At 35.0% G+C, this 144,179-nt stretch overlaps 2 protein-coding genes across 5 annotated transcripts; one reads left to right on the forward strand and one right to left on the reverse strand.

Annotated features, from left to right (window-relative positions):
* Nucleotides 1-47,927: 47,927 nt before the first annotated feature.
* PBF1 (N-terminal nucleophile aminohydrolases (Ntn hydrolases) superfamily protein) lies at nucleotides 47,928-103,989 on the reverse strand. 4 transcript variants are annotated; one of them, XM_089821186.1, is made up of 9 exons: nucleotides 103,887-103,989; nucleotides 100,372-100,538; nucleotides 99,272-99,338; nucleotides 98,742-98,849; nucleotides 96,722-96,803; nucleotides 74,351-74,480; nucleotides 74,086-74,228; nucleotides 48,476-48,562; nucleotides 47,928-48,299 (listed from the first exon to the last, which is right to left on the reverse strand). In XM_089821186.1, exons 3-9 carry the CDS (start codon nucleotides 99,334-99,336, stop codon nucleotides 48,222-48,224), a joined length of 693 nt encoding a protein of 230 aa, XP_089677312.1. In that variant the 5' UTR covers nucleotides 99,337-99,338; nucleotides 100,372-100,538; nucleotides 103,887-103,989; the 3' UTR covers nucleotides 47,928-48,221. The 4 variants fall into 4 exon arrangements, with proteins under 4 accessions (XP_089677312.1, XP_089677311.1, XP_089677313.1 ...); XM_089821185.1 differs by having other exon boundaries at nucleotides 103,834-103,989; XM_089821187.1 differs by lacking the exon at nucleotides 100,372-100,538.
* On the forward strand, nucleotides 48,907-51,174 carry LOC149568185 (uncharacterized). The gene is made up of 3 exons (XM_089821183.1): nucleotides 48,907-50,012; nucleotides 50,158-50,456; nucleotides 50,614-51,174. Exons 1-3 carry the CDS (start codon nucleotides 49,276-49,278, stop codon nucleotides 51,030-51,032), a joined length of 1,455 nt encoding a protein of 484 aa, XP_089677309.1. The 5' UTR covers nucleotides 48,907-49,275; the 3' UTR covers nucleotides 51,033-51,174.
* Nucleotides 103,990-144,179: the final 40,190 nt, after the last annotated feature.

A 144,179-nucleotide genomic window follows, 5' to 3' on the forward strand; every position in this document is an offset into this window, starting at 1 on the left:
GGGTTATAGTTAGGGTTAGGGTTAGGGTTAGAATAATGGTTAGGGTTAGGGTTAGGGTTAGGGTTAGAGTGAGGGGTTAGAATAAGGTTTAGGGTTAGAGTTAGGGTTAGGGTTAGAATTAGAATAAGGGTTAGGATTAGAATTAGGATTAACATTTGGATTAGAATCAGAGTTTGGATTAGGAGTAGAATTAGAGTTAGAGTTAGGGTTAGAGTTAGAGTTAGGGTTAGGGTTAGGGTTAGAATAATGTTTAGGGTTAGGGTTAGAGTTAGGTTTAAGGTTAAAGATATGATTACATTTAGGGTTAGAGTTAAGTTTAGGATTAGGGTTAGGGTTAGGGTTAGGGTAAGGGTTATATATCGGGTTTGGGTTAGGGTTAAGATAAGAATAATAGTTAGGGTTAGGGTTAAGGTTAAAGATATGCTTACATTTAGGGTTATAGTTAGGGTTAGGACTAGGGTTAGTATAATGGTTAGGGTTAGGGTAATATTTAGGGATAGAGTTAGAGTGAGGATTAGAATAATTTTTAGGGTTAGAGTTAGGGTTAGAATCCAAATCAGGGTTAGGGTTATGGGTAAAATTAGAGTTAGAGTTAAGGTTAGAATTAGAATTAGGGTTAGCCTTAGGGTTAGAATAATTTCAAGGGTTAGGGTTAGAGTTAAAATATGATTAGGGTTAAAATTAGAGTTAAAATACACTTAGGGTTAAAACTAGAGTTAGAGTTAGAGTTAGAGTTGGAGTTAGAGTGAAGGTTAGAATAATAACCCTAACAAGATTTGTAATCCTAAAAATAACCCTAGCCCTAACCCTAATGCTAACCCTAACTCTAAGTGTAAATCTAACTCTACCATAATTAGACTCTAACACTAGCCATAACTGTCATCTTAACCCTTACCCTAACCTTGATCCTAACCATTTCTTTACCCCTATCTCTAACCCTTACCCTAACCCTAACTCTAATAGTAACCTTACCCTAACTCTAATCCTAACACTAACCCTAACCTTAACCCTACCCCTACCCCTAACTCTATCCCTAAATCTAACTCTAACTCTAAATCTAGCTCTACCATAATTAGACTCCAACCCTAGCCCTAATCCTAAATTTAATGTTGACTAAAACCCTAACCCTAGCCTTAACTCTAACCTTAACCCTGATTCAAACTCGTACCCTAACCTTAACCCTGGTGTAGCTCTATATATAACCCTACCACTAACTCTAACTGTTAATCTAACTCTACGATAATTGGACTTTAATATTATACCCAACTCTCTATATAAACATAACCCTAACAATAACCTTAAGCCTAACCCTTTCTCTAACTCCAACACTAAACCTAACTATAGATGTAACCCTACCCCTACCTCTAATTGTAGCCCTAAATCTTACTCTACCATAATTGGACTTCAACCCTAATTGTAATGGTAACCCTTACTCTAACCTTAACCCTGACTCAAAACTCTAACCCTAACCCTAACTAAAACCTTGACTCAAACTCAAACCCTAAATTTAACCCTAATCCTAACCATAATTCCTATGCTCTATCTACCCCTAACTCAAACTATAACCCTAAATAGGCTAACTCATATTTTAACCCTAAACCTAACCCTAACCCTTTGTCTACGACTATCTCTAACCCTAACCTTAACTCCAATCCTAACCTTAACCATAACTCTAATCCTAACACTAACCCTAATCCTAACCATAATCCTCCCCCTAACTCTAACTATAAATCTAACTCTACGATAATTATACTCTAATCCTAACCCTAATCCTTAGTTTAACCTTCACTAAAATTGTAACCTAACCCTATCTCCAACCTTAACCCTGACTCAAAACTCTAACCCTAACCTTAACCCTTACTTTAATCTAGACAAAAACCATAGCCCTAACCCTAACCCTAACCCTAACCTTAACCCTGACTCAAACCCTTACCCTAACCTTAACCTTGATGTAACTCTATATACTACCCTAACTCTAAATATAAACCTAACCTTAACCATCACCCTAAAACTAACCCTTTCTCTAACTGTAATAGTAAATCTAATTTTAACCCTAACCCTAATCCTAATTTTAACCCTAATTATAGCCCTAGTTTCAACTCTAACTCTAGCACTTATTCTAGCTCCAATTCTAACTCTACCTCTAACTCAAACCCTAACTCTAATTTTGATCCTAACCCTAACTATATTTGTAACCTAAACCCATATTCTTACCCTTGCCCTTACCTTAATCCTAACCCTAACTCTAATTCTAACCCTACCTATATTTGTAACCCAAATTCTAACCCTAATCCAAATGTTAACCCTAACTGTAATTCTAAACCTAACCCTAACTATAATCCTAACAAGATCTGTAATCCTAAAAATAATGCTAGCCCTAACCCTAATGCTAACCTTGCCTCTAAGTGTAACTTTATTTCTGACCGTAACTCTAAGCCTATCCATAACTCAAACCCTAACAATAGCCCTAACCCTAACACTAACCCTAATTTAAATCTTAATGCAAACCCTAACTATAATTCTAACCCTAACCCTAACTATAACTCTACTCTTCAATATAACATTTTACGTAACAATATGCTTAAAATAAAATTGAACTAAAGTGATGCAAACAAACACCATATATAGAATTAAAAAGTTAAGTACTCAAGAATAATTTTATAATAAGTTTACACTATTACAATTTTATAGTAAGTTTATACAACTATATTTAAAAAGAAATAAATTATTTGGCACTTACCTTAAAAAATAGAAAAAAAAATTAAAAATACTTTTCTTGTTGCGCTGCGATTGCCACTAGCTTAAATATATATATATATATATATATATATATATATATATATATATATATATATATATATATATATATATATATATATATAAGCTAGTTAAATATGAGAGGGGCCAATGAAAATATTAGTTCCCTAAGGACTAATAATTGATTGGCCTCAACCTACCAACCTATAACAACTTTAGGGATATTTTAGGTTGTGTGGTTTTTTATATAATATTTGTGAAGAGGTTATCATAAGTTATTGCTCCACTTATTGGTTTGAGTAATAAGGGTGTTTTTGTATTGTCTAGTTCAACACAAAAATATTTTGATCAATTTAAGCAACTAATGAGTACATATCCTAGGTTAGCTATTCTCAAGTTCTCCAAAAAGATCGATCTTGACTATGATGCATCTGGTGAAGGTATCCATGTTATTTTGATACAAAACAAACATATTTTTATTTATGAAAGAAAGAAAATGATAGGATATTTTTTATTATTTAAAACTAGTAAGAAAATATTAGCAATAAAGAAAACATTAGCCAAATACAAACCTTATTTTGTGTGGAGTAAATTCATAGTCAAAACTGTCAATAATAAATTTTAATATTTTTTAGTTAATTTGACTTAAGTGAAAGACAACATAAGTGGGAAGAAAACTGTAAGAATTTTCCTTAGGAAAAAATTCACCCAGGAGATAAGAACTCAAACACAAGCACAACTATAGACCAGAAAGAGAGAGTATGATCAGAATGATGATATATTCATTCAATATGCATTAAGAGTACACTAGGAGTGCCTGTATATAAAGGCCTCTGAGATACATCTAGAATGCCTCAGAATCAGCCACATGATAAGTCATACAACTAGGCACATGTCCACCAGATATGGGTTATCCTCCATTAAGCATGGAAGTAAGTGCAATGATGAGAGGATAAGCCTACAAGGGTGTAACATGCAAATCAGTGTTGTAGGCAACATGTGCTAAAAAAAGAGTGCAAATAACTGTGTTGTCTACATGACAACTCAGTGAATGATGCAAACTCCAATGTTGTAGACATCATGTGCTAAAATAGAGTTGCGTACTTATGTGTTGTCAACATGACAACTCAAAAGGGTGTGAAAACTCCTAAGTGTCTCACAAAATAAAATAATAAAATAATGCATTAACCTAAGTAAACTTAAGTGTAAATAGTAAATACATATTTACACCAACAAAAACAACAAGCCTATTATTTTGACATAGTTTTTTTCAAAGGGAACATTAACATAATGGTTGATGCATTGTATTGTTAGAATTATTTAGAATAACTAAGAGGGGGGGTGAATCAGTTATCCAAGGTCCAATGATGTCCAATAAAACTTTTTCTTCTAATCCTTAATGACACATAACTGAAATTATCATGCATGCAATTGAACATTAAACAATCCTGAAAAGTAAACATGCATCACACCATAACACTAAGGATTTTGATGACCTAGAAACCCTCCAGGAATAAGAAGGTAAAACTGGGGTGGGGATGATACCCACAAAATAACTGTGCAATTGATTTCAACCACTTCTGATGGTCTGCCCTGTTAAAGGCTTTACACATTGTAAGATGTGACCTTGTTAAAGGATTTAAGAATATTCAACTTAGAATGTCACCCCGTTAAAGGATTTACATAGAGTTGTTAGGCTCACCCAAGTCCATGGGATATTCAGTCACCTTTTCAAAAGAATCTTTTATCCCTCTCTAAGGATCTCCTATCCTCCTCTCTAAGAATCTCTTATCCTTCTCCTAGGGATCTCTTTATCCTTTTCCTAAGGCTTATCAACCTAGCTATTAAGCTAACCTAGAAATGTAGGGTTTCAATATCTAATACAATGGTAAGAAAGTATTAGAAGGGTTTTGACCTGATACAAATTGCAACTTCAACCTTGCATATTTCAGATCGCTCTTCAGTCCTTTTCTTTGCTTGGCTTTCCTCCCTTGCAGTGCTGACAGCTTGTTCACCCTTCAAGATCTGTCTCCTTGAGTTCTTCCACTCGTTATGCCAAAGCACTCTATGGTCACTTGATCAACTCAGAGTCATGATGCTCTATTCTTACTCCTTTTGGCTTCTTTGCATGATCACACTTATGACCAATTCCCTCGCATGCATACGCATTAGATCTCTGACCTGTAACTCCTTATAAAGAATTTATGTTCTTCATTTCCTGCTCAAATCTTAATTTTCTCTTGAGAAAACAGTATTGTTTTCCCTCCAAATTGTTTCTTCTAGAAACTTCATGATAAATCAATTAGCATTTGCCTTGAAAATGGTTTGCATGGATTACATAGAATTCTGTGACATCTACTCATCATCCCTATCATCCAACTAATTCACAAAATTTGATGTAACAACCTTATCGCTACTGATCTGGTGAATCTTTGACTTTAACAAATAATACAACAACTCGGCATCATTGGTTTACTGATGTTTGGCACCTAAAAAAAATTTGTTTAACTATGCACCTGATCTTTACTCGGCACTTGATCTTCACTCAACACACACTAAGTTGAACTTGCTCGGCTTCAACTGAGCATCTATTCAACACTTACTAGCTAGCTCAGTTCTCTCCAATGAACTTACTTAATCCTTACATCTTTGATGTGTCTCAGTGTGTCCATCCTTTGTATCTTAGAGTATGTCATCAATACACTATTTCATCAATGGCTTAGCTGATCCTTATACTTCATAACAACATCATAACTTCAACCTTTCTCTAGGTACTCTAGTTACATCTTATTGATTGCCACCTCCTTGTCAATCAACCAATTGATAGTATTTGGATCACTTAAGCAATTGTCATTCCTGCAAGTAGCAAGTTTGACATCAATGACAAAACAATGATTGAAACATTCTTTACCAGTTTCATTATTCTTCATTCATGATCTTTTCAATAATTTCCAACATGCATAAGAGCTTATTTATGTTCCTTGGTTTAAATTATAGTGAATTAGATATACAGTTCAATATAAGCCCATTGTTTATAAAGTCAAAATATTTCTAGCACTCAATTCTCAATTTAAAATCATAGTCATGAGCTCTTTTTATGATATTCCAATAACTATTCATCATAGGTTATTTAAAACATATAAGAAAATTAGGAAGGGGTTCGTATGGAAAGGACTTAAAAATGAGTTCCTTAAGTTAGTTCAAGGTTGTCCAACTTTTCAATAGAATAAATATGAACATACATTGGTTTATTGTAACCACTACTAATTCCTAATAAAAATAGGAAGCATTTCAAAGTATTTTATTACTAGATTAGTAATATGCAAGGGAAGAATCCTATTCTTGTTGTAGTAGACCAATTGACTAAAATTTCTCATTTCTTTATAATTTTAATAGTGCTTATAGTATTGCAAGTGGAATATTTACTATTTAAGAAGGCATTTAGACTCCATAGGTCACCCCATAATATAGTTTTAGATTAAGGTAAAAATAGGTTTTGAAAGGGACCCGAAACCCTTAACAGAAAAGAAAAAGATAAACCTTGAAGCACTACCAAGTTTTACAAGGACTTGAAACCTACAATTTAATAGTAAAAAATTTAGGTTTTACAGGGACCTAAAACCACATAAAAGGACCATAAAATGAACCTAGGTTTTACAAGGACCTAGAACCTAGTTTTTACAACAGACAAGAACTAGATAAAATAACCAAAATCAGGGACCAATTACCAGGACCACTACAAAAATAGAGACCAAATACCAATGACACTACTAGCTATTATCGTAGCTCTTTAATAATTTTGACCACCTCTTTACCTACCTTTGTAGTGCCTTGGATGGTATCAGCAACAGATCCTCTAGTAACCTCAACTCCCCTTTTCCTGGAGCTCTGTCTGGTTCTTTTACTTGGTCCACCTGGAGACATGATTTTTCATTGGTTTGCTTCCCTAAACTTGCAGCAGCTGCACAAATTTTGTAAATAACCTGCTCCATCTTATTGTCACTTTCTTTGATCAATAAAAAAAGTTTATGTTCATACTCCTTTAGTTTCTCCGATATATTACCCACGTGAACTTCCATCTGACTGATCTTTGCATGGTTAATTTCCTGGCCCTATTGCATCTTTTCCACTTTTCTTTTCAAACTCATTAATTCATTATACATCAACGAGTTTTCTTGTAGAGAGGTATCAACTTTAAGCTTTGCAGTATGCAGGAAAGAAAGCATAGTATCCCTATCAATAGACTCATTCTTCTCCTTCCCCATTTCTTCCCTACCAGAAGACTCATCCTTCTCTATCCTAACATCTTCCCTCACATTCACATTAGAAGGGTCCTCCTTTTCCTTTGCCATTTCATCTTTTTCATCCCTCACTCCCTTGGAATGCTCACTCTGATTTACCTCTTCACCAACATTACCTGACCCTATATTTTTCTCATTACTTTCTTCCTCCTCATCCTTACCAATCTCACCCTTGCTACCCAGGTAGCCTTCCAAATTGGAGCTAAAATCTCCCATATCCATATTCTCCTCCTCCTCCAAATTTTTCTCATAATTATTTTCTAAGTTATCAGACTCAGTAATCTCTTCCACATTTTTTTGAGGGGTTTGTTGGGTTTCTTGCTTTAGACTCTTCCTTTTTCCCTTAACCCCTTCATCACCCTTACTCTTCCTAGGGTAGCTTTTTCTAACAAAGCCCTTCTTTTTCTCAAAAGGAGGAGAAGACACAATGGCCTTGTTTTAATAGTAATCCTCAATTAGTAAAATTAACCCTTTATGTAAAATTGGATGAGACTTTTTTTTCCTATGCGCTTGCAAACTTTGGAGTAAAGAAAATCTCAGATAAAAAGGAAATGAGAGCCTATCCTTGTGCCTAAAGTGATTGAGGAACAAAAAATGAAATTTATGAACACGCTTAGCTCTACCATCTAAAATAAAATACTCACGGATGCAAGAGAGCACATCCTACCAGATAACCTTAATTTGACCCAGTTCATAAAAATTGTCATTCTTCTCCAGATTCTTTTCCTCTTCATTAGTTTTGTGAAATTTCTTAAATGTAGCATTTGAAATACTTGTTTCTTTACTGAACTTTATGCCTTCCTTAGGCAAACCCATCACCTTAGCTATGAACTCTTCAATCAAATGCACTGTCACTCCATGCAAGGAAACCCTATCTTCAATCCAGTTTTTGAAGAACGCCTCTGTAACATGAGGTTTATATCCATGAAGGAACTCCAAATAAGTGGTGACATTACACTTCTACAGAATATGCCAAACAGAAGCTTTGGCCTTCCATGCCTTACAATTTTTTGGCTCTTGTTTTCTTGGTTCACCACTCATTTCCAAAGACTTTGAATTATTACAAAAAGCCAAAGTTGAATGGACATGAAGAACTGATGATTTAATCAAAGACAATACATTCATTAAAAGAACTAAGGCACACATTAAAATAGATACTTGTGAAGCCAGGATAGAAATCACATTAATATACTTCTTCGGGAAGAGAACATTGACATCCTTAACCCCACTTCCATATATCATTAAATTGCTAATCTTGGAAAATATTTCCCTCCATCACATGAGTTGTATCATAATTAATAAGGGCTTTCAAATCCACGTTCCTACTTAAGTCACCATGCCACACCATCTTATACCACTTTTGGATAGCCTAGTTGGCAATCCAATCAACCACTGCATTACCTTCATAGAAAGAATGAGATATAATCACTTTTTCAAATTTATTCATTAAAGATTTAATTTTCATAGCACTAGCTTCAATTTACCAAGCAATTGAATTTTTATCATTAAGCATATTGACAATGTTTAAGGAATATCCTTCCATCCAAAAGTTTTGAAAACTAGTTTCCAATGCTAGCCTCATTGTATATAGAGCTATAGTAGCCTCAGCTTTATAACTACTAGAGATACCAATAGGTATAGCAATAGCATCTACTATATTACTTGTATGATCTCTCAAAACTCCTCCACAACCTACTTTGCCCAGGTTTCCCTTAGCAGGACCATCAAAGTTCCCTTTAAGTCATCCAATAGGGGGAGCCTTCCATCTAGTATTCAATCTTGGGTCTTTTTTTTATATTTGAACCTTTGGATAACATTGGAGTATCAATTTGAAAGTCTTGATCACATATTCTCCAAGACTTAAAAAATTTCTTTATTGCTCTGACAATATTTTGGCCAAGCAGTTGCCCTGGAATTTCTTTATTTCTAAAGATTTTTTTATTTCTTTCTTTCCAGATACCCCACCAGAGACGGGGAAGAGTAATCTTCCATAGAAAATCAACATCATTATCCTTAGATGGACATCTCCAACTTTTAAAACAAAGTTCAACATTATTTTGATGAACCCAAGCTATGTTCTAGTAATTGAGAATATAACTCCATACTTGTTAATTGTAAGAATAGTTTAAAAACAAATGATCTCTGTCTTCAAAACCTCCTTTACATAGACTACACCTATTAGCCACATTAATGCCTCTTTTTTACAAGTTATCCTGAGTAATAATTTTGTTCTGAAGAAAAATCCAATAAAAGATATTTATTTTTGGTATGAGACCCTTTATCCAAGCTTGTGTCCATAAAGGTTGATCACCTTTCTCCTTAGATTTAAAAACAAAAGAAACTTTAAACTAGCCACTAGGATTAGCAGTCCATACCATCTTATCCTCCTGATGGGGATACAAAGAAAAGGCATTCAACATAATCTAGATGTTATGAAAACCCTGGTCAACATCAATCGAGTTAACCCAACTATTGTTATGTTAATAATGTCCCACAAAAGTCCCATACAATTGTTTGCATCTGTCAACTTGGGATCTATCCTCAAAGTCCTCGATCAGGGGATGATCCATTAACCAAGAATCTTCCCAAAATATTACCTTCTACCCATTTCCAATTTTCCATGAACAACCTTTAGCTAAGGTATTCTTAGTTCCATGAATAGCTCCCTAAATAGCAAAAGGGGAGAGAACCTCAGGAGATGATAGGAAATCAGATAAAGAATTAGCATTAAAAAGATACTTATGTTTCCATACAGTACTCCATTCCTTATCATCATGATAAACTTTTCATCCTTGTTTAGCCAGAAGAGCTCTATTCATAATTCGTATAGACTTGATTCCCAATCCACCTTCCCTGATGGGCTTACAAATTTGATCCCAGGCAATCAGAGAAATTCTCTTTCTTTCCTCGATTCCAGTCCAGAGAAAATTTCTTTGAATTTTATCAATAGTATCAAAAAATTTCACTAGTATTCTAAAAAGACTCAAAGCATAAGTAGGGATACTTTGGAGATAGGCTTTAAGGATGGTAATTTTATCAGCTTGACTCAAAAGGTTACCCTTCCAGCCCACCAATTTCTTGTTAAATTTATTTATGAGGTCTTCCCAAAAAGAATCAAGAACTTTTGGTCCCAAAGGAAGACCCAAATAAATATAGGGAAAAGATCCTATTGAGCACCCTAGAATTTTAGCAATTTTTTTCTATCTTGGAACAGGGGTATTCATAAAAAACAAAGAGCTCTTGTTCCAATTTACCAACTGACCTAAAGCAGAATAGTACAAATTAAGGGCTTGCTTAAGATTTCTAGCTTCCTTAACTTCAACTTTGCTCATGAAAATAGTATCATCGACAAATTGACCATGAGAACAAGTAAGAGGTTGAGAAGAAGGTTGCAAACCTTTAGTATCCCCTTGTAAGACCAATTTCTCAATATATCTCCCCAAGCAATCAGCCATAATAATAAAAAGAATAGGGGATAAAGGGTCTCCCTATCTCAATCCTCTAGAGGGACTAAAAAATTTAGTAGAACAACCATTCACCAAGATAGCTATAGAAGTAGTAGAGATCAACTGATAAGTAGCTCTTACAATCTTATGATCAAACCCAAAGGCCTGTAAAATTTTAACAAGAAAAGCCCATTCAACTCTATCATATGCTTTTGCAATATCAACTTTCATGATAAAACCCTAATTATTAGAACATGATAAAGAATGAATATTCTCATGAGTAGCAATCATAGAATTAAGAATTTTCCTACCAACAGCAACCTGGATGTGAGGACTTTTGAAATAATCTTGTAAAAGGAATTACAGAGACTAATAGGCCTAAACTATTTTGGAGAATCAGCCCCAATCTTTTTGGGAATAAGACATAAGAAGGTAGAATTGGTTTCCTTAAGCATTCTTTTTACCCCAAAAATTCCTTAACAACATCACAAACAGCTCTTCCAACCAGCTTCCATGCCTTATGGAAAAAGAACATGGGAAAACCATCTGGTCCTAGTGACTTGTCCCCTCCTAAGGAGTAGGCAGCTTTTAAGATTTTTTGTTCCTTAGGAATGGAACCTAACAATTTATTTTGTTCCTCAATAATTAAAGGAGGAATCACCTTTAAAGGTTTAGCCTAGTGAGCAGGATCAATGTTAGGGTCAGCTGTCATTAAAGAAGAAAAGAAGGAGACCATCTCTTCCAAAATATCCTTTTCCTCAGGAATCTTGAAATCACCCTTTTTAAGATATGAGATACGAGTTTGGCTCTATTCTTTAGAGTAGAAAGATGAAAAAATCTAGTATTCTTATCTCCTTCATTCAGCCAAATCGATCTGGATCTTTGCCTCCAATAGATTTCCTCTTTAGTAACAATGTCATTATATTCTACCAATTTTTCACTCTCTACTCTTACAAGGTCAGAAGTATATCCCTCCTTTTGTATCTTGTCCTGGATATTTTGGAGATCTTCCTTAATACTTGCTTTACTCTCAAAAATGTTACCAAAACATCTTTTGTTCCATATTTTAACCTTCTTTTTAACATTTCTTAATTTTGAAGCCACTCTAAAAAGAGTAGTTCCTTCAACATCTATATTCTGCCATTTAATCAATTTACTTTCAAATTGTGGATGCTACATCCACATTTTTTCAAACCTAAAAGGAAATTTTTTCTTGAGCTTTATCTTATCAGTAGAAAAAATCAAAGGGCAATGATCTGACCCAATTTTTTGAAGAGCCTCCAATTTGCAAACAAACTCTTTAGTCCAATCAAGAGAAATAAGAGCTCTATCCAATCGAACCTGAATGCAATCATTACGTAGCCTCTTATTACTTTAGGTAAACTCAATTCCATGAAGATCCATATCCATTAAACCCTTCTTGTTAATGAAGTCCATAAGATCCAATCTCCCTTCCAGCTGACTCACATTACCTCTCTTTTTTTCATGGTCATAAAGAGGAACATTAAAGTCCCCCATGATAATCCATCAACCAAAGTAATATTTACTCTTTGTATGAGAAAGAGTGTCCCATACCTTTTTTCTAATATTCTTGATATTTGGAGCATACATATTAACAATATACCAATCTTTATTTTGAACAATGCTAGTAATTTTAACCACCATGAAATGTTTACTAGCATTTGAAACATAGTTCCTGAGTAATAAGATTTCTTTCATAACATCAAAGTTCCCCCTAAAGCTCCTTTTGAACTACTTGCTTTTAAACAATAATCTTTAAAAGATTTAATTTATTCAACTCTCTCCTTTTCCATCTTTGTTTCTTGTAGTAATAGAAAATCCGATTTATGCTCTCTAACAAAATTCCTAACAACATAAATTTTATGACTACTATTCAAACCCCTAATATTCCAAGTAATAATTTTCATATCTATTTTTTGCAGGTAAAATCCAGAATAGTTGCATGTCTTCCATCAACAATATTCCTCATACTTTCCATTTCTCTAGTTCTACTGGAAGATTTCCTTCCAAGTTTCTTTGGAGTACCAACATTTGGTTTCACCTTAGCTTGCTGCTCCAATTTACTACTATGAGTCTCCACTCCTTTAGGAACTATATTACTCTTCTTTTCTATCTTTTTCCTTTGACTCAATTTATGTTTAAGATCCTTACCTTCATCCTTTATCTCCTCAAACTCAAATTCATTCCTAAAGGGAACAATTTCTTTGCATACAAGCGTCTCGAGAGACTTTGGGGAAACATTCTAATTTTCAATCAGCTGGAGATTTTGAGAATCTTCTAGCACCATCAATTTACTAGAGTCAGATAGAATTTCCCACTCCTCTAATTCATCCATCTCAACTAGATCTTCCCAGTTTGCATCAATCTTCTAATAAATTACTAGTTGTTTTGTCATATCCACCATATTTTCCATATTTTTCTCAAGTGACGCAGATTAAAGCATCATCCCAACCCCCTGATTTTCAATGCTCAAATTTTCTTTCAAAGCTGAATTTGACATTTTCCTAGTATCTTGAAATTCCAAGTTCAATTTATCCTTTGTATCTTTCATATGAGTAACTTTAGGTTTCCAAACTTTCTTCTAGAAGTTTACTTCTTTCCTTTTATCTTCCTTTTCAGTCTTAGGATTGTTCTTTCTTTTATAAGGACAATTTTTCACCCAATGGCCCCTATTTTTTACAAGCAAAGCAGGTATTTGGAAGATCTTCATATATAATTTCTTGTATTCTTTTACCTAGTTTTGAGATTAGTTCCACTTTTTCTGGGAGGTGATTCAAGTTTACCACTTTCACATATAATTTGGCACTCTAAATTTTAGATTTTGATGCCATTGCATGATCCATAGCAACTAGTTCCCCAAAGGAGCTTGCAATTCCTTTAAAGATATCTTCATGCCAAAATTCTAAAGGAAGGCCAGGGAGTCTAACCCAGATTGATGTTGTTAAGAAGAAAGCATCAGTTAAATCCACTTTGGCTCCAATTTTTTAATAGTGAGAGTACTTTTGCCAAATGACCATGGACCTCCACAGAGAACCATATTCATATCTTCTTTACAATTAAAAACAAATGAGAAGAAACCATTCAACATAGGGGCTATATCAACTTTACCATGGATAACCCATTTTGGTTTAATCATTTTTTTCAAAGTATCTATATCTAGTCTAGCCCCTATAAATTTTACCACAAGAGTAAACTCCATAGAAGATACAAAGAAATCAACAATTGGCTCTGGAATAAAAATTTGGAACTCACCTTTCTCCCAACAAGATTTTGAAGTGACCAGTGAGAAGGATGATTTACCACCAGGTTTCCTACCAAACAGGGAGGACCATGTCCTTTGATTACTAAACCCTTTCCTTGACCCTTCTGATTTCCTCTCAATATTGACCTCCACACTCTCCAAAGGATTCTTTTCATTCTCAATATGAGGCCTCATAATTGAAACATTGAAACACTTATCATAATGAATGCTTTAATAAGATGTAAGCAACTCCCAAAGGGTTCCCAAAGTCTAGGAATTGGAAAATATCAATTTGTGCCATGAAACTTAATTTATTAATATGTAATTAATCCTCAAATATGCAATGTTGTTTCATCATCATTCACATCAATCTTCATGCTACAATTTGGATATATAGATTTAGATCGTGGCATTGCACATTCAAAGCTCATACATGAGCATCACACACTTTATTATTGATTAAACAAATATCTGTGGAGGTGGGAACCACCAAAATGAGAGGGTTGACTAAGGAAATCCCCTAGATAGCCACCCAAAAACATCTCATTATTAGATATCAACGGATCTCAACAAACAAAATAGATTGTAGATTTTGATACCCTTTTCCCAAAACTTTGGAGGATCAAAAGTTGTTTCATGATTGGACATTGTTGAGGAGGGATGTAGTCCAACAGTCTTTCCTCTCCACTTAAAACTTGTCCCTCTAGGTCAACCCTATTGTTCTAGATAGACCCTAATAGGGAGCTAAAATATTTTTGGGTTTCACAGATTTGATTGTTATAAGTTCAAAACTAGATCTATTTTTTTATTGGAGCAACATAGAGGGAAGAAATTCAAATTCTATCATTAGTCATCTCTCAATGTAAGAACATTATTTTCTTTTATCAATTCACTAATTTATATTTCATATTTATTATTCCATACTTTTTCTTAGACCTAGAAGTAATTTACTTTTATAGCTACTAAGATCTCAAGATTTGGACATTCTTTCATCTATCTCTATAACCATTAGATCTTGGATTGTTTTAGTGCTCCATTATTATTTAGAATGCATTAGCCTACTGAGATCTAATAACCTTGTGATTGATTAGAAGGAATTATTCTCCTTGACACCATCCTTTTGAGTTGTTGGACTATGCAATGAATTTGGGTCTATTACATTGCTTCACATTGCACCTTACACATGTATAATGCAATATATCAATGACACTTGGGTAGTTATGGTCCCTTAAAATATGATTAGCTCTTTGACCATCCACCTCAATTATGGTTGGCTCACTAATCATTAAATGATTATGGATATTGTAAGCCACCATAAAGTAATTTGGTTATCATAAAGTCCATCCTTGAATAGGGACATCATCAAACATCATACTACATACTTTTTTTTCTCATGATTCATCTACTAAACACAGGCATCATCAATTACCCTTGTTAGGATTTGGTTTGTTTACAATTTCACTTAATTGAGCCTCATAAAAAGAACCCTTCATGGGGACTTTATTGGTTAATGAGACATCCAACAAGTTTGAGAAATATTTACAATGCTAATAAAGTTTAATTAACATCTAATTCATTTACTAAATGTGAGCACAATCAGTCACTGTAACTAGAACTTGGTAAAGCTAATAAGGGTTTCTCTTGACTATGGAATTTATTAATGATACATTCTAGTCCCATTGTGATATTTTATTTTCACCTCCATGGACCCCTCAAGCCTAACCATAATCAGCAATTTCAATTCAAATATTGCATTTTGTCTTTCCAATATTAGGAGTGGCTCTTATCTCCAACTGAAAATCACAAGTAGAGAAGAAATTCAATATAATAATTTTATAATAGACTTTGGTATCTCTTTTATGTGCAAAATGTGACACATATTTCTCTAATATATTCTATCCAAGGGATCCAATGAATTAGGAACCTTGAATGGCGACTTAGAGCTAATTCCTATCTATGATGTGGAAGAATCAAAGAGTGTATGAATGATGACTCTCAAATAAACCTAATAGGGACCCTTACAAGGTGCACCATAGAATGAAAGATTCAAATGAAAGTGAAAATTATCCTAGGATGAGAATGCAAAGTTGGGATATGATGTGAATGCAAGTAAAAGAAGCTAATCTAACAAAGATGAGTGTTACAATTTCCCTAGTGAAGCTAGATTTGCTAAGCTAAATACAAGTAAACAAAGAACTAAGATAGTATGTAAGTGAAAGATAACTGCTCAAGTTCTCAAATGAAAGTATAAAAACATAACACTAGAATGATATTATAAGATGTGAGAGAATGAGGAGAGAGCATCATTTTAAAGAGAAAAGGACGGTAGAGATTAAGAGGCAAAATCTATAGTGGAGAATCATTCCCATGTTGACTTTGGTGCACAAGAATCTCAAGAGGAAAAATCAACAAATATGGTTAAGAGGAAAAATATGTGTGGAGGAGAATAAGATAAAAAAAGAGATTACATTGCCTTGGAAAGTACACATTCAAACTCTACAGAAAAATACCTTTTTCCCCTTTTAAAAAAAAGGAAATTCCTTTTTCATGTGCACACATAGGATAAATGAGATTTATTTAACTAAAAGGGGACATATTCTTCTAACTAAATAAAGAATTAGAATAAGGTGGTCAAACCATGGGTTATAATCAAATAAATAATAAATTGATGATTTGATCAAAGATAAAAGATATGTAGAATTGATTAACCATAAGGTACATTTAGAAAATAGGGCTCAAGGTTTAGATGACCACTTTTGGCTGATTAATTTTTCCCCTCTTTGACTAATGTGTGAGCAGTCTAAGAACACATTAAGTCAAAGAATGATGATGTCAGGATAACTGAAAAATGTCTAACTTTGAACATGGTTAAACAAAGAATTAAGAGATAACTAACCTCGAACCTAATCAAATCTAGAAAATATAGATAGAATAAACCATAACCCATAACAATAATATGAACAACAATATGTCATGACATTATCAACACCCATAATAATAAGATGAGCACTAATATGTCCAAGATAGACAGATAGAAAGAGAGTCTTCCCAAAGTGAAGCAAAAAGCAGATAGATGACAAAATCAATTTACAAATAGATAGAGTATTCCTACCCCCTATGGATCAAAATCAAAATGAGGTAGATGGTATGTAGAAATGAGATAGATATGATCAAATTGGGATAAGATAAGGTGTATCATGATAGATAAGAGATTAAGCACAAAGGTTGACCACCAAGTGTTGATAATATGCCCCAATTTGACTAAGTTTGACAAGAAATATGAATTGTAAGAATTAGGTCAAAACAAGAAGAAATATGAAATCAAATGTAATGGAATGAATAAGAAGAGAAAGAAGAGGTGAAGAGAGTAGAAATAGGGGAATGATGATTTCCTCAAAAATATTTAAAAGATTAGTGTCAAAAGGGCTAGTCAACTATGTATAGAAGAAAGGAATTTAAATTGTGATTTTGTCCATCAAAATGAATCTAGATTTTGATTTCAATCCTAAAAATGGATCTAGGATGTCAAAATTAGGCAAGAGTGCAATTTTTTAGAAATCCAAGACATTGAAATTAGGTCAAAAAGGCTATATAAGGAGCCCAAAGGGTCATTTTCAATTCATTTGTACCCTTGTCTTTTGTGATTTCAGAGCAAGTAAAGAGATTTATGATGGAAGAGAGATGATTCCTTGTTCACAAGCACAAATTCAAGCTCAATTGGGTACACAACCGACGATGTCACTATCTCACACCAGTAAGTGACTTATAGTTTACCTAATATGAGCTCTTTTTGCCAAAATTTTAACATGTTTTTAGCACTTTTTCCAAAATTTTGTATGATCCTCTAGAATATCATTTTCTAGTACTATAAAAACTTGTACGATACTTCTGATAGCTTCCAAATGTTGCCTAGGTTTTATAAGGTTCATTATATGAATAACACCCATGAGTCATACAATAATGGGTGAAATATCATTCCAAGTCAAAGTATCACCTCCCTATGATGAGAAGTATTGTACAATGTAAATGTAGCAACTAAAATGTCATCCAAACAAAATAGGTCATCTAATTGCATTTAGGGTTTTCCCAGTTGTACTTATAGTTACTTCTAATAATTCTTTGATGTACTTAGTCACTTCTAATGTATCATTTGACAAATTCTGATGTATTTTTATGCTTGTGTTTGTAATGTAGATAATAATTTCTAGATTTAGCCATTAGAGCATTGTATCCTGTTGCATCAAGCCACATTCCAGACATAGATGTACATGACATACATACTTTGACTACCATGGATTTTGGAGGGCTCCTACATATGCCCCATGTGCAAAAAAACCATGGGTTATCAAAAAAATTGGAAGGGATATCTCACTATGAGCATAACACATTCCATCTATTGACAAGAGAGATTATGATTACCATGAAAGACATGTAACTGATGCTTCACATTCCTTGACATGTTGATCTACTGAGTGTCTTGATAGTCTTATTCTTTCCTTGGGATATTTATCCATATGATTTGGTAGTGATACTTGAAATTTTTGTAATGTAAGTACACTTTGATCAGTCTCCCCATTAGGGCATAATGTCCATGCAAATAACATTCAGAGATGATGATAGTCTCTTAGATTAAACCATCTTATGGGAGTGCATGATGGTAGATCATGCATATGACTATCCAATTTTCCTATATTATATTTTCACTGATAAGGAAGTTACTTGTTACCAAAAAGTGTCAGAGAGGCTTTCAAAATGAATGGGGATGCCTTATGATGGAGCTACTATCTCGCTTTTGATGGATGACACATGGATCTTCTCTCTTGGCATACATGTATTGTGAGCTACACAATATTATCTATAGGGTGGGGAAGACATGGACCTAGAGAGAAGTGCTAGCATAGATTTGGGTGTGGGAGTATATTTTAGTGATCCACCCTAAGGTGTAGCCTAGACCAAGGGGTTGACCCTACATCTATACATATTTAGTTGAATTTCTTATTTATTGTTTTTTATAGCCACTTATTGAATCTAATCAAGTGGTTCTATAGGGTTCTCGCTTTGCTTTTTAAGGCCAGCCCTTGTGCAATTTGACTTGAAGGAAAAAACCCTAGGTTTTGAAAGATTTGATCCTATCTTCCAAACAACTTGATATTTTCATCTAAAATTTCTTTTGCAAGTTGGGGATGGACCCAAGGTGCCTCAATCCAAAAAATAGATTTTTTCTAATCATTTTTCTATGAGTTACAAGTTTTTCTTTATTTTCATGAAAAAACATTTCTAGTAAAAAATCAACAAATATTTCAAAAAAAAATTATTCTGGAAATTTCTTTGAATTATATAGGGGGTTACTTCTTTGTTTTTTTAAATTAGATGCAATATCATGACTCAAACACTCAATTTAGAAAAAAAATGGCATTTTTTGGTAAAATGGGTTTGTAGGCCCTATAAACTTAGAGATATCAATAAAATTCTTACATTTTTGGAAATATCTTTGATTTTAACTACAGGTTTCTTGTTTTCATTTTCATTTTTGAGGCAAAAATAATAGCATAAAGACCCAATCTTGTTGACTAGGTAAAATATAAATAAAACAAAAGAAGAAGCATTTGATGATTAGCTTGCACTTTATTTGCACATAGGTCATTGCATGATATGATTTGTCATTTTGTGTGTAATCAAATATTTTAATTTATTTTCTTTGAATTAGCATATTTCTTCTTGATCCCATGCACTTGATTGAAGTTTGTGAAGGCAACTTAGAGGTCAAGGGAGCAAAAAATTGGAAAGGGTGAAATCAAGGTACACACATTCCAAACCTTCTTATTTTTACTATGAAAAGTGATAATTTTCATTGTTAAATCATTTCTTTCTATTGGTTAACTTGTTTTGTGTATCTTCCTAACATTGAAAAAAAAAAACTTAAAATCAATCATTCACATTTGGATTTGGGCTTAAAATAAACCCCTTTGTCTTTAAATGCTTGTGATTTTCTTATTTATGTCTTCTTGATAATACTAAGTGTCTAGTATATGTAGCTAACCTCAAAAGCATAAGATATTAAGTTTGGAACAAGTTGTGCAAGTTTCAGTGAAAATTGTTCTGCGATAGAGTTTACAGAAGCATGTTCTAGTAAACTTGTTATATCTCTTAGCAGAGTTGTTATTCTAAGAAGCCAAAGTTAAAGATGTGAAGAATACATTCTAGATATGATGTAGCTAAGCTCACTCATCATGATGTCACACTTATGGAAATTATTCTAGTTACAAGGTGAAAGATTAATGTTATCACTAAGTGTAATGTGTTCTTAATGAGGTCCTATAATAATTAATTGAGAAGGTGTAATAGCTAACTTAGGGAATTTTTTTATGGGTTTGGTATAAAGGAATGACATTTTCCTTTATCATAAAAGAGATGTATGAAAATGATTGCAAGAAGCACAAAGAGCGGAATGCAAAGATAAGCAGAGCAAAGCAAAGGTGAAGAAATCTTTATTGTTGAGGTTTTATTATGAGATTTGAAGTTTGATACTTGGATATGAGGTTTGTGACCTAATCTAAAATTTCTAACAATGATTAATCCAGTTAACAAGATAGAGGAAAGAGAATAAAGTACATTACAGACAATTATTCTACAAAGAATAGTTGAGAGATCAATTGGATAGTGAATTCAATGGTCTTGCCCCAGAAGTTGTTTGGATAGTGGGTCCTCCTATCTTCCACAACTCCTAATAGGGTTGGCACAACTCCTAATAGGGTTGGAATCTTCTAACAAGGATTCAAAGTCTCCTAACAAGGACTCGTATGTACTAAATGTTGTAATAGACTCCTAACAAGGTCCATCCTCTAACAAGGAATATTTATATTAGTACATCATCTTGTGGACATCATTCCCATTGGGTTTTCCCTCTGATCAAGGGTTTCCCTAGTTAAAATATCTAGTGTAATTGTATATGTGCATCTTTAGCTGATAGGCTTTCCCATTGGAGTTCACTCCAACCGGAATTTGTCTCACACCGGCCGAAATTTGCCAAAATTTGTCTTACACATGCAAATACTTTTCCCTACATTTTCTCTAATCTACGGGGAGACTTTGATTTAACCCACATTCTAACTACTGACATCGAGGAGATGGATTCGGAGGAGAGTGCTTGGAAAGAATTGTACAGAATGCTTCAAGAAGTAAGTTTAATAGTTCACCCTTTCCTGGCCAAGGGATTTCATGAGGAAAAACCAGATTGGATTGAAGAAGATAAAGATCTGGGGAAATACAATCACATGCTAGGATTGTTCCATAGCTTTGTGACAGAAGAATACTTAGCTTGGTACCACAAGGATAAAACCCAACAAGATCCTAAAAAGGATTCTTCTGTTATTTGAATCTCCATAAAAAATGCCCTATGAGAAGATGCTGGAAAATCAAGTTGAATTTGGAGCCACTGATAAGCAATATGGTGGTTTTCTTATTTCTGCGTTGGTATGTTTTAGTTGGTATTTATTGACAGTACACATACATATAATAAACTTGGAAAATAGTCATCAAATTGATTAGCATTAGTATTAAAATGGTGATGATTTTGTATCATTGTAATAACCCTTCATGTTAAAACATCATCTGCTGGTTTTTGACAAATCTGCACTGTGGAAGACATTCTTAAAAGTGTGTAAGCTCTATGAGAAAGATGGAACCGATGAGGAATGAAGTCAAATGGGAAAGTACAAACAAAGCACGCAAATTGTTTGACAGAATGCCTAAACGAGTAAAGTATTTAAGGACGAAATGATTGGAAGCATAGAGGCAGCACTTTAATTGATTAACAAAATGCCTTGATGAATTTGGCATCTAGGGATTGAATTAAATGATTGCACAACGCGCACAAGATAGATTTGTTAAAAGTTCTTTACTAAATTTCAATCAACTGTAAGCGGCTATAGTAAGAACCCACTTCACAGTCATGGTTGCCAATCCACCATTATCTTTATCTGCAAATTTCTTCAAAGTCACATGTGAGAGTTGTGCTGACAGGTATCAAAGGGAAATGCTTATCAATGATAAGTGCACAAATGAATATTTAGAATATTTCCCTCACATATTATAAGCGCGACATACAAGCAAGACACAAGCCTATGAAATTGAGCAAAATGCAATAGCGATATATTAGTTAGCAGAATGTAAAACTAGTTGGATGTGTGTCGATATAGTAAATCAATTTGTGAATGTGCCAAAAAAAAAGGCCATGAGTTGTTCATAGAAATTTCCCAAGAAAGTGTAGTCTCATGGTTGCAGTTTCTACTTTATATGTATGGAGGATGTGGAAATCGAGAAAGCTTGTTATATGTTCGATACAACTCCTCAAAGGATCCAATCTGAGAGATGTGATGATTGAGGTATTCACAAAATGAATTCGACTAAAAAAGGGAACTAGACATTTAAAACAAACAAAAAACAGAGTAATTGGTGGGGGTGATGATGTAGAGTGCTTCGATATACTGTATAAAAAGGTTTGTCAAGCTAATATGATCTCATGGAATCTGGAGCTTGACTAAAGGCATTTTTACAATATACAATCTTAATCCAATCAGCAGAGGAAAAATGAAAGAAGACCATGCCACCTCACAGATATAAGTAGTTTGATTGGCATCCACAACACTGAGATTGATGGCCTTCACTGTCATCTTCACTGCTGATGCAACATTCAAACTGGCCTCTATGATTGACCATCACCTTTCCTAATAAATTTGTGCTTGACCATAGCCTGACAGCTTATAATTAGGAGTAGATACCTATAAAACCTTTTCAACATTCAAAGTGTTTTCATCTCAAGGAAATGATGAAGGCATATATTTGGTAATACAAGTGTCTATCTAAGCATGATGGATAGAGAGGTTAGATGGAAATAAATAGAGGGAAAATCTAGTTCAATATTCCTAGAAGCACTATCAGAAATGGATTGAAGAAGAGATAGCTCAAGGAAATTGCAAGAGTGAAAAGAGAGGCACTGCACAAACCTTTCTACTACCAATGTAATAATTATTATTTTTCATCACTAGATTTATTTTTAATATAGTATTTTAAATATAAAATTATTAATATAATATTATTTAGAAGGTGCAAATTTTTATATAATTAAAATGCGCCAATGTCAATCATAAAGTGGGTCAACTATATGTGTATTTGTGTGATGAAACACATTTTCCATAGTTGTGTTAACAAAACGTGGAAGACATGCATTCTACTCTATCTAGGATGTACATATTGACATTAGATTATCTTTACATTGTTTACATTTATTATTACTACAATGTTTGATATAAATATATATATTTTTCATTCATAAATATAAAAATTACTTTTTACATATTTATATATATTTAATGTTTACTATCTCTTTATCTCTTCTTCTTTATCAATCTCCTACTATCTTCCCATCTACTTTTAACTTCCTCTCTTCTTTATCTCTAGACATGTCTCCCCTTCTCTCTATCTTTCTCACTCCCTCTAATGGACCTCACCTCACACCCTCCCCTCACCCACCCCCACTCTTCTCTACCCCTTCTCTCCTTATTTATCCCTTTCTCCATTGTAGACATAAAACAAGCATGTTGGTGACAATCCAAAGGTTTTATTTCAAACATTCATGAAAATTGATGCATATTTCCTTTGAAGCTATCACTTGTCCATTAGAACATTTTCTATCAAACAAAATCCTTTTCTCAATGAACTATCAATTAACCCCATCCTCATTAACTACATAAATGCATGTGAAAAAGACCATTTTTTTGCTTTATTGACTTTTCACCCATTTTTTACACACTCTTTGCACACCAAGATCATTTCCAACATCCCAATTCCATTAGGGAAAAAAAAAAGTAGAAAAATATATAAATGAAGTATGTAAAAACAAGGACTAATGAAACAAATGAAATATTCATCATGTCCTTTGTCAAAATGCATTGTGAAAAGTGGCTTTGCATCATGCACATTGTTTCAATGAGCGTGTACAAATGTTCTAGCATTTTCAAACTTTGTCAACTAATAGGTCAGAATGCTACAAGATCAAGCTACCAATGGAAAACCAACACTCCTAAACTTTTACAATTTACCTATCTCTCATACTCTTATGTTTAGCTATTTGTATTCATCTCTATATTTATCTTCTTCATTGTATTCATATCTTATCTGAAGATTCTTGATCCCCTCATCCCATTCACTATTTTTCTTCCCACTTCTCTCCACAACTATTTATTTTACTTATTCCCTACCCTCTTTATCTTCATTTCTACTTTAAAATATGCTTGCTTCAGCCAAGAACTATGTTGCATTGTGTCTCTTGTTTATAAACGAAATAGTTTGACAAATTGTTGCATAACTCTAGATATGTGGACATTTAAATAAATTGTTTAACATTTTATTTTTTATACGTTGGTCAAAATAATGTTCTTCAACCATTTGACATGGTTGAATGATGTTGGATGCCATTTTGATATTTTATTCCATGTATACATTATCCAATGTGAGAGTCATTTTCCTATCTTGTGACTAATGCATAAACATGAAGTTGTCCTATCATAGATAATCTTTTTTAATCAAGGATGATCACCCTCTCACTTAGGTTCCACTAAACACAATTTTGCATAATGTGTCTATGAATTTATATTTTACGATTTTAATGTAATCATTCTAATCAAACAATCATAAGGAGAATTCATTTACATCTACATAATTCAGTTGGTGGTAGAAAATAAATCTAGCATTATACAATAATTCTAAGAGAATTTTTCATTGAAATTCAAAGGGGATGATAAAGGTATGTTATTTTTATGAATCGACAAATCTTCATGCCACATGGAATCTCTAATCCAAAACTATTTTATACAAGATTATGTCGGATACAAGATGGAAATGGAATTGATTGAGGTTCATATAATTCTTATTAAGTTAGGAATTGATGAGGAAAAGTGTGAAGCCAAAGAGTTCGTATGAGGTGGAGTGGCTACAGGTAAGGAATTGTGCAATTATATTCAATGAATTTGGAAAGAAAAAACCCTCCCATGAATAATTGCATGATATTGCAAATGTTTCATTTAAATGTATTTATAGTTCAAAAAATATTTCAAAAAATGTACTATTCAAATCAACTCTTGAATTGGGATGTTGTACAATGCTTGAACCTCTAAAAAGATTAGTGATGTGTATATGCCACTATTCTATATAAAAATTTGATTATATGTTATCAATTTGAAATCTTTCTATTAATTTTACATCTCTTAATTTTATTTTTCTAATAAAACCTATCGGCGTACCCCTTGCACCTCTTTCTGGTGCAAGTGCTAGTTTTATGGTTGTTGTTTACTTTGATTGAATGGTTAAGATTATTTAAGATTGATACTCTTAGTTATATTGGTGGACTATTGTTTCTAACATAACATTCACTGGGGTGTGTGGTATTTTTTGTAGTTGTTGTGGAGCATGAGGAATTTCTAAAACATCATCTTTTAGAGTATCATCTAGCACTACATAATTGTTTTCTTTCTTCTCGTGTTGCTACAACAGATCTTTGTACAACACTTTCTCATTGAATATGACATCCCTTATTCTTACAATTTTCAAAATCCCAAAGCCTATAACCAAATTCATTAATGCCATATCCAACAAATGCACATTTCTTTGACTTAGCTTCCAGCTTGGTTCTATTTTCATAATCTATATGTGTAAATGTTTCACAACTGAAGGTTTTGAGAAAAGAATAACTCACCTTCTTACTCGTCAATGCTTCCTCTAGAATATCACATCCCAAAGGAGTAGAGGGACCTCTATTAATCAAATATACATCACTATTGATAGCCTCCACCCACATATTTAAGGGCATCCCAAGATACAACCTCATGCTCCTTGCACGCTCCATTATTGGCATGTTCATGTGTTCAGCCACTTCATTTTCTTGTGGAGTCCTTGGAACAATCTTCTATCTTGGAATACTATTAGTGGAGAAATAATCTTCAAATTCACAACTACAATACTCACTACCATTATCAGATCTAGGACATTTTAATCTCTTACCAGTCTCATTTTCAATCAAGCATTTCCATTTCTTAAAAGTTTGAAATACATCAAATTTCTCTCTAAGGAAATAAACCCATACTTTTCTAGTTACATCATCAATAAATGTAACATACTAATGATAGACACCAAGGGAAGATACCTGAGCTGGTCCCCATACATTTGTATGTACAAACTCTAATTTCTCATTTTTCCTTTCCTTCTCACTCTTCAAAAAACTCACTCTCTTTTTTTTTCCATACACACAACTTTTACAAAAATCCATATTGACACATTTCAAACCTAGTAAATTTTTCTTTGAATGAAGTAATTTCATACCTTTCTCACTCATGTGTCCAAGTCTTTTGTGCCATAACGTTGTATTAGAATCTACAACTATTTGTTCTTCCTCCTCAACTGCAACAATTGTTCCTGAACATTCATTTTTCTCTAAAATATTTAAAGTAGAAGGAATGGTATGACCTATACAAAGATATAAGGTGCCTAATTTCACACCTTTTTCTACTACAAGGGAACCTTTTGAGACCTTCCAATTTTTATCATTAAAAGTAACTACGCAACCCTCATCACTAAGTTTCCATGCTAAAACTAAATTCTTACTTGGCTTTGGAATATGTCTTATCTCATGTAGTAGCCAATGGTTCCTATTTTTGCAACTTAATCTTAACTTTTCCCTTTCCAACAATCTAACAAGGTTCATTATCTTCCAAATTAACAAGCCCAAAATTTCTTTGTACATAATCAATAAAATAACCTCTATGGGGTGTAGCATGAAATGGAGCCCCAAAATCTAAAACCCATAAATCATCAACACTTTCTCAAGAAAGATGCAAAGCATCCTCTTCATATTTATTACTTACCACATTTGCCTCCTTGTTCCCTTTTGTTTTATCTCCTTCATTATTCTTTTGAGTCCAACAATCTTTCTTCTTATGCCTCAGTTTCCCACAGTACCAACCACCTCTTGAACCTTTGGATCGAGACCTCTTCCCCTTTGATTTTCCTCTTGATTTCCCATGATTTCCATAATTACATCCTCTCTCAATCATTTTGCCTCTGCTTTGTGCATTCAAAGCACTTCCTGATGTAGATCCACTTGAGATTTTCCTACGAGTTTCTTCACTCAAAATAAAACCAATCACATCATCAAATTTTAGGGTATTAGATCCAAAAACATAATTACTCACAGCCATGACCAAGCCATTCCAAATTTCTAGCAAAGAACACAAAATCAAGAGAGCCCTAATTTAATCATTGAAATTAACATTTACAGAAGATAATTAAGTAGTGATTGTATTAACCTCATTTAAATGATCTACAACGAATCCACCTTATGTCATCTTCATATTAAATAAACGCTTCATGAGAAATACCTTGTTTGAAGTAGAGGACTTTTCATATATTTTTGCTAGGGTTTGCATTAACTCTTCCATCGTTTTCACTTTTGTAATATTAAATGTCACCGGTTGTGCCATGCATAACTGAATACTTCCAAGTGCCTTTCTATCCAAAATTTCTCGCTCCTCATCTGTCAAAGTTCCATGTTTCTAAGCTTTTCCTTCCAATGGCTATCATAAATCCTTCTAATAAAGATAGTCCTCCATTTGCATTTTCCATAAGTGAAAGTTACGCCCATTAAAATTCTCAACCTTCAACTTACCCTCATTTTTCATCGCTCTCACTCAACTGTGAGACTCTCACTCAACCTTGAGACATTCCTACAGAGGATAGCTAAAATAAATTTAAATAACGATGGTATGGGCTAAAAAAAATTATGATAGTTTAGCTCTGGTGCCACTTGTTAGGATTAACTACAAATGGAAATAATAATTACATGCAAATATAACCAATGTCAGAAAATAATAAATAGCACATAAGTTAACACCAGACACAAGGATTTAATATGATTCACCCAATCCCTTGACTATGTTCACCAATAGCAAGCTGGCCAATATTATTATCATCCAGTTATTACAATCTGCAATCCCTTATAGCTCAATATTGCCGCAAGAATCTACAATCTCATCATACATTATGAAATCCCTAACCTTAAGCTATTTTATACAAGCTTTTGTTTCTTACAAAATTAGGGCTAGAATAAGTCATTTGATAGAAAAATAACAGTTGACACCTTTTACAATAGTGGATTAATTTTTGGCTTCGGGGGCATTGTCCCCAAAAATTCCCATGAGGGCGTTGCCCCTCAACCCCACTTTGTACTGCGACATGGAGTGCACCTAGGGCATTGCCCCAAGACCCTACTAGGGGCACTGCCTCTTGACCTCATGGAAATAATCTAGGGGAAACCGCACCGAATAAACCTTTGAGTTTGATTAGGCTCCACATCACAACATGTGTCTGGTGCAAGAGCAGCTTTGGTGTAAGGGCAATCTTGCATGACCCAAAAATATTTCTCTCTAGTTTTGGTGTTTTTAATAATGGTTATTCCTATATAGAGTTTCTATTTGAGGGAGCTTGCTAATTTTAGTAAGTTGGTATTATGTGCTCAAATTGTTCTAACCTCATTTGTGTAGGTACATCTTTGACATATCAACCTACTAGAAGAGTTTTATTGTCATGTCATGTATTGGTGTAGTTATTGCAGATTTTTAGTATCAGTTTTGGCTATCCAAACTTCAGTTCCATTGATTAAGACCTAAATAGCTCTGAAATGAGGTGAAACCTCAATTTATGTATGCTTTCTCAATCAGCCATTGTAGATCAATATCCAAGGATTCTGAAATGGGGTTATAATAGCTCATTTGGTCAACAGTGTGCTAGTTATGGTCTCCAAAAGTGGACCCATCCAAAAATGTAATTTATAAATCATCTTGAGTCTATCATAAGTAATAATATGATATGAGGTTGGTTAGACTCAAGGGTTAGGGTTTAGTATTTGCAATCTTCTCGGATGGTAAACATTCCTATATAAGGAAGGAATGTAGGTTGTCTAGGGCAATTCTAGGTGATAGTCGCATCTTTGTCTTCTAGACTATTGTTAGGAAGGAACCCATGTGGGTTTTCATTTTGTGACTTTTTAATTCTACATTTGCGGCAATAATAAGAAGCTCATATTTTGTTCTCTCAATTTGTGTTGTTTTTTTGTTTTTTTCTGTGTTGTGGTATTAAGGGGAGAACCCTTCATCATGTCAAAATTATAGGATTCCTCGGTATAGTCCTTCACAGTCATGTCTTTCTATTTCAAATTTTGCATTCTTCTTGATATATTAACTTGATAATTAGCAGGAAGGAATTTCCTTTTCAACTTACCATCTTTACCCAAGACTTAAACTTTTCCTTTCCTCTTCTCTGTCTATCAATTTTCAAGTGCTCCCACCAAAGAGAGACATTTCATTCCAAATTTGTAGCTTCTATCCTCACTTTCTTATCCTCAAGGGTACTTTCATGATTAAAGGACTTTTCAATCTCAATGATCCAATCCAATGAAGCGTCACTATCAATTTTTCAGCTGTAAGTAGAAAATTCAAAATTAGGTCTTGAATTCACTCTTGTCAAAATCTTAAAGATTTTTTCCTCATCTTGTCCCTCTTCAAGTTCACAATTAGGTGGTGTGCTTCTTCTTGATCACTAACATCCCCAAGATGTACTCTTCTCTAAGTTTTTTTCAACAACTTCAAGCCTAGCTATGATTTGTCTCGACATTTCCATACTAGAATTATCTATATTTCCTCTACCTTGAAACATTTGACAATAATTATATTAATAATCATAAACCTTTACAAGTTATGGATAAAAATTAGATCTACCACCCTACACCCAATCTTATCAAGGTTCTCCATGATCCCCGAAACTTTTCGAGGAATGGAACCTTCACTTTGATACCACCTGATGCATGGTGGGAGAGCCCAAAACCACTCCCAAGATGCCCTTTCTAGATTTACTGATGCAGAGGAAAGGGTGATGGACCTTTTACACAAGATAAGTTACTTAATTTGGCTTACAAACCCACTACCTCCCAAAGTGCTCAAATAGCTTTAAAGAGACTCAACCCAACCAAGGTTAATCCAAACACAAACCAATGATGGATTTGAGCTATTTGAGGTATATGAGGATGTATTAAAGTGATTTCAAGGTTTCTTGACCTATCTCCAACTCACAAAGGAAAAAAGACTCAAAATTGGCCTAGAGGCCTAAAAATCAGCAATTAGCCCAACAGCGACCTTTTTGGTCTTCAAGCACAAAAATTTCCTAAAAAACCCAAAGAAATAAAACCATATTCAAATTCATGTTTGGTCATTCTTTAACATATCTTAAACTTTAATACTATTCTTTTGGACAAAATAGGAGAACTCAGCATGTACCCCTACAAATATACTCAAAACTAGGTGATTTAACAAAGCAACTACCATATAGAAATAACCCCAAGGTCTCAACTCTTTGAAAGTATCAATAAATGTTCCAAAACCTCTAAATCTAAGAGGAATTAGACCCAAAACAATGGGAACACCAAAAGCCCCAATTTGGTTGCTTCAAACCCTTGATTTGAGGGTTTCTCCAATCTCACCTTTCCAAGATCAATTGGTGATTCATTCACCATTAAATCCAACATATAAGACTACTCCAATCATATAAATACCACGTCCTTCAGCCGAAACTCTTGCTGCTATACTTGTGCCATCATTTTCCAAATAGAACACTCCTAGTTCCAGCTTGTGATCACACTTTCCAATCAATGTGCTTCATGTATGAGGTTAGATTCATATGTGATGCAGGAGGGGGTTCGGAGAGTCATAACTTTTGACTCGAATTTGGGGCCATTTCGATTTTCTTTTGAGAGCCAAAAATTCCATTTCAACCTCCAAATTTCCTTTTTAAAATATCTTAGGTGTTTTTTTTTTTGCTTTGTAATAACTTCAAAATTTCTTTCTAAATTTTGAAGATTAGTTGGCAATTCATCTTGCCTTAGTTGGGGGCTTTTCCTAGGAAAAATTGGGATTCATAGGATGAGTTCTAAAAATTACCAAAAATGGAAATTTCTGGTTTTCCCAAAAATCTGCCAAATATGGTAATTTTCAGAATTGTAATAAGTAGGTCTTTTTTTTCATTCTAGAAGCAGAGTAGAGTTGGAGAATTTTTTTAATAAAGAGCTTTGTTAATCTGAAACACCTATCTTGTGTCAAATTCAGATTTATTGTTTTATGATATTAGGGTTACATCAATATGATACAAGATTAATATACATAATTCTATGGATTCTAAGCCTTTTATTTCATGGGATGGACATTAGTTACCAAGAAAGCTCCAAAACAAGGAAAGGAAAACTTAGAAATTCAAACTAACTTGTTGATCATGAAAGTAAAGTCATAGAAAATGACTCTCAAACCCTCTAAAATGTGTAACAAAGCCTTCAAATAACCTATTGAAACCTTCCACAACTGTTCTATGTTAGTTCTTTAATCCAAAACAAGAAAATCAATTCAAAACTATGATAATGTTGATCCAAAACTAAATTTTCATTAAATCTTTGTGTTGTTTGTACACTCCAAACTTTCTTGCTCATACAATGGAGTTTCAAATACAAATAGCAATCAATATTAACTTCCTCAACCTCTTCCAACTAGTTTGATGGTTAGTTAAGTGTTTTAACCATCAAAACTCCATTTCCATCCTAAATGACTACTAGTTGCTATGTATTGAGTATTTGAACTTTTAAACTATTAAAACAAACTAAAACTCATTAAATATTCTCACTAAGGTGTTTCCAACACTCAGGAGACTTATTCAAACTTATTTAAGCTCAACTAACCTCCTAGACACATTAGGGCACTAATGGTCCAAATTATAGTCATCTAATCCTTTCAAGGATATTATTTCATTCAAAGCCATTTCATGGTATTTAAACCATTATAGGAGCCAATACATCATTGTTGATATGATTTGCATCATTTAAGATCCATTTGACCTCCTTAGACCTTTGATAGCCATTAGGTGTCTTGTCTCCTGCATTCAATATTTGTTTGTTATTCCTATGTATCCCTACACCAGTTACACATGGAAGCCAACACAATATAGGAGAAACCACAAGAAATTATATTGATTTCAATGCAAATATAATGAGACAATCTTCTATTAGAATGTCAGGCATAAGGCCTACCTAGTTGCACCCATATACATTCAAATTACAATATGCAATATTAGAAGCTCAGGATTATAGATCCAAATTCTTTTTTATTTTCCTTCTATCTAACTTCATTCTTCTTCTTTTTTAATATTAAGATCATTTGCAAATCGGGTGATCCTTACGAGAAACAATCACAACTTATTCAAGCTCCTTACCATAAATTATAGTAGAAACAAAAATTGGAAGACCAAGAGTCACAACTTAGAATCCACCTTTTACAATGAGACAAATACAACTAATGGAAGACCAAAAGTCACAACTTAGAATTCCACAAAGATGTCCTTCTTGAGATTCAAACTAAGATGTCCACAATGAGAACTCATTGCTTCAACCAACTAAGCTAAACCCCTTGGAAAACTTCATTCTACTTCTCATAATCCTATATCTCAATTATATAGCTAGCAAGACCACAAGTCAACCTATCAAAAAAATTATTACAAAATATTGGTCCTGCCTCAAAGGAAAAATTGGTGACTTCCAAATCTAGCAAACTAATAGTTGCAAGGACAAAGATACGTCCACACATGATCCAAGCAAAGATTTCGAAGGCCGCAGAAAGCCTTAATACCACATGTAACCTCGTCAAAGCTAATCCCACATGTTACTTGACCTACTAGGAAACAAGCATGCCTCAAACAAAGAGAAGGATAACTCCCTCATATGAGGAAAATATTTTCCACAAGCATAGGAACAAGGTCCAAGATATGTCCTCATTAAAGATCCAATTGCACAAAAAGAGAAAAAATGAACAGCAAAGGCCATTCCATGAACAACAAATAGGAACGATAAATAGGAAATATTTTAGGTTGATGCCAGATTGCCAAAGTACCTAGGATGCTCTTGCATCAAATATCAACTCGCCAAGTAGTTTCATGCCATCTTAATTTCTGCAAAAAATAATATTGAATTGATGAAAACCAAATCCTATGGAGTATTCAATCCATTGACTACCGATCTAAGAAGTAGAAATAATGCACTAGATGAAGATTATATCGGAATGGAGAAAAAGATTTCCAAGAAACGCATCGACATGCAACTATGATTAATCTCTAGCTATATGTGCCATGCAATTTCATGAAATTTAGAGGAGAGACAATTTGTGAGCTACAATAGAAGTGATAAGTGCAGGTAGAAGATAGCAAATGATCTTGTTTACCAAAATTTTACAAAAAATAATTAAATTTTTTTATCAAATTTTAAGTATTGAGAGAGGGCATCAAAATATTCAAACTGAATTCTATAATATATTGCAAATTTTATGTATGTTTCTCTAACATTTGAGAGAAATAAAAGTTTATTTCCCCTCTACTAAATCTATGTTTGATACATTAAATAACAGAAAGCCTTTGAATATATTGAATATTTGTATAGTTTTATTTTTAAATGTTAAAAAATTTAGCCTTGTACATTATAGCTTTGAGAATGCAGAGGGAAAACAAATTTTACAATCTATTAATACAAGGCCCTTTTTGAGATAGATACTTGCAAACATTTTTAGCGATGTTTTTCAACCTTTGAAAGCCTAGTGTCAGTAATGTCTTTCTCTTCTGAACTTTATTGTTTCATTACTTCAATATCAAGTGGACAATTCTTATCACTTGAACACACAACCAATGGCTTCCCAAATAAAGATCAATTTTTTATTTGGGCACATAGTTTGGCCAAACAAGGGACCTCTACACACAAATTGAGGAATCAATGGGAGCAAACTGCAGAGACTTGGAGAGAAGTCAAATAACCTGAGGCCCTTGTCCTCCATGGATTTATCCTATGAAAGTGTTTGAATTAGGCATATGTAGCCATCCACTTTTTTGACTTCATCAAACTAGGAGTTGTTCACTATAGTATAATTAAATTCAGAACTCATGAGAAGCTTCTAGATTGAAGACAATATAAATCAAATCTAAGATTTGAAGAGTTTACATATTTTGTGTATTTATTTATAACCAAAAATATTGTTTTTCTTGTTATTTTTAATTTCAACCAATAAGCATAAACACAATTAACATTTTTAATAATGTTAATATATGGATAAATTTATAAACATTAGAAATATGCATATGTTCAAAAAAAAATCTTAAATATTATTGGCTTATGTAATTTTTCTATTTGCATCGAACCGATGCATAAGTATCTTAGTGCAACCAAGACCTAATAAATATGCATCATTATCAATAACTTTTTAAAATGTTATTTAGGTAACAATGTACTTATTTTAACCTCCATCTTGAAAATCCATGCAAACCTTTTTTCATTAATCCTCAGAACAATATTAGTTATTGAATATGTCATAAAAAAAATTATCTAACAATCTATTTAATAGAAAAAGGATTTAAAATTTCTAAAATGTCTTGCACAGTAGATTTAGATTTATATTGTTTAAGCTTCTTAAGTTTTGAAAGTACTTTCCTCTAACCTATAAAACAACTAATTTGTAGGAGTTGAGAATTCGACTCTGATAATGCGCCAAGATCACCTGCAGTGCAAATAGCTTGCTAAAGAGAAACCTAGGGAGCAAAGAGCTTGAAGCAAATACCGCACAAGAGAATATTTCACAATAGGAAATTAGAATTGCTATGTGAAAATAGAAATGGAATGAATTTACAATGAGTGAGAGACCGCTTATAAAGGCCTCATGGAAGCTTGTAGAACAAGCTGGAATGTGGTAGGAGATAAGGTTGACAACTAAGCACACATCCACAAGAGGTGGAAAAGATAAGTATGCTAAAGGGAACAAACTCCCGTGTTGTCAACAACTAACCTGAACTACATGCATTAACCTAAGTAAGCTTGACCAATAGAATAAATAATTAACAATTAATTAATTATTTACTCTAACACCCCCACCTTAAGTGCAACTTAGGGGAATGCCTTAAACTCACAAAACAAAGGAAAAGTGCAAAATGGGTCCCAGCAACGAGGCCATTTTAGGTACCCAAGTACAATGCAACTAAATGCAACCTCTGTAAAATGGGGTAAGAGAGAAAACCCCATGGGAAAAACTCTCCCCCAAAAAGAGGTAAAAAACAACATGCTGAAAAAAACATGAAGTGAAGGAAGGAAGGCCTCAACATCTCGTCCAAATAGGACCTCTCTGGAATCAGGATCAAATAACCTGTAAGCCTTTACATCCTCGCAATAGCCAACAAAAATCAGTGGTCGGCTCTTCGGTTCCATTGCTTTCCTCTAAGCATCAAGTACAAATGCATATGTTGTACTCCCAAAAACTCTGAATGATGACACATCAAGCTTGACATGGGACCAAGCCTCCTCAGGAGTCATATGTCGAAGTGCCTTGTGAGGCATCCGATTCTGAATATAGTTGGCACAATTGATTGCCTCTACCCAAAAACATGAATCCATGACTTAGACTGAATCGTGCAATTTGCCATCTCCCGAAGGGTTCTGTTCTTTCTCTCGGCCACACCATTCTGCTAAGGAGTGTAGGGCACTGAAAGCTGATGCTAAAAACCATGCTCGGAACAAAAATCTCTGAAAGCTTGGTTCACATATTCCCCCCGATTATCCGTGTTTATCCACCGAATAGAAAGTCTAGACTACTTCTCTACAAATGCCTTGAAAACTCGAAATGAGTTGAAGGCATCAAACTTGTACTTAAGAAAGTACACCCATGTGTGTCTAGAGAAGTCATCAATGAATGTAAGCACATATCTAGCACTTGAAAAAGAAGTAGGAAATGACATGAGGCCACTATGAATCAACTCCAAAGGTGCTAAAGCACGAGTGGCTCGTCCATGTGGAAAGGAATCCCTATGTTGCTTTCCAAGTGCACATCCTTGACAAACACCATCTGGACAGGAAATCTGGGGAAGCCCAAGAACAAGTGCTTGTGTGCTCATCTGCTGAAGATATCTGTAATTGACATGCCCAAAACATTCATGCCAAAGTCTACTTACTAAATCTGCATGTGCAACTAAGCATGAACCTATCTCATCAGAAGACTCAAATCCATCAAATCTGTAGAGGCGTGATGCAAATTCAACACTCCCAATGGCCACAATCATCTCCAGATCATGCAAGTCCCGAATAACCACATCATGTGGTGAGAACTCAATTGTCTTCCTAGAGCCAGAGTGGAAAATCTGATAGATAGACAGAAGGTTCATCGAAATATCAAGAACACAAAGTACATCCTATAGAGAGCCCCCGACCAAAGAAACAGTGCTAGAACCCAAAACTGAAAGTTGTGAAGAGTTCCCAACTGCAATCTGTGTGGTGGCACAAGGAGCAAGTGAAGTAAGCAACTTAGGAGTGTTTGTTAAGTGGTGAGAAGCCCCGGAATCAAGAATCCATAAAGGCACTGAAGTCGTAGCTCATGCAGAAAGAGCATGACCTTTCCTTGCAAGTGGAGATGAAGACTGAGGAGCTGAAATGTGATGCTCCTTCATGGCTTCCTCTAAAGCCTCTAATTGTTTCCAACACCTGGAAACTGAATGTCCATCTTTCCCACAAAAGCTGCAATTCTCACTCGATTTCTTCTTGGTCTTAGAGCTAGACTCACCCGACTTTGAAGAATCTTTACCCTTGGGAGGGTTTGTTGGAGGATTAGCTGGAGCCTTAGGATCAGATTTTGATTTGTCTTTCTTCGATTTGCCTTTCTTCTTTGATTTCCCCTTAGAATTTTAAGCAACCAATGCTTGGTTGGAAGAGCCAGAGCCATCCACTTGTTCGATCTTTGCCTGTTCCCTAGTCAACCTATCACAAAATGTCTCAAATGTAGGCATCCTATGTCTGTCTCCAAGGGCATCCATGGTGGAGTAGAAAGTAGAAGAAAAGACCTGATACTACCCCTTCAGCTTTGAGAGTATCAAAAATATGCACTCATTATCCGTTTTGTTCTTCCCACATCCCTGTAAAACTGCATGTAGGGATTTGAACTTCATCAAAAAGTCCTCAATGGTGGGAAAGTCGCTTGGTGAAAGATGTCAATTCTGCATCCAACTGAAGTGCCTAAAACTCATTCACCTGTCCAAACAAAGTTTGAAATTTTTGCCAATAAGCCCATGGAGTAGTCAAACCATCCAAGTGAAACAACAAACTGTCTGAAATGTTGAGTGTAATCAGTCTCATGGCTTCATCCATCTTGTTCCTGTGTTGTAGAACCTCAAAAGATCGCATAAGAGCAGGCTGATTCTCATCCAGACAAGACCATAGACCTCTTGACATGAGAAGCCTAGTCATTTGTGCCTTCCAAGTGTGGTAGTTGTGTGGTGTGAGACGGGTCACAAATGAATTTGCCATTGAGAGAAAAAAAGATGGAAGTAGAAGGGTCTTAATTGAAGTAAATTACAAAAAAGAAAGACACCCCCCCCACAAACGTATAAGAATATCCCTCAAATACCACAAAAACAACTATGCAAAGCAAGAAATTGGAAAAGAACCTAGATTCATTGATGCCAAAAATGGGAGCTCAAATGAGCTCAAAATCTTATGAAACTAGCACCAATATCTTCGTCTCTAAGTCAGCTTTTCGACACTTCTTTCGGATCGAAAAAAGACCTCTGTAGGCTCAAGTTATGGAGAAAAAATTGATTGCTGCTCCAAAAATGCACCTTGATGAAAATTACAAACACTGGGTTAAATTTGACGCCCGTATGGCCGTCACCAGACTATCATCGGAAAGTGACGTCAGCCATCGGGATGATGACGTCAACAGTTGGGAAGATGATGTCAACAGACAGAAAAGTGACATAAACTGTCAAAAAGTGACATCAGCAATGTATGGTCACCGAAAAATGACGTCAGCGATTCGTAAAATGATGTCACTAGCCGAAAAGTGACGCAGGTGGTAGGAGCGGCCGCAGGGCAGCAGAGCGGTGTAAACCACCGGTGGCGATGGCACTCGGGAGGAGAACCCAACGGTGCAGTTGGCTATTAGTGGTCCCCGAGTTGCGCATTGGCGGCAACTGGGGGGAGCACCCTAATTTTTTTTTTTCGCTATGTTCATCTGTAAGGCTACCTAGGAGGCCAAAAAAAATTCCAGAAAAAATGCTTGAAGCCAAAAATGAAAAGTTTTATATGAAACCTGACTATAAACGGCATTCCGGATCCAATGGCAGTGTTCGTTTGGGCTGAAAAGGCTCCAAAATTTTGCTCTACCCCCCCCCCGATTTGAAGAAAAATTGCACAAACAAACTAGGGTTTGTGACTCCAAATTATGGCTTCAAAAATCCTTCGAATAAGAAGCAGCAGAGTGGCTCTGATACCATGTAGGAGTTGAGAATCTGACTCTGATAATGCGTCAAGATCACCTGCAATGCAAATAGCTTGTTGAAGAGAAACCTAGGGAGCAAAGAGCTTGAAGCAAATACCGCACAAGAGAATATTTCACAATAAAACATTAGAAATTACTATGTGAAAATGGAAATGGAATGAATTTACAATGAGTGAGAGACTGCTTATAAAGGCCTCATGGAAGCTTGTAATGTGGTAGGAGATAAGGTTGACAACTAAGCACACATCCACAAGAGTTGGAAAAGATAAGTATGCTAAAAGGAACAAACTCCTGTGTTGTCAACAACTAACCTCAACTACATGCATTAACCTAAGTAAGCTTAAGCAATAGAATAAATAATTAACAATTAATTAATTATTTACGCTAACATAATTTAGGGTTATCACTAAATCTTGACAGTATAAATCCATTGATAAGTAGGAGATATTGTCCATAGCAAGTCAACTTGTGATATAGCTATCAGGATTTAACTTTGTAGTTATTGAGTCAAACTCATTGACCAATGTTTCATGAGTAGCGGTTCACACGAACTCATCTCTCATGGGATAAGTGGAACACTTAGCACTCCTTGAATCTAGGTGAGCCCCATATAAGTGAAGTATCGGGACTTTCCGGGAGATTACCCATCTCAGTTTTACTCTAGCTTGAGTGTGTGCAATGCCCCTCTAACCCTAACATGTAGTTTGGAGTACCAAAGGATGTAATTAGAGTACTAGGGTTACCTTAAAGGTACAATTTCTTCTAAGTCCTTAGATCTAAATGTTATGACTTATAATGTATTTGACAATAATATATGTATGCTTAATAGATGCCTTAGCCAAGTGGATGAGATACTATAAGATTGAGCTTGATGATATATTTTTTGATTAGGACCTTGAATATTAATTAGCCTAAAATATTTATTGGGATCTATTAACTACGTGATGATCTTGTTATAAAATCTATCCTGATGATACTAACTATTATGTTTGGATTTGGATAAATCTTGTGTTTTGATTATTAAATATTAAATGAATATGAGATAGATGTACCCATTTATTATATGGGAATAATATCTCAATCACTCAATGTGTATGTTAATAATGATCAATTTATTTGCTTACTAAATCACATTCCTCCCTCCCTAACTTCTATTATTTGTCTTTTTATACATACGTCAATTTTTTTGTCTCAATGATGCAAGGTCACATGTACTAAGCATCGACTCCACCTGGCCACACACGTCTGAGCACGCCTTTAAAATCACTAAAATTTGTCATTGTGGAGGTAGTGCCAAAGTCCCCCACAAGTAACTCCTTTAGGCATAGGTTTTTTATTTCAGTGGGTTAGTTGACTTTATTTGACTTTCTTGGACATGGTGATCTTACCCTTTTATTATTTTAGTTATATGACTTATTTTGTCATTTCATGATCTTCCATATGTTATGTTACAAAGTTTCAATTCGTCAAGGGTTTGGCTTGACTTGCCTTGTTGCCTTGTTGAGGATTTGGTATTGTGGTTTTCTCTATGTGTTTTATGGTCGAGTGTTAGATGACTATATTTACTTAAAGATATGAGATTTTATTCTATTTGAGTTTTATATATTATAGTTAGTATAAATATGTAATAGTTTTAATGGTGTGGTCTATTGGTCTATTTCTTCATAATCGTATAGATCGTATGCAATGTTTACCGTTTGATGTGTGTGTGTGTGTGTGTGTGTGTGTGTCTGTGTGTGTGTCTGTGTGTGTGTGTGTGTGTGTGTGTGTGTGTGTGTGTGTGTGTGTGATTATAGTTGCATGATTATGGATATTGTTTGTAATATATATTTTGGGACTAAGGTGAAGTATTTTTAATTAATTATTCCTTAATGCAAGATGGGATATTATTAATTGTTGATACTAATTATATGAATATGTTGCATATTATGTATATCCTCTATAACACATGTTATAAATATGTCTACTAATTACCATAAAATTACTCAATTTATAGTTATATTTATGTACTATAGAGTTGTGAGTTTATAATTATATTGACTTACTTAATTATGCCCTTTAGTTAAGAGTTAGTTAGGGGTTGGTTACCTTTGGAAATCTATTTGCATGGGTTCTCTTTTTAATTTTGTAGGGAGAAAGGGATGAAAGCTTCAGGAGTGTTTTGGAGAAAAAATTTATGGGTTCTGAGGGAGGTTTTATGAGAATAATTCTATAAGAATTTATAGGTTTCTTTGTTTTGGGGGAGAGAGTCGTGTATGAGAGTTTCAAAAGTCAAGAGAGGTATTTGTTTTTGTGTAATTAGATTTTCTTCTTCCATGAAAATTGTTAAAAGTGTTGAGGGTTTGGATGATGCATCTCAAGTTGGACTTGTTTTCCTTTCTGTCTCTCTCCTTCGGTTAAATCTTTGTAGCACATGAGGTATGGATTAAATTTATTAATTGAACTATTTATCTAATAAATTGATAAATTATAGATCTATTCGTATATTTTCATGTTCTATTATATCTATACTTTTCATTTCTAGGGTTATTTATTAGTTTTGAATTCCTTTTTATCAAAATTGTTATGTATTTTCCTAGGGCTTTCAACAACCCATTTTTGGAGATCTATTATATAAAGTCAAACAAGATCTTTCCATTTTGGGTTCTAATTTTTTAGTCAAGTTCATCTTAATGGTACAGATTGTAAATGTGTTGTATAGACCTTAATTTGATATCAAAGATGGTCCTCTATCTTATCTTTCATTTGGCACCAATTTAGTGTATTTTTGTTATGTTTTGTGAAAGTTACAACCATTGTAGACAAAGCAAACCTGAATCCTAACTAATGTTTTATGTTTTACAATATTAGTGATAACTTTAATTCTCACCATTGGATCTTCATATAAATTGCAGGAAACATGCATAAATATGTTTTCTTCATTCTCAATTAATTGATTGGATGAATTATGTAATTTCTGAAAGATATGAATTTTTGTTCATCGATGAATTTTCTTGGCATTTAGTGATTATTCTAAACATATTAATTTAAAAGTTGTGAAGTGTTAAGAGGGTTGTAGGTTACCAGAGGCTTTTAAGTTTCATATGAACCTTAAATATACTAAGTATGATTTTTATATGATGTATGGTTATCCAATAAACCAGGGATAGCTAGAGGTTTCTTGAACCCAGTTAATTGATGTTATGATATTAATATGGAATTTGTTATGTGGACCTTGGTTTCTATCTCCTAGCACAAGGGAGTGTGCCATTTTGGTTCCACGTGGTTGGGTGGAAAACTTTATCGAGGTATTGTTTGTGGTCTTGTGGATGATCCTTGTTCATGTTCCTTTAAAGATTGGTCTTTGAAGACTTATATTCAAGAATATTATTTAATGTTTTTTATTAAGTAAAACAGGCTTTGAAGGGTGCCTGAAACCCTTTACACATCAAAAAATAAATCAATATAACCCAAACAAAAGATATATCAAACCAAAGGAGAAACAAGTCAACAACCAAAAAAAGTGACCAAGGTTGCCTCACAGATAACACAGTTCACTTCTACCACTAGATTACAACTTAATGAAACCATTTAGGACCCTTTAGTCCCAAAAGAGTTGGGATCATTTGTATTTTTATTTTTTTTAACCTTTGTCCAACCTTCCTCCACCAAAGAAGCCTCCTTCTCCCAAACTAAAGCATCGACATCAAGCCCATCCGAAGAAACAGGCAATACCATACTAGAAAGATTACCCACAGGATCCCAACCCACAAAGAGAGGGGAAACCACTAAATCCATATTCAACAATGGACTAGAAGCTTGGTCAGACGAGGAAGAAACACAGGCACCCAAAGCAACCACAGGCACAGGGGAAACCAAAGGAGCAAGGTCTTTAAGGATAGAGCAATGTTGAACCAAAGCCCGAGCCCACCAAGAAGGTATATTCTTTGATTTCCTCGGCACCACAGGGCAGCGTGCAGCCACATGTCTAGTTTCGAAGCAAACCCTATAGTGGAAAGGAATACCTTCATAGTCTAGAGTCTGAATCCAGGATCTATTAGGGACCTCAAGTTTGATCTTCTCAGGGAGGCCCTTCGAAATATCAACCACAAAAAAAATGCGAGCATAAGTAGTATGAAGAATATCTAAAGATTTAGAATCCACCATTTGGAAGTCTCCAATGGCATCTCCCATAGCTTCAAGAACCGAATCCAACCACAAGTGAAGGGGGAGATTAGGGAGCATGACCCAAAGAGGCATATGAGAAAAAGATTCAGAAGTAGGGTCGAAACCCTCATGCCAGTGTTTGGCCAACAAAGGGTGACAGTCCTCCCAGCTGAAGCGACTACACAAAATAGCCCTCCTATCTTCAGCAACATCAAATTTTACTATGAAAAAACCCCTAGACACAGGGTAAATCTGGACAGATTCAAAAATCAATGGGTCCTAGTGCTTAGAGATCCAAGCATGAAGAGCCAAAAGGGAAGGCCAAAAACCTCGAAATCTGAAAATAACTACCTTCTCAAAGAAGTCCTTGATCTTTTGAGCAATTTCTTTTACAACACCATCCTCCAACTCTAGCTAGATTGGATTGCAGACCATGACAAGGGTCACATCTGAGGAGAAAATCGGACGATCCACTGTCGGAACCCCTAAACCATGAACCTCAGCTTCAAAAGCAGCCACACCCGCAAAGGAAGCAACACAACCGCCTATAGCCGAGGCAGGAACCCTATCCCACAATCAACCGCCAGAGACACGCTGAGAAGTGGCCCCAATAGCCATCTGTGGACCAGGCAAGGAGAAGCAAGTGGGAGCAACAAGCGCAAAAAGAAATTCTATTAGAATATTATTTAATGTTGACATGTAATAATGTATATGTATTCATGTAAATATAATCTCCTAAAAGAAGCATATGGCATAGTGGTGTATATTGATGCAATTCAATTTTAAAGCAATGTAAAAAGGGAAAGGGTGTCTATAGCAGAAATGAAGGGGGGGGGGGGGGAATAGCAATTGTGTTAAAAGAACTTACTCATGTAACAATGGTGTTATAACATGTATTTCCTTATCTTAATGATTTGGATGTCGGGCATAATGATAATATGTTGTCATGTGTAAAGGTCCTTGTGCTTTGCTAAAAGTTAATGAGATGCTCTAAAATGAATAGTAAAAGTAATTATCAAATAAAACATGGTTAGAAAACATGTGAAGTTAAGACTTAAATTTACTTAATGTGTCATTAAAATGGATCAATACAAGTTAAGTAGGTGGTAAATGCATTTGATGTACTAAGTATTGCACCTTAGCTTCTAATTGACTATGGTTAAAGTAATGGTTGTTATGAGTTGAAGGTATGGTTATCACTCATAATTTATAATGGAAATAAATAAGGAATATTATCTAGATGTTGGTCTCTTATGCTGACTCCTATAAGATGACTATGTGGTTTATTATAAATGAAAATCACTAAGTTAGAAAGTGGTTGTTATTACCCTAAACTTATTATGTTAGTATGAATGTATATAGAAGTAAATAATGAACAAATTAAGAAAATTTAACTAGATATGAAACTAAATAATGTTTTAGTTTAAATCTCCCTTCTTGCATAAGTGTTGAAATTATAACGGTTAAAGGAAAAATAAGTAAATGATATTTCAATCTTCTTACAAACTAGAGATTACTTGTTAATTGAGTAGTTCACATATTCGTAATGTAAGAAAGGGGAAATTAAGTAAAGTTTCTTGAAAATAATGTTAGGGAACTTGTTAGCACTCTTGCATCTAGAGTTAGGTACGCAAAGTAAGCAAAAAAATCACTAAACTTAGTAACATTTAGTCTCGTCCTTTTGGATTCCCTAGTCAGGTACGACAGTGCACTTAACTACGAAGTTTCATCCTTTAGTTAAACCTACTCTGCCTTCAACCCCATTTGCAAAACCTTCACCAAGTGTTGTGCCTTATGGAACATTCACTAGAAAGCCCCTTAAGCTCATCAGTTGATAAGTACAAGATATTTTCTACAAGTAGTCAAATTATGATATTCCTATCAATATTTTAACTTTGTAGTTCTTGAGTCAAACTCATTGACCCATGTTCCATGAGTATCTCACAACCATGTTCAAACCAAGAAGAAATGTTTCATATTCAATTGTGTTATTAATACATGCACAATTAAACCAAATGAATACGTGTGTCTTGCCCCTAGGTGTAATAAAATTATTTCTACTCCCACGTGTGCAATCAAAAGTTATCTATGCACAAGAGTTTATTGCTTATCAAGTATATTTTATTAATTAGTGCACAAACAGTGATACTAGCCACAACCTTGCATACTTAATTTAGATGTTCAATGGAATCTTGCATCATCAAAGATGTGAAGGTAAAATTTATGACTTTCAGCTTATCCTAACAAAATTAGATATGATTAAAGCAAGAGGCGGTCTTCTCTTTCTATGGCCCAAAGTGAAATTTTGTCTGCAATGGTCAAATAAAATGTAAATTCTTGAATAGTCTAATTGTGATACTAAAAGTATGAATAATGGTTAGTGCTCACTACTAGGAAGCTCAAGACTTACCAAATTTCGAAGGCAACTAGTTTTAGGGGAGGTGTATTTGAGACAGTTTCATTATTTCATTCCATCATTGAAAAAAGACTCCAAATCATAGCATAATTAGAATAGACCCATTCTTTATTACAATTATATTTTGGGTCTTTGATTGATACAGTCAAGTTTGACCCTACACAATGTAGTATGACAATAGACACACATATACACATACACAACTAGGGCTAGTCATTGGTACACTCAAGTCACTCCTTTATTAGAATGAGATCAATGTATCACCGATTTCTACTCGTCCATGTTCCCCACTAGGGACATGAAGCGATCACTCTATACTCATGTTCTCGGTCACACCAAATCCATGAGACCCCGCAATGGGTTCACCAGCGAGCAATACTCCACCTCCAGTGGTACTCAGAGACAATCTGAAATCCTTGGTCATCTCGAACCATACCCTTCGTTCTAGATTTATTCCAGTCGAGGAAGGATGTGTAGTCTGCCCTCGATAATCTCCTTTGTTCTTTTGCTTTCTTGTCTTGCTCTTTCTAGGTCATCTATGTTGCACTCTACACAACCAACTATTATAAGAAATCGTAAGAGTGCTACTTGTCACATATATTTGAAAGTGGATTGGTAGGTCACATAGGCTACATTAGCCTCGTGGATGTCATTAAAATCTATCATATTGTATCGTATCATATCAACTACTTGCCATTTACTTTTTTAGCCAAATTATTAATATTCTCATTATAAGTGTGAAGCATGCAAAGAAATAGAAATTGTTCACCTACAAGAGCATAATTTTTATTTCCAATTGCTCTCCAACGTGCCGAAGCAATGAAAAAAAAGTTGTTTCTCCACCACCCACCCTCGCTAAAATTGTTTGGTCCCATAAAGAAAAACAAGTGCTTCCAAATTCCATATTCCTACTTTTGAAATAGGCTATAGCATCTTGCTCACTCATTTCCTTCACATATCCTTCCTTTTATTCAAAAGAAAATATTTGTGAAATGACTTGGTTACAACAATGTTGCTAGGAGAGTATATAGTTTGACCTCCGTAACATGATTGAGCATGTCACAAGTCCTTCCAACGACATATGTTTAAGTCCTTAAACCAAGGCCCGACCCTTACGAGCCTCATATATACAGTTGTTCCTTTAGATATTTGAAATGAAACAGTTGAATCCAAAGCAACTAATTCCTTCCCAACAACTACTTGTTTACCAATGAATCAATTAATGGCATTCATATCTATTAATTTACTTTTGTTTGTTTGGTTTTTATGTAACGCAACAAAACCAAGGTTCTATCCCTTTAGAACAATCAGCTCAAAGGCAAATAAATCATTGTCAAAGTATTATTGGCATCTAACAATACTTTTACATTAAAAAACTAACACCAATCCAACAACATAAACTATATTTCATTAAAATCTTAGCTTTGGAAGCACAAGCCAGTATAATATCAAAACCATATAAAGCCTTGTCATTGGAAGCATAGCAATGCATTTCTGAGAATACTAACGTACAAGAGGAGACCTAACATCTGAATGCAATCCATTTGTTGATTTGATATCTGCTTGTTGATTTAATGTTCAAATATTTGATTTATTGATTTAATGTTCAAATATTTGATTTAATGTTCAGATTATTTTTTATGACTGTTTGTTGATTTAATGTTCAGATATTTTACAGCATAGCAGCAATAGCTTGACTTAATAGTTGCTATTGCCATGATAGTTGATGTTCTGATAGCTTCGGTCAGATGACAAAACCATTAGAAAATACACACACATATTCATAATTATAATTTTCATTATGTTAATTATATGATAATGCTTAGACATGTCCCATGAAGGCACATGTTTCTTCTTGGTCTTCTCTCCATATAAATGGAAGAGATCACTGCCTTTGGAAAACACATACCTAACAGGCAGTGCCATTACATTTGCAGCAATCCTTATTCTTCAGCAATGATGACTACCCTTAATTAAATGAAATGCATCCATTATTATAAAAAACAACCAATCATATCGTTTGTATGCAATCATTCGTCTCACCTTTTTTGGGGCTACTTTGAACACCTTGCTAAAAAGCATGCAGATGAGGCATCATAGTTGATGATGTGGCCCTGAACCTTTTTTATAACTAGTAAACTTGTCAAGTAAACTGCTGTGAAAAAATGGAACTGATTTGAAACTCCAGGTAGGAATATGCAAAGCATGAAGTTAAGGTGCTCACCTCTTAGGTTATCTCCCCTACCTGATCAAAAATTACAGCAGCAGAAACTTGATCAGCAAACATTGATAGTTGCTCTACATTTACCACTGGGTTTAGTCAGTTGGTTCTTTCACAATTTTTGTTTTCAGCTTTGGATTCCATGGATGTTTGGTCTCATAGATGTCATTAGAAATCTTGCTTCATTCATTCATTAAATCGTAGAAATAAGAATTTCTTTTTGTAATCATTACCATCCACGTGAGAAATCGCCATCCTAGCCACCCACACACTAGTTCTATGAAATTCTTCTAATACCTTGCTGGCATCTGGTTTTGAGAATCAACCACACAGCTACAAACAGTTTATCACTTATCGACATTAAGAAATACAAACCTCTCAAATTTATGTCCCTTGTGGTTACGAAAATTAGATACATTCCTCTATCAGCCACCTTATCAATTATTAATCAACCCACCAAATCCATGTTAGATTCTTGTTCTGTAATTTGTTGCGCAAATAAGAAAACAGAAAACTATTCCAGCTGAATGTGTTAAAATTACAATATAATTTTCAAACTAATACCGAGGAACCAGGATTATTCTCACAAGTTAAAATTAGAAACTGAAACCAGATATAAAACAGATGTAAAATACAAGACAAGTATAATATGTCTGACAAGCCTACTACATGTTTTAACTGGACTCCAAATTGCCTTCAAAGCATTATTGAGAATATATAAATCATTTAACTAATGTGCTGAGCTTAAAAATCTCATTACATCAATCACATTTGAAACGAACTACATAAACTCGATTCCTTTTGCAAAGAAAATTTAAAAGATTCAAAACTATGCCTGAGGAAACACCCAACATGTTATCCAAAGATGATTACTTTGTTACATCATTTCTTTTTCTAAGTTGAATAAAGCAAAAGGAACCATGTAATCCCAAGGACAGAAGCCATAGTGAATAATGCTTTAACATAGTAGGTCCAACCAACATATTATCCAAAGATCATTAGTTTGTTCTTTCAAGGTATTGTACTAATCACCAAAATTTTGTCATTGTTTAATAAGTTAGTACGAAACTTGAATAGATATCTCAGATCAAATTGAGTGTATTCAAACACTCAATTTTGCAGCAAATAACATGATATTTGTACGTCTCAAATGAATATCAGCTAATGCAGATTCAAATTTTGAACAGAAATGAACAATTATTTAAAAATATAACAGTGCAACAAGTTTAGCAGTGAATTTAATCTTTTCGCAACTCCATAATCTCTTCTCGTCTAATGCCTTCAGCATTCACAACTACTATTTCTAGTCCATCGCCCTGAGGAATCACATAATACTCTTATCAAGATGATTCAAATAATGCTTAGACAATAGAAGTGATGCATGAACAATGATAAACCAAAAATTAAAATATTCCAACATATCATAACAAATATCACAGAAAATTTGCTTTAAGTTCTGAAAAAAGTTCCAATATAGGATAGAGGGAAGTACAGTGTATATGTCTCTTTCAGTAGCTGAAGCAAAAATATCCTTCACCAAATCAACTGCTTCAGATTCTGAGAGGGGGGTAGTAGCATCCTAAACAACAAGAATTGGAATAAAAAATTAGATATTTGCAAACTGAGAATAAATTGGAGAAACATGAGTTATGACAACTTCAAACAAAAATTTGTGTTCTTAAAACCATAGATGGAAAACTCGCCGAGTACTCGGCGAGTTTCAAACACTCACCGAGTTTTTCAGCTCGGCGAGTTTTTGGCCACTTAACTCGCCAAATCAAAAACTCGGCTGGAAGGTATTTACTCGCAGATTAATCGCCGATTACTCGGCTAAAACTCGGCGAGTTTTAACTAAAAACTCGCGATTTCCTGGCCCGCGGACTGTGACGGCTAAAAAGGGCACAAAGTTTTTTTTTTGCTCGTTTGTTGTATTTGCATTGTCTAGAGCCTTGAGGCATGGAGAGAAGAAGGTTTGGACGCATTCTTAGCTGATTGCAAGTGATTCAAGACGGATTTGAGTGGATTTTAGAGGATTCTAACCGGTTTTCGAAGACAAATTTCTTTCCAGGTATGTTCATTTTATCATAGTTTGAAATTTTTTTATAGTTTTATAACAAATGTTCTTTTGTTTTTGTTGTTGTTTGTAAATGATTTCAAATCATTTCAAATCATTTTAAGTTTAACTCTATGTTTGAACTTTGAATCATTTGAAACCCTAGCTTCTAAGTTTTAACTTTGTTTATTCATTTTTCTATAAATTTATGTGTAGGGCAGCGGTCAAGCATTAAAAAAATGACAAACCCGCAAGAAGAGTGGCCACAAACACCATGCCCATCTGGATATATAGGCACTCGGCCTAAAAATGCAAGAGATAAGGCATGGCGGTATGCCTATGAAGCTCCAAATCCAAATGATATTGGGAAGTTGATATGCATTCCCTGTGAGAGAATTATTTCTGGAGGCATAAACCGCCTCAAATACCACCTTGCAGGCATAAAGAAACATGACTCAAATCCTTGTCTCAAGGTAACTGATGAAGAAAAAAGATTCATCCATGCCCTACTTGCAGCTGCTGAAGAGAAAAAATTGAATAGGGAGAGGGCAAAATTAGCTATGAGGGCAGCCATAGCTGAATCAGAAGGAGCTCCTTTTGATATGCAAGAGGAAGAAGAAGCACTTGAGAACATACCAGGATCTCTTCGTGGCCCACGGATCCGCAAACAAAATTTCTCATTTACCGGTTCCACTTCTTCTACATCTCCTACTTCATCATCACCATCCGGATCCCCATCAGGGATAGGTGGTTATTTTGTGCCCAGGAACACACCTGGAGCACAGCCATCATTAGAGGGCACTGCATGGTTTAAGGAGGTGCATGAGCAAACTGATATTGCAGCAGCTGATTTTTGGTTTTTCAACAATATCTCAATGAATGCCGCTGATAGTCCCTATTGGGTCAATATGGTGAATGCAATGACAATATCAGGCAAAGGGTACAAGCCACCTAATCGCAAGGATATGAGTGGAAGGTTAGTATTTTACTATTTAGTAATTGTAAATAATTGTGATTCACTTTAGTTCATTGTTATATTTTAAATCTTAATTGTTATAACTTATTTCCTAATTTTTTACTAACACTTACACTTTATTTAATATTACACCTAAATTTTGTAGGTTGCTTGACAAAGTGGTTGGTAGGGCAACATTGTTGATAGAAGACCAAAAGAAAGAGTGGAAGAAGTATGGCTGCACCATTTTATCTGATGGGTGGACAGATGGAAGAAGTAGAACCATTATTAACTTCTTGATTGCTTGCAAAGATGATGTGGTGTTTTGGAAATCTGTCGATGCCTCCAACAAAGTGAAAAATGCAGCCACATTGGCTTTAATGTTGGAGAATGTTGTCATGGAGGTGGGAATAGAGAATGTGGTGCAAATAATCACAGATAATGCAGCAGCATATGTGGCAGCAGGTAGATTTGATTTTTTATATTTGAATCAATATGAATTATGTATGTAATGCTATGGAATCTGGATAATGGTATTATTCAATTTAGATTTGATGTAATTTGTAAATACTAAATATGGAAAGTTTGTTATTGATTATTGATTTTTTTGCTAATCTTTTAGGTAGAATCCTCCAAGAGAGGCATCCCACACTTTTTTGGTCACCTTGTGCAGCACACATCCTTGACCTTCTTTTGGAGGACATAGGAAAACTTGATTGGGTGAGTCCAATTGTGGAAGATGCTAGGCGAGTCACGAAATATATCTATAATCACCCATGGGTTCTCAGTTTGATGAGAAAAGCCACTAAAGGCAAAGATTTGATGAGACCTGCTATGACAAGGTTTGCAACGGTCTTCTTGACGTTGCAAAGTATTTTTGACCACATATTGGCTTTGAAGCAAATGTTTGTGTGTGCTGATTGGGTTGCTTCACCTTACGCAAAGAAGCCCGAAGGAGAGGCTGTGGCACGAATAGTGTTTGATGATAGCTTTTTTGCGAAGGCTAAGGAGATTGTGGAGGTAACTTCATTATGTTTTTAGTGTATTCAAGTTTCATTATCAATTCATAACTTACTATGTTATTAACTAATTTGTATTTTTCAAATTTCAAATGTAGATGTCTCTACCCCTGGTTCTAGTCTTGCGCACATGTGATGGGCAGCAATCCCCAATGGGAGGTCTTTATGAGGCCATGGATAGGGTGAAAGAGGCTGTTAGAAGTTACTATCACGGGGATAGTCTCAAATTTGACCCCATTTGGGAAATAATTGATAGGAGGTGGAACAATATGCTCCACCGACCTATTCATGCAGCAGGCTACTTCCTCAATCCCAAATTCAGGTACTATGATAATTGATTGTCCTTGAAGTTGGGATTTTAATAAGTCTTTATTTTACTTTACTTTTTAAGGTTGTGTAGTAAGATTTGATATCATTTTCTATTTGTTTTAGGGCTGATGATTCCTACTCAGATCCTAATGGAGAGGTCATGGAAGGTCTCTCTAAATGCATTGAGAGAATGATATCAAATGAAGAGGAGAGAGACCTTATTGTGACCGAACAACAAATCTATGTGGAATCAAGGGGTCCTTTGTTCTCTTCTATGCTAGCAAAGAGAGCAAGATCTACTCAAGCACCAGGTAAAGCGTCAAACTTTAAAATTTTTGCTAATTGATAAGTTGTGCTTCTGATTTTTTTTTTATTGCTTTATAACTTTTTTAATTTTGTTTTGCAGATGCTTGGTGGGCAAGTTGGGGTGGCAATACCCCCAATTTAAGGAAATTTGCTCTCAGAGTCCTATCCCAACCTTGTAGCTCATCCCATTGTAAGCGCAATTGGAGCTTATTTGAGTCCATCCATACAAAGAAAAGAAACAGATTGACTCAAAAACGGCTTAATGACCTTGTTTATGTGCACTATAATCTTAAGTTGCGCATAAAAAAGGCACAGCTCTTAGAACTACCTGGTCCGCTTGATCTAGATGAGATAGATCCTTATTCTGATTGGATAGCACAGGAGCCAAGTCCATTGTTTACACCAAATGAGATCGCTGATTTGGAGAGGCAGGCCATGGAGGGGGAGGCTAACGCTGATTTTCAGTTCACTATGGATGACATTGAGGATGAGGACGAAGATGATGATGATTCAGGCGAGGATCAGGCATTACCATTAGGAGGAGATGCATCCTCTTCTAGGACGCCCAGCCAGTCAGTAGGGACGTCGAGCGAGGGGGCACAGCCACAGAGTTCACAGTCACGCAGCTCACGCCCTATCCCAGTGCGGGGCACTTCTTCTAGGACTAGATCCCCTCGCTTTCCTGCTAGTGCAAGTGGAAAGAGGAAGATGTGATTGACATTGTCAAATTGTATTGATGTATTTAGACTTTTAGTATTTACTTCTAGTTTGACAGATTGAAACTATTTAGTAATTTACTATTTTGCTTCCTACCATGAGCATTCTGCATGAGAATGCAATTTTGTACGCATTATACATTTATATATATCTAAACTTTCTTTCTTTCTTTTGTATTGTCTTTAATTAACTTATTAGATGCATCTTCTCATTAAATTTTGCAAAATAAATGTATTTTTAATTAAATTTCAGCGGTTTTTTAGGTTCCCGAGTTTTTTTTTTAAATCGCCAAGTTTTTCCCGATTAAACTTTTGGGGGGCTTGGCGAGTTTTTGCATTTGGCGAGTTTTCCAACTATGCTTAAAACCAATGTACAAAAAATGATTAAAAACTGAAATCCACATTTTAAAAATTCGAAATCAGGATTCCACATCAAAACGCTGCCTTTGACATCTACATATTGTTACCAATTTGACACTTTGGGATTTGTATATCCTTTTTTCCTATTTCAAGGGGATTGAATTACGAAACGAAACATTGCAACTAGTGTATGTGCAGATCATCTCAACAATTAGTGTGATCATTTTATAGCTTGCAATATTGTCATTGAGATGAGGCAGAAAAATTTGAAGCTCATTTGTATAGAGGATGTAAAATGACTTCGCAAAGAAAATTTGACATGCAAGAATTGACATTAGTTAAACTACATTAGCTAAACATTTTTTGTCAGTTCTTGCTTTCTGGGTTGGTTATTGACTTGCTCCATGAAATTGAGATGATACTGCCATGTTTCATAAGATTGGTAATTATTTTCAAATTTTCATGACTTCAATTAATTGTTAGCTACATTAAAAGGCTCAACACCATTAAACCTAAAGAGAAAACAGAAATTATAAAGTGGCCCTATATAAAAAAACTGAAAACATGTAAATGTAGCATTGTCCATCATAAATTTCTGGTTTTGTACTAATTATCAAAATGTCATACACTAAATTATAATGAATTATTTAATTATGTTAGTATACCGTAGGGGCATATCCCTAAGATTTTCAGGCCAACTCAGACATCCAAAGATGTCCCAAGTACTCAGGGATGAGGATGACACATTCCATCCATGTCTAAAAATTGTGAAAGGGGGGGATAATCCAGCCATTCAAACTCAAAGAAGCCACCTTCAGTCTCTCAGTAGAGCCAATTAACAGTAATAGTGGCATCAGCATGTCCCCCGCAGCCTGTCTTTTCAACAGCCCAAAAACATTTACCATCAAGGTCTCCCCTAAGTCATCTCCTCTTATGCTCCTTGCCTCCTTGTCCGCAATTCTGTTTGACAAATAACATAGCAGTACCATTGTCTTATGAGATCATAGTGGATATGTTGAACCCTCTCTTTTAGGGTTTGGAAAGGAATCAAGAAATAAAGCTCAGTCAACAAAAGAACTATTGATGGCAAACTAAGAAAATAGGGTGCAGTGAAAAGCAGGAAAGCAGAAATTAATTATAAGTAAAATTAAGAAGGTTGAATCTTGCAGAGGGTTTGCATTGACCACAGAATTTAGTCCATGGTACATCCATGATCATACTCAGTCAAATCCAAGGCCTAAAATTCACATCCAGTCTACTCTCACAGCAGACTAGGCTTGACCAGGAACGAACCAGAGTCAATCCTGGAAGCTTTCCTGAGAGAATCAGTAACTTAGATTTCCTTAAAAGTAAATTGGAACTGCAACTTGTTGTGTAACTCTTTGTCAAGTTCTATGCTCTAGTGAATCCCTTACTTGGGCACAGGCTGCATAGTGCAACAACTGAGGCCAATGAACAACTCGCAAGTGAGCAAGCATGGCACACAATGGGAGAAAACCCATCAAGATCCAACAAGAGAACAGCATATATTCCAATTGTGGAAAATGAAATAAGTGCAATATGAATAAGCTACCAAAACGTGAAACCTGACCCCACCATGCTACCTGACCCTAAATACTATGTATAGACCACTCAAATGCTTTGGAATTGAACTCCTCCAAGTGCAACTGAAGATTGAGCCAGATTGAGACCCTTCAAATGACTGCAGACCCCAATAAATAGTGCAAACATTGATCTCATATGATTTCACATTACGAACTTGTTGATGTGAATTTTGTTCCACAACAACATGCAGAATCAAACACTCAATGCTTTGAAGGGAAACACCAAATATTCAACTCTCTCGATATAAAGCCACTTATTATGCTAAGCCTGTTCAAGGTTCTTTTACTGTAGATATATACTTGCAGATTAAACTAATGACTTCATTAAGCACCAAGATCACATTTATCACCAATGTCATGTCTGAAGACATACCTGCAACTGCACTTTTTGAGTGAATTTAAGCTGCAAATTTAGTGATTTAGATGCCAAAGGGACCAGTAAAGACTCTGCAATATCAAACTTACGAATTGGTGAAGTCTGGAAATTGTGAGGGATTTATTAAAAAACAACCCTGCTGTAGGCTATCTACAGACCTAGGTCTGCAGCTTGTACTTTCAGACCTTAAAAATGACTCAAATGATACTTAAACAATCCCCAAAAGGTCTGTGGGACATTTATAATCCAAGTCCATCACAAAAAAAACCCAGATTTAGACAAGAAAAGATAACTTTCAAAGGTAGTTTTCAGATATATGCTCATAACTAACTTACCTTGTCCTCCCAATGACTGAAATTGATTGCAAATGGTTGGCACTAGACCAAGGAAGACTCAGAAAACAAGTATGGGCACTTAACATCCTTTGGTTATCTTCTATGATTTTTCAAAATACCTGTTCATGATGTTTTTGGATCTGAGCTTGCATACCTCAGATTTAACCCTCTAATGGCCTCCAAGTTGATGTCTAAGGATAGGGGATTGGTTTAGAACGAGTGCTTGGCAATCTAGGGATTTGAAATAAAATCCACAACTTCCTAAAAATAATCACCAATCTCAGAAGTCTGCAGATTTGGACTATAAAATCCTTGTCTTTGGCCCTCCAGTGGCCTTCAATGTCTGAGAAGATACTCTCCATTAGTCTACAATCATATCTGAACGAGTTTCAAAGCTAGGATGTGTATCTCAAGTTTGGCACAAATTACTTCCACGGAGGTCATCCTCAGACTCAGTCACTTTCATGGCTTACCTCAAACTTACAGCAATGTCAAGCCTCCTTTCAATGGCAGCCAGCTTCCTTCGTCACCTAGACTCCAATAACCAATGTTGGATCATGCCTCACCTTGGTCACTTGCTCCAGACTTTTCAGCCACTTAGCCTTTGTCTTTATTAATCCATATGATTTCTTCGCTTAGTTGATGGCCTTTTAAAGGGATTTGGGATGTTGCTTTACCACCCACGAGCAATGTGGGATAAAAATTTAATACCCTTGTAGAAAGCCTCTCACTTTACTTAATTAATTTCTCATTATTTGCTTTATTTAATAATAAAAAAGTCCCTAAAAGCAAAAAAACGACTCAGGTATGAACACCCAAAAATTTGACTAAGTTTGCATTTCCCTCTTCAAACACATCATCCATGGATCCAAAGGGCACATCCACATTCTAATTCCAGTCATGCAAAGTGTGAAAAATCGATCAAGGCTTGGATAGGATTCATCTTTTACCTAGAAAAAAATTTGATCTCTCTTTGTCATCACAAGGGGGTAATATCCACCCTAGTATGGGCATCCTTGGTACTTCAAAAAATTCAAAAAAATAGCTCTTGGAGGGAAATTTGACCATGGTCCAGATAACTCGCACACAAAAAAAATTTGCATTCCATACTCCCCTTGAGGGAAAAAACACTCATGTCCAAACGGTTTCAATACTTAGAAAATTTCGCATCACTCCTTATTCTCCCCAAGGGAAAAACGAATTTGGCCTAGACAAATTCAACACTGAAAAAATTTCCCACATTCCAAACTCCTTTTGAAGGAAAAAGCACCCTAGTCTACACATTTTCAACACTCTGAAAGTTTTCCACATTCCAACCTCTTCTTGAGGAAAATCACCCATGTTAGGACAAATTTGAAACTTACAATTTTGGAATCCATACTTGCCACCAAGGAAAAAATGACCCTAGTTTGGACAATTTCCAAGCTAAGAAAAAATTTCAGGTTCCAAACTTCTTCATGGGAAAAACGACCCTAGTCTAGACAATTTCCAAACTTCGAAAATTCTCAAACTCGCACTTGGGAGAGAATCAACCCTTGACTAGATTTTTCAAACAAGTAGAATCATCCATAGTGGTGGAAAATCATGGTATGCTTGGATTTTGACCTCCAAAACTTGGAATTTTCTCTAAAAATGCCAAAGTATGAAAGGAAATACACGTATAGTCTGAGTTTTGATCAAACTATGAAGGGAAAATCATGTATAGTCTGGATTTTGATCAAAATATGAAGAGAAAATCATGCATTGTCTAGACTTTGATCAAAATACGAAGGAAAACTCGTGTATGGTCCAGATTCTGTGTATTTTAAATTTTAATTTTAAAAATTTTATTTTCCTTAGGATTTTGGCCATTTTGAATGTGAAAAAACAGTTTTTATAAGGATTTCAAGGCCCTTATGCATGGAATATGCCTTTATATGGGATTTCTGACAAACTGACTAGTTAAATTTAAATACACTTAGGATTTTATGTTCAACCCATTATAACATAACCACAATAGACAGATTTTTTACATTCCCACTTTAAAATCACAACTTAGCCATTTGCTTTTTTAAACGCCGCTCAAGTCTTTCAAAGCTATAAAATCTCCTGTTTACTACCAAACCCCAACAAACATAACAACTACAAGAAAGAAAAGAGCGAGTTCACATTTGCAATGGGGTGATGGTGTGAAACCTCACAACACAACTGATGCAATTCATTGTTATAGGTGTGCAATGAGAAGTAAATCTGATCAACATGGGTATTATTTGAAAATACAACAATCAACCATTCTTTAATAAAATTGAATGTGACATTATTTTGACCAACCACGACTAACAAGTTATCCAAAAATCAATCTGACAGCAGATGTTCTAACGAGTGGTCAACCACTCTTAATATTCTAAAATCCATTGACTTTCTTAAGGAACACATGGAAATCAAGCTGCACTGGGTGAAATCTATTGTGTGCAAGGTTGCACAGGTTATTCAAGGATGCAAAAGATCTCGAATCAAGAATTTGTAAATGAAGTATCTTACATAACAGATTTCTAGTTCTATAATAATTATAATTAATTTATTCGTGAAAGTGTAATGCACTCCTTGATAAATTTAGCATGCACTAGAGACACAACCAAGGTTTTGTTTTGTTCTAGACATCCAAGCTGTCCTAGGCACTCAAGGCCAAGGATGAGGCATATCATATTACGAAGTAATTCGTAATATACTTGCTTGTTATTAACAAAAACCAAGAGGTCTATATATACAAAAGAATAATGCGAGGTTTCCTTAGGAAACAATCATAAAGAATAGAAATAATATAATATTTACAATAGATTACAAATAGATTACCATTAACTAATAATAGACATTTATCTATTATCGTAATACCCTCCCTTAATGGTTAATCTATCCACAACACCGAGTTGTCTTCTGAATTTGACAAACTTATCACAACCAATAGGCTTGGTGAGAATTTCTATAGTCTAATCTGTGGTTGGAACATGCTGCAAGTCTATTGTCTCGTTTTCAACCAGCTGTCTTATGTAGCAACAGTGAACATCCACATGCTTGGTTCGTTCATGGAAGACTGGATTTCGAGATAACTTGATAACACTTTCGTTATCAACAAACAGAGTAGTCGGTCCTACTGGTGACATCTACATATCCCCAAGCATCCGACAAAGCCTAATAACTTCACATCCTGCCTCAACAGTCCCTCTGTATTCGGCCTCTGTAGAGGAGAGAGAAACTGCCAGCTCCTTACTAGTTCATGTGACACCAACGGATCCCAAAATGAACACATATCTAGAAGTTGACTTTTTATCATCAACAGAGCCTGCCCAATCTGAATTTGTAAACCCACTAAGTTGAGGATTAGAACTTCGAGAGTAAAGAAGTCCATACTCTGAAGTGGCCTCCACATAACGAAACACATGCTTTGTGGCCATCCAATGATCAGCCTTGGGAGTTGTCATATAGTGTAAGATGTTGCTGACTGTGAAGCTGATGTCAAACCTAGTAGCAGAAAGGTAGATGAGGTTGCCTACTAGTTGCCTGTATGTAGTATCATCAACAAGAGTAGAATCAAACTTGGCTAATAACTTGAGGCCTTTCTCCATGGATGTAGATGCAAGCTTGCAATCTTGCATATGGAATTTATCTAACAGAGCCCTAGCATATTTGGACTGAAAGATGAATACACAAAAGACTATTACCAAACCTCAACACCTAAGCAATAATGCATGAGCCTAGGGTTAGTCATATCAAAATACTGTCATTAATTTTGTTTGATTCCCTAAATCAGAGATGTCAAACAGCAAGTGATGATCAAATCATCCACATAAATAACCAAAAGGATGATCTCACTGTTAGTAGTCTTGATGTACAAATTTGAGTCGGAAGAACTCCTCTTGAAGCCTTGATCACAAAGGTACTTACCAATTTTTATGTACCATGCTCGAGGGGCTTGCTTCAAGCCATAGAGAGCTTTCACCAATTTAAGAACCTGATGGCCTTTATCTGCAATCTTGAACTAGGAGGTTGCATCATGTAGACCTCTTCATGGAGATCGCCATTCAAGAAAGCACTCTTAACGTCCATATGATGGACCTTCCAACCAAATTGAGCTGCAATGGCTAGGACTAATCTAATTGTGCTCATCTTTGCAATAGGAGCAAAGGTCTCCTCATAATCAATGCCTTGACGATGAGAAAAGCCCTTCGCAAAGTACCATCAGACTTGTATTTGATTTTGTAAACTCATTTGCAGCCAATAGGTTTCTTCCCTGGTGGAAGATCATAAACGACCCAAGTGTTATTCTTCAACAAGCTCTGATGTTCAGATGTCATCGCCTGTTGTCACTCTGGAATTCCTGTAGCCTCAGAATATGTTTGAGGTTCAAACACGCTATGAATGTTGGCCATGAGAGCAAAGTTAACAGACTCTGTAGGTTTGCTCTTTTTCGAGCAATTCTCCCATCAATGAGCTCATCATCACAAAGATCAACAAGTGTCTTAGCCCACTACTTAAGTCGGAGAGGAGAATGACCAACATTTGTATCAAGAGATGCTTGGTGATCAGGTTCCTCGCCAGAAGAATTGGGATCAAACTCAGGTGAAGCATCAATAAATCAAAGTGATCCTGCAAGAGAAGCTGGAGGTGTACGTACAGAGATCATTGGTATAATTAGAGCTCTAGGAGCTACTGGAGCCCTTCCATCAGGTGGACCTAATGGAAGCCTAACTCTCAAATCATGAGCCTTCGTAGGCTAGTATGTTGAATCATGAACAGGAGAAACAGGCATGAATGGTCCTTGCTGCTCATCAAAGATTACATCACGACTATACGGGAGACGAGATGTCTCAGTGTCGATCAAACAATAGGCTTTTTGAAAACTACTGTATCTAGCAAGCATCAGTTTCTGACTCTTGGCATCCAACTTGGTGCATGACACATCAAGGATCCAAACAAAAGCAAGGGAGCCAAAAACTTTCAAGTGACCGATTCTGGTCTCTTCTAGACTTTTACCTTTGACCGCCACTGTGGGCGACCAATTCAAAAGATAAATTGCATTGTTGACTGCTTCTGCCCAAAACTTGTTCAAAACATGTGTGTTCGAGCATAGAATGAGCCATCTCAGTGATTGTTTTGTGTTTTCATTCAACTACACTATTCTGTTGTGGTGTGTGGGATGGGGTTAACTAGCGTTTAATGCCATGAGTATCTAAGAAGCTAGAGAATTCATTAGAACAAAATCCCCCCCCCCCCCAAATTGTTTGATCTAAGGGTAATAATAGATTTCTCAGGCTCTTTTTCAATTAAAGGTCTAAACTTCTGAAATCCAAGAAATGCCATTGATTTCTTTTTTAGAAAATTTACCCACATTTTTCTACTAAAATAATCAACAAACAGCAGAAAATGCTTGGACCCAAGAATAGAAGGACTGGCCAAAGGGCCGTAAATATCGGCATGAACAAGTTGAAGTACCTGAGAAGCTCGCCATAAATCACCACTGGTGAAAGGTGTGCGATGTTGCTTCCCAACCTGGCATGCATCACAAACTCCAAGCTGTTGAGTCTGAATTTCTAGCAATCCAAGGACAAGCTCATCCCGAGCAAGTTGGGAGAGATAATGCACTTTTATGTGCCCATATCATTGATGCCAAAGTGTGCTAAGTCCTGAGAATCACTAGAATCAATAAGTCGAAAAAGACCATGATCCTCAAGACCTACTACAATAATAGACTCAGTCGCTCGATCAATGATGGTACACTAATGTGAATTGAAGGTGACATCCAAGTGTGGAGAATGATGCAGTAACTGACTAGTTGAGAGTAGATTTAGTTCCATCCCTGGAACGTAGTACACATCGAGGAAAATGAGAATCCTCCCAATAGACTGAATATGAATGTTGCCTTTGCCAACAATAGGGTACTCTTCTTTGCCACCAAAAATAACATAATCTGAATAAGGCTGGTAGTTAGTAAACCAATCTCTGCGGTGGGTGAATTGACGAGAGGCACTTGAATCAATGTATTAGGCAGACAACTTTACATGATCTGCTGATTGTTTAGCCATGAAGACGTAAAAGGTAGATTTTGTCTGCTCAGTGTGCTCTGCACTGTTCGCTTTGGGCTGCAAACCTGATTGCTTATATTGTGCATTTAAGTGTTTCTAACATTCAACCTTCATGTGGCCAAATTTGAGGCAATAGTTGCATTGAATGTTCTTCTTCTAAAAGTCGTCTAAAGATGGAGCAGAAGGCTTCTATTGAGACAACTGTTGAAACTTGCCTTTATCCCTTCAGAAAGGATTTAGCAGCAAAGGCTTGCTCTGTGGAGGTGGAGTTGGAGTTGCTACCGAACTGTTGTTTTCACCGATCTTGCTAAAGTAGAAGTGTGCAAAGATTAGTGAACTTCAGATCAACACTAGAAGACATGATGTTGTGAGTCTCGATAAAATGCTCATAGGACTTTGGTAAACTCCGAAGAGTGATAACCACAATGGCCTCCTCCTCCATCTTGTGACCATTGGGAAGCAATTGATCACGGATTTCCTAATTCCTATTCAAATGAGCCTTGGGTGAGGTTCACTCATCCATGATAATAGAAAATAGAGTGTTCTTTAAGAAGAAAGCTTTGCTTTTGTCAGAAGTCTCATTAAGACCTTTGATATGTGCCCATATCTTGGCAGCTATCTTGCTAGATGGAATTTGAGAGAGCTGATCATCAACTACCAATAAATTGAGAAGCATCACCGCCTCTCGATTATTCAAATCTCATGTATCCTGATCAATACTAAGGGCAGTTGGATGCTTCGTAACACCCAAAACAATTTGATCGATATTCCAATATTCAAAAATTGCTATGATCTGCTGCTTCCAAGTGCCATAATTTTAACTATTGAATTTTGAGTCATTTTTTAGTAGAATGTTTATCAAAGATACCATGCCATGTTTTTCAATGAAAAATGTGAAACTCTGTGAAGGTACGTTCTTTAAAGCAATGAAAGACCCAAAAATATTGACGGTTGACCCAAATGAAAGCTCGAAAAAACCCATAAAGAATATGTTGTCGATTTTTTATCCACTGGCTCAAAAATCGAGGTACAAATATTAACGCACCCAGAAAAATATGACAACCCAGTTGAGCTCTCGAAAAACCCACCAAGAATCTTATATCAAAAAATTGTCCGAGCTCAAAAATTAAGGTTTTGACACCAGTTGCAGAGCAAAAACGCGAGCTTTTCCAAAGTTTGAATGCTACGATTTGCAAAGAAACTTGATGTGCAAAAAAATGCCCAAGGAAAAAACGATTTGAACTTGTAAGAGTTGCAAGAGAAAGTCCAAAAAATCACGATTTTTGGAGGTTGTCATGAATGTCGTGAGTTAGATAGATCGTATAGAGAAAAACCGAGATTTCCAGACCTAGCCAAGCTCCGAGTGTGCACAGATGATTTCCTCAAAAAAAAATCCTAGACATCATTAGAAAAACTATGAAATAATTTCGAAAATTTGTACCAAATAATATCTAAAGAAATCATTAAATTTTTCAAAAAAAAATTGAAATATTGGCTTTGATACCATATTATGAAGTAATTGGTAAAATACTTGCTTGTTATCAACAAAGACCGAGAGGTCTCTATGTATAAAAGAATAAAGAGATGTTTCCTTAGGAAACGATCATAAAGAATAGAAACATTCTATTCTAGCTAAAAGAAAGCTAAACAAAGCTAACAGAGAACTACAGCTCACTAAATATTAGAAACACTCTAATATTTACAATAGATTACTTGCGCCAAAAATTGAAACAAATGGGGATGTTGCTCCCTAAAACACACAACTCAAAAGGGACAAAAGCCCTTGTGTCACCATTACCATTTGAAAGTCACAAGGGCATTCGATCATCCCCGCCAATCTGTCTTCTCCACATACCCCAAAAGACACTAAAAATAATTTAAGAAAAACTACTAAAAACCTAAATTGAGCGCCCAAACAAAGAAAAAAACTACATAATAGAATCATTATACTTCGTGTACAGACAACCAACGAGATAACATATGATGTCCATTGTGATTGTTTTAATTTTTAAAGGTGTAAAAAATTCTTTATATATGTTAACATGTAGAATGGGGATATGCATTGAGACAAAACATTCCTCGACCTATTCCCAAAATAGGGCGAAAAATTGGTGAAATTTGTGCAGTACTTTTTTTTGGGTATATTTCTGGAGACATCACCTCTACCGTTGTGGAGTACCAAAGGGGTGCCTTGAACTCGCAGTTTGCACAAAGCCCCAATTCGGTGTACTTACAAAACAATTAAAAAGTTGCTGCCACCTAGAATGATGACATTTAGCAAGGTTCAACCTTCATATACACAAAAAAAATTGCCCCTTAAGCTTTACTTCAGCAACAATTTTAACTCTCTTGCTCTTGAACTACATTTTTATGTTTAGCTCTTGTTCATTGATAGTTTGATGAGTTGAATTAATGTTTTATATAAATTTAAAATTATTTAATGATAATTGTCAATAATTGGTAGTTTACGCATCTAACATGTTCCACAGGGACACTTTCTCCAAAAATAATCTATCATCAATGTTCTTAATATCCTATCATCAAAACATAAAAACAACCCCTATGTCTTTCTATATAAACGATTTACCACTGTATCCCTATTTCATCAATATCGTCACCCTCATTGTCCAAAGTCTCCTCATCCACTCATAACAACCAATCAACTCCATCAGTTGGCATCACTCCCAAGCGACTGCAATGCCTCATTTCTCCTAATGTTTAAAACCATGTGCAGAGATGACAAAAGGATATCATGGCGATCCTACAACGGTGAGGAGATTGAACCACATCCCACTCCTAATTGTAAAACCTAACCCAAGAATAGCCATTTCAAGAATAGAATTAAGACCTAAGTGCCAGACAAGCTTAGTCAATGCCATTGATACCAAACTCACAATGTCAAAGGATTCCACTGCCTCTAAATACAAACTTACACAAACATTGAGGCTATGTTAGCATTTATGCAGTATCTATGAGTAGTCACCTAGTAAATTGTCATTAAACCTAGATCAAAAATCTCTCCCATGAAGGACATTTGCTACTTCTTGGCATATAACCTCATTGTGGCATCCATTGCACCCATGTTTAGACACGTTCTGTAGAAAATTAAACGAAAGCCCTCTAGAAACTAACGTAACATTTCAACCCATAAATTGCAGTCATCAGCAGTGCATCCTTGAAAAGGCGAAGATAATGTATCTACATACATTATAATCATTCTACGTCATCATAGTGAGTTGGTTGCTAACTTGGTAGTAAGTGCACATAAAGAAGGGAATCAGCATATCCAAGGGCATAAGCTATCTCCAGATAAATGTCTCGTCATGATCAATACTGAAGTTGGCCAATGCATCTACATGATAATTCCCCTCCCACTGCAGACATATTTGATTGCAAAAGCCTAAAATTTGTTTGTTAAGGGAGGGCCAAATTTGGTATACTAGCACTTGCACCTAAAAGAGGTACAACGGTTACGCTGATAGCAAGATAAACCTTGGTTCTTTGTCTTCTGCTTCATCTTATCCTCCTTTATATTCTGCTCCTACTTCTTTATCATCCCATTCTCCTTCTCCTTTTTTTCTAGGTCTTCTTCTTATTTTCGTTTCTTTTTCCTTCTCCTTCTCCTTCCCTTTCTTCTTCTCTTCCTTTCCCTTTTCTTGTCGGTCTTCTCTGTCTCAGTTTGCTTTGCTTCTCCTCCTCCAACAGCACCTCCTCTTTCTGCTCGTTTTCTTCTCCTCCTCCTCCTTTGTTTCCTTCTCCTGAATTAGGAATGTAAATCCAATACTTTTGTTGCAGTTATGTTCCACACAGTGTTGTGCTCCATAACTCTTCAAAACTCAATATTATTATATATAACAGCCGGATACTTTATAACTGCTGTTTCCTCAAGGCTCAGAAAATGGACTAAAACATTGTTTGGAAGTTAACTGCAATTTCAGGCAGTGAGTCTGCTTTCCAAACATGCAGCATTTTTGTGGATGCAATCTCGTACATGACCCCAATATTCAAACTCTCCAATAAATCAATGTCTTTGGATATAGTTTTCAGCTTTTCATTGGCCATATCATCACAACCATCACCAAATAGGTTAATAATAAGAAGCAAAACCTCTTTGTTGAAGTTATAGCTTCAAAACAGGTCTTCAATCTTCATTTTATAACTCCCTGAATTGGCTGGTCTTTGTGCTTCATTATGTATGTTGCTGACTAGTCATTGTGCCACATTTTTGCTAACTAGAGGTTTAGCTTTCACATTATCATGTCAGTTCACATCCTTGCTTCCACGACATTATGTACCAGCGGTTTTCTCAATGGTATGCCAAGCAAAGCTTGAATTGTTCCAACCCTCTCTCAATGGCTATTTCGTCATTAGTTTTCTGTGCTTTCATTGATTCATTCTGCCGTTCATGCTTCACCTGTAGCTCATCAGAACTATTCATGGAAGATTTGCTTAGTAGTGTCATAGACATGTATTTAATGCCCGTGCCACTGTCTGATGATGTTCTTACAGCATCCTGTATAGAAGTTTTATGTTTACTAGACTTCTCTATCACTTAGTGGGGTGTCTACATGGCATCCAGCTCACCATTGTATTTATGAATGGTGTCAGTTTCCTGCTTGATGGTCATCCTTCATTGTTTATAGACTGGTTTATCTTCCTTGTGCTCATCACTATATTGCTCCTTTGAAACGGCTGGAGCTTTAACTTCAATTGTGGGTGCCTCTTCATTCACTCATGTTGTCTCTTCTTTTATTGGTCGGGCCTCTTCAATGTGTGAAGATATATTATTCTGAGCGCTGTTTTGATGTGTGTTCTTTGGGGCTGTGCAAATATATTGTTCTGAGCAAATAATTTTGTTGGACCCAAAGCTCATTAGTTCCGTACTCTATTTGATCTGTATATGATCGATTCATTTATGCTTTATCATATTGCTTAGTATTGAGCATACTAGTGAGATCAGCATATGATTCTTGTCAATTGTTCTGCCATTGTTCTCTTCTCCGCAGGTCTGACTATTGTTGAGTGTAGCACAGGTTGAGATGATGTAGGGGATTATTTGGTCGACATAATGGTTTGAAGACAGAGAGTCTTTGTTTTCTTATTGCTCTGAAGATTTTCTTGATTGAGATCATTATCGCTCATTGTTATGTGTATATGTCATCCAACTATGATATACTGTGATTGGAAAGCAAAAGTTGGCTATTCTGATTTTCTTGACATTCATGTGCATCACATGATGCTGAAGTTGAGAGTGATTCAGTATTGCAATAAGTCTGACAGTACATATATGATCATGAGGAATATTGATTGTTTAAGTGTTAACAACCACAGTAAAGGATTTAATACTGATTGAGCTTGTGAGCTTTGTATTCAGACTTACTGATTATTCAAAGAAGGATCATCTTTTGGTGTGGCTGCGTTTTTCCCTTGAGAAGGAGGGTTTCCCAGTGTATCTCGTGTTCTGTGTTCTCTGATTATCTGTTCTTTGTTATTATGTATTCTGATTCAAAACTTGACACTCTTCTATAGAATTGATCCTGAATCCATCAAAAGTAGAGACTCTCTAGCAGTAATTGTTACAAATTGCTCTTTTGCCTTAAAAGAGCTAGTAATCCATTTCTCTGGCAGAAATAGCAACTTCAACCCTGGTATTTCCTACTCACGCAAGGTCGTATCTAGTATAGTTGAAACACTTAGTGAAGTAGAATAAAAAGAAATTTCTATAGGCTGTAAGAGTTAAAAGAATCCTCTCAGTTGGACCTTACCTCAACCCATCAAAAGTATACACTTGTCCGGTAGTAGTTTTAAACATAGTTTGCAGACTCCGACTCGGAGAGTACTCAGCAAGCCCACAATTTTTGACTCGGTAAAAACTCAGCAATGACTTGACAAAAACTTGGCGAGTTAGAGAGTACAACAAATTAAAATATCTTTAAAAAAATAAATTTTATGCAAAATTCAATCAAAAAATGTTTTTCAAATAATAACTTGACATCTCAAAATAGAGAATGAATAGTTTTTATAACAAAAGAAGCATGTGAAACCAGCATTTCATTCGCATTGGTAATTTTATCCATTTTTTTCATGTGCGTATAAATGCGTGAGAGTTGAACTAGTAAAAAATCATGGGGCAAAGAAAACAGAGAGTACTAAACAGCTCAGAGAGTGATCGCAGAATTCGCAAACTATGGTTCCAAATTTTCTGGCATACAAAAATAGTTCTTATTAGTTTTGCTTAAAATCAATTGCCAGAACACAAACAAATCCAGAAATTCTTGATCATTCATTGCAGAACTGATAAGGTCACCTTAAAAATGATCATATATCCAACAGGTAAATAACTGTTTCTAGAACAGCATTCTGCTGCCCCCTGATTCCATTATACTGCAGCTTGCTTTTCTTGGTTAAGATTGATTCCATTAATAATGGGAGTTTTAGAAGCAACAGTTAACAAATGCAAACTTTGTCTGGATGCATCAGAATGTTAATATTCTGGTACCTGCGTGAGAAATCTTGCATACACTTGTTGTTCCTTTCAGCTTTCTCAGACTTCTTTTCTTCTCTTACTGTAACTGCCCAGAATGAAGATAATGGACCCAGAAGATGTGGCTTCTGCCATTTCTCTTACACTCGACGATATGGGTGTACGTCGGCTTGTGGTTAAGGCCTGAGTAGCTTGTGTTTATGATGAGCAGTGACATCCTTATCAGCAACAGTTCATTTTTATGTAATGTGTGTCCATTTGCATTCATCAGAAAAAATATCATGTCATTATATTGAATAACGGGCTAAGTTGCCGGTTTAGATTCTGGTTGGGATGCGGATTTGACATTCGGGTTCAAAAGTTGCTCAATTTTTTTGGGCTGGGTTCGGGTTTGTTTTGGGTTCGTCTATACGAGATTTTTTTTAAAAAATTATATATATGTAAAAATATGCTGCAGCAAATAAGCTCATACACTACTATGTTAATATTAAAGCAGTTTAGCAAAATACATGACCACATATATTAATGATTTAGTTCGAACGACATGACAAAATGTCAAAATACACCACCATATCAATGTTTCAGTTCAAAAACAGTAATGTCAACATTACTAATCAGTCATATGTGATCAAATATGATTTAAAATCATCAAAGAATTCATCTCAGTTGCTGATTAGAAGCACAATTTGTGCCACTACCATCAGTAGTATCGGCTATAGCCTCAAGATCAGCTTCAACATCGTTATGTATCTCATGATCACCATCATCAATTGCAAATGCATGAAAGTGGGCTTCAAACTCCACAGACTCTGGTTCGACATCCCAGTGTTTTGCCTCCCCTTTTTGTAGGTATTCTCTTTGTGAGTTGTGAACCTCAACTTTGAATGCACAAAGACCAAGTTATCTGCCTTCTTGGAGTTTACTTTGATGCGTTTTATTGAGTGGATGAAGGAATACGTGCTCCAATTCCTCTTAGATGATAATGAACTAGCAACCTATCAAATTTTACAAATTTGATATTATAGAGTGAAGAGTTTTGAATATTTATCAACAAGAAATTAGAAATTAGAAACTTAAGATTAAAGAACTTACCTATGATAAAATTTTGATCTTAATGGGCTGCAAGTGCTAGTACATTTGTCCATGGAAGTACCACCACTTATGAGCATCAGCATTGTTCTTGTATTCAAGAGCTTCAAGACCACAATCATTGGTGCTCGCAAAACTCATAAATTCAGACCTCACTGCAGGTCGTAGGTGCTCGGCTGCCTTGTAGCCTTGAGCAACTTTAGGATCTATCTATGGGGCAATTCTAGTGGTACTCCCCTTGAGGACCGATTGGCTATAGAATTTCAAGCTCAATGCAAAGGCAAGTAGATGCAAAAGGGTAGTCATTTTGTTCCATCTCTCTGCCATGATTACTTGTAGCTCCTTGAAGAACTTTTCATCAAGATCCTACTCTTTCTCATTTATGGTATTTCTAATATCCTCAATCATGGAGTCAATGCCATCATATACCTCACCCACGCAAGGCCTATCCATGTTCGTGTATTAGATCATGCTCAATATACACTCAGTGATCTTCAAAAGGTACTCGGCGCAATCCCACCAAGAGTCATCTAGTATTAATGTCTTAATGGCAGCTGCCTTTGCACTATTAGATTGCCTCCATATGCTCCAATTAGCATCGGTTGCCATTCTAGACAATGGCTCTTTAACCTTGACAAGGCATCTCAAAACAATAGTGTTGGAGGCAAAGCGGGTCTTAGCAACCTATTTTAAGATCAAAACAATAATAGATTAAAAAAATAAAAATATAAAAAGTTTACTAAACTAAAGTGACTAGATTTCTAAAACATTTTAAATTTTAAACAATTGAAGTTACCTTCAAGAGCTCCAATTTCTAGAATTGTCTAAATACGACTTGCATCATGTGGTTGTTCATAACAAACATTTGGATATCTTGTGCCTCTTCGTACATTTTTTTTATCCACTCAACCTTAGTGCCAATTTTTTGCAGCATTAGGTTGAGTGAGTGCACAGCACAAGGTGTCCAAAAAATCTGTTTGTACCACTCCTCAACCAATAAGCCGACAACCCTGCAATTCTTGTCATTGTTGTTTACTACTTGAACATCATTTTGAGGGCAAGCTTGTTCAATAGGTAGGATAAGAATGATTGCAATGAAAGGACAGTCCTTTACCTCTCCTTCACAATCCACATCTTTCAAAAACATTGCACATCTTGTAGACACTGCAATAACATTCCTCAAAGGGCAGTTCCTTGCATCTTTTTATCCATCTGATACTATTGTCACAACTATTTCAACCCATGAATCCTTGATGGGAAGCATGGCAAATCCTCTACACGAGCCACCTCATCATCCAATAAAGTGGTAGGTATCTTCTCATAACCAGGGCCCTTAAACCCCTTAGAAGCCTCATTAACTACCCTCACCATGTATTGCCAATATGGTGAGAGAACAACATTAAATGACAATCCATTTGCATAGACACATCTTGCTATAGCTTGATCGGTAATGTCTCTAAAATCATTTTGAAATGATGTTTCCAAGGGTCCCATTGCTCTCTTACTTACAATTTGTTGTTGAGGAGAACGCAATAATACATGGCCCTCTGCAAGTAGTTCACTGGGAGTGGTTGTTGAACACATAGATGATATTTTCCCTTTCTTTGAGTGGTTGACACTTTCCAACAAATGAGAAGAATTTTCCCTCCAAGCAGCTTCCTTTGCTTTTGTTCTTGAATGTATTTTCTAACAATGTGATTTAGATAGAAGGTTTTAGGTAGCATTCCATTTACTCTTGGCTTCCCGGTACAAAATTTAATGCCTTTCCGAAGAATAATGCACATTTGTGCTTTCACTCTACTATAAGAGCTACTAAATTCCTCTTTACAGTGGCTACAAATCCAAAAATAACCTCCTCTACCTGGCATTGGTCGAATCATTTACACATAATTCCAAAGTGGGGAACATTTGTCAATTTTGAAGTGGGAGTTTCCGCCACCAAAAGCATTTGCAGCCATGATAGAAACTACAAACAAACAAAACAAGTTGCAACAATGAGAAAAGATTCAAGAAAATAAACCTAAGCAAATCATTTTATTTTGAGAAAAATACAAAACAAACAACTTCCAGACTTTTTGTTATACACAGAAGATCAAAATGCATTTGTAATCATAGGTTAATCCATATACTCTCATGCATCTTGCTGAAATAAACTAAGTATATAATAATAAAATTAAAAATTAATATACAATAGTAGCAACCATAGTTGGCATAATCGCCGAATAATCGGAGATTTGCCACTAATCGCCCAGTTTTTTACTCAAGCAAGTTTTTGGCAGATTTAATCGCAGGATAATACCTCACCTTTTTTGCATTTAATCATCATATAATCAGCGAGTTTTTGAAAACGACTCGGCCGCATTAGAAGACAACAAGATAAAGGGAAAAAACGATATCGTTTTGTTTGCCAGTTAATTTTCTTCGTTGGGAGGCATTTATATATATCTAAACTCTGCTTGGTTCTTTTGTGTTCGAATTAATTAACTCATTAAATGCATCTTCTCATTGAAATTTGCAAAACAAAAAATGTATTCTTAATTAAATTTTAGCGCTTTTTTTAGGTTCCTGAGTTTTCTTGAGTTTTTTATAAACATTGGCCGATTTTTTCCCAATTAAACTTTTAGGGGCTTGGCGAGTTGTTGCCAAGTGATAGTTTTCCAACTAAGGTAGCAACATCCTAATGAAGAGGTAGAGAGGCATTTTTCATCCAAATGAACTTGGTGGTCTAGCACTGAGTTCAAACGTATATGCCATTCAATACTATAATTAAAAATTTAAAAACAAACAAAAATAGTAAAATACATGTCACTGTTGTGTATTTGTTTGCTTACTGCATTTTCCTTTGTTTGATGACTGCTTGAACGTCTACGTTTTCATCAGCCAAAGATGAAGTGGTCATAGGCAAAGGAAGGTCAAATGCCGCATAAAAATCCAAAACACAAGGAAAGGGAGGTCGAACATTGTTGCTGCATAAATATAAGTGTGAACACTTCCACTACATAAATACTAAAATCAAAAATTGGCATCATTTTAGGTCTAGGGATCTCGAAACAATCAAATAGACCAAAAAGCGCTTTATTAAAACATTTAAATGTCAACAAAATGTTGGCACTTTCCCCAAATTTGCTCGCTGACATTCCACTAGGGCTTGTCAGACTTTTCCCAAATTCGATCGAAATTCCTGCAAAGTCAACTAGGGTTCGAAACTGCGAATCTGCATGGAATTTGTTAGGAAATAGGAAAATTTGAGAAGGATATGAACCAACTATAACTTCCTCTAAAATGTCGACTTTGACCTTTCAGAAGCGAATATGATAACTTTGATAACGGGCGCTGCTTGTTGAGTTGTCGGTTATTAATTTATTACTCTTTCAAAGGGAGGTAAAAGCATTGTGAAGTTACCGTGTATGGGATTCAATCTTGAGAATGTTGTGAGACTTCAGTATAAAGCAGAGAATGCAATATATTAGCGAGAGAGTTGTACGCTAGAGATTTGTTTTCTGCATTCAATCTGAGTGTGATCAGTATATTATTGAAGAAACATTTTTCTTGTGTTAGTGGTATCTGTAAGATGCTTAGAGCATTATATGTTTTGTATTCGAACTCTGACCATAGCAGGGGTATTCGAACTGTGAAGAAGGCATTTAATGATTGATTGATAAGAGTTATCAATCATATGCCCGAGATCACTGTATTTGTTTTGATCAATTTATAAAGGGATCTGTTTTTCGAATGTGGCTGAGTTTTCACCTCGAGTAGGAGGGTTTTCCCAGGATAAAAAAATTCCTGTTGTCTTCAGCGTTCTGTTCTTAGATTTCTGCAATTTGTTTTATGTGATTTTGGATTAAAAAATTAACAAGCCATGTCATCTCTCAAGAGCATCCCTCTTGTTTCAAGTCTCCATGGTGTGATGTCCCTGTTTTGAAATAGGATTAAATAATAATAATATTAACATATAACTCAGTATAAAGCAGAGAATGCGATATATTAGCGAGATAGTTGTACGCTAGAGATTTGTCTTCTGCACTCAATCTGAGTGTGATCAGTATATTATTGATGAAACATTTTTCTTGTGTTAGTGGTATCTGTAAGATGCTTAGAGCATTATATGTTTTGTATTCAAACTGTGATCATAGCAGGGGTATTCGAACTGTGAAGAAGGCATTTAATGATTGATTGATAAGGGTTATCAATCATATGCTCGAGATCATTGTATTTGTTTTGATCAATTTATAAAGGGATCTATTTTTCAAATGTGGCTGAGTTTTCCCCTTGAGTAGGAGGGTTTTTCCCAGGATAAAAAAAAATTCTTGTCATCTTCAGCATTCTTGTGTTCTTAGATTTCTGCAATTTGTTTTATGTGATTTTGGATTAAAAAATTAACAAGCCATGTCATCTCTCAAGAGCATCCCTCTTGTTTCAAGAATCTCCATGGTGTGACTCAAAACTGATCTTTGATGGCATCCATGGTTTCACTTTGTGCGAAGAAATGTCCCATGACACTCCAAATTCTTGGTTATTTCAACTCCTAGCATTTTGGACCATATGCCATTATAAATGTATTTTAATCATCAATTGAGAGAGAATTGAATAGTTCATGAAGAGAATTGATCTCATATTTTGACATCCTAACTTCCTAGTGAAAAGTTTGCCATTGTAAGCTATTTTGACTTTGAAGAGAGCTGTGTTAAAATTCTTAGACTAGTGGTGTGCCCAAATGGCCTAGAACTGTACTTCCTTGAAGTAGTGGATTTTAAGTGAGTTGTTGTCACATTTTGCTTTAGAATTCCACACATAGGTCTCTTTAGGGTAAATCATTTGTCTTCTTAATTCTGTAGGGTGTTTTCTCTCATTAACATATTGGAAGTTAATTGATTGGCAACTTTACAAAATGTCATCTCTTTCATTAAAATCTATTTGTTGATGTCTAGTGTATTGAAAATCTGTCCTATTTTAAAGATCACACCTCCCTAGCTTTCAGATCATATTTGCATTTATCACATCTCAATATATGTCTATTACTTTTAATTTGTAATACCACCAGTTCATAGATGCACATATAAGAGCAAATTCCACTGTTCTTGTGCATCTTTGGAAATTAGCCATTCATTATAAAGCAACGAAACCAATCTAGGTGTCTTTGCATTTGACATGAATTGAAAACTGAAGTCCATATTATTACACATACTATCTGCAAAACTGCTAATTTGTAATTTGGAGCTTCTGTATGCAATCTTAGCTTTAACAGTAAAATGCAAACATTGACAGCAGTTCTAGAGGCATTTTGATAGTTTTTTTATAAATATTTTATTTGTAAATGAAAAATAATTCAGCAAGGAGAGTGGAAAACAAAATCAAGACTAGGCCCTACACTTACAGTATAGAAGTTTAATAGAATTGAGCAACATATATGCCAGACAAACCAATGCAGACACACCTTAGCTGGCAAGAGCAGAGGACTTGGGGATTTAAGCTGGTTGTCAAGAACAGGCATCATAAGCGTTGAGCCAGTTCCCTGAGATCCATAGCCTACTCGTTCATATGAGCCAACTGCATCATATGTGAAAACACAGCCTTTTCCTGTAACAATGTAAATTTATTTGCACAATCAGCATTACTCTTACTATAGATAATTTAAGAAATCAATTTCTTTTTTCCTTGTATGAATTGTGAACTCAAATAAAATCTGTTACATAGCTTACCTTCACTGTCTAGACCGCCTAAAACGTTGAAAGAATAGTATGGGAAAAATCGTTTGTAGTAAAGAGTATTAGAGAGCAGCTGTGCCATGGCAGGGCAACTCATTTGCTTGTTATGTTGATGCTGATAGATCTACAATTACCAGATCCATTATTAATTCTATGAACATATATCTATTTGCTTCAATATTTATCACAAACAAAATGATTGGAAACAATAAGAATCTAGAAGTCAATGGAGTAAACAAAAACATATCTCACAAATTAGACTAATACAGGTAAGCAAGATATCTGTCTACCACATTATAGTAAAGAAGATACAATCTCCGAGAGATCACAAGATTCACGATGTTCATATGGAAAAGAAGTATAACCTGCATAGCTTGCAATCTGATTTCTATTAGAGTAATATTTATATATTTATTTAGTTAATGGTCAATAACATAGTATTTAGTTAGATAGTTTCTAAATTAGTCTTCAGAAGTCAACCAAGTAAACAAGAACATATCTCACAAATTAGACTAATACAGGTAAGCAAGATATCTGTCTACCACATTATAGTAAAGAAGATACAATCACTGAGAAATCACAAGATTCATGATGTTCATAAGGAAAAGAAGTATAATCTGCACACAGCTTGCAATCTGATTTCTATTAGAGTAATATTTACCTATTTATTTTGTTAATGGTCAATAACATAATATTAAGTTTAGTTGGATGGTTTTTAAATTAGTCTTCAGTTATCAATTGTTTCTTTACGAAACATCATCATTGTAATTGCAAATGTATGTAAATTTCATTCTTTGAATTAAATAAGCAATTAAATTTATGTAACATGGTATCAGAGCCAGAAATTTCTTGGCACTCTTGAATTCTGAAATTCATGAGTTTTCCTGCATGAAATTTCTATCTGGCTTCTCCTGAAATTTGTATGAGTTTTTGTATGCATTTTAATGGTGTTTTTGGTGTTCATAGAAGCTTGTGGATCGTTTGTTTTTATGAGCACTGTTGTCTACTTATCGAGTTTTGAAATCACAAATTCTTTTAAATGTGGTTCCTTTTCTCTCTCCAAAAACTGGAGACATATTCTAATTTCTCTTGTGGCTGCCATTTTCTCTGAAATTGCATTGTTTTTTAACGTGCATCGGCACAGTCTCTGAATTTTCTGCTCGAGTTGTGACAGCTAAGGTTCTGAGTGTTTGACAGGAGTTTTGACTGCAATTATTTTTTGCATGAAATTCTTCTTCATTATGGGTAGTCAACCTAGGGTTTCAATTTTTCGAATCTTAATAATAGCTTACTGCTCAAGACTTTCTGCATCTACCTTGAGTATAATGATCTTTTGAAGACACTATTTTTTCAGAATCATTTGTAATGTTATACGGCTAGAGTTTTATGCAATCTGGTACTTTAACCCTGCTGATTTTTCTGGAGTAATCAAAATTTCTGCTTGTTTCTTAGGTAAAGCCTAGGGTTTCTAGGCTTCCATACCTTCAGCCAGGACTTACTCTTCTTTTGGTGTGTTGTGTCAACAAACATTTTTTGTCTCGAAAATCATGCCTGCAACCTGCCTCTATTTCCTATGCATTCGGGTTCATCATGTCTCAAGTTTCGTGCAATCAAAATATTCCCCCTCTTCTGTCTATCACATTTTTTGTATCTCCAAGGGCGTGAAAGATGGCTTCTTTGACCAAAATATTGTTGGAAGGCAACCATGAGTTCAACACCTACCCCTACAATACCTGAAGGCTGAAAGTTGCCTTGACGAAATTGCTCTGAACAAGTCTACTCACCCTACAATGGCAGGACTACAGTTGTTAAATTGCTGGTTATTGACAATCAACTAGTTCAAGTTCCCTCAGGCAAGACAGCTGCTAAAATATGGGATTATTTGAAGGCATGCATGAAATATCTGACAAAAGCCATGCATTTTTCCTGAAGAACTTGTTTTCCTCAATTATGATGGATGAGTGTATGTCCCTGTAGGAACATCTCAATAAAATCAAGGGCATCTGCAACCAGTTGGAGGTGATTGGTCAGACAATGGAGGAAGAAGTCATGGTAGTAATCACTCTGAAAAGCCTACCAAAGTTGTATGAGCACTATATTGAGACAATCAACATTACTTCAACTAATGTTGACTTGAACTTTCTACATCTTTGTACCAAACTTTTGTAGCAACATCAATGGAGACAGCAATTCAGTTGCAATGCTTGTTCCTCCTCCATGAAACAGGCCTCCATAGCAAATTCCTTTGCTGAGGACAAAGGGAACAATTGCTTCTCTCAACAGACAAGCACAGGTCAATGCCAGGACAGTTCCCAGTAGAAGTAGAACGTTCACTGCAATTATTGCCAAGTATGGTGACATGAAGAAAGATTGTTGGCATAGTTTGGCTTCTTAACAAAAGAAGAGAGAAGGGTCTCAAGTAGAAGGCCAATGTAGTGTTAGAAATAATAAAATCAAAATGAACTAAAAATAAAGAATTATAATTTAATCCAAGAGAGTTTGTGATGAATATAATTACCATACTTTATAAGAGCTTTCCAAGATCAACACAAAGGAGGAGACAAGGATTTTGAAAGTGGAAAGCAAAGAAGACCCCTTGTGAATTATATGAATGAGGCAAATGCCTAAGAATGAAGAAAGAGAGAGAAGGAGATAATGTGGAGCCATAGGGCTCATTACATGAACTACATCATGATTGTGTGTTGTAGAGAATGAGAGAGAAGCATCTCTTACAAAGAGCTGAGAAGAGGAGTTATTTGTAACTCCCATGTGAATGATTGCCACATTCATAAGTGTGTGCATAACAAGTGTCATAATCCTCTTAAGGAGGAATAAACTATTTCCCTTAATAAAGGAATTACAAAAAAGACTTGTCCTCACATGTGGACTAGAGGACAAACAACATAAGGGATACCTTGGTTTATCCTATTTAATAAATACAACCAAGGAAAGATTACAAATTCTAACATGTAGCAGAGCACACTAAGAAAAAGGAATCTGTTATCTATGCTTTTATAGCTAAATGCTGTGCAAATCACATCGAATCATCTGCTTCATACGTCGATTCAGGTGCTTCCTGGCACTTTACTCATTATAGAAACTGGTTTGCTGATTACACACAAGGGAGAAGAGTATACCGTTACCAGAAAAGGCAATCTGCAGATTCAATTTGAATGGAGGAATTTAATTTTCCTCAATGTATACAACATTGCAGACATGAAACTCAACCTTCTCTCTGTCAGAATCAAAAATTGAGGCACTCTTCTCAGCTGGATGTGGTATTTAATTCACACAAATGCAGTATTGTTGATCAGGAGACTCGCTAACAATTTCTCTAATCATTATAACTAAAGCCTCCTCATAAAAGAGTTCATTCAACTAAGAATGGTAAACAACACACAGCTCAAATTACAACTACAAGCAAGCTTGGTGGAAAGCCTAATAAATATTTATGCTCTTGTCTCTTGAAAGAAACTGTTTTGATATTGTTCCTCCAAGTAGCTAAGACAGGCTTCCCAAATTAAAACATGCACATTGCAGAAAGCAGAGAAATAATGATCCACCCATCACAAATGAACACTAGCACAAATAACTAATAAGGAACAAATCCATTATCCATCAGAGAGCAAACCTCTTATCAACGGCACCTCAAAAGTTAATCTGGGTAAGATTAGAGGTGGTGACATTATCAAAGACAGAAAGGATGGGGTTTGTGATGCCTGTGCAGTTAGTATAACAACTTTTCAGAATGAAGGCCATCTTCTCGGGTATCCAATTAGTTAGATTAAAATATCAAGAACTCTCATATTACATTCAAGGAAAGCGCTTTGAACATTATCAACTGTCTTAGAGTGGGTAACATTAACAATCTCTTATAAAGGAAATATTCACCCCCTAGCTGGGTCATCAAACATATAATGGAAGATGAGATGTAAAGTTAGCCAATAGGCTATTATAGAGAAGACTTTGACCGGAATGTGTAATGTCTTACCCGGCAAATAAAAAGGGGTGCAAGAAAAGTTGTTGGAAATTTAAAATGGTGCAGAAAGTCTGAGCAATATCATCCACAGGCAAATTTTACGGTAGGCATTGTCAATATGTTAGACCGCAATAGAGAGAAAAAACGTATCCTTTTTAATAGCAGGCCAGCCTTCTGCTCTTTAACACCTCTTCTTATCGGGATCTGATTTTGCCTCTTTCACCACAGGCTGCTCACACAGCTGGATGCATAACAATCACCACCCCACCTCATCACCGCCTTCGACTGGGCCACCTTGAAGAACTGCGCAAAAAGAACTAATAGACCTCAATAGATTTGATGGTCTCCCCTTGTTGTAAATGAATTTGTTTTTCACACAGCATGCTACACCTTTTTGGTGGGACTGCTTCTGTTGAAAAGCTAATGTCATGTTTTATAGTCGATATATTTTAGAGAGGCAGATGCCCTGCAATTATTTCAGTTTTCTTCCCAGAAGCATCTTGTTACAGAGCTCAAAGAGGAATGCAGACAGAGTGGACACGTTTGGTTCATCATGTTCCATTTCTGCAACTTTCAATCTTGTTAGCATTTTGCCTACTATGTAATTTGTATAAGAATAGTTTTTTATTTGATTTAAATTTTAAATGTTAATAAGATTGGCTTTTCCCTCCTTACTCTCTGAGTAGAGATATTACATAACCAGGCAATATGTCCAAGCCCGTAGAATGGTTAAAGAGCCACAGTAGTGAACAATTAAAGTACAAAGGGTACAAACAGGAAATTTGGCCCCAAGTGAAAAAGTCATCATCCATAGCAGGCCCACAACTTTATTCTCGGGAAATAACATTGGAATATACATGCCTTTCCAACTATGCTCCAAATATTAGCTGCATCTAGCTGTTCTATAACATTGTCTATCTCACAATTTGCTTTCTGACTATCAAACTTACGAGGGATTCTTAATTGTGAAACGGGAAGAAATATCCAATGATGTGGACTCATAAAGACATGAATAAGTCATTGTGTAGGGGACCATATTGTGTTCCTTGCTCTTAGACTAGCTAAAGGACATTCTGTAACAAGTTTTCTTTGAGATTTGTCAAGATAAGGGAGAGAAGAAATCACTGGTCTGATTCTGGAGAGGAAGGTCACCTACGAAATGGATTTTGCTTGTTCAGATTTTTGGAATAAAAACTTGTAAACTAGTGATTTATTGGGTTCTTCACTCTAAAAAACAAACAAACAAATATTTAATGTTAGATTTCTGTCTCTGCAACCACCTTTTTACCTGCTCTGCTATTGAGAATCTTTCACTATGAGATGGGTTTAAAAAATTACGGCTTAACCTACAAGTTGAATTAAAATAGAAAATACAAGAGAGATATTAAATGGAGTGATGTCGGTTCTCTTTATATATTATGATGCTTAGCTTGCTGAATAGTGACAGGTTACAAATTCTAGAATAGAGGATCACGCGTCTTTTTCTGTGTTATTCCTGCCAAGAGCATCAGATCCATCCAGTACCAGACTCCTGCAGCCTGTTCTCAACTTCAACCTCCACCACCTGCAGAGAAGCTGCCCGCTGTTTCAGAAGTCGAGATTTCGGATTGTGCGATGGATCAGAAGGATTCTGTCCATGCTCCATTAATGAAGATCTCCTTTTGGTTCCCCTCAGTAAATTTAAGATTTCCAAATTATTGAACAATAATAAGTAATTTGTTATTTTAATAAGTATTCAAAATAAACATTTCTATTTTTTAGAGCTATGGGGTTTTCAAACGCAAAATTAAAAGAGAAATAATAGATATTTAAATAAAATAGTAGATAGATGACATAGAAAAAGATGAGAAATCGCCGATGATTTGATATTATTGAATAATGTTAGATAAGAAAAAAATTATGAATCAAGAGACATTCAGTTAACAATATTATTACCTACATATTATGGAGAAAGAGCCACTTTAATTTCAATGAGCTACTCAACATTTTGTGAAATCGCTAGCAAAATTCATGTATGTAGTTCTTGAGTCAAGCGCATTGATGCATGTGTCATGAGCAGCGTTTCACAAGAACTATCTCCACCATAATGAATAGAACACTTAGAACTCATTGCTTCTTATATAAGTGAAGTATGAGAACTTCTTAGTAGGTCACCCATGTATTCCTTCATCTCAAACATGCTTAACCATGAACTTTCCTCTTAAGTTAAGCCCACTTTGTTTGAAACACTAATTGGAGGAGGAGGAGACTGCATTGGTTTCTCTCCCTTTCAAGGACCAATCAATTTAATAAGATATATCTTGCTATTGGCGTTATTGCACCTCTTTTAGGTGCAAGTTTGGAACTCCATTTGAAGGATAAGTTAACTACATTGGTTTCTCTCCCCTTCCACCCCCAATATATTCAATAAGATATATTTTGCTATCGGTGTAATCATTGCGCCTCTTTTAGGTGCAAACACTACTTAGTATTATAGAGCAAACTTCAACCGGAATATGTGATGTCTTACCCGACAAATAAAAGAAGGTGCAAAAAATTAAAACAGTGCTGAAAAGTCACAAATTTTAGGGTAGGCATCCTCAATATGTGAGACCGCGGTAAAGAAACAAACATGTCCTTTTTAAAAGCAAGCAGCCCTTCTACTCTTTAACACCTCTTCTTCTCAGGAAAAAAATTAAAACAGTGCTGAAAAGTCACAGCAATATCATCTGCCAGCAAATTTTAGCGTAGCCATTCTCAATATGTGAGACCGCGGTAAAGAAACAAAACATGTCCTCTTTAAAAGCAAGTCGCCCTTCTACTCTTTATCACCTCTTCTTCTCAGGATCTGATTTTGCTTCTTTCACCACAGGCTGCTCATGCAGCTGGACACAGCTGGATGCATAATAATCACCACATAGCCTCATCACCACCTTTGACTGGGCCGCCTAGAAGAACCATGCAAAAAGAACTAATAGACCTTAATATATTTGATGGTCTCCCCTCGTAGTAAATGAATTTGTTTTTCCTATAGTACGCTACACCTTTTTGGTGGGACTGCTTTGGTTGAAAAGTTGATGCCATGTTTTATAGTTGAAATATTTTAGAGAGGCAGATATCCTGCAATTATTTCACTTTTCTTCCCAGAAGCATCTTGTTACATAACTGGAAAAGGAATGCAGAAAGCATATGCACATTTAATTCATCATGTTGACTTTTGCTACCTTCAATCTTGTTAGCATGTTGCCTACTTTGTAATTTGTATAGGAATAGTTTTTTATTTGTTTTAGATTTTAATTGTTAATTGGATTGGTTTTCCCCACTTTATTCTCTGAGTAGAGCTATCACATATGCAGGCAATATGTCCAGCACAAGCGAAGAATTTACCCCCAAGTTAAAAAGTCACCATCCATAGAAGACCCACAACTTTGTTCTAGGGTAATAACATTGGAATATACAGACCCTTCCAACTATGCTCCAAACATGAGCTGCATCTACCTGTTCTATAACATTGTCTATTTCACAATTTGCTTTTTAACTACCAAACATACGAGGGATTCTTAATTGTGAAAAGGGAAGAAATGTCCAATGGTGTAAAGACGTGAATAAGGCATTGTGTAGGGGATTATATTGTATTCTTTTCTCTTGGACTAGATAAAGGACATTTTATGACAAGTTTGCTTTGAGATTTGTCACGAGAAGAGAGGGAGAAACCATTGGTGTGATTCAAGAGATGAAGATCACCTAAGAAATGGATAAGAATCACTTCGGTATCACAGCCACGCCTGTTATTTTGCTTGTTCAAAATTTTGAAATAAAAGCTTGTACATTGGTGCTTTATTGGGTTCTTCACTACAGTGGAGGATTGGCCTTCCACTCTAAAACAAACAATGAATATTCAATGTAAGATTTCTTTCTCTACACCTACTTTTTTACCTACTTGGCTATTGAGAAATTTTCAATATGAGGTGGGGCTTAATGTGAGTTGAACTAATTTAGAAAATTAGAGATATTAAATGGAGCGATGCCAATTCTCTTTATATATCATAATGCTTAGTTTGCTGGATAGTGACAGGTCACAAATTCTAGAACAGAGGATCAAGCAACTTTTTCTGTGTTATTCCACAGCAGGAGCACTCGATCTGTCCAGTACTAGACTCCTGCAGACTGTTCTCAACTTCAACCTCCATCACCTGCAGAGAAGTTGCCCACTGTTTCTCACAAATCAAGATTTTGAATTGTGAGATGGATCAGAAGGATTCTGTCCATGTTTCATTAATGGAGATCATGTAAGATCAATTCTGATTCCCCACCATAAATTTGTGATTTCAAATTATTGAACAATAATATGTAATTTGTTATTTTAAAAAGTATTCAAATAAACATTTATATTTTTTAGGGCTACGGGGTTTTCAAATGCAAAACTAAAAGAGAAATATTAGAAATTTAATTAAAATAGTAGATAGATGACATGTAAGAAGATGAGAAATGGGAGATGATTTGATATAATTGAATATTGTTAGATAAGAAAAAAATATGAATTAAGAGACGTTCGGTTAACAATATTATTAACTACATTCTAGTATAGATATCTTAAATAAAACTATCTAAAGAAATGCCGAGAAATGTCAATTATAAAGTACTTTAAATTTAATTTACTACACTCAAAAATATTTATAATAGTTTTTTGGTATTGACCTAAGTTCTTTATTTCATTTTCTTAAAATTTCGATTTTTTATATTCATAAAACTTATAATTAGTAAATATCTTAGTTACCCAATTCTCTCCTTAGCCCTTCTAACCAAGCGAATGTTGAACTGGTCCTTGGTTTTCATCCCAGTTCCCTTTTGGGTTCCACTTGGGTTCGAACCTAGGTAGATTGGTTCCTCCAAGCCAAACCTAGGTCGAACCATGGTCAAACCAAGGTAGCCCCAGGCAAACCGAGTGTGAACCAAGTACAATTCCCCTGAAAAGCATTCTATAATTTAGTGCAGAAAATGATTATTACAGAATTCAATAAATATCTTTAACATCACAAAACAATATTTGCTGAAGTTCAAATATTTGTTACATCAAATTAAACTAGCACTCAAGATATCTTCCACTGAAATTTTTATACCTAGTAGTTGATAATGACCCCTGTCCGCTTAATTGGAAGCTTTGTATTGTGATAAATCACATTTTATAAATCAAGCAACATCTTCAATAGGTGAAGGGAGTTGCAAGCTACTTATAGAACATTTTTCAAGTAGGATGTAAATTACAAATTAACAAGTTGTCTGTACAATGAAAAAGTAATAAGCATTTGACAACTTAGAAAGCAAGACTGTCATTAGTGCAACTAATCTCACTGAAATTAACACTGTTTGTGAATTGACTAATGCCTTTGATGATGAGAAGAAGAAAATAAAGATTTAGATAATCCATTAGATGATTAAAACTTAGTATAAAGTTCTAATTGTTGAAAGTCAAAATAATGATACTTGGACTTGATATTATTTAATATTTTGGTGTTGCTAATAGATATGATGGTACGATTACAAGTTTATAGTGTTTTTGTTGTTTTTATGATACTACGAGGCATTTTTGTGTTAATTGATTCTTCTTGGCTGCATACATATGTATATGTATGTATATACATGTTTTTGTACTAACGAACCTAAATCCCATTTCAAAATTTTGTCGTACCAGCATACCGATTCTTTGAACCCAAACTTCAACCCGAACTTGAATCGGTAACAAAGGTAAATATTAAATTATTTTTAAAAGCATATTATGTTTATAATAAATATTGAAATTTTGACATGTAGATGGTTGTCAAATTTAAGCTAAAAAGATAATTGTTAACATTAACACACTCGTGCCATCACACTCCAACCTTTCGGCCATTGTAGAATGCCTCTTGGCATTAATTATGGAAAGAGTTCCACTTTTAATTTCAGTGAGCTACTCTACATTATGTGAAATTGCTATCAAGATTCATCCATGTAGTTCTTGAATCAAGCACATCGACGAATGTTTCATGAGCATTGTTTCACAAGAACTCATCTCAACAATAATGAATAGAACACTTACAAGTCGTTGCTTCTTATATAAGTGAAGTATTAGAACTTCTTAGTAGGTCACCCATGTATTCATTCATCTCAAACATGCTTAACAATGAAGTTAACTCTTAAGCTAAGGCCACTTTGATTGGAACTCCATTTGAAGGAGGAGACTACAATGATATCTCTCCCCTTCAACCCCCAATATATTAAATGCAATATATCTTGCTATTGAAGTTATCATTGCGCCTCTTTTAGGTGTAAATTTGGAACTCCTTTTGAAGGAGAAAGAGACTACATTGGTTTCTCTCCCCTTCAACTCCCAATATATTAAATCAGACATATTTCGCTATCGATGTAATCACTAAGCCTCTTTTAGGTGCAAGTTAAGGAAATTTAAATTTTCCACATCTATCAAGAAGGTAACAAAATGGGTAAAGGTGTCTATAGTTTTAGGTTAGATAAATGCATTGAGGTAGATCACCTACGTAGCAACATTAACTTATGTCTAAGAGATGAGGTCCCGATGTAACCATTTGTCTTATGCTTTCTATGATATAATGAATGTTAAAGACAAGTTCATTCCTATTTTACTTCCCCTTATGTGTAGAATGAAGAAGAGCATTGGCCCATCCTGCAACAAAATCTTCACAACTAGATAGCAGCACCTGAGATTCCCTAAATAGTCTGGAAACTCAAAATAGAAATGCAATGTTGTTAAACAGAATTTAAAAATGAGAAAATACAACTATCATTTTGGGGCAAATTCAACTACTCCAAGCAGAGCTGCAAACTCATTCTATACTCCTCAAGGCACCTAAAAAACAATTGAAACAGAGTCTGTAAGATTCTGAGCAGCTTCCTCCAGCAAGGTACATCGGGGGGGTGGGGTGAGGGAATCACTCTCTTGAAATGAAAAAGAATCTGAATCTTAAAATAGTGTAATAAGGGTATGGAGAGCAAGGAACAGGGGTATAGCAGGTGTATAAAGGGATTGAGTGAACCGAGATTCAGACACCGTAAATTTTAGTCTAGAATCACAGCTGGTGCGGAAGATTTTTATGCAAGCAACTCACCTTTGGAGCCAACTGTTTAGAGAAAAATACCTAGATGTCATGGATTCAAGGATAATCTTCACAACCATCTATCCAAGAAGTCCCATATCTGGAGCTTTGTCTCATCCCTGCTAGTACATCAATGACAAAAGACAGCTTAAAAATTCAAGATGGTGCTTCAGTACAATGTGAGTCCATTGGTTACCCAGAATATTTGGAGGCACTACAAAAAATCCTAAAGAAGTTGCAGTGCACAATGCAAATCAACACCAATCCATTGAGGTTCTCAACAGCTGTTTCTTCTGTAAGAAATCCATTTGCCGAACAGCCAGAACTACTGTGGTGGACGAGAAGAATGCATATCTGCCCTTGTGCTTGTCTATAAGATTGAGGAGTGGTCAGCAAGGAGCACATAATTTAAAAGGATTATCCCAAACGAGTATTGCATTCAAAAGAAAATTCTTGCACACATTTATCATTGATTATCATACTTTTAAAAAAATATAACAGGCACATTATTTTTCAAGAATCCTTGAGGTCCAATTACTTCTTAATTTTCTTTTATTATTTATTTATAACAAGCCTTATAAAGTCCATCCTCGTAACATAGAATTAACATGATCCACATATACTATGCAAGTAATGAATTATAATAGCTTCTCAAAAACTGGGGCATTGGATTCAGGTTCAATTATTTTCCTAAAAGTCACCTTTACAGAGCTAACACTTCCATACAATCCATCTTTCAAAAAATACAAACTGAATCTTAAGAGACTTTGCCACAAGAGTTCACACTTTCCTTTTCAGACCACTTGTTCACCCCTTCCGACATTTTTGAGGCCATCAGATCCATGAAGTGTAGTAGAGTTGTTGATGAGGAGGGTTTTCAAGCTGAGCTTTTTAAGTTCGGTGCCTTGGTTCTGGGCCCCTATCTCTATTCTTTTTAATTGAGTGATTCACGTTGGGTTTCTGACTTCTTGGTCCAGGCATCTGATTTATCCTATTCATAAGATTGGCCCTATCTTCGATTCGAGGAAGTACAGAACCATCACGATTGGGCACACGTTTGTCAAACTGTATGCTTCAACCCTTAATGCTATGTTATCTAGTGAGCTGGATAGGAAAGGTTGTAGGGCTAGAGGGCAAGCTGGTTTCCGGGCAGACTATCAGACTATGGATCACATCTTCACTTTACGGGCTATTATTGAGGAGGCTAGACACATGTCAGAGAAGGTCTATTGCTACTTTGTTGATTTTCGCAAAGCTTTTGATTCTATCCCTAGGGTGGCTCTGTTTGAGAGGCTTAGGGAGATTAGTATCTCTGAGATGTTACGTACCACTATTATGAGACTATATGAGACTGTGGTTGGCAGATTGAGGATTCCTGAGGGCTTCTCAGATGCGATCCATAGCATCATTGGTTTTAAGCAGGGATGTCCTCTCTCCCCTACGTTGTTCGGGTTATATATTGATGAGCTTGAGGACTTCCTCCTAAGGTCTTCGCTCCCTGGAAACGGCCGCTATCTTCACCAGGTTCTGATCTCCATCCTTCTTTTTGCCGCAGATGTGGTTCTCCTTGCTTCCTCTTCAGACAGTTTACAAAGGCTTCTAGATGACTTGGCTTCCTTTTGTGATCAGCAACAACTTGTGGTTAACTTGGGTAAAACTCGGTTCATGATCTTTAATTTTTTAAAGACTTCCCATCTACACTTCTTTTTTTAGGGTCGGGAGATTGAGATCACTACATCTTATACTTATCTAGGGGTTAAGTTTTCCGGACCACGGTTCTATTAAAATAACCTTCATGTTTCTTTTTAATGCTCACTATTATATCTTATTATATCTCTGTAAATATTAGAATGTTTCTAATATTTAGGTGTAGTCTAGAATAGAATGTTTCTATTCTATTCAACTCCCCTCTTTGTATATATAGATCAGTTTGATCTCTGATTAATTCATTCAAGTATTCCGCCATTTACATTTGTAACATGGTATCAGAGCTAGGGTTTAAACCCTCTGTGCAAATCGATTGAAAAATTGTGTCTTCAGCTACTGGCGTTCTTGGAAACCCGTAGCTTAGTCTGTAAGTCACAAATCTGAAGGTCGTTTTTTCAAATCTGGAGGTCATTTTTTCAAATCTGTTCACATCCAGATCTCAAAAAGTGGGATTTTTTGGTTGTTTTTTTCAAAAACGGGTCTGTCTATCCCTGTTGGATATTCTGCTCGCGTTTCAGCTGCTGGGTTTTGTTGTTTTTTTCACCTGCAAACATCTTTTTTCTGCCTTTTTGACCTTTTTGGCTGCCGACTGTTATTCTTCTCGAAACCCTAGTTTTTGACTTCGGAAAAAAATTTTGAGCACATATTCTTGGTGGGTTTTTTGAAATCTCAAATGGGTCTTCATCAAATTTTTGTGGGTGCCTCGTTTTTTGTGCCTCGATTTTCGAGCCAGCGGATCCGAATTTCGACAACATTTTATTTTTGGGTTTTTCGATCTCTTTTCTGGTTACTTCTCCAATTTTTCTGGGTCTTTCATTTTCTCACCTCGAAGTTTGTGCCATTTGAAATATTCACATATTATAAGCATCTGTATCAGCAGCATCAAAAGTTGGACTCAATTAAACAGCACGCCAGTGCTGCCCAACACTCAGAGCAGAAAGAATCTATCTACCATGCCTTTATGGCCAGCATACCTGCAAATCATGTGAAATCTTCTGCTTGGTACATCGATTCTGGTGCCTCCCGACATTTCACTCATAGGCGTGATTGGTTTGTTGAATTCACTCCCTATTCTGACTCAGTAATCTTTGGAGGCGGTGAAGAATACAATATTGTCGACAAGGGCAATGTTCAGATTCAGTCTGGAGGAAGAAAACTCATGTTTCTCAATGTATGTTATGTTCCTGGCATGAAACATAATCTTCTGTCTATTAGTCAGATTATGAAGCACTCTCCTCAGTTGGATGTCGTTTTCAGTGGAAAGAAGTGTTCGATTATTGATCGTGTTTCCCGCACTACCCTTGCTTTCGGTCTTGAGGATCATGGTATTTATAGGCTTGTAGATTCAGGCGATTCCCTTGAGCATGCCTTCATCGCCGAATCATCCGCTCTCAGCAGTCTCTGGCATCAACGATACGGTCATCTGAACATTCAATATCTAGCACAACTTGCTCGAGATAATTTAGTCCATGGCCTACCTAATATTCAGACCCAGAACCATCGCATTTGCGGAGCTTGCCAAGCAGGGAAGCAACATAGGACACCATTTAAGAATGGTGAATCATGGCGGGCATACAAAGTACTCCAGCTAGTCCATGCTGATGTATGTGGTCCTATGAATACTCCTTCTATTACTGGGAACAGGTATTTTTTACTCTTTGTGGATGATTTCAGTCGCAAAATGTGGGTATATTTTCTTAAGCAAAAATCAGATGCCTTTCTTGTATTTCAGCAGTTTAAAGCTCTAGTAGAAAAAGAGTCTGGTTCCTCCATCCGTACTCTTAGGACCGATAATGGGGGGGAATTCTGTTCTTCTGCTTTCTCTGCCTTCTGTACTACTCATGGCATTAGACGTCAGTTCACCACACCTCACACCCCTCAGCAAAATGGTGTTGTAGAGCGTCGAAACCGTACCATCACAGAAATGGCTAGGACTATGCTAGAACATAGAAATGTTCCCAGAAAATATTGGGCAGAAGCAGTATCCACAGCTGTCTACCTTCTTAATCGGTCACCCACCCTTGCAGTTAATCATAAGACTCCTGAGGAAGCCTGGTCTGGTCGCAAACCTAGGATCAACCATTTGAAAGTTTTTGGCTCTCTGGCATATGTATGGATTCCTGATGCCAAACGCACTAAGTTGGATTCCAAAAGCCAGAAACTTATGTTTACAGGATAAAATCACACACATAAGGCCTACAGACTGATTGATGTAAATACTGATCATTTAATCTTCAGTCGTGATGTTGTGTTTGATGAGGAATTTGGACCATTTCCGCTCTTTGACTCCCCACCACATTCCGAGATTCAGTCTTCAGCAATCTCTGACTTGGGTTCTTCTATTTTATATGAGTCATTTGATGCTACTGATACACCACCTCAGTCACTTCCAGATAATGCAACTCCTGCTCCTGCTTCTCATCCAGCTATTCCGTCAGCATCTGATATTGGCTCCTCGACTCTTCGGCCAAAATGGTGGGCTCAAACGATTAGTGATCTTCGTCCTGATGAACTCATTGAGGGTAGAACCTCCAGAAATAAGAGCCTTCAGCACAACACAGTTAATATAGCTCTTATGGCCAACATCCACAGTATCCCTGAGCCCCAGATATATGCAGAGGCCAAAGGAATTCCAGAATGGCAACAAGCAATGGATTCTGAGCTTCAGTCTTCGAAAGAACCACACTTGGGTTCTTTCAGATCTCCCTCCTGGGAAGAAACCCATTAGCTGTAAATGGGTCTATAAGGTCAAGTACCATGCAGATGGTACCTTGGACAAATACAAAGCTAGACTTGTTGCTCGAGGATTCACCCAGCGCGAAGGCATTGATTATGAGGAGACATTTGCACCGACAGCCAAGATGAGCACTATTCGCATTCTTCTTGCAATTGCAGCTCAGTATGGTTGGAAAGTTCATCAGATGGATGTGAAGAGTGCCTTTCTCAATGGTGAATTACAGGAAGAAGTCTACATGACGCAGCCCCCAGGTTTTAAGGTTGCCGGTTCAGAACACAAAGTATGTAGACTCCAGAAGGCCCTCTATGGTCTTAAACAGGCCCCTAGGGCTTGGTACATAAAGATTGATCATTACTTGGTTGCTCAAGGATTTCAGCGTAGTTCGTCAAACAGTAATCTATATATTAAACACTCTGGTAATGATATTCTTTTTCTTGTTGTCTATGTGGATGATTTGATCATTATTGGAAATTCAGAACATTTGATTTCAGAAATCAAATAGGATCTATGCAGAACTTTTGATATGACAGATCTCGGATTGCTTCATTATTGTTTAGGTATTGAGGTTTGGCAGACTGACAATAGCATTTTTTTGTCTCAGTCCAAGTATGCCAGAAGTTTGCTTGATAGGTTTCGAATGCAGGATTGCAAATCTGCCTCCACTCCAATGGAGACTGGTTTGAAATTGTCCGCACAATCTGTTTCTCCTCCTGTAGATGAAACACTCTTCAGGCAGCTAGTAGGTAGTCTCATCTACCTTACTACTACTAGACCTGATCTCAGTTTTGCAGTCAGCTACATCTCACGGTTCATGACAAACCCCAAGACTGATCATTGGATTGCAGCGAAACGTATGTTACGCTATGTACATAGTACTTTAGATTATGGTCTTCTTTACACAAGGAGTACTACTCCTCAGCTCAGTGGATTCACTGATTCCGATTGGGCCGGCTCAGTTGATGATAGGAAATCTACTTCTGGCTATGTGTTTAGTATCGGATCTGCAGCAGTTACTTGGACCAGTAAGAAGCAACAAGCACATGCACTCTCCTCTACAGAAGCAAAATATAGAGGAGCTGTCAAGGCAGCTTGTGAAGCAATTTGGCTCCGGCAGATGCTTGCAGATATGCATATTCCTCAAGCAGGTTTGACTTCTTTGTTTTCAGACAATCAGGGCGTACTCAAACTTGCCAAGAACCCAGTGTTTCATGAACGAACCAAGCACATAGAGCTTCATTGCCATTACATCCGACAATTAGTAGAAGATGGATCTATTCAGTTACGCTATGTTCCTACCTCAGAGCAATCAGCAGATATTTTCACTAAACCCCTTGGTCCTAACAAGTTTGTTAAATTCAGGGGATCTATTGGTGTAGTAAATGGATTGAGCATTAAGGGGGGGTATTAAAATAACCTTCATGTTTCTTTTTAATGCTCACTATTATATCTTATTATATCTCTGTAAATATTAGAATGTTTCTAATATTTAAGTGTAGTCTAGAATAGAATGTTTCTATTCTATTCGACTCCCCTCTTTGTATATATAGATCAGTTTGATCTCTGATTAATTCATTCAAGTATTCCGCCATTTACATTTGTAACAGGTTCAATATGAGACCAGCTATTCAACCCAGAGTTAATAAGGGTATGGGTTCTCTTGCTTTGCTTGAGAAACAGTGTTTTAGGCATCACTTCCAAGATACCTCGTCCAAGTTATCTCTCTTGGACTCTCTTGTGAGGCCAATTGTTCTTTATGGGCCTATGGTTTGGGGCCTATCTCTTCTTGGTTCTAATTCGGCCTCAATCAAACAAGTTTAGACTTTATTTTTGAGGCGCATCATTAGATGTCACAAGTTCACTCCTCATAGTGTCATTCTTGTTGAGTTCGGCTCTCATCCTTTCTGTCTCATAGTCATTTTTTATTTGGTTTGGTTCCTCCATCGCCTTCGTGGGTTTGTGGATCGTGCTAGTGATTGTGATCAATATTCCTATTTGGCTTATTGTTCGTCTGTTTCTATTGCAAGTGCAAAGTCTAGTTCTCGCGCACAATGTTGGTATGCACAGGCCTTTTCTCTGCTCGGTTCGATTGGGATTGATATTGACCGCTTCCCTCCTTTTCAATTCTCGTTGGATGCCCCGACTCATCTTCTCCCATCTCAACAGGAGTTGAATGAGCATGTCAAACTTGACATTTATAGACAATACATTGCCACTAGCTGGGTTAACCCTCCTGGTGGGTTATGCCCACGAATGTCCTTTTACGCAAAGCACTTTTTGGAGATGTCTGATGGGATTATTGTTCATCCTAGCTACCTTTCCCGGCAGTGGTCTCATGCCCTACATATCTCTTTGGGCTCTTTCAGAGTTGGTTCTCACTGTCTTCGGGTTCAGACTGACCATCATATTGTCAGTGGAGAGCGAATTTGTATGCTTTGTACTTGAGGTGAGGTGTAGACCGAGACTCACTTCATTTTCTGTTGCCCTATATATTATGAGATCAGAGGGAGATTTTTCTATTTGTTTCAGGAGTGCTTCTCTCTCTATGATTTTTTCAGCTACTATGATCAATGTTGTCTTGCACTTTATCTTCGAGAGGCCACTATGCTCCATGATAGCATGATCCAGTCACTGCTTCCGCACCAGCACTCGTCTACTCAGCTCATTACTGCCTTCTTCACACCATTATCTCCTTTGCATGGTGTGAAAAGGCCTTCTAGCTCCACTAGATCTACTAGACATTCCAAATGCGTCAAATCCCGTACCGACTATTTGCACCAATGACACTCCTCTAAGAGTGGCCAGAGATAGAGCATGGCCTCTACTCATCAACAAGCATATCATTCAGTGACTGATTTCTTTTCACTTAGAAAGGACTCCTAGTCTCTCTCGGCCTCCTCTCTGTCTGTTTGTTTGCTTTCTCTTGTTGTTTGTATTTATTTTCAGGCACCTTTGTGTGCTCCTATTGCTGTTAGCTTCATTGTTGTAATCTTTCAGTCCCATAGACCTTTTGTTGGTCTTTTGTTGGACATTAATATCATTATCTTATCTTATCTAATCTCAACTCCGTCTCCTACTGAAGGAGAGTTATAAGCAAAGTGGCAAGTGAACTACTGACTGCTTTTTACCTTTTATAACTTTAATGTTTAACTATTTAGCAAATAATCATTTTTTGCAAAACCACTGAAATTACAAGAAAATAATAAAATAACCCAAAATATGAGTTCTAACCACACTACCAATACATTAAATGAATGAGTATAACAATCTCTATGGATATTGGTGCTCTCCAAAAATAACAAACTTCTCCAAGAAAATTGGAGTGCCCCCAAAATGTTGCATATACACATGGAATGTACCACTGTACTCATACTAGCTCTAGAAACTGTATGTCAAAATACCTCTAGAAACTGTATGTCAAAATACCTTTCCAATAAACTTGACAAACTCAAAGAAAGTGTTTCCAAGAATGTTGGAGTGGACTTTAAAGTGGGGCATTACAAACAGATGGAGATCATGATATTTATGAAGATGCATATGATGTTGATGCTTGATCAGTGACATCTGATTGCTGACACTTGAGATTATTATTGTTTATTTTAATATTATTTTTTTATTTTAATATATATCACAACATTCAGGTTTCATTGACTAACATTGAAATATTTTTTATTTTTATGGCGCTTAGTTCATTATTTGTATGATGTTGTGTGGTATTCTGAACTTAATCACTACTGCCAGAATGTATATATTTTAGGTCTTTAAATGTTTTTGTATGGACAAAACCAACCCTCAACATATTTTTGCCCAAACCCACAAACTCAAATCCAAACTGGTACTAAGTTAATACCGTGAAGCTAGGATACCGATTCGTCTGGAAATGCAGAGGCTTCCGCATCGGATGCGGACGGATGCGGGATGCTTCTGGAAGCCTTGTGGATGCTGGCCGGAAGCCACCTGTAGGCTCCCGGATGCGTTTGGAAGCCAGTATCCAGCTTCCAGACGCATCCGGGAGCCTGCGGGTGGCTTCCGCCCAGCATCCACAGAGCTTCCAGAAGCATCTGGGAGCATCCACGGGCCCAGCTGAATGAAAAGTGTAAAACTCATTCATGTTATTTATCTTTCCAGTATTCATGTTATTTACACGCTGCTTATCTTTGTTATATATATACATATATGTTTTCTTTAAATGCCAAACTTTGATATTGCTAGTGCCTAGAATATTTGATTATTAAACAGTATGTAGATACAACTTTGTTTATGATGTATGATTCTTAATATTTGCTGCTAATCAAAATCTTTGACCAAAAGTATTCACGCAGACTGTATGTCTTTACTGGGTCTTCAATACTAAATACTCATCTCAGTTGTTATATATTAATATATATAGACATATATTAGTATATTTGATATTTCTTGCATTTCTTTGCATATATATATATATATATATATATATATATATACACGTTTCCTCCCGCATCCGCATCCAAAAAAATAAAAATCCCCGCATCCCATATCCGCTTCCGGAATCCGCTTCGGAATCCGCATCCGAATCAGTAACTTAGCCGTGAAGATAAAACAAATTTCCTACATAAGTAGGTTTATTATTATTAATGTTCCCACCAATATGGCAACTTCAGCATAGTCTAGCATTGAATACTATAATGTCAAAATAAATGAGAAAGAAGTGACTTGCCACTTAAATTCTAGTCGTTTTTAGTTTGTTTAGGAAAGTATTCTGTCTTTTGTTAATGTTTGTTTCTTTGAAAAAAAACATCATTGTAAATCTATATAAGGAAGGTCCGTTCCTTTGTTTAATACAACATTGATTTACCATAGCACGGTATCAGAGCAGTTCCACAGAATTTCATAAAATTTGGCAAATTTCTTAAGAAAAACCAGCACCTCTTTTGATCTGGAATTTTTTTTCCAGATAATTTTTTGTCAGCGGAGGTATATCATGAAAATTTTGTTGTTGATCTTCGAAGATTTTTGCTGAAAATCACAAGCCAAGTCGAGGGTTTTGATCATGCAAATTCCTGGTTTGAGCAAAAGTCCCTAATTTTCATGGGTTGCATGTTGCTTACATGTGCTTTTGTGAGTTGCAATGTTACTTGCATACACTGTTTACCATGTGATGGCTTACCTAATAGGATTTCATAATTTTTTACCTTGAAAAATTTCTTATAGGTTTTCATAATTTTCTCTTTCAAAATAAATTGATAGGTTTTCAAAAAAATTCCCTTAAAATTTTCTAATGAATTTTTACGATTGTCCCCTTAAAAAATTCCGGAGGGTTTTAATAATTTTTCCTCAAAAATTATCTACTAGTTTTAATAAAAAAATTATCCTTAAATCTATTTGGAGGATTTAGAATATTCTCCTCAAAAGTTAAGAATTTGCTCGTGTATGACCTAATCAAGGTTTTTGCAGTTTCAAAGGGCTCTCTGGTTTCTATTGGATTTTACCATTTTTCTTCAAAAACAAAGTTTTGTATTCCGAGTCATGTCTTGGATTCTATTGTATAGATTTGATCAATTTTTTACCTCAAAAATCGTGCCTACTTTTTTTCTACAGGGAGTAATACCTTTATTTCAACATCAGATTGGATGGCTTCTTGGTCATTAATGTTTTGCAAATCCAAGGAGGTTCTCAGCAGCAGCAGCAGAATGTTCTGAAGAATTTATGACGACAAGATGTGTAGCCTTCTGCAGGTTAGTTAGACAATGACCATTAGGGGGGGAGTATTAGGATAGTAGAATGTCTCTCTAATGGTTCATCTAGTCGTCTTTAGTTTGTTAAGTAACCTATTCTGTCTTTTGTTAATGTTTGCTTTTTTCGAAGAACATCTTTGTAAATCTATATGTGGAACTTTTGTTCCTCTCTTTAATACAACAGCATTGATTTACCATAACATTTCAAACAAGCCTTCTCATAAATTCATACATTTGGAAACAAGACATATGGCATAGCATGAAGTGCATCCCTGCCCAAGCACTGCATGAAACAATGAACCCATATTCCTAACAATCATCAGGATGAGTAAAAATAGAGTGTAACCAGTTATATAGGAAACATTTGAGAACAAGATGGCTAATGTTTCTTCCAAAGAGTGCTTATGAACCCGCTCTATTTTCGTATGGAAGATCAAATAGGTCTAGACACCACAAATTTTGGTCATAATCACTCCCAAGTCCCACTTCAAATAAAAACACACATCATGGCTGAAAAGAAAATTCATTGCTGATCCATCAGTATTCTATCCATTTTGTTTTTCCAAGTGGACATTGCTATAACAAAGTCATCCATCATCCTAGCCCTAGGCACCCTGGGCCACACATCTAAGGTTCACCACATTTGTTTTTCATTATGAAAAATGGATATTTCATTAATGCTGTTTACAGTTACTAAACTGAGTAAATAACAATTCCTCGTTAAGATCATATATAGACCGATCTATTAAAGGTCTTTGTCAAGATCTACCAAGAAGTGTCTTAGTTTGCATTAGCAATGTCAATATTATTCAAAGTATGAGCCCTGAATTTCATCTCTGAAGGGTAAGTGATCTCCAGATAAACAAACAATTAAAAAATGAAAAAAAATCAACTTCTAAGGGCATTTATTTGAATGGATCATTGCTTCCAAAACACTCTAATGAGTTAGTTCTGACCCATTTCAACTAGATTGTTTAATTGTCAGCATGGTGTCAAAAACAAAAATGGTTAAACTTTCTCAATAAAGCTCACTTGCTTTGACTACCTACTTTACACAATCTAACAAATTAGCTTTAGGGGAACACTTAAAATAAACAAATAGAACCGAGCACATTGACAATGTTAACCTCAAAAGCTACTCACCAGATGTCTAGCTGATAAGTTCTTTTGCAATGCCTTTATATCAGCTTGGAACCCTGAAGATGCAAGCACACATTTATCTGCACTGCAGTAAGTGATGGTATAAACATTATTTTAAGGAATTTAATCACCATAAAGCACATCGCAGGCACTTAGTAACCTATCAGAGAATTCATTTAATTTGTAAAACAATTTATACATAAAAGCAGCTTCTTATCGACACCACCAAATAAAAATAATTTTAGGCTTATATCCATTTTTAATTTATATTAGCTATATAGATTAAAGAAGGGGGAAATATATTTTACTCAGTTTTATTAATTAAGTCTCAGTTTTGTAGGATAAAAATATGCTTGAAGAGATTTGATCTAACAAATATTGTGGCATTGACTTCAACTGCTTTTTAAATTGGAATGATAGTGTGGATAAAAGAATCATTTCTAGCTGGAATGCGTAAGATGGTCTTGAAAATGCATGCACACATGCTAAGCTATGGGAATAGGATTTTACCATAGATAAGAGAATCATTTCTAGCTGTAAAGCTTATTATGGTACTCAAAATGCATGAGCAAACACTAAGGTATGCGAACAGGATGTCTGTTTTCATCACATCGATCATTCCAATTATCCAATATTTCGTTGAAGGTTGATGAAGCAATATCTCTGATGATTGAGATTATATAAGACAAACTTCAAACCTCAAAATTAAATATAATTCAACAGCCATTTGAACTGGAGCGGCCATGTGCTTTAGATGATCAGTTGTTGCCATAAAGTGAAAAATCTTGAGCTATGGAACTGGGATTTTGAAAAGTTCTCTTCACATTTTAATCATTCCAGATATTCTATAGAATTGTTATGTTGTATCCTGCAGAATCTCTCATGGCCCTTGGAGCAAATTTTAGTAAATCTAAAAAACACTACTTGACACCATGTTCTTTTGGTCAAAGTGTTTTGTACATTGATGGTGTCTGAAACTATGATTGACACAGAAAATAAAAACAAGCTGCTCAACTTAGGAAGCACCAGATGCCCTATAACCTCGTCTAACATGCTCAATAGGCCAATAGCCACAGCAGACCAAAAACTGGTGAGCTATAGAATCTGAACCTTAACCTAATCATTAGAGTAAAGAACATAACAATTAAATCAACAACGTCCAAATAAAACATTAAACAACAATGGAATAGTTAATAAGAGGAAGCTGAAGGGCTAAGAAGAATGTTATCAATCCTTGTTTAACTGATTAAAACTACTCCAACAATGTGAAGTTGAAAAACAAATGAATGTTGCTAAAATAAGGACCAATGCCCATGACCTACATGGTAAAATTTACCCCTTGGAAAATATATCTCACAGCTGAACAAAGGTTTATCCATGTAACAGGCCCCTAGGTCTGCCAAAAATTCGAGATATTGTAGTGGTAGCATTATGGTTTGGAATTCTGGTATATTCTAGTTTGGATACAATCATCCATGTTCAGGTTGTATAATAAATACAATAGAGATCACAGTGTTTATTACTTATCACGGAGTGTGAAATCTGAGTTTGAAAATTACAAATTCTTCTATTATTGCTGTGAATCAGTTTCTTTCGAATAAATGGTAGAAGCTTGGTTTATTTTGCAATAGCCCCAAGGCAAGATCATCTCTCTCTCTCTCTCTCCAAAGTCAAAGTCCAGGTCAAAACTTATCTTGCTGAGCCTGAATCAAGCAATTCCGATAAATGCATTCCCCCTTTCACATAGTATTCCCTTCCACCTTATCTCTCTCCATTTTATTTTATCTTTTCCATATTTGAGATTTACTGTACCAAGTGTTCTGTACAAAAGTTGCTACCTTGGTTCTACTTCTACCAAGAAAAATTGAAGGGAAGATGGGGTTCCATTTCTACCAAGAAAAATTAAAAAGAAGATCAACCTTTTGCTCAAGGAAAGTGTTGCAATTTAAAAAGAAAAACGCACATCATTGCTTTTAATAAAACAAACAAAATGAACATTAAAGTGAAGGCCTTGATGACTTACAGTTTGCAAATCTTAGAGTAATCCCTTGTCAGAATGCTATAACCAGTCGACATTCGTCTATCTGCTGCAATTACGCAGTAGTTGGCCCCCGCTATTGCAACACAAGTTCTGTAAAGGTAATAAAAATTATAATGACACATCTGTCATAGAAGAATAACTACTCATCAAATGTAGTTCACTGAGGAACTATTTATCTGCAAGCAGTTAATCTAAAAAAAATATTTTTAAAAATTATCAATACTCAAGATCCAATTAAATGAAGAAATAACATGCACCCAAATAAATATAAATAAAATCATAACCTAGAAATTGTAAACCTAACAAAAGCGGAAAAGAAGAAAGCAACAGAGAAAGAATGATCTTGAAGCTAATCATTAAAGAGGCAGGTCAAGTATTCAGTAAAATGCCAATACATGGCATTGGTATAGTTGCCCAGAGAAGCAGAAAAGAAAATTTGGTGAAGAAAAGCAGCAAAATACAAAGATATGATGTGGAAAGCAGGTGCCAAAAAAAAACGACAGCACCCTTACCCTCCATTGTTGTCATAAGGACTCCATGTAGACTGTCGCTGCATGATCAGTTCTGTAGCACCCATTTCTGCAAATAATTTGATGAACAATTTATAAGATGGAAAACTATGTAACGACCAAAATTCCCACAACTAAGCCACATAAACGTGGATCTAAATACACATAAAAGTTGAAGTATAATGAAGTATAAGACATAGGGGTTTTACATCGCAATTTACTTTCTGAAGTATAATGAAGACTGTACTGACAACTAGTTCTTTGATGTGCCATTTAATGTATACAGACGCTGGAAACAAAATTTCGATGTTCTTCCAGCAGAAGAGAAGTAGAAAGGTTTTAACTTCAAAAACCCCATTTCCAACCGTTTTCTACCATTCCTATGTTTTGAGACACTATATTAAACAAGGGGCGCCAGCGCCAAAGTCCCTGCCTTTGGGATATGAGCTTTGTGGTTTGTTCAATGAATTTGATGATTTTAAGATATTAAATGCATCATAGTTTAGAATTGTATGAAATTAAGTTTGTTCGATGTCCAATATTGTTTTACAAGTTTTGTAATTTGGAACAAAAATATTTATGATTGTTAAATTTGAATTTGGTAGAAAAATAATAATCGTAAAGTATGGTTGAATTAAAAGTAAATAGATATATTATATTAATATGTACAATCCCAAGAATTCAATCCTAGGGGAGAAGGGTTTTAGTTTTAAAAATATAAGTAACTGATTACAAAGTTTATAGCTTTTGATTACTAAAATAAGTCAAGTTATGAAGCAAATAAGGAGTAGAAACTTTAATTAGCTTAATTTGAAGTGATTAAAAATAGTATGTAATATCAAGTACATAATGTTAATTTTGAAAAGAGTACCTTAAACTTTAGATAATTGTAATGTAAACTTAAGGTTGCGAGAGAGAAACAAAGTGTAATGAGAGATAATTGTTTAAACATTATTAAACTATAAAATAGACTAGCCTTAATCATGATGCTAATAGTATGAATACAAGATTTTTTTAAACACTTAAGGATATGCTAGAGTGAGTATGTGACATAAATAGTTTTATCTTGAAGCGTGATTAAATTTCAAAAATAAAGTTCTCACCCAAGCTTCTCCAAATATTTGCACAGAAAAGTCAGCTAGAATTTTCTTCCTTTGTTATATGTATCTATCAAGGAGACTTGCAAAGTGAGGAGCTGACTTGGCATCCAATAGAGAATCCTAGAAATAGGTGCAACTCCTTCCCACAGTTCCCACAGTGTTAAAAAATTCTGAAATATGAATGGACAAATTAATTAGTTTTAAGTCTTCATCTGTTACGAGACTAACCCAGTGGCAATTCAAATTTAACTGTTTCAGCTATAATAAAGGTTTTGGTGCTTAATTTTCTGCTTGATCCCCATTAGTATTACCAATTAGAATATTATGCAGACAAAATTTCATTATTTCATGCTATGGAGTTGTGGATATTCATGTCATTCCAAATCTCAGAAAGCGCTGTTGAAGCAAAGATAACTCAGATGACTAATATTCATTAGTTTCTAATTCGCTCATATTTTTTCAAAATAATTACAATCTAGTTAAAATTTCTAGAGAAAACATTTATTCGTTATTACTTCTGAATTCCCTTTTTTATCAAAAAAATTTAAATTTCCAAGCTTCTAAAAATGTGAGCCTCTGTGACATTTTTCCTTCCGGAGCTCCTGGAAAAGCTATTGTATTGACATGAGGGTGCAGTAATGCCTCGTAATAGAAAGTAAGCACCTCAACTTTGTGAATCATGGCAATGGAGAGGCTAGCTCTAACTGCCCTATCAAGTAATAATCTCCAGCTCCTGTTTCTGATGGTTCTGGTTTACCTTAGTCATTGTCTAGCTTCTAATACGACAGTTGTAGCACAAATGACAACTAATTGCTACTATTAATGATTACAGACAGACCATGTCTTCAAGCTGATGCACCAGATGTGATTGGCAAATTGATGGGTGACACAATCAATCATTAAACTTATCTCTGTTGTAGGAGGACAATTAACTACAAGTATTGCAACACAAATAGTAAATACAATTGCAATATCTAATGACCTATGAACAGACAGAAATTAAAATATTCAGAAGACAAATAATATTTGTAATAAAAATTCTAACATATTTATATATTTTTGAGAAGAAAAGTGAAGGCTTTCTGATTGTTAGAGAAGAGGTAGCACTATTTGAGAAGTGATATGAAGCTACCACAATCTCTGTTCACGCTCTTCGCTTTACTATGAAGATTTGATACAAATAAAATAGCAATCTTTGAGAACACGTGTGAAGCTACCAGTGACTCTCTTTACACTCTTATATGGAAAAATTTCTCTGAGTTTTACATTCAAATTCCAATGTAATTACAAATATGAGCATTACATTTCAGTATGCAAAAGAGAAATACAAAGTTTTTAAAGAAAACTATGGAGCTTTTTCTAACAATAACATGGACATATTGGATCATATCTAACATTACTTTGTAAATAAGAAAATGTGCATGATTAAGGTAAGGAAAAATAATAATAATTGGTTCATGAACTTAAAATGATCATATAAACAAGACTAGCTCGATTTTAGGAAGTAAACAAATGTTAAAAAAAATAACAAGAAATCACATTCAATACATTCATGGAGGTATCCACTCTATATCTGTTGATTCCTAAAGTACTTATAAATCAAACACTCACCAACATTTTACTCTACTGGAATAACTTAAACAGAACTTAAATTTGAAATGTCAATTATGTCATGTTCCATATGTTTACGAAAGTTTATAAAAATTCAGTTCTTTCCTTGAATCATAATGTCAATAAAAAAAATGTTGTAATGTAGACTTGCTACGTACAAATGATAGATAAAATACACATATGAAAATTGAAGCACAATGAAATTTAGACTTCCTACGTACAATGGTAGATAAAATAGAAAAATTAAACCAAAAATAGCTTACAGGGAAATTAACTTGACATACAGATCCCAATGCGTGAATACATAGAATAAGCAGCATAACAAGGTGTTGGGAATAAACAGAACCTCAAAAGCATATGCAGTTGGCATGCCCAAGGCCAAATCATAGTCTACATGTAGATAGCTCTATGAGGCATTTTGTGAATATTCGACATGCCTCGTCTATGCTTCCATATTTGTCATTCATTCTGCTGACAAACACGAGGAAAGTAAAACACTAGTATTACTGGTGATTGCACTTGGAGCCGCTAAAGGGATTGTATTTTGTTGTGGAGCAGAAAAGCCACTCATTTATCGGGAACTCAAGACATCCAACATTTTATTAGACTCGATCGGTATTTTCACTGACAGTGGTCAAGTGCTATTTTACGTTTGTGAAATATGCTCCTTGCTTTATATGTTTCAATTGGTGACATATCATGAGTTTAATGCTTCAGGTGCAGTTTTTAAATCGCTTTGTAGTGTCCAGACTTGCTTTATTTTAGCACGGATTGAATTCCCTTGTTATTGTCTCTGTTATGTGCAGGATTATATAGCTAAGCTATCAGATTTTGGACTTAGGAAGAGATGGACCTTAGGGGGATGAAACCCATGATGGGCACACATGGTTATGCTGCTCCTGAATATATTATGACCGGTAAGTTTCAGAATATTAAGTGTTTGTGCACATTAGGCACTTTCAATTGGTTCCCTTACCTGCCTTGCCTCGTGCAATTTAACTGATGTCTAAAAATAATAATAATACTTCTCCAGTTTTTGCAAAAATTTAAAGTAAAACATAGTGGTAACATATAGGAGCCTATAAATTCTACATGGCAGAGGTGAGAGATATGGCTGCGGTGACTATGACCGTGGAGACCAGCACAGTATCTAAGTTATCTAAGGATAGAGAACTAAAGACGCTGCAAATTCAAATTATAAAACAGAATAGCTAAGGAACATAATGTGTAATATATAGATTATAAATAAGATAAAATTATTAACGGATAAATTATGAAAGAAATGGACCCGGGTGTGCCGTTTCTACCACTACAGTGACCCTCGTCCTAATAACGTCCATTTCTTGCAGTGCTTTGAGTAAAATAGAGTCCTTCAGATTCTGTGCGAAGAGGGAAGTAACTAACAAAAGCGCCGTCTAAGACTAAAATTTTGCAATCCATGTATAAACTATGATTTTCTTATAAGATGCTACATACCAAAAGCATTTTCACCCCCTTTCTTGCGGGTCTGAAGTGTGACCTCAACCAGAAAATAGTTTGTAAAAACTACGCCAATGGTGATCTTGTACTCTTGAATAAAGGGTTCCAAAAGAAAATAAATTACTTTTACAAATGTAGAGATTATATAATTTGTCCAATGTTTCCTGAGCTATGTGATGGCTTTGATTGTGACAGAAAACTCCGTTGTGGAAAATCAGATGCATTTACAAATTCAAAATGTCATCGTGTTAGTTATTATCTGTTTGGCCTCTGCAGCAAAGTTTCAAGTCGTTGTAGGCTCCGTTGATCCAAGTAAGGCTGAAAATGAATATTGAAAAGTAGAAAACCTAAAAAATCTTGAAAAAGCACAAAAACCTGATGTTTGGGTCACCGCCTCTCACCCTCAGGACTCTGCACAATGAACTTACTCAACCTGGACCGTGGACGTCTCCGCGAGGGTGCGAGCCTTTGCTTTCCAAATCTCCCTTTCCTTACTCGTGTCTCCCCAAACACCTCTACCGCGTTCGGCTTATATCGGCTTGTTCTTTATTTTGATTTTATATTGATCTTTCTTGGCGTTCAAGGTTTTAGAATAGACTTTTTTTTTCCGGTGTCTTTGTTCTTTGTTTTAGAACCTAATTGCCAATAGAAACAAGGACGCAAAGCGTCAAAGTTCTTGTTTAAGTATAGTTTTTGCATATGATAAGTAACAATTTAGATGGTGTTTTATACATTGGATATGCAATAGGATAAAGCAGATTGTGCAATTTTTATTGTATTTCAATAATAATTTACATTAGCAAAGCATCTACTCAATTATGTTATGCAACTTGATAGAGCAAAAGTATGTCTTATAGCATATCAATGCATATACATTATTTCATTATACATATATGACATAGAGAGTGTACTTGGATATGAGACTCATGCATATACATTGTTTGATTACACGTCTTTCTTTATATTGACTAGTATCTTTTGTAACTACCATTAATTATAGCTTGATATGTCATTATAGCTATCCATGATACCTGCAAATTCCATTTTGTGCATGTTAGTATATTGTAATTATGTCTCATAATAACTTGTTTTTCATATTTTAAATAAATGTTAGTTTGTGACTAGTTATGTTTACCTTTTGTTGTGAGAAATTGTTCAATCTCCATTTGTCACAATATGATTGATGGCATTGTTCTGGTTTAATGTGAATTGACCTTTCACAGTGAAATTTCGAAGGATAAAGATGAACTTTGATTTGTCCTGTCTGCGATCCTCAACTTTTGTGTCTTTTAAGCTTGGTAGTAGTTGTTCAACAATGCACTTGTCTATTAAACACTAGATGATTTGTTTGTTTTCAGTTGTAATGATAGTCTTTAGGTATAATGAATATACATATGGAACCTCTTGATTGCATCTATTGCAATGAGTTGTTTTGTCTTCTAGCATTCCATAATCCTCAAATTTTAAGTTGCATTTGGAACAAAATGCATGAAATGGATTTGTGAATGAGTTGGCTACTTTGAGAACCCCATCAACCTACAAGATATGTTTTGATATTAATGTAGCTTGTGTAAAAATTAATTAATAGTTGAAGTGCTAAATTATATGAGTTTGCTTACCTGTAGTGTTGTTTGTAGCAATGCATTCAAGGCATCCAATATTCTCTTTTCTTTAAGTGTATAGATGTATGTAGCAACCCCTGTGCAAAATGTTATGTCCATGTCGTTTCGCCATACAATATTTCTAAACAACATTGTAGGAGTCTCACCTCTTTGTAATTGGTTGTTATTTTCATGGATTCTTCTTGGAAAGCAAAGTTGATTTGGAGCTAGTCATTAACAAAAGATTTTTATTTTCTACTTTTAAAACTCTGTACTCAATAGAAACATGACTACTATACATGTTGCATAGAAAGAAGGGGTGTTTAGTGTGCTTTTTACCTGTACTTTGTCATCATCATTATTTCTATCTTTTATGTCAATAACATATTGGGAGTCTATTTGTCGTCCTGCAACTACTAGTGCACCTATTGTACCAATGGCATAGGTACTTGTGCTTATGGGTAGTTGTTTGATTGTGGAGTTTGGTATGAATTTGTATTATTGGCAAAGTCGTAGTATAGTTTTAATTGTGCTTGAATCTTGGAGCTTCAAGATGCAATCTGAATCTCCACGGTCAAAGGTTGTTTTGTGTCCTATTTGAAATCCTAATACTATAATGGATGTTCCTGGAACTATCTTGTTTTTGTACTCTTGTACTAGGTTCCAAGTCACATTTAAAGTTATTGTCATTTCTCCTTTAGAGTCTGTCGAGTCTACACATAGCACCTCTCGTGTTTTGTTTTCTCTATCCAGTGTTTCTCTATATACAACAAGTATGTATCCTTCAAAAGTGTTTCCTGTTTTTCTTGCATTCAAGTCCTCAATCGCTATTGCATTGGGGTTTCCTAGTTTGGACCTACGCAAAGTATTATGGTGTTAATCTAGTATTGTAGTAGTTTGATATTTAACATTTCTTTAAATATTAGAAATTCATGTATTGATCTATCATTTTTCATGTGGGAATGCATGTTATTGGAGATGAGAAAGAGCTCAGTACCTTTTTGTTGTTTGTTCTTGCTTGACATGTGTTCCCTTTCCTGTTATTTTGCTTCCTTCCATTATTGTGCTACATAGAAATGTAGAACATTGAAATATATACTATTAAATTAGAGTTATTGTCTTTGATACATAAAACTATTAGGTTTAAGATGTATTTGCATTCTTGTATTTGTTCTTCTATTTAATTTTGTGTTTGGTTGTCTATGTATTAGCAATCTAGAGTGGAGTATGGAACCTTATGAATGTAGCAAGGTGATTAGTCCAATATGCTTCTGCTTTGTAACAACAACATATATTACTCGAGTTTGTCCAAATGTGATCAATTGATGGATTGTATACATTTTGTGTTTTTTCAGTGATGTAATTCATGTTGTGGTATTGCATATATTTTTCAAGATTTTCTTTCCTAGCATTTCTTGTTGACATATCAATATTGAAATCGCCTACAATGTATAGATTAGTCATTGGTTTGACATATGTAGTGACTTGTTGAATAATAGTGGCATATTCTTCAATGGGTGTGTTAGGTCTTGCATAAAGATTACATATATTTATTTCATTGCTTTTGATCAAATTTGTTATTCTAATAGATTCTATATTTGTTGTGTTGGATTGCTTTATCTTTGAAATGACTAGGGTTTTGTTGGCCAGTGTCATTATACCATGTATGTGGTAGGCATTGAAGTTGTTGAAATGTTGGAATTCATCATTTATTTTAGGGATTTACATGTGTACTTCTTGAATGTAGATGATGTTAGATGACATTATATCATAGTCATTAGTTATGCCATTTATGTGAGGCTTTAAACTACGTGTGTTTAGTGTGCATAATAGCATGGATGGTGTGTTATGAGAACATGTATTGTCATTCTCAAATTGCCATTTTGCGCTTGATTGTAAGCGGGACATTTCAAGATGTATTCTCTCTTTGATTTTAAAAAAATTTGGTGTTAGAGGTTTTAAAAGGAATAATGAGTCAATTGTTTTAGTTTGTGATAGTGTTGTGTATGTTAATCTATGTTGTCTAACACATGTGGGGTCAAAAGCCATTGCCTCCATTGTAAGCCCGTGTGACCTATGTATTGTTCTTGCACATGCTATCTATATAGGGAATTGTTTTTGTACAATAATATTTTTTTTCACTAATGCCTTTTGGATAGGTCGAATAATGCATAGTATTGATACCTCGTCATTTTCAATTTTTTTTGTATAGCATTTTATGAGTTTCTTGCGTTGTTGTTGTCTAATTGTATTGTCCTGAAATCTTATCCAAACTATGTCAAAATCATTATATTTTGTGTATGCTTTGAATATTCCATTTGATCCATTTACTAGACCATCTTTTGTGTTGTGGTTTCCTGCATATAGTTCTACCATAATATTTTGTTTGAGATGAATTTGATGTGGGAGTGAAATTGTTTGTGTGTGTAGGCGTAATGCATTGTTATTTTCATCATGTTCGTCAATGGCATTGAGGATAGTCATTTCACCAGGAACTATTGCAAGCATTTTTGTATTATGAGCATTAACATTGATTCTTCTATAGAAAATGAATGGCAGTGTTGGGTCCAATGGTGGTTTTCTCATGCATTGTTCGTTGACATAGTGCAGATCTTCATTTGGTTGCATGCTTATTCGTATTTTGTTGAAAACATTAATGAATTTTTCATCCTTTTGCCTTACTGTACATGTTAACGAATAACATTTAACATTGTCTATCCAAAAATTGTAAGGCATCAATTCTAACATAGTTGCTTTATTTTCAAATGCAACTGTGTCAAGTACTGGTTGTGCTTGTTACAAGTCTCCATAGAAAATATATTGACGTTTCCAAAGTATATGGTAAGCATTTGCATTATCTCACACAATTGTTTGTCAATGTAACGTAGGAATGTGGCACCAACTAATGATATCTCATCAATGAGAAGTACACGTAACTAATGATGGTGCTTTGACATTGCATCCAGTATGTTGCTATTGAGTGGCAAGAAGTCATATGTGATAAAAGGTATGTGAAATGTTGAATGTAATGTAACTCCACCTACATTGTGTGTTTTCTTTCTTGTGTAAGTCATTATCAAGCCCTTTGGTTTGTTGGGATCATTTTTGATGTACTTATTGTAGATTCGAAGGAGAGCTTGGTATATAACTTTTGTAGTGAAAGTCTTTCCAGTTTCGGCTCCACCTGTCAAGAATAGATGCAATGGGTTCTTGTTGTTTTTTTTTTTTTTTTTAACAATATCTTTGATGATTGCTTGTTGCTCTCTATTTAGCATCTACCTCAATTTGTGGTACTCATCATTGTCCATAATTTATGGATGGTGGTTGATTTCAAATGTGTTATAACATATGTTGCTTTGTATCTTATGTAGCTTATGTTGGATGTCTTTTTGTATGTCATATTGCTCAATTTGTTGTGTTTGTTGACTATGAGGGTTTGGCCATCCATGCCATCATTTTTAGTATCTAGATCCTTGACTGTTTTTTCCATATCACCCCATGCAGGATCTGTGTTATGATTAAACTTTACTTGATTCGTTATGATTATTTGTTGATAGTATAAATGTGCTTGTTCCCATGATGTAAAACTTTGTTTCAATGTGCTCTCATTGATTGTAAATGGCACATAGAGTATTAGTTGTTCTCTATAATAGTTTTCTAGGTCCATGTGTTTGTTGAAGTTGATAAATCATATTATACTCGATTTTGCTCTTTATGTGTATTTTGTGCCCTTTTTGCTGTACTCAGAGACAAATTCTGCAAGGCATATGCTATGAAGGATTAGAGGTTGACTTAAATAGTAGTCCACTAAGGATTTTGAGAGAACATTTTTTTTACTCATCAGGTTCTTTAAGTAATTCTTTATTACTTTTCAATATAAATGTACGTGATCATCTCTTGTGTCTATGAGAATATGCACTTTCTTGAGCTATGATTTAGTGGCAGTGATAGAACTATGTGTGTTGCTTGTTGTGATGACATTTGTTGTAAATTTAGTAGCACATTTCCTAGTTTTGTTATCATTCGTATTACATTGATACTATCTTGTTTATGGTTATTATGTATTCTTTTAAATGTATTTGTCATTGTTTTGTCCACTTTTGTCATGTATGAGCTACAATATCGTTGGAAATCTGATTGAAAAGATCATTGTGAGAAGAAGATTGATTCAAAGAGGGAGATTGTTGTTAATAGAATGTTTTCAATCATTGTTTTGTCATTGATGTCAAACCTACTATTTGTAGGAATAACAATTGCTTATAAGATTCAAGTACTATCACTTTGTTGATTGATGAAGAGGATTTAATCAACAAGATGTAACAAGAGCACCTAAGGGAAAGGTTGAGTTATGGTTTTGTAATGAAGTGCAAGGATCAACTAAGACAATGGTTAAATGATGTATTGATAACATACTCAAAGATACAGAGGTTGGCCACACTTAGAAACACTAAAAGTATAAGTTGGAACAAGGTTGACTGCAAAGCTTAAACTAAGTTCATTAGTAAGTGTCAAGTAAGCTAGTTTAAGCCAAGCAAATTTTTAGTTAGAGCCGAGTAAATGGAAAATCTAGTGTGTGTCGAGTGATACAGAAGGAGCCGAGTGTGTTCAGGTGCCGAGCATCAGAGAATCTTAGTGGGATGTTGAGTGAATGCACAATAGGTGTTGAGCATCAGTAAAATGCAGTTGGTGCCGAGTAACACAGTATGTGTCGAGCACTAGAATTTCAATAGTGTTGAGTTGTTGCATTATTGAAAAAGTCAAAGATTTGCCAAATATGAGCCGACAAGTTTGTTACCTTGAATTTTGTGAACCAGTTGGAGGATAAGGATGATGAGCTGGTGGCACAAAATTTTATGTAAACCATTTTTGAGTGAATTCAAGAGGATTCTTCATGATGTTTCTAGAAGAAACAAAATGTGGGTTTGATTCAATGAATCCTACTAATCCATTCGAATTGAAATTAAAGAAGGGAAGAATCGAGCAGGTAAATCAATTTCAGACTTTTATTTAAAGAGTCATTGGCCAAAAAGCAAGAGTTGTTGGAGTGCCAAATTGTGAAGTGGTTAAAGGGTGTCAAGGAGAAGGCATCTAGGAGAAGGAAGAACAAAGCATAGAAACTCTGCTTCGATAAGTGGTTAGAAAGAGAAAATTGCATTGGTACATTGAGCATGGAGACTCAAGGAGACAAAACTTGAGAGGAGGACAACTTGTTAGAGCTGAAGAGATTGAAAGCCAGGCAATGTTATGAGCTGAAGAGTGATCTGAAATCTGTAAGATAAGTTGTATGTTGTATCAGGTCAAAACCTCTTATTGTTACTCTCTAGCAATTGTATCAGTTAGGGTAAAAATCCTATGGACTTAGGTTGGTTTAACAACCATTTGTAAATCTTTTAACAGGGTGGCATTCCAAGTGAATGTTCTAAAGTCCTCTGACCAGGCCCACTTCTAACAAGGTGGTTAAATCCTTTAACTAGGTCACATTTAACAGTGTATTGTAGCCTTTAACAGGGCAGGCCTTTCACAGGGCATCATTTGAGAAGAGTGAGAATTGAGTATCATGTTATTGGTGGTTTTTCTCAAATTGGGTTTCCACGTAAATAATTGTGTTATGTGTTCATCTTTCCATGTGTTATGCTTGCATGTTGATTTATAGTAACCTACTGAATAGGAATGTTTAAGCTTGGATAAATGAATAGTTTGATGGGCACACTTTACTTGATGAAAAGTTTGAATAGGATATTTGGATCTTGAATAATTAATTCACCACCCCTCCCCCCCCCCCCCCCCCACCTCTCAGTTATTCTAAAGCATTTCTAACAATTGGTATCAGAGCCATCTGTTGATTTAGTTTAAATGTACTAGAATCAAGAAGATCAAGATGTCCAAGAGAGAAGTTCCCAAGCTCAACAAAGACAATTTTGTTGCATGGCAAAGTCTAATGAAATTGCACCTTGGATCAATAGGTGATCATGCAAAAGCCTCAATTGGAGTGGAGCATGTAAATCCAATTGGACCCCTCTTTGTAGATGATTTGAACAAAATGAAGGAGCACAATCAGGCAATGTTGGAGATTGCCTCTGCACTTAGCTATGCTGAATTTGATGACATCAAAGGATGTAATGCTACATTTAAGATGTGGAAAGCCCTGTCAGATATCCATGGAGGAGATTAGAATGTTCAGAGAGCAAAGAGAGAAAGCCTCAGAGGAAAGTTTGATGACATGAAATGGAGGAAGGTGAGAATGTTGCTCAATATGGCTCCAAAATGAAAGAAGTGGTAAGTGTAATAAGAAGTTTGGGTGGTCAATTGGAAGAAGAGACTGTCAATAGCAAATATTTGAGAACCTTGCTCCCTATCTATGCTATTAGAGTTTCAGCCATCCAAGAGCTAAGGTGTGTACAAGGAAACACACTAACCTTTGAAGGAATAGTGGGAAGACTTACTACACTTGAACTGTCCAATTTTGATAACTACAAACCTGAGAACCTTGAATCTTCTTTCAAGGCCAAGCTGATATTGAAAGACACTAAGGAGGTGAAATCAAAGAAAAAGAGTAGAAAAGGAAAACATGCATCCAGTGATAGTAGCACAAATGAGGAAGATGTGGAACAGTTGGAAGCACTACTGGCTAGGAGATTCCATAGAGGCAAAGATAAATTCAAAGGTAAGCTACCTATCATTTGTTTTAATTGCAATGAAGTAAGACATATTACTGCAAGGTGTACATAGAAGAAGAACTACAAAGAAGAAAACAAGTACAAGAACAAGAGAGAAGATGATAGTAAAGATTACAAGGACAAAGGAAAAAGATGCTACATTGTTGAAGAAGATTTTGATGAGAATGATGAAGTAGTCTATGTGGCCATGAAGGATAAATTAGATGAAAATGAAGCAACAACATTGGTAACCTGCGTGAACAAAAATGACAAGTGGATCATAGACAGTGGGTGTTCACATCACATGACAGGAGACAAAAGTAAGTTTATTACCTTTACTCAATATAATGGAAATAGTGTTAGATTTGGTAATGATGCTCCATGTCAAATCAAAGGAAATGGCTCAATTAAACTTACAAAGAAAATTTCATGTGATAATGCATACTATGTTGAAGGATTGAATTACAATTTGTTGAGTGTATCACAATTAGGCAATGTAGGTTACAAAGTAGAAGTTGGAAACAAAACTACCAAAATCCATGACACTGATGGAAATTTGATAGGAAAAGGTGAACAAACTAAGAGTAATTTGTTTTACCTAGATATGAAAGATGCAACTTGTCTTGTTGTTAAAATTGATGATGTGTGGTTATGGCATAAAAGACTGTCATGTTAACTTTGACAATCTGATTAGCATCAACAAAAAGAAGAAAGTTGGAGGTTTGCCTAAACTAAAGAAACCTGAAAACATAATGTGCAAACAATGTCAACTAGGAAAAATGACTAAATCTAGTTTCAAAAGCAAAACATACACTTTGAAGGAAGTACTAGAACTAGTCCATATAGACTTGTGTGGTCCAATAGAAGTAAAAAGCTACCAGGGAGACATATACATAATGTTATTTGTGGATGACTACTCCAGGATGATGACTGCCATGTTTTTAAAGAAAAAATCTGATGCATTTCAAATGTTTAAGTGGTATTTGGCCAGAGTTGAGAAGGAAACAGGTAAAAGTCTGAAGTGCCTAAGATCAGATAGAGGAGGAGAGTTTACATCAAAAGAATTTAAGATATTTTGTAATGACAAAGGTAGCAAAAGACAAACATCAGCACTAAGAACTCCACCATAGAATGGGATTGCAAAAAGAAGAAACATATTAGTAATAGACTATGTCAGAACCTTGATGATGGAGAAAAATGTTGCTCTAAAGTACTAGAGAGAAGTTGTAAGTATTGTTGTTTACACCGTGAATAGAGTTCAAGTTAAGAAAGGAACAAATACAACACCTTTTGAACTATGGTATGGTCACTCATCTAATGTAAAACATTTCAAAGTATTCAGTTGTAAATGTTGTATTCTTAGAGATACTAGAAATGATAAGTTTGATGCAAAAAGTGATGAAGGAATATTCTTTGGATACTCCACTAGGAGTAAGGCATATAAGTGTTTGAATACTAACACTAACAAGATTGTGGAGAGTGCAAATATAAATTTTAATGAGCATGCATAAGTTCAAGTTGGAACTAAGCAACCATAATATTATAGATCTTTTGTATACTTATATGAAGGAATGATTGTTGAAGATAATGCTATCAATCAAGTTGGAAATCAGCAACAAATTTCAATATTAGCTGACTCACAACCAGTGAATGTCAAGTTGCATTCAAAAGCCAAGTTACAAAATGAAGAAAATGCACATTCTGATTCTAAAAAGAGTACACATGAAAGAGATGATGAAATACTAGAAGGAGAAGAGCAAAATGACTCTGAAGCCGAAGGATCAAACATGGAAAGAAGGACAGAACCAAGATTAGCCAAGTATGTGAGAAGACATCACCCTGTAGAACAAATCATCGGTGATAAGGATGTCAAACCAATGACAAGGAACAGACTAAGGAACGAATCATGCCTGTTGAGCAAGGTTGAGCCTAAAACAGTGAAAGATGCTTTACAAGATGATGACTGGTATAAAGCTATGGAAGAAGAGATAGACCATATTGAGAAGAACAAAACCTAGACCTTAGTTCCCAGACCAGCTAATAAGAATATAATTGGTACCAAATGGGTCTTTAGAAACAAACTTGATGAGAATGGTGAGATAACAAGAAACAAAGCCAGACTAGTTGGCAAAGGCTATGCGCAAGAAGAAGGACTGGATTATGGGAAAACATTTGCCCCTATTACAAGAATGGAAGGAGTAAGAACACTGCTTGCATATGTTGCTTACAAAAGTTTCAAAGTCTACCAAATGGATGTGAAGTCTGCTTTTCTAAATGATATACTAAAACAGGAAGTCTACATATAACAACCAGAGGGATTTGTTGATGACATCAACAAGGATATGGTTTGCAAACTGCATAAAGCACTCTATGGTCTAAAGCAAGCACCTAGAGCATGGTATGAGAGACTGCACAAATATCTTATGAAGATAGGATTTGAGAGAACATATGATAACAACAACTTGTATATCAAAGCAGAAAAAGGTAAAGACATTTTGATATCTGAAATCTTTGTTGATGATATAATATTTGGAGGAAAAGATATTCTATGCAAAGATTTTGCTGATCAAATGAAACATGAGTTTGAAATGTCAATGTTTGGAGACATCAAATTCTTTGTTGGTTTGCAAGTACATCAATTAAAGCATGGCATATTTGTGACCTAATCAAAATACATCAAGGAGATACTCAAGACATTTGGATTAGAAGATTCAAAACTAGTTAGCACACCAATGGTAACATGATACAAACTATCTAAAAATGATTAGTCAGTTGAAGTAAATCAGACATTGTATAGATCAATGATTGGAAAGTTGCAGTATGTTGTACATAGTAGACCAGACATTGCATTAGTTGTTGGAATAGTGGCAAGATTTTCTGCAAATCCAAGAGAAAATCATTTGATGGCAGTGAAAATAATATTGGGGCACCTAAAAGGAATTGATGAATTTGGTTTGTACTACAAGAGGAGTGAAAAGTTTGAGCTAAAAGCTTACATTGATGCAGATTGGGGAGGTAATATTGATGACAAAAAAAGCACCAGTGGAGGAGCACTTTTCTTAGGTAAAAGACTAATTACTTTGACCAGCAAAAAGCAAAGTTGTACCTCACAGTCAACAACAAAAGCTGAATATGTTGCAATTGCTATCAAGTGCACTAATATTGTATGGATCAAACATTTGTTACAAGGTATGAAGGAAGAGATAAATGAGCCTGTGATAGTTTATTGTGATAATACAAGTGCCATCAACATATCAAAGAACCTTGTATGCATGCCAAAACCAAGTATATTGCAATTTAGTATCACTATGTAAGAGAATTGGTGGAAGATAAGCAAGTAACGATGGAATATGTTAGTTCAAAAGAATAGATTGCTGACATCTTCATAAAAGCATTACCCAAAGATGCTTTTGAATATCTTAGAGGTAAGTTAGGGGTGATACCCCTAGCCAAGGCTACTTAAGAAACAACAAAAATTGTCTTGCATCAAATAAATTGATTGTTGGAATATTACACATTGATGCAGAGGATACTTACTTTAGGATTTTGCCTCAAGTAATTAAAGTGTTGAAGTTTCAAATTAGTCACAAGCAAGGTAAAAGAGGGAGAAATTGAAAGTACCTGCAAAAGCTACACTTGCATATTAAGATGTTGAGATAATATGTCTTTGACATTGTTGTCAAAGAGGGAGAAATAGCAAAAACTGATCAACAGTTGAGGGAGAAGATGAAGAAATTGATCAGATTTATGGATAGAGAAAGAAGTTGTTAGATACCAAAATAGCAGAAGATGAGCAATGCATACAGAGAGAGAAAGTAGAAATAAAGAAATCAGGATAGTAGATCAAGAAGGAAATTGTGTAATCTGATTTTTTTTTTTGGCATTCGACTTACTATTCTAACCTAGTTAGCATTTTGATAACATGGTTGAATAGTTTGGTCTAATGGTTGCTTAGTTTGGTTTGTCATCAATGCCAAAGAGGGAGATTGTTGGAAATATGATTAAAAAGATCATCGTGACAAGAAGATTGATTAAAAGAGGGAGATTGTTGTTAACAAAATGTTTTCAAATCATTATTTTGTCATTGATGTGAAACCTACTATTTGTAGAAATGACAATTGCTTATAAGATTCAAGTACTATCACTTTGTTGATTGATGAAGAGGATTTAATCAGCAAGATATAATAAGAGCACCTAAGGGAAAGGTTGAGTTATGGGTTTGTAATGAAGTGCAAGGATCAACTAAGACAATGGTTAAATGATGTATTGATAACATACTCAAAGATGCAGAAGTTGGCCACACGTAGAAACACTAAAAGTATAAGTTGGAACAAGGTTGACTGCAAAGCTTAAACTAAGTTCATTAGTAAGTGTTGAGCAAGCTAGTTTAAGTTGAGCAAATTTTCAGTTAGAGCCGAGCAAATGAAAAATCTAGTGTGTGCCAAGTGATATAGAAGGAGTCGAGCATGTCCAGGTGCCGAGCATCAAAGAATCTTAGTGGATGCTGAGTGAATCCATAATAGGTGTTGAGCATTAGTAAAATGTAGTTGGTGCCGATTAACACAGTATGTGCTGAGCACTAGAATTTCAATAGTGTCGAGCTACTGCATTATTGAAAAAGTCAAAGATTCACCAAATCTAAGCCAACAAGTTTGTTACCTTGAATTTTGTGAACCAGTTGGAGGATAAGGATGATGAGCTGGTGGCACATAATTCTATGTAAACCATTTTTGAGTGAATTCAAGAGGACTCTTCATGATGGTTCTAGAAGAAATAAAATGTAAGTTAGATTCAATGAATCGTACCTAATCCATTCAAACTAAAATTAAAGAAGGGAAGAATCGAGTGGGTAAATCAATTTTAGACTTCTATTCAAGGAGTCACAAGCCAAGAAGCAAGAGTTGTTGGAGTGCCAAATTGCGAAGTGGTTGAAGGGTGTCAAGGAGAAGGCATCTAGGAAAAGGAAGAATAGAGTATAGAAACTTTGCTTCGATAAGTGGTCAGAAAGAGAAAAATGCACTGGTACATTAAGCACGGAGACTCAAGGAGACAAAGCTTGAGAGGAGGACAAGTTGTCAGAGTTGAAAAGATTGAAAGCCAGGCAATGTTATGAGCTGAAGAGTGATCTAAAATCTACAAGATAAGTTGTATGTTGTATTAGATCAAAACCCCTTATTGTTACTCTCTAGCAATTGTATCAATTAGGGTAAAAATCCTATGGACTTAGGTTGGTTTAACAACCATTTGTAAATCCTTTAATAGGGTAGCATTCCAAGTGAATGTTCTAAAGTCCTCTAACCAAGCTCACTTCTAACAAGGTGGTTAAATCTTTTAACCAGGTCACATTTAACAATGTGTTGTAGCCTTTAACAAGGCAGGCCTTTCACAAGGCATCACTTGAGAAGAGTGAGAATTGAGTAGCATGTCACTGGTGGTTTTTCCCAAATTGGATTTCCACATAAATCATTGTGTCATGTGTTGATCTTTTCATATGTTATGATTGCATGTTGATTTACAGTAACCTACTGAATAGGAATGTTTAAGCTTGGATGAATGAATAGTTTGATGGGCACACTTTACTTTATGAAAAGTTTGAATAGGACATTTTGACCTTGAATAATTGATTCAACACACCCCCCCCCCCCCCCCCCCCCCTCTTAGTTATTCTAAAGCATTTCTAACAAATACATTACTGCAACATATGCATTCAGTACAAATTGTGCATCAATATTGGATCTCTATAGTTGTGAAATTCTCTTCGCAAAGCTATTGTTCCAAATTTCCGATGGCTTTCGTCACAAGAAGAGCGTTGATCGTTGTAGAGTTGATCTTAGAGCCAAGATATATTCTTCTTCACTGGTTCCAATTTCATCTAAGAACATTTGAAATGTCTACGACAGGTCATAGTTTTCCTTTTCTAATATTGAAAAGATACTTGTTGCTTTTGAACTTACTACTACGTTCTTCGCTGACAATGGTTCAAGTATTACTGTCCTTTGGAGGGGTGGAAAAGGAAAATTGTATCTGCATGAAATCTTTCTTAGTCTTTTGCATCGCTTTGTTTGGTGGTGCTTGTGAATTGTACGAAGACTGGGTTCTATATGTTCAGTTGTACAAGTAATGTACTTGTCAATAAAGTTTGTGATGGATGTATTGCTATCTGTTCCATATATTGGTGCAATTTTTACCCAGAGTAGGAAATGATCATGTTCATTTCCTCGATTCTAGAATTCAGTTATTGAGAAGTAATCCATAACATTTCCAAAGAATGATTCATCAGTTAAAATTAATTTCTTCATTGCATCTATTATGTGCCTATAATATCATGCACAAATCACTAGGTCTTTCTTTATCAGATTGAATTTGTCACCTTTTGTTTCATACTCTTGTTGTTGTTCAATTTTTGAGTGATGCACATTGTGCAATTGTTCAAGTGCACTTAATAGTGGATCCCAATTTTGTTCTGCACTAGTAAAAGTAACAAGGCCCTAGTTGGCGTATCATTGCGAAAACATTCTTCTTAAGTTGGTGTACATAGTCTGGTGATATTCTTATTTTTTTGAAGTCAACGTATCCAAAGTCTGATTTGAGAATTCTTTCCAAGTTGGGTTTTTGCTTAACATCTTTTGATTGTAATTTGCATTCTTTCAATTGTCCCTTTTGTATTCTTATCCACATTGTAGAGAGTACCTGTTGTACCAATATCTTGATAGTCTTGAAGAAGATATTTGTCGTGTGGTATGCAAAGTACCATTTTGATTACAGGAGTTCCCAACGTGCAATCTTTTAGTAAGAAAATCTTTGAATGATGTCTTCATCACGTGGTTTTCCAAAGAATAATGTGGGAAAATTTATTTCCTCAGCATATTTGTCTTTGAATATTCCAATTGGGTGGTGCTCTTGTGCAGGTGCAACGTCAATTATCTTGTCTTGCATTTTATGTATGGATCTAGATTTGGTGAATCCATGTACCAAGGTTTCTGAAGGCTCATTATGTTCTTCATCATTGTCTAAATGTGTTGCATTTTCACTGAACAGAGAGGATGTTTCATCTTCAGAACTTGCATATGTCCTTTCATTCTCAACATTAATCTCAAGGGCTTCTTTCCAATCTTCTTTTATTTTAACATTTTCCATTATGTATAGTGGTGTAATTGTGAGTTTTGAGAGTGCTTGCATCACTACATTTAGCTGCACCATTCCTATTTGAAATGCATTTTTGTATTCTAGGCACCTTTTGAGAGCAATGGCAATAGTTGTTGTGCTATTGGTTGTTTGTGGTAGTGCATTTTGTATGATATTCATGTTCACAAGAACATTGATAATAGAACCTGTCAATCCCACTTGTGATCATTTGTATCCCAATTCTCATATTTGAGCAAATGCAAATCTCACTGACACTAGTCGTTCTTCCAATTGTGATAGGATTTGCACATCTTGTATTAGTTCATTAATTCTAATATTTTTTGGTGTACTATATGTTGGGAGCTTGAAGCGTTTCAATGAAAACAAGCATGTTCAATAGATGAAATTATTTGACACTTCATATTTTATTTGCATCAGAGTATAATAGTTGTTCTTTTCCTTTTGTTTCATTGGTCTGATGTCTTTCATGAAACACAATAGTTGACAAATTGAGCATGTGTGTTTTGGTGTATCCTAGATTGTTGTTTCAAATATCTCTATTGGTGACAATCCAGTTTTTCTTTTTTTAGTAGACGACACTGTCTGCCTCTTTTTTTTGTTCTTTGGATTCTAGATGTGCATGTTGACTTATTTTGAGTGTTCATGCTCTAATTTGCATCATTTGTTGTATTATTTTGTATATCTCTAGTAAATTTCTTAAGATGACATAGTCGAAGTGCATTTTTTGTATTTTTCTAGTATTACTTGGAGAATCTTTGATAAATCTTTTGAGGTGACATAGTCAAAGTACATGCTTTCTATTAGGGCTCTCTAGTTTGATATTTTTAATGTGCATCTTGTCATGTCCTATATTATTTTTGTTTGCAACTTCTACAATGTGTTGTGTGTTATGCTCTTTTATAAATCTCTTCAGTTTGTTGTATCACATTTGTGCTCGATGAATGACTCTTTCTGACTGTAATCTAAGTAGTGGTTCAAAGTGACCAGCAATAGGATTTGTATCATGAAAGAGGATTGAGTATGCTTCTTCTTCTATTGATTCATTGCAGTGCAAGTACTTTTGTGCTGTTGTCATTGACCAAATGCATATTTTTATTTTTAATCACTTGGATAACTAATGAATGCAGAATATATCTCCCCATAATCTGACTTCTCCATTGTGTATGTTTTGCTTTGCAAAAAGTCACATTCTACGCAAATATGTTTTTGGATCATGTACTCGGTGCAATTCATATAGAGTTTGTGGATGAAGTTATGTACTATACGAATGCAATGCTTATAACTCACCTTCTTGTTTGCATTGTAAGAAGTAATCAATGGTTCCATTTCTTAGCTCAAGTGATGTATATCTATAATTTAGTAGGAATTCCAAGGAGTCAAATAAGCAGTCTCTTATGTTGTACTTGAATGTTGGTACTCTGCATAGTCCTTCATTCTCTAGCACAATGTCAATGCTGCAAGTTCTATCTTAAACTATTGGCTTGTAATGCTCTAGGTCTATAATTTCTATTTCATTTTGTATCATTTTATCTTTCAGGAAGGACTAGTACCACCTTGGTTTGCGTGTCACTTGTATACTTGCACAATGTTTCTTTTCTACATGTGGATATTGCTTTCCTACATGACAAGATACATCTTTTCAATATACTATTTTTAGTTATCTTGGATTATTTACTTTGATTTTTCTATTCTTTAAAATTACACTTGCCATAAGAAACTATACTATACATTGCAATATGTAGTCTCATTTATTCAGAAGTATCTAGTATGAAACAATTCAACTTTCATAGAATGTTTTAGATTTGGACTATGGTTGTCATGACAAGAAAAGTGTACTTCCACATTGATATTTTTACAGAGGAATAATTGCATACACTATCTCACAATGATAAACGTAACTTGAAGACATGTAGGCAATACAAAAACTTGTACTTCTTATCTCTTCTACTATCGCATAATATATAATGATACTAGAATAAAAAACACATAACATGTTGCATCATTAGAATTCCTTAATGAAATATTCAAAAAACAAAATGCTAACAGAAAACAGAAGTAGCAAATACACACATTGATACACCTTTTGTTCTTTGGTCATGTCTCTATATTATCTTTATGCTTTTTTTTACCTTTCCTCTTCACATCACCACCACAATATTAAACAGTCATGGATAAAGTTCCCATCTATTCACAAGTATCTAGTATGGAACAATTCAACTTTCATAGAATGATTTTTTAGATTTGGACTATGGTTGTCATGACAAGAAAAGTGTACTTCCACATTGATATTTTTATAGAGGAATAATTGCATACACTATTTCACAATGATAAATGTAACCTGAAGACATGTAGGCAGTAAAAAAACTTATACTTCTTATCTCTTCTACTATTACATATTAAAAAAAGATATATTATGATACTAGACTAAAAAAAACATAACATATTGCATCATTAGAATTCCCTGATGAAATATTCAAAAAACACAATGCTAATAGAAAACACAAGTAGCAAATACAAACATTGATACTCCTCTTGTTCTTTGGTCATGTCTCCATGTTATCTTTATGCTTTTTTCATCTTTCCTCTTCACATTGCCACCACATTATTAAATAGTCATTGATGAAGTAAAGAAAAATGCTAATACAAAACACAAGTAGCGAATACAAAAATTGCTACTATTCTTTTCTTCAATCATGCCTCCATGTTATCTTTATGTTTTTTTCACCTTCTCTTCACATCTCCACATCAAATATGATATGCTGACTATGCCATCAAGAAATAGAAATAATGTTGAGATTGCTCTATGTCTGTACCATTTGAATCGTAAATTCAACGGTGACGCTCAATGACATTATTCTTTGATGTCACATGGAAATTGTAGAAGTCAAACGTGTCATGGTTAACACCATGCATGTCTATATTGTTAGGATTGGCAACAAGATTGTTTAGAAACAAATAAACATTTTCATTGGGAACATTACTATCATATTTTTCTATAATTGGATCAATGTTGAGAATTGTAGAATTCCATTTTTCGTGAGACAGGTGCATGGGGGAAACAACTTGTTCCAATTGTTGCAATGGGTATGAGTTTATCAAATTTGAGGGATGTATATTATGATAACTTGTTTCAAAATTGGGTAGTCCAATTGCAGTAAAATAGGTTGATTCAGATAATGGATAGTGAATTTTTGTGTCACTTTCTGAAGAATACATGTTATCTATGCTAGTAGCATATATGGAATTGATATGTTCTTTCGATGAAAGATCTTGTACTAGATTTCTCTGAAAACTTTCAAGGATGTTAGGTTTCATGTGCATCATAGTTAGAAAGTGTTGGTTCTCAGTGATAGGTATTGTTTGACCAAAACAATCATTTGTATAGACTATTGACATTGGACCATTTCTTTCTATTTCTATTAGACATCATTCAACTTGAAGGGTCAATCCAAGTTGATCTTTCTCTAAGTGAGAGATACTTTTTTTTTCATGTATCTCTGTATCTGGATGCACAATATTTGTAATGGCTTTGTATCCTTTTAAGGATATTGCAGCCAGATCATATGCGATAACAACTTCCTCTTTGGTATCAAATGTTCCTAACCATTTTTGCTTTTGTTGTATAGGATTCCACACTTTTTTCAATATAACGATCACTTGAACATTTCCATACACCTCGATATGAATTTTCTTTTGGACAAATTTTAGATCCATTGCAAAATGACATATATCCTTTGTTTTCTTCAACTTTTTCAGAACATTCTTGCAATTCAGACAATTTCATTTATTTAGTTTTCTTCCTGTTTGATCTTACTACATTTGAGATCTGAGTGCTCTGTACATTGGAAGATTGATTATGAGGTGTACAGTTGACATGGCAAAAGCTAGTGTATGCATTACTGCCTCTCATTGACATGTTGGCCATATCATATGCAAAGGCTGCTTGTTTTGCTGTGTCAAATGTTCCTAGCCATTTTTGTCTTCGTAGCTTGGGCAATGTTATCTCTACTAAAAATTGACCAAATGCTTTCTCGCGAACACCCCTGTATGTTTTCTCCATTTCTTCTTTTGTGTTTCTATAGCACAATTAAACTTTTGTTAAGACATGTCTCAATACACACATATTTACGTTACATTACAAATGACCAATCCTCTCAAACAACAATTTCAATTATAAGGAAATGAAAATGATACGCAATTCTAGAAAATAGTAGATAAAAAATGATTGTTCTCATATTGTTTATAATCATCTTTTCTTAGTAGTTACTTGTAGCTTATCTCCATTATAAACATTATTTCCATACTATGATCAATTAGAACACTACCAGTTGATAAATACTAAATGTCATTACTATTGTCATAACTAGTGACATTACTATTATTGTACGTTGCTCAGTTACATACAAAATGCATACAATATGACTACTGTACACACTACAATTAATGTTACAAACCATGGAGTATTGTCCACTGTGAAGAATAGTGTAAAACCTACTAATGTTATCAAGATTAGTGCCATCCATGCTTTTATTACAAGTTTGTCATAGGTTGGCACATGCTCAATTTTGTTCTCAGCCAACTTAGTCATCATGTTATGTGGATATGCTCCATTCACTTCAAGGGGGTCAGCAATCTAGAGACATTGTTCAAAAAGTGGAAAACAAATTCTTTGACTGTGGGTGGTCTCGACCTACAAATGTATATATGCGTTCTAATCTATTCTATGAGGTTCTGATTGTAGATTTTGTAGTCAAGAAGACAATACAATTAGTAATTTTGCATCTTTGAGATCTATTCAAGCACACCGTTTCTTTGACTTCTTTTGTTGGCAATAATTACTTTAAACACAAAAACTTATGTCAATAGAGATCTTATGAAATGCTAACATGGATCTTAAGGAAATAATACAGAAAGAAACAAGTAGATTTTGGAAACTTGTAACTTTGAAATTTCTAGATTCTAATCAAATGTATAACTTTACTTACTATTTTTTTCTTCACTCAACTACCAAGCTTGTGTATTTGATCCTTGCTAGTTTTCCTGCTTTGTAATCAAAGTGTCGTATTAAGAAAAGCATAATCAAACCTTCACAACATTTGATGTCATTAATCAGGTCACTAGTTATTATTCTACATATGCAAAAAATAATCTATTGTGTGGCATAATCATTGTGCACACATTGAACATAGTAGATCAAACTTTTACTAGTTCTTAGTCAACTTTGCAAAAAAAATGGCTAGCTAAACAAAGCTATCTGCATGTTTGCAATAGTCAAAATTCAAAACAACTTCTAATATATCATAAAAATATCTTTCCAATATTTTCCTTTGGCATTCGTTTGGAAGTTCTAGAGTTTTTTCAAGAATACGAGATTTTGGACTTTTAGAGAGGTGATCTATATCATGATCTAATGAAACAAATGCATCAAGACACTCCATTCTTTTGTAATATGGAGATGAAAAACCTATTTGCAACGAGGAACATTTCTTAGAATTTACCGAGCATTAGTTAGTTCTAAGATATATCTTGCACTTAGTGTCATTCTTTTGTCAATATACTTTTTATGACAATAATCATATGAATATCATTAATATAAATGATTCCATACATACTATTCAATAAATGTGCAACAGATGACTATCAATTACAGTGTTAAATTTTGCATCAATGGATTCCACTATTCATTGCATGTTAATAGCATACTATTCAATAAATGTGCAACAGATGACTATCAATTACAATGTTTAATTTTGCATCAATACATTCCACTATTCATTGCATCTTAATAGTATAATTAGTATTCAAGTTCTAAGGTTCTTTATAGTAATTATAGTATCATAAGTTTGTAACCAATTATGTTCATAACAAAGCTAGAAGAGACATTACTTTAATAATCTTTTTATTCATATATTCGATACAATATTCACATTACTTGTACATACTTGTTCATTCATAGCATAGAGTGCTTAGATAAAGCACCTAGTCTCCACAGTATTCTCCATACTTTATAGATACATATAAAAATAGGCAAAGCACAATAGTCTTTGTGCTATTTTTCACACTTCATACATACATGTAACCATAGGACAAGGACGATGTGATAATTGAACTTCAACATTAGTACTTCTAATTTATGAGTAGAAGTCAATTTATAGTACTACTGGACAATCAAACAGTTCATGAAGAGCTTGTGGTTGAAGGAGTTGGAGCTATCAAATATGTTGTTAGAGCAGTCAAATTTGCTTCAATTGGGAGTTGCTTTTGTCACTTGCATGCTTTTGTTCACATGGAACACTAGTTTCCTTGGGTAGATTTATGTACAAAGACATGAATGCATTGTACAAATTTGTCACTCTTGTCACAAGATGTTCACCCAAACGAGCAGCGTATACATTTAATGCATGAACTAGAACAAGATCACATTCATTAGTAATAGCTAGACGCACAACACTATAAATGCATGATGCAACCTCACACTGTTCAACTGCTTTATGGGAAAAGAGGTTGCCAGTGATAGATGCATGTGGAGTTCCTCAATATGCACAAATTGCTTCATGGTATCCTGTCGATGGCACAAAGTACTCTTGTACATAAGAATTTGCTAGTTTCTCAATGATTGTTGCTTCTTGTACAAAGTCCATACAATTCGAAAAGAATCGTGAAACAATATCAACATAGAAAAATTTTCCTGTAACATTTTTCAAAAATTTCTCACCTATCAGTGCCCTTAGAAATTGCTTGACACATGAACAATCAAATATGAAGACATGTGGCATTGTGGTTGATTCGATTGGTCCTATAATGGGACAGTCCCACTGCAACCTTGGAATACATACTTGCTTATCCATTTTCAAGTTGTAAAGCAACTTTCTAATTGTCAAATTCTATAGTCCTTTAAATTTCTAAAGCTAGTTATATTAGTCACTAGTATAATTCTCCTAGTAGGGACAATAATTTCTCAAGATTTTGAAACATATGTCGCAAGTATTGTCTATAGCACAAGTTTTCTTGATTGAAAAGAAAAATCAACAAGATGCACAATAATACTATTTAGTTTTGTGTTATTTTTTTATTTGTTATTTATTATAGCAACCAATTAACATTCAAGATGCAGTACATGAAAACATGGGCTTGCAGGTTTACTTTCAAAAAAACAATAATCAACATTGAAATTTTCATTTAAAAAAAAAAAAAGAAATTTGTTGAAAGTTTGTATTCATAAATAAATCAAATATTCTCTTTTTTTAATTATCAATAAACAACCAAGGCCTTGATTGATTTTTATTAAAATAAATAAAATTTACAATAGCTTTTCTCTGTTCAAACGGGCACTGGTAGGAAAGAACAGAGAAGAAAACCTCCAGTCTAGCCCATGATAGATGTCCTATGTTATTACATATTAAAAGGGGCATACCCTAGTAAAATATTCAAATGAGTTACATTGTGAATAGGGGCATACCCTAGTAAAATATTCAAATGAGTTACATTGTGAACAGGGGCATACCCCAATAAAATTTTCAAAGGAGTTACCCCTGAATGGATAGCTAAGAAAATTGCCAAAACTAATAATGGAGGCCTTTTGATGTAGGTACTTGCTTGAAACGAACTCTTGTAATCCTGCTTATCTTAGAATAAATATTAGATTTGCATGAGAAAGAACCAATTGAAGCATCTTTCAGAATGATATATTCGAGGAAGACTAATTACCCATATCATATGCATCATGGTTACCTTCAATAAAAGTTAGTAATCTAAGAGACAGAAAATAACATACATTATTGATAATAAAATGAAAACACAAAATTAAAACTAAATAGAGAAATAAATAAAACAAATCTAAATGTATTAAGGGAAAAGATCAAAAAGAATAATTATCAAGTAATGCTACTAAGAGAATGTGAATTATGTAAAACAGAAAGATAAAAAAGACCCCACTTGGGCCCATACCTCGAGTATCTTCAAGGCGTCATAGAGTACTGTTAGAAATACTAAAATATAGTCATATGATAGGATTAACCAAAATGAGCCGTAGATCTTGCTAGCCCGTGAGGACATAACTCTAATCAAAAACACAAAAAACCATGAATTTACCAAATACCTAATCCTAATAATCCTCACAATTTTATGGAAACCCATAATGCAAAATATACTCATAGAGCACACTAGAATAGGAGAAACGTCTTGCTAAAAACATTACATGCCCTAGATTTTAAATTAAAGATAAGGCTAAGGAAGGAATTACCAAATTCATTATAGATTATCGCTAAAATGTGCAAATGTTACTACTTTTGAAGAAAAAGTTTCATTTCAGACTAAAAAAGTTAAGAATTAATTTGAAAAACAACATTCTTCCAGAAGGAATCAACATCTCAATCTAATGAGTAAATTAAACATTCACCATAAAGCTTGTTTGAAGGCACGGTTGGGGCAGATCGAATTCACAAGGGTGATCTCAGAGATCCATTAGCATAACTCGATGCAGAGATTTGTTAAACAAATTACTTTAAGTCCATAAACCACAATGAGAGTGAAAGCGCAAAGAAAGGTAATAAATCATGAGATACATAGCATGATGAAAGAAATCACTTGCTAGAAGCGACATATACAAGTAGGCTAAAAATGAAACCAAATTCATACAGATATTCTAAACATGCAGATAGTCGAATTGAAACTCAATGCCCTGATCGAATCTTCATCATATAGCTAATCCTAAAATGAAGTAAAAGCGAGAAAACCTAAAAATGAAATTAGAATGTGAAACACAAAACATTCGTAATGGAAACAGAGCATTGACCAAATACCATGTATATTATATTTCATAAAGTTTTTAGTATAGCATAAGGTAGTCTTAGGGTTTAATAACCGAGAGCTACAAAAATACATATAGTTTTAAAACAAAGGTATTTATATGTCGTAGGTGTATATGAGCAATGTTAGTATGCTAATAGAAACCAAATTTAAATAAAGCTTCTACAAACTAAACAAAATTCATAAACTTCAAGATAGACTAAGATGAACTCTCAATTGAGAATATGAGCCATTAATGGGCTCTCTCAATGAGAAGCTCTCTTGTTGAGTAGCTTTGTCTAAATAGATAGGATGTATGCTCAAGCTTATGCTTCAAAAAGGGCTTCAAATGGAGTTGGAATTTGGGTGTGAGTGTATGGTTTTGATGTAAAATGGCTTCTTAAAATGGCATTATGACTTTACTTCATGGATTGTGTTATTTTGCAAAGGGGAAGGATCCAATTTATAGGCAAGAGGCTTGAGGGATTGAGGGCTAAGATGCAAGGATGGGAAAAAGCTCATGGAGGGCTCAGATTGCATGAGAAGAGAGCACATGGATTGTGCTTCCCTACAACCAATCAAGGAGTGACACATGTCACATGGTGAGAGAATGGAGGAAAGGGGAAGGATGAGTCAACAAAGGAGGCTCAAGGGATAAAATCTTCATAAAGACCCTCATAATGGCTTGTAAGAGCAATAAAAGGGCTTGGAAGAGTCATTTATGGCCTAGTGGGCTTCATAAAGTTTTATGGTTGAGATATTTTGAGGGAGATGAGAGGAATTTCGAATTGGGCTTGATTAGGAAGGTTTTGAGCTTGCTTAGGCTTGTGCAAATGATTAGAGGATGGATTAGGATAGTTTAGGATTAGCTTAGGGATGGGCAAGTGGATGGCATTTAATGAGGGTGGGTGAAGGAGGAGATATTTGTTAACTTTGGCTTGGGTTAGTAAGTTTTAACCCATGTTTAGGGAATGTGACAAGGTTAGGAGGGGATTAGGATTAGGTTTAAAGACATCTTCTAGAAGAGTCTAGACTTTGGATGAGGATAAAGACTTTCTAGAATATTCTAGAATTTTCTAGGATGAGGATGAAGACTTTCTAGAAGAGTCTAGAACTTCTTAGGATGAGGATAAATTAGATTTTTAGGAAATAAATAAAGTTTTATTTATTTCAAGGGTTTGGGTTGAGGAGATATTTATTAAAACTTTTTTAATAAACATGAGGATTAATATTTAATCTTAATTAAATATTTTGAGTTGGGATTAGGGGTAGGAAATGATGGGATTAGCCTTTAATCAAAATTAAAGAAGGATTAGAAGATTTTGGAAGAGGTTAGTGGTCTTAAGGAAATTGGCCAAGTTTTGGGCAAAAAATTATTTATTTATTTATTTTGGGTTTTTTGGTCAATTTATTAATTAAATAATTAATAAATAAGGAAATAATGTTTAAATAAGATTTAAACATTTTTGGGAGGGATTCCTTAATTAAATATTTTTAATTAAGATAAAGGGATTTAATGGCATAAAAATAAATAAATAAATTTAAAAATTAATCAATTAATAAATGATGATGTCATCAGGAATTTTTCAGAAAATAAAAATACTTTATTTTCTAAAGGTTTTTAGGTGTCTACAGTAGGTAGTTAAGCGTACTTACAAAATTGCTTGCTGAATATAAACTATGAAACCCTATAATATTAAACCTAAATAGAGTAGATTACCTATGATCAAGCCAGACGCCTGCCTTCCTTCCAGAGAACCATAATTACTTATGTGATGTCATTGGGCTGTTCCATCTTGAAGTTGGGAGGAAACTCGAAGTCAAATTTTGCTCTGTTGATTTTTTTTGCATTTGGGGTGCAAAAGTCCAAATCATCAAGATTATCAAATGTCACCCTCAGCTGGATGTACGTATTGGAGAGATTGAGATAATTGAGCAGCCACTACTGGTTTTCTTTCGCGATGATACCCTGTCAGTAAAGGAGAAAATGCAGACTGGCTTCCATTTTTGACAACTCTTGATAAAAGGCTAGGCTTTCTCGGATGGCCAAGTATGGTTGTCGGTAAGCCATGACTAAATCTGGATGCCCCAAAGGTAAATTCATATACTTTTCTGGAAGGGGGATCCTGAATTTGTTGTCGATACTGTATATGGCTTGTTCCAATCCCTTTCTCCTAGTAGGGACAAACAAGTCATGCAAAGCCTGACAATGTCATCCATTTCCACTTTGGCTCTTACTAGATAGCCAATGAATGACCCAATTATGTTACTGTTTGTCCTCCAAGTGTATTGATAGTCAAAAATTCCTTCTCCAAGAGCTCTACTGATAGCAAGACAAGTCATGTCATCCACTGGATAGAGAATCCAGTTCCACCTCTTTGGTTTCACTGACCCATAAAATGCCATAGTGCGATTCTCAGAAGCATGAAACAGATGAATGTTGGACTCCATGCTTGCGTTAGGAATGAAAATGAAAGTGAAAAATGTAGAGGGCAACACCTAGAAATAACAAGAAGAAGCATCTAGATGCAATCATGGGAGTCACAAAATTGATGCCACAAAGGGATTACATCATATAGAAGTTGATGTGAAGTACCAATGCATGAGATACACCATAAAGGAAGGAGTAATTACATGATACTTCAGGCTGCCTAAAAACTATGGCCGACGATATCATAATTAGTAGAGTGCAGTGTCCCCCTCAAATGCAATATATATTATGTACTTATAGGAAAAGTAGAGAAAAGCCGATATGAATGCAATAAACTTAGGAAATAATAAGACTATGATCGAAGCAAATAAAAGTCATGAGAATATACCATAGCTATAAAATGACCAATAGGAGTATATGTTAATTAGAATAAATCAAGCATCGAGACTAAGGACAAAATCAAATTTATAGAGGGTCAGAGAACCCCTCATTAAATAACATCTGCTCCTAAGTTAGCTAGATGATCTGTTAGTAGATTATCTTCACTATATTTATGGCAGATTCTATAATCATCTAGCTTATCTAACAGTGAGAGAACCACCTCTAACTACGAATTAAGAACCCAGTTAGGAGTGGACCTATTTTTGATGGCACTTAAAATAATTTTTGAATCTCCTTCAATAATGACTTTAGTTAATTTGATCTTGATACATAACTGGATACCTTGATATAGAGCTTCAATTTCTGCTAAATTATTAGAGGTGGGAGGGATTGACATCACTTTTTTAGCTATCCAACACCCAGCCTCATTATTTATTATACATCCAATGCCAGCTATACTCGGGTTACCATGGGCTGCTCCATCAAAATTTAGTTTGACCCATCCCAAAGGCAGAGGCTCCCATTTACAACTTTTCCTAGCCTCTATGTTGCTCTTCAAATAGAATAGAGGGGGATTAATCAAATTGGGCCAATTTTTCTTCATTAGGCCATCCCAATTCGAGAATGATCCCTCCTCTAATTGTGAGTTCCTAAGATAAGAATTGATAGTTTCTACAATACTAGCTTCTATTTTAGTAATAAGATCTTCAAATTTGAATTCCAAATTTCAAAAAATATGACAATTCCTTTCTTTCCAGATTTCCCATAACAAAATAGGAGGGGAGATGTTCCAAAGTTTACTATAAACCCCCTTAACAAGATTTACGGGCCACCCTTTGAGCAAATCGATCATCGATTTAGGGAAGGGGGTCGACCATCCCAACATCTTCCTAAGCCACTCCCAACAGCTTTGAGAATAAGGACAATTCAACAAAAGATGGTCGCTATCTTCTGTGCTAAGTTTGCACAGAGCACACCTAGAGGGACCCTGAATGCCAAGAATGTGCAATCTATCCATAGTAAGATTCCTATTTTGAACAGCTAGCCAAAGAAAGAAGCCTGCTTTTGGAAGGTAAGCAGAATCCCAACAAAGCTTTAATGGGATGTCCACCAATTCAAGTTTATGAGCTTCTAAAATGGCCTTATATCCATTTCTAACATTGTATCTCCTGTCATTAGAAGCAGCACATATTAAGGAGTCGCTTCTAATTGTTTGCTTGAGAGGCCTACCTTCTAAAATCTTTTCAAATTCATTAATTAGATCATCCTCGAAACCCAAACCCTTCAGAGATTTCCATGTCCATTTAAGAGTTCCTTTTGAATATATTAGAGTCTTATAATCCTTGACTCCGTTACCCCAAAGAGAAAATAATCTATTTTTGAGGAGTGGTGAGACATTGCTGAGAATAAGAGGGGGTTTACCATCCTAGGAATCCTCCCAAAACAGGGCCTCGTCACCCGAACCAACATCCCATGTTAAGAATTTGTAAATCAACTTATGACATCTTAGCATGAAATTCCAACATTCTGACCCTTTAGGAGGAGCTATAATCCTAAAAATTGAAAGTGGGTCGTCAGCATTGAGATATTTATTATAGAGAATCTGGGCCCATTTACAATGTCTTTCGTAGTAGAGGTGCCAGATAAGTTTCACGCCTAGGGCTTCATTTTGCCACTGAAGCTTCTTGATCCCTAAACCCCCTAGTTCTTTAGGTTTACAAATGTTGTCCCATTTGATGAGAGCCAATTTATTTTCATCATCCCTATCCTTCCACAGGAAATTCCTCATCTTGGATTCAAACTTTTTGAGGTTCTGTTTAGAGAGCGGAAGGCATGATAATGGATAGGTTGGAATAGTTGAGAGCACAACACGAATCTTAGTACATTTACCAGCCTTTATTAGCCACTTGTCCTTCCAAGAGCATAACTTAGAATCCATTTTTTCTAAAGTGTTATCCCAGACCTTACTTGATTTAGTTCCTTTTTCTAGGGCAATGACTAGATATTTGCAAGGAAAGGCTCCTTTCTTGAAGCCCATTAACTTGCAAATTTGCTGCTCTATTTCAGGCTTGGTGTTAATGAAGAAAATTTCAGACTTGACAACATTTACCTTTTGACCTAAAGCTTCCATGTACATATTAATAATGCTTTTGAGAGAGTGAGCCTCTGCAACCATACTTCTACTAGGGAGAATACTATCATCAGCAAACTGCTGGTGAGTTATATTAGGCATATTTTTGGAGACATTAATCCCCAAAATTCTTTGTTTATTATATGCATTTTTCGTGACTCTCCCAAAGGCTTGTGCCATAATAATAAAAAGTAACGGGGATAAAGGGCCCCCTTGTCTAATTCCTCTAGATATATCAAAGAAACCTTTTGACATGCCATTAATAAGAACATAGATCTTAGGTGTGGATATAAATTTGAAAACCCAAAAGCTTCTAACATCTTACAAAGGAACCTCCAATCCACCATGTCATATGATTTTTGGATATCCAGTTTCATGAGCATATAGGCTTCTTTGTTTGAGTATGTAGAATGGATGGTCTCTTGAATGGTGATGATACCATCAAGCATGGATCTGCCCGGCAAAAAGCCAATCTGTTCCTCAGAGATAATCTTGGGGAGAATCTCTTTAAGCCTATTTGCTAGAACCTTGGAAAATATTTTATAAACTGTATTACACAAGGCTATCGGCCTATAGTCTCCTTGTGATTCAAGATTAGGCTTCTTTGGAATTAGTGTGATGAATGAGTGGTTGATTTCAGCTAGTAGAGAGCCTCCATTTCTGGAGGCTTCGATCGCCCTCCAGAGGTCAATACCTATTATGTCCCAAGACTTTTGGAAGAAGAAAGCCTAGAATCTGTCTGGTCCTAGAGATTGATCCAAATTCATATCGAAGACCACTTTCTTAACTTCTTCTAAGGTGATGGGTTTGATTAGATATTTGTTATCTTCTAGAGTGACAACTTTAGGGATAAATTTCAGAAGATTGGATTGCACAATATAATTTGAGCCTTTATTATTATTCAATATATCCTAAAAATATTTAATGAAGGTGTCTACAATTTCCCCTGGTTTTTTAGTTAACATACCTTGTTGATTTTTAATACACATGATTCTGCTCTTAGCTCTGTTGTATAGGGTGGAGTTATGAAATTTTTTTGTACTATGGTCACCTTCTGCCAGCCATCTTTCTCTTGATTTATGTCTCTAGAATATCTCTTCTTTGGAAAGTATAATTTCTTGCTCAGCTAGCAGTTCCTTTTCGAGAAGGTAGCTCTTATTATCCATGCCCTTGCTAATTACTTTAGAGTTCAAATCTTTGTGTTAGTTTTCTATGTAGAATTTTTCTTTGAACATGTTATTAAAATGTTCTCTATTCCACCTAAGGCTATGTTCCTTAAGCATCTTTAGTTTGTTAATGAAGACAAACATTTTAGACCCTTCATAGCTATCTTGAGCCCACCATAGTTTGATGTTATTGAGAAAGTTTGGATCTAGGAACCACATTTTCTCGTACTTAGATGGGTTTCTAGCCAGTTTGAGGGGCTCAATGAATTTGAATTAGATAGGGAAGTGATTAGACCTAGCTATGGGTAAAATAGAAGACTGGATATTTAAATTGTTGATATCCAACTCACCCTTTATCATAAATCTATCAAGTTTTTCTACTATATAAGCGAAGTCCTTTCTCCGATTGTTCCAAGTATAAATGTCATTATTGGTAGGAGTGTCAATTAGATTATGCATAGCACACCACTCTTTAAAGTCTTTAGATGCCTATGGTAGCACCTGAGTACCTCCTACCTTTTCATTAATATCTAGAATAGTATTAAAGTCACCTCCTAATAGAAAAAAACCATTCTTTTGACTATCCAAGAAATGACCAATTTCTTCCCATACTAATTTTTTTATCAGAATTATTAATTGGACCATACACATTTATGACTATGAAATTAGGATCTAATTTTAGACTTTGAACCTTACCGCTTATCCAATTATTAGAACAATTGAGAATACTAGTACTAACCTTCCTTGGATCCCAAAGGATGCCCAGACCCTCGGAGGCTCCTGAAGATTCCTGAAACACAAAACACCATACTCTAAGCAACCTACTTAATTTATCTATTTCTAATAAATTTAATTTAGTTTCTTGGATTAAAACAACATCAAAATTAAAAGATTTGAGGTTATGTTTTAATAACCTCTTTTTGCTAGAGTCATTAAGACCCCTAGCATTCCAAGTAGTGAGCTTCATACCTGATAAGGAAGGCACTTCCCCTTCCCATTGTATAAAATTTGATCTATCTTCTACTGTTCCTTACTGAGACCCTCTGCTTCTCTAAGTTCCTTTAGAGACTTCCTCTTTTGCACTTTATCTTGCCACAACATGGGGACTTAGACCCTTCTTGAGACATGTAAATGCCTAGCTGATCTAGGTTAATTTTTGTTGTTTGTACTATATCAATCTTTCCTGATAGAAGTTGTTCCTAATCCTCTAGATCCACTTCTAAAATAATTTGTTTAGCAAGACCAGATTGTTTGGTAAATGCTGAAGCCATTTCTTCCATTTGAATGTTTAATATGTCTCTTCTAAGATCTGCACATGAATAGTTTTCCCCTCCTAATTGGTGGATCCTCTGGATAAGTTCTTCCTTCTGGGTTGTTGAAGTTTTGTCAATTTTGTCAGGACAAAATACTTGGACTAATTCATTAGTAAGTTGATCAAACTTCACTCTTTCTATCTCTATTAAATCTAGTTCAGCATTTGAAGGATCCATGAAGCTTTCCTTATTCAGAAATTCTTGAAGCTCTTCAATTGGTAGGTAAACTGCATGTTCATTATTTTTGTCTACATATTGAAGCTTGCAGGTAGGAGTGAAAGGCGAACTGCTCATAGTAGTTGGAGTCTGCCAAAACTTATTAAATTTAATAGGGGACTCCACCATATTATCTTCTAACCAAGGCTGATTTGGTTGGGGAGAGATTGGATCCTTTTGATGTTCTTTTTCACCACTTGCCCTACATGAAGTAAACAACATGAGGTTTTCAAGCTCCTCTAATTTTCTTCCTTGAGTGTCCTCTGAGAAACTTGCTTGTAAAGGGACAGAGATCTCTTCTGGATGCATCTCTTCATTTGTTGGATATACTGTGTTTTTTGAGCCCTTCTCATAAGATGTCTCTATTAGTCTTTCTTGAGAGGGAGAATTAGCCCTTGGAGCTTCCTCCCTATTGTCAAAAGGTCCTTGGCTTTGAGATGTCTAAACTGTCCTGTCTCTGATATTCCTTCTTTTTTTCTTCCTATCATTTTTACTTTCTTTCCTATTATCCACAATGATGCTCAGTAACTTGGGCTTGCTGGAAGTATTGGCATAATTATTGTCACGATTGTCCTTATCCCTGGTAACAATCTCTTGGGAGGATATGTCCTTGATTTCCAAAGGATTTTTATCCAGAGGGAAACTATCATCCTTATTTGTTAATCTATCTACCTTGCCTTCGTGGCACTTTACTCTTTGTCTTGTCTTGTGATTTTCCTTGAATGTAGTTGAATCAAACAAATCTGAACCAATTCTTATGAGACATTCCTTGGGCGTCTGATCTCCTCGAAGCATCTTGAGATGCCTTCTTCTGATTAGAGGAAGGAACTCACAAAGATTTGAAGTTGTGTCCATCATGTCGAAATACTGACTTCTTTCATCATCAAGTCTAATGATATCCAAGATTTTCCCCTCATATTTGATGAATTCCAAATCATATTTAGATCTTTTTATAATGAGTTTTAAGTGTTTGGTTTTGGATTCATTGATATGACCATTGATTAGTAGTTTGACATTATTGCTTGTTTCATATGCCAAATCCAATCCAATGAGGTTTTCTAAAAATCTACCAATCCTTTTTAAAATATTGAAGTGCTTTAATTCTGGTGGTAATGAGTGAACTACATATCATGAAGGAATTGTAAAATCTAAAGCACTTTCATTATAGTTAGGAATCCAATCAAAGAAATGAACAACATGACCTTTGAACATGCATCTAGAGGCCTTCAAAAAATCTTTCTTAACTAAATCATCATAGCAGTGAAAATAAATAATTTTGTCAGTGAATTTAGAAATACATACCTGGGCGCCACAAAACTCATCAAGCTATTCAGTCAATCTTTGTAAATTAGACGTAGGGCCATTCCAATAAGTGAGAAGGCCTACCTCTTGACATTCGTCCCATTGATCTTCGCTGACTTGGTCACTAATGATAAGAATTGTGTCGTCGAATGTCTTTTAGGAATGATGGATGGAAGTGGAGAAGTTAGGGTTTAGATGGATGTTTTTACTAGATCTGCAATGTGGAGGGATGTAGGGTGGAGATGAAACCATGGGAGGGTGGATTGGTGAATGAGATGGCATGACTGATTTAAGAAGATGGGAAGAAACCTCAGACCCTAGACAAGGCAAAATCCAATTGATCCTGGCATACTTGGTCGAATTGAACACTGCAATCTGCTTGTCTAGGTTTGAAACTGAGAAGATTTTGGGAGGTATATCTTGACTAGTTTTAAATTTCATGTGCTCCTCCTTCTCCAATTGCAAATTTGCCAAGGGTGCAAAATAATTTGAAGTGTGAACTTTCTCTGTACTAGGATAGCCTTGATCTCTTGCCTTGCTTCGAGCAAGATGGTTGGGCGAAGATTTGTTGGATGAATTAGATGCCTGATGATGGTGCTCAGGGTGATTCCTTCCATTGATCCTAGCAAAGGATTTACGGTTTTTAGCTGCTTGTCTGCGATTCACATTTTTCGCAAAATGCTTTATGCTCACCATTTTTTTATAATTTCAACTTTTAGGAAAATTGTGTAATTTTTTTTCTAAATATTCTCCTTTACCAATGAGATATCCTAATGATAGAAAATAGGAAAACTTAATTTACTTAAGGTCTTAAAAAGTCCAAACAAGCAAATGTAATCTAAGTTTCACTACCACAATTGCCACTCTTCTGTGAGTGCTATTTCAAGGTCTCTTGTGGGGCCTTTTACATCACTATTTTTGTCCTCTGTCCAAACACTAAAGATGTCACATGTAGACAATGCAATATATTCTCATTAAGGCTTTGTTTCCTAGATTCTCTTTTTCACATTCTAGTATTCCTTAATGGTTTCAAGATACATAAATGGCATTAGATACATCATAAAATACTTAAATATAAAAATGTACTTGGTTGTGTAATAACATATAGTAGAAAGGTCTTAAAAAGTCCAAACAAGCAAATATAATCTATAATAGTAAATGATAAATATAAAATGTAAGACAAATCCTTAATATATTTAACATAATGCAATTAAAATACAAAAAAACACAAATATATAATAATAATATATAAGTTTCACTACCACAAATTGCCACTCTTGTGTGAGTGCTATTTCAAGGTCTCTTGTTGGGCTTTTTACATCACTATTTTTATCCCCTCTCCAAACACCAATAGAATGTGACCTTACAAGGAACTAAATCATGGAAGCTCCTCCACATAACGAGGAGAATGTGGGCATCAGTTCACATCTAGTCTTTTTCTAAAATTCAGTGGATGATGAATGATGTGATAACGATAGACATATCAATGTGATAATTGCAAGATTGATAATTGAGAAATGATATAATTAGAGGAAATACAAAATACTGACATACATATTGGAAGAAGCCCCATAAATGTATACACTAGTTCCAAATGTGACAAAGACCATTAATTAATTGAGTTCTATCCATTCTTGTCTCTGTACTTGTATTTGCATTTCTAGAGTAATATAAGTTGAATATATTATCATTTGAGAAAGCATTCAGAAGGCCTTTTGGATAGTGAGGCAACCCTGCATGTTTATCCATTGTTGGTGTTTTCCCTGCAACCAAAGTAGCTTCATTTCCTATATTTGCTAGATTTTCTCTATAGTAGATTCAAAACTATTATAATATATTTAATAATATGTTACAAATAGCACACAAGATAACCAATAAATCCATTGATAGCAGTAGCAGTTGAGTTCAAGCTCTCATCTAAAGCCAAAGGAAGTTTCTTGTTGGTGACTTCCCTCCCAATTTTATTTGGGGGTTTTACGCACAATATTAGGAAATAACTAATCAAAATTCTAAAGATCTCAAAAAATTGAAAGCAGCGAATATCTTAGTTAGTGTCTTAGTTTGGTCTTTTTTGCTAACTTTTTACATAAACAATGTGTTATATCACTAAAAAATTTGATCAATTTGACTAAACCTGCAAAGTGCAGTGTCCAAACACTTGTTTGTTTGTTGCCAAGTAGTATCACTATTGAGACACTATCAAAACTACTCATCTCCTAAAATTGTTAAACTGGAAAATATCAAGAACACAATCGGTTCAAGGTTTACCCTTGTTCATAATTGCTGGCAATGCAAACAACCATCACAGGATGTTGCCACATCACCAATCTATAGCCACATACATTACTCTAAAATTTTGCATCTTTTTCCATTACAAAGACTCATGAAAACTAAACTCAAAGAAAATAATTCTAATTGTGTTAGTTCTAGAATGAACCTCATCTATGGAGATATTTGAAGTTACATTCTTCTTTGCTCTTACAAAGACATCACAGACATGAGACACACCCTTATGCCTTATATGGGGGAGGCAATAGCGATTATATCCTTATGCCATAATATTGTATGCACTTATAATTGTGATCCTTGCTTAACTTCTCTAACTGTGCTTTGTCAAATCCTTGAGCCTTGGATATACAATATATACAATTTATCAATTTTTTTTGAATCTATTAGTTAAGACAACTTATTAAAACTAAAATCAACTCTATATGATTTACCAAGGCCTTAATGATTTTCTTGTTTGCAATGTTGTCTTAGTCTGATATCCCCTTTTAATGGTTGGGTTATTGATCTTGTGATTGTAACTCTAAATGGGGGGTTTCTACATTTTTGATAGTATTAATGATATCTAGTACATCCTCTCCAGCTTCTTGAAATATAACAGTTTCTGTCTTTTCTGCTCCTAAGAATGACAGTTTTCCTAAAGCAGGGTTTCCTATATTTTTCATTTGGAAATATTGATGAATTTGACTATTTAACATTTTTTATCATTAACATTTCATAACATAGTCCATGATCCATCATTTCTTCTTTCTCTAGGTATCTCATTTTGATGATTGATTAGTTACCCTACAGTTCCTGTCTTTTCTGCTCCTAAGAATGACAGGTTTCCTAAAATGGGGGTTTCTTTATTTTTTGCGTTGGCAATATTGATGGATTTGATTATTTAACATTTTTTATCATCGACATTTTATAACATACTTCATGATCAGTTACTTGAGAGTCACTAGGAAAACCTAAAAAGTGGCAACAAGAAAATATTAATTGAAAAATTAGAGCATAAATGTACAAAGAAAACAAGCATCAGATCCAATTTAGGTTGTGTAACTGGAGATCACAAGATCTAAATATTCAATATAATGCATAGAATATGATTGGGACAGAGCATGAATCTACTAAAATAGTCAAATAATTATCTTTATGAATACAAATATCTAATATACTAATCAAGGAATAGTTTGTAGTGCACAACATAAAATAACTTTGTTGTCATTTGGTCAGGTAAACTGGCAGACTTGGCATATCTCACACCCTTTATTCATTATGTCCATTGTCTTAGCCTTTAAAGCAGTGGTAGTTAGATTAAGATATTAGATATCCACAACAAAATTTATTTTTGTTTTGATACTTTTGGATGCTTGATATTCAAAGTGGCTTAGTCTAACAATCAAGCATTTTGCTCATATTGGTTGTACCTACTCTTGTCTACACATTTACTATAGCATCACCCTTGTCAGCTTGGTGGCAAGTGATATATTGATTCAATTCATTAAACATGTTAGATTTACTATATATCTGGCCATTTGCAAAGACAAGTTTTGATTCTCCTAGCTTCACTAAATGATTAGTTGAAAATTCATGTGGTAGACCTCTACAGTGGTGTATCTCTCAGAAATAGATATCTGGGGAAAAATGTTGGCTATGCCTATTAAATATATCTAGGTTGAAACATGCATCAGCAAGCCCAATCATACTGATAATGATCTCCTCTCATACATGATTCCCAATATTAAAAATTCATACTCAAATTTCGTAGGCTCTTAAAATCAGATATCAAGATTCTGGGACTTTATAGCCCAAAATCAAGGGTTCATAAATGGATAGCATGTGAATCATAGCCATATCATGTATCTTTTTCATTTTTGGGATTATTTAGGCAACCTTTTACAACTTTGCATCTGGCCTGAGAAGAAATAGTTCCTCTCCTAGAGCCACCCATATTCAAGACTTGGGTTTGGAAGAAGAAAATCCTTCAAGTTTGGACTCTCATTTGGGTTTGGACAAACATGTTATAGAGCCTCTTCCAGTGTTTGAGTACAAATTACATGATGGGCACCAGTGTGCAGTTTGTTTGTCTAAATTTGTAGATTGTGAGATAGTTAAGCTGTTGCCCAACTGTAAGCACTACTTTCATAGAGAATGTATAGATTCGTGGTTTCATTCACACTTTTCTTGTCCTGTTTGTAGAACTAGGGTGCAACCATTTCAAGTTTAAGGTCATTGGATTGCGAGAAATGAATGAATCAATGAGTTTTAATGACATTTATGATATATCAAGAAGCTCACAATTTTGTGAAGTCTTCCTTCTCATATAGCTCAAATGGGTCATGAAATAGATTTTTTAAAATTCCAAGAACAACTTCATGACATTGATCTAATGCAATCAAAGATCATAATAGAAGACATAAAATGGATCAAGCTTTCTATTCATCTTGTATAGGTTTAAAACCATGTAAAAAGTTACTCATTTTTGCTTAAATATGAAATCATTTCGCTCTACAGTAAATTGGGCAATTTTATTTATTCATATTGGAGAAAATCATGGTGGGTTTTTAACGAGTAGAAGATATAGATATAGGAGATACATACATCACTAAAAGAACTAATAAGCATTAGAGTGTCATTAATGAAGGCGTCTATAGTCTCAATCCTCTTCAAGCATTCCCAAGCCTACTGCTTTGTTAGCACAAAGGGCGAAGATATTTATAGATAAATTAGTTCTCAAAAGCCACTACCATCAATTCAGATCCATCTACTACCCATCCGTAGTTGATCCCAACATTGAAGCTTTGAAAGATGGTTTCATCTCAACCAAGTAGAGGTTGTGGAAGAAGCTTTAGTAGGGGTTTTATAATTTCTCTAGTGTTGTGTTGAACATAGTGAAAATTGCTCCATTGAAGGACTATTCCACTGAGATGCCTTTAATTTGAAAATACATCAAATTATTGTCCAACCATATGTTCTTGTTAACATGGCTTTTAGTCATTAACTAGTGTAAAACAACTCCATCTTTTCACACTTAAGTTCTAAGTATTAGAAATCTAAAGAGGAGAGTTTCACCAATCTTTAGCTTTTTGCCTCCATAAGGAACACTGCCTTATCATTGTGCTTATGTAAAGAGACGTGTTCAACTTAAAGATGCAAAAAAACAACACACTAATAATTTAAAGACCCGAATAAAGTACTCAAGGAAATTATTATGATTTTAGATCTCTACAGATGCAAATCAAATTTATTATGGAGACGGAGTTAGTCCCATTGAGCAAAACTATAGTAGCGATTCCTTCAGCATATTATTTATTGATTCAAAGAAAATCATCGCTCAGTTATAATGGCTTTAACTTCTTAGCAAATGATATCTTATTTATTCAACATCATCGGTAGATAATTTCAAAATTAAAGGATGAGAAAATGGGCTAGGATAGAGGAATAAATTGCAATATTGTGAAACCATCAAGCAACCATAATAGGGAAAATAATCAATCTTGTTTGAACCTATGATAATCATTTCTAATCATTTTTAAAATTGACTAGAGCTCATTGGTAGGAAATATCTAAGAATTGATAAACTTTATACAATCAGAATGAGACAGAGCAACATGAGAGACATGTGAGCTTCATTTCATTAACATAAGCCATCGTAAACTAGAAATAGCAGCCGATGAAAAGAACACATTGATCATAGTATATAAAATATTTTGATGAAGTCTATGCTATTCTTAAGTGGAAGATGTAGATGGAAGATGCACTATTTAGGAAGACAAAAAGTATGAATGCAATCAAAAAGTGTGATAACATTCTATTGCAGATACACAAATAAGAATAATATATCAATTCCTACTCATCATCGACAGCAAATCTGAACCCTACAAATCTCCACTAAAGAAACCCTCGAAGCCTTATACATCTGAACCCTACAAATGTCTACTAAAAAAACCCTCGAAGCCTTATACACCTAAAATTATGTACGAATTACTGATACCCAAAAAATTTATAACCACAAGTAAATTTGAACCCTACAAATCCTTGGTTAAACAAACCCTTGAAAGCCTTATACACCTAAAAATTTATAACTTGAAACCAAAGAACCTCCACTCAATCGATACTTCAAGCTTTTTAAAACTATTAATAGAAACAAAAGAAATAAGGACATTTACTTTAAAAGCAAAAGGAGTTATGAACTTACAAGAAAATGTTGGAGAGGCACAGGAAGAAGGGAGAACTTGTTGAGAAGGAGTGAATAAGCAACCTATAAGCTTTTCAATTGCATAAACCTCTCTTTTAAAAGTGAACCTCATTATAGGTCAAACTTAAGGTGCAATACTCTTCTATTCATTATGTATTAACAACCATTGATTCTGATCTTGTTTGTTGTACTAAGTAGTGGAATGTAGAATCAAACTATTCACAAGTCAACATATTATTATTATTTCCTATTGTCATAGCTTGGTTCTTGACCAATCATATTCAGTTGATTTAACTACACTAATTGTGATGGGTCATCCATATTCCTATGAATCATTTAATGGAACAAATATTATGTAGTGGAATGTAGAATCCAACTATTTGCAAGTCAGCATACGATTATTATTTCCTATTGTCATAGATTGGTTCTTTTGATACAATTGTCATGTCATCAAATATAAGTCTAAAGCATTAATTTTTTTATAAGTATTTCAATAGCACAATATATGAGTTTAATAAAACCTTGAATAATATGAGTTTAATAAAACCTTTGACAATCTTAATGATAAATCAAAATAATAATATATTAAATAATATGATATATTATTATCACCTTTTATTTCAAAATCTCTTATTTCAATGAAAATAGAAACTAATACTTCAAAAAAAATTCTGTAGGCCTGTTATTATATAACTTTTGTATCCTCTGGAAAATGATCTATCATTTCACTCAAACCTTATCTCCATACAACTTGGAGATCTTTCTAATGACAAACAATCATGAGCCATAATGTTCCATTGGCAACAATCAAAAACATAGTAGAATCATAATAAACTACTAGTGATGCTATATTAGTTCATTGAGTTTGGCTTTACACCCTTTCTCAGGGGACTTTCCCCAACAATTTGACAAGATCCATGTTTGATTGTGTTTTGGTAAACTCTTGAACCATTTTGTGCATTAAATTATAGAAATAATTGGGAATATGCATCTGAAGGTTACCAAGGTTCATTCTATAGTAGCCAAGCTCATATATTTCAAAAGCTTCAAGGCTTTCTCTAACAAGATCCTCTGTATTACTTGCTTTGGAACTACTTTTGTGCAACACATCGTTCTTCAACA

This window comes from Cupressus sempervirens, chromosome 3 (genome assembly GCF_028749045.1).
Source record: "Cupressus sempervirens isolate cs-2001-9-10 chromosome 3, ASM2874904v1, whole genome shotgun sequence".
Taxonomy (NCBI): Eukaryota; Viridiplantae; Streptophyta; class Pinopsida; order Cupressales; family Cupressaceae; genus Cupressus; species Cupressus sempervirens.

Bases quoted from the DNA above. Each gene is read 5' to 3' on its own strand.
- LOC149568185 (XM_089821183.1), top strand. From the start codon at position 49,276: ATGACAAACCCGCAAGAAGAGTGGCCACAAACACCATGCCCATCTGGA. The intron at 50,013-50,157 runs GTTAGTATTTTA...TAAATTTTGTAG, and splicing joins CGCAAGGATATGAGTGGAAG to GTTGCTTGACAAAGTGGTTG. The intron at 50,457-50,613 runs GTAGATTTGATT...CTAATCTTTTAG, and splicing joins AGCAGCATATGTGGCAGCAG to GTAGAATCCTCCAAGAGAGG.
- PBF1 (XM_089821187.1), bottom strand. From the start codon at position 99,336: ATGGGTGCTACAGAACTGATCATGCAGCGACAGTCTACATGGAGTCCT. The intron at 74,481-96,721 runs GTGAGTAGCTTT...TGGTAATTGTAG, and splicing joins ACTTATCAGCTAGACATCTG to ATCTATCAGCATCAACATAA. The intron at 48,300-48,475 runs GTACTTCCCTCT...GTGATTCCTCAG, and splicing joins CTGAAAGAGACATATACACT to GGCGATGGACTAGAAATAGT.